Source organism: Blennius ocellaris (assembly GCF_963422515.1).
Source record: "Blennius ocellaris genome assembly, chromosome: 15".
NCBI classification, from domain to species: Eukaryota; Metazoa; Chordata; class Actinopteri; order Blenniiformes; family Blenniidae; genus Blennius; species Blennius ocellaris.
This window is the reverse complement of record NC_137664.1, coordinates 9,361,350-9,463,976: the sequence shown is the minus strand read 5'-3', so window position 1 is coordinate 9,463,976 and position 102,627 is coordinate 9,361,350. Positions and strand designations below refer to the sequence as shown.

Genomic DNA, 102,627 nt, shown 5'->3' with positions numbered 1-102,627 from the left:
TCCACTCTCCGTTTGGACTGTAACACTGTGGAAAAGGTCAGTTTAAATAAGCCAAATCTCTCTCCTTTGTGTCCTACATTTCTTTTTCTTAAAGCTGCCCGGCTCCCTTTTGGATTTAGCCCAGACATTAAAGCCAGCTGTGACTATATTAGAGGAGGTGGTGGAGCAGAAAAGATATTTATTTCCAGAAACTTCCGCCGTTTTTTTTCACGAGCAAATTTGCACAACTTCATCTGCTTCTAGACTTTGTGAAAGACAAATACACCTCCATGTTTGGGGACATTTCTGTGGGTTTAATAACACCCATTCCAGTCTATTTTCCTTTCAGATTTAATTCCATTCCTAACATTGCATATCAGTTTATTGAGGAGAGATGATCATTAGTGCACAGTGAGAGCTTCATTACCTGGGAAACCATTAAAAACATGCTTGTTGTGGGCGAGAGCTGCAGACTATCTTGCTGCTGCTGCTTAGTATGGGAGTCACTGTCATTCACAGCTTTCTTTAGTCTTTGTTTCGCCCTTTCAATGTTTTGACCTGAGCTGCCATCAAAAAAGCTCAGGAGAATCTACCTCTGCACCAAATTGACCCATTTCTCTGCTCTGTCAGAGTAAAAGCCTTGCAGCTTTGCCAAAAATCACTCCAAAGCTTTTATGCAAATTATATCTCTGATGGTACTGGATCCTCGACAGCTTATTTCATGTGTGGCAGCTGTACTATTACATTCCCGAGGAACTGCACATGTTATCTTTTCAGGGCCTTTTGACTCTGCCCTGAGGGTTGAAAAGGTTAATGAGCCAGTGGCAAATCTTTTTTTTAACCATCTTCAAATCAGTCTTTGTCATCTCCATTTTTTATACTACTATACCAGCTGACGATGGTGATGGCAGGATACAGCCTGGACAGCTCAGCAGTCTATCACAGGCCAAATACAGAGGCGCAGAAAACCACACAGATGCACTTCAATGACACCTATTGGCAATTTATAGTGACAAATCAACCTGAAACACATAGTGTTGTACTGCAATAGGAAATCAGAGTACACAGAAAAGCCCAGTCATGCACGTGGAGAACATGCAAACTTTGCACAGAAAGGCCCTGATTCCTGGATTATTCCCACTGTGAATTGAGAGCGCGCTGTCATCACCCATCTTTAGATGCCGTATTGGAAACCGTTCCAGATCTCTGCTTTTTTCAATGTTTTTACTTACATCAAAAAAACTACGTGGTATATCGTCCTTGCCTCAGGCAAAATGCTGCAACCTTTTTGTTTGATGCTTCCGTGCCTCCATTGCAGTGTGTATCTTGTAGTCCTCATGCTGAACCCACTCCACAAACTCACAAAGAGAAATTGCGTTTCCCAAAATGTCAAGCTGTTACTTAAGGAGCTCCATACATTTAAAATAAGAATACCGGCATAAGGAGAGACTGTAATATAACTGGCCCGGGTCCAGATGGAAAAGGGGACGGGTTTGCCTGGAAGTCATCCATACACATTATCATATTATCTTTCACTCCTCGCTGGCACCAACTCTTCACGTCTTGTTTTCAACACAAGTCAGACGAACAACTTGGAACACGCCGACATCGATCACGGTGGCCATGCTGTATTGCTCTGATGAAGAGTCGATATATATTGTTCAGTTCATATTGATAGAAGAGTAGGCAGTGATGGCTTGTTTTTTCTCCTTTATTGAGAATGATGGGGACAACGTAGAGTGGACATGGCAGTAGAGTTTTCTTTATTCTTAAAGTGAGATTCATTCAGCCACCGGGGGTTGTAAGTCATTACAAAGACTAAACTTCCCAGAGGAACCATGAAAAATGTGTTATACTGTATGTTGTACTGTTTCTAAAGTGTTGCAAGTGACTGGATGAAAATAAATTTGCAACTTTTCAAACATTGTAAATTCCTGGAATTCAAGCCCGCCTCACATGTCCTCAGTCTCTGACTTTGTCTCTCCTCTGTTTGTGTCTTCTAGGTATTTATGAGCAGACATTTCTTATATAACTGCAGCCAACCAGTCCTGGATGTAAAGATAGCCTTTTGTCAGGTGTGTGTTCCTTACAGGTAAAAAAGGTACAGTACTCATTCACTTACGTTTACCCTTCACTGCTCTGCATGTTTCACTATCACTGTGTTTCTCTATAAATAAAATGAATCATTGTGGAGAACTTTGTGGTTACATATTAGCAACATTTCCTTTCAAATTAAACCCAATGCAAAGATTATGTATTGACTTGTAAATAGAGTGCACATAACCTTCAGGAACAAGTTTCCGTGTCTGTGTTCATTTCAATCATATATTCTACTTCAGGCCAAGTGTTTAAGATCCCTGCTGAAGAGGAAGCAGTGTAGTTGGTAATTTCACTTTACTTTCATCATCATAAATACAAACCTGAGATGGGCATGTATTTTATGGACTTTCTTTTATTAAATCAGTGGTCTGTGTGAAAACTGTGTTTTGTTGCTAAAACTACAGGCAATCCCACTTTGAGTAGCTTTGAATCTCGAGAAGCATTACTGAGATCTTTGGATTACACTTGCGTGTGTAGCTGGATGCCTGACAGCGACAGTAGATGCCCGTATTAGCTGTAAATTCCGCAGTTTAATGTGTTGGAATGATTGGATCATAAGTTGGGGTGATTTCTCAGCCATACAAACATTACACACTACATTACAAAGATGAATTTGTCATGAAGTTTGAATTCAATGTTTTAACATTCGTGATAACCAATAGCTATCTATTATGTAGTTTGTGAGTTGTGCTGTAATTACGTAAACTGTAATTAAGTGGTGTTTTAGTTGTGGCTGCATTCTGAATTTGTTCCTCCCAACTAATTCTAAGTAATTGTGAGTAATTATACCCTGCTAAGTGTGTCCACATTTGTAATAAGAATAACATATTTGAATGTGGATTATCATGTGGCTGTATAGAGACTACATTTCAGCATGAAAACAGTGTGTGAACTGAGCTGTGTTGTTTGTCCGATCATCTTTGTGCTGTTCTCTAGTTTTAACCCTTTAACACATGCTTAATTATTGTTTGAAAGCATCAATACAGACCGACAGCGGAGCAGAAGAACACATATTGACTGATACTAAGTTGGTTTATTGATTTAGGAACTGAACTTGACAATTGATGATGCACTTAACCATTTTCCTCCAGATGTTTCATTATTTGGCAGGTCAATGCGAAACACATATAATTACCAGCATCGCTAACCTTTGCACTTTATTTGTCCATTGCAGGGTTTTGGAAAACAAGTGGATGTGTCATATATTGCCAAGCATTACAACATGAGCAAAAGCAAAGTGGACAACCAGTTCTACAGTGTGGAAGTGGGAGACTCTACTTTCACAGTTTTAAAGCGCTACCAGAATTTAAAGCCCATTGGCTCTGGAGCTCAGGGAATCGTCTGGTAAGTACTCAACAGTGCTTTTCCTTTATGTTCTGTTTTATATTGTATCGTGCTGTTTGATGTGCTTTCCTGTAATATTTAATGAGCCTTTATGTCTTTAAACTGTTAGATGTTTTTCTAATCATTTAGTATTTCCTACAGAAATGAGATTAATAAAGAAGAACGCATGCATTTATTATCACATTTTATAGTTTCTTTGATTATTTCTGTGGAAGCGGCATAAGTAAGGCATTGTTTCACCATGTTTAATGCCCTACCGTGGGTTAATTAGTTTGATATTTAAAATATCAACTTGTAATAATGTGATTTAAGATCTTTATGATGCAAAATGAGAAAAATTGCAACTAAAATGTGGCATCGGGTCGACAAGGAAGATAGGGGTAAGCTAGTGAATACAAAATTTCACCTGTCAAACAGACAAACAAACAATGCTTTTTAAAATACATATTCCCAGTGTTTCTTAACGTCTTCATCTGTGTTGTTAGAGTGTTTTCACATCGAGTTCACTGCTCCTCTTCTCCTCCAAAGTGTTCAACACCTGATGACTCATTGTGCTTTCAGGGACTTTTGTTAAATCTGCAGAACATAGACGTATTTCTGTGGAAAATGACGCACCTTCCCTACTGTTGAGATGTAGCTCTAGCTTTGAATATTATGTCAAACATGTCAAATTTGGTTTGCTATCAGCTCGTAAAAATGCCAAGCAGACACCCTGACTTTTCCTCAGGTGTTTTGGTAGATAGGCGTGAAATACTGTAAATGTTTTAGGAAGCCTAAAAAAATATTCAAAACACTGTAAATCCCAGTGGGTAATGTCCTTTCTTGTAGATAAATGTAACAATTATAAATACAGTACCTTAGAACCACACCTTAAACTCATTATATAAATAAATGTAATTACTAGTTATTTAGTAATATTGATTTATTGATTGATTGATTTATTCATTCATTGGTTCATAAATAAGGAATGCATTTAAAATTAAAATAAATTATGCATTAATACAAAATTGACCCAGTTACTTGCTTGATAAAAAGATTAACCAAATAATTACTGGAAGCTGGACAAAAAAGATGGGTTATAAATTAAAATGAAAATTAGGATAAAGATTTGAATTTTTGCATGAATTTAGTCACAGATGTTGAGCGACTGAGTTTTATCATCGTCAGTGCCATGACTTCATGACAAATATTTCATTTAGAATATGGATGTGCTGTCCATAAAGGCCTAACAGGATGGGCACTTAACTGAATCCCTAATCCAGATTGCAGAGAGCACCTCTATTCATTGTAATTCACCTCACACTTGCCCTGTCAGAATGCAGTGGAATGACTGCCAAGATTCCACTTAAAGGAATGCATCTTACACTCTTGGTCAAATGACCAAACAGAACTCTAATTTATATTTATGTTAATGTTGTGACACCGCGGTGATATTCCCAGACTCAGAAAGTCCTCTCTTCGATGTGCTGAGCTGTTTTATTCTGGTGAAGCTTAAGGAGCATTTGAAGATTCACTCGCTCTCGGCCGTCTTGCCCTCTACTTGCTCTCTTCCATTGTCCTTCCTTTGCTTCCCATGCCCTCGATCCGTCTCTCCTTCCGTTCCAAAGCAATTCTGCACATTTGCAAAGGAGCTTGGGCAGACTGCTGCTGCTAATGCTGGGATTGTGCCCATTTAAAGGATATTGTAGAGATGAATGGCAGGGAGTGCAAATCTAATTTAACCTGCTCTGCTGTGTGTGCTGCTTGGTTGTGCACGCAGCTGTCTGCTAGTGTCATATGGTGATGGTATTATCGCGGCCAAATCACGTAAATCACCAAAGACTGATATAATATCTTCCTGATTATTGAGGTCAGATAAACTTCACCATAAACAGAGCCTCATCTCAATGTTGCGTTATTACATTAACAACATCATGAAATAATTAAAAACGTGACCTGCTGACATACTGTTCATTATCGTCAACATAATCCACAACAGTGTGACATAACCTCAGTTGCATAAACATCTGTTTGATGTATTACAGTTAAATTCCTTTCTAACATGCATTTCCTATACATTGATTCTCAACAGTTAATAGCAGAACTGACTTGACACACACGAGCAGAGAGAAAGATACAAAGCTTATCTGTGAATATCATCAGTGAGTGAGTCTGTACGCAATCTGCTTTGTTACGCAATCACCAGACTCTTGTTCGGGCAAAGCCTGAGAACATGGTATTGAGGGAAAACTTGTTTTTGATTGCCTTTGCCGCAGTTAAGACTAATGCTGCCTGTATTGTCACTCACAAACATTGCAATCCGTGCACATCCCTGCCCTCATGACTCGTGCACTCGGTCAGGCTGAGCTCTCATCAGCTTTCTTAGCCAGGATGAAGGCTTTAAGTAGTTTAGCTGGTCGTGACATCATCTTTCACTCAGATAGAAAAGTGATGACTGGATCAAATCCCTGTTGGATCGATGCTTTTATGAAGGCTCCACCGTTTCCATGGCCACACGTCATCCAAAGCCCAGAGTCTCTACAGAGACACGACAATCCACTATGTTTCTCACCCGGCCGTCCACAGTAGCCCTGCATACAGATGGCCCCGAACTCAATTTGCAGCAGGTTGTGGGGAGAATTGGCCAGAGAAGGCGCACTATGAGATATAAGTAAGAATGTGATGTGATGTGACATTTTTATGGCTGCTTTTCCTCTGCTGCTGTTCATTGAAAGCCAACATAAATCGAAGCAAAGAGCTAAAATCCCCGAGGTTCTCGGGGGCCGGGATTATGTCGAGCTAGCAAGACACTCACTTTGCTGTAATGGTCACTGAAATGGTTTGAGCAACTGGGTGGAAACAGAAACCTTTTCCAAATAATTTATGAAAATTTTTCTTTTGATTCTTCTATGTTGCAAAAATCTGACTTATAGTTAGGCTTTTATTTAAGAATTGTATGTAATTCACATTTGATATTAAGTGTCAGAAATGGGGAAATGAACAGCTTTAGGTTTAAGAAGATGAAATAAATTTTAGACAATTAATAATGAGATAATTTACAATTCAGTACCATGTAAAATATTGATACAATATGATAAGAGTTAAAATTATATCACACAAAACGTAATTATACAATATGATTTGACCTAATGTGATACAATATGATGCTATGTGCTACAAAATATTACAATATTTTAGGATATAATAACCATTTTATTCCCATAGAAAATTGTTTATACCTAACTACAAATAAACTTATTGACAACAATTTAAGAGGCACACAATAAAGTAAAACCCATTTTAAATAATGACAAATTGTTGCAGCAAAACTATGAACTGCATTTATGGTGAAAATACATAAAAAAATTACATTAAAAACAAGTATTATAAATAAGTCCCCCTGGGAGTTTGTTTTGTTTTGGTCATGTATGGCTGCACTGGGAAGGATATTTCCAAATCACCCAAGCTATTGTTGTGTCTAAATTAAAAAAGTAAGTTAACTCAGCCAAAATTGTTCTTCCAAATACAATGCATATCTGCCTACCTCTCACCTCAAGCTGGTGAGTTAACTCATCTGTCAACTTACGTGACTTCAGTGTTGTTTTCACAGATACAGCTATTGGTAATCTGCCATCTATTTCCACGAGTCTTTGTTTCCTCGGAGACGTGACATATTCTCCCTTTGTCTCTGTGACCAGTGACATTCACCACGGATTGTCACTTTGTCATGAAATCACAAACAGACCGAGTCATCCAGCTGCAAATGCCAAATTAACACTGGTCTGTCTTCTTTTTTCTGCTTCTGCAGTGCGGGCTACGATGCTGTCCTGGACAGAAACGTAGCCATCAAGAAGTTGAGCAGACCCTTCCAGAACCAGACCCATGCTAAGCGGGCGTATCGGGAGTTGGTACTTATGAAATGCGTCAATCACAAAAATGTGAGTGATCTCGGCCAGGACGTAATAAAGGAATACACGAGTCTTGTAGCAAGGAAAAAAGTATTCCTTGTTTGAGCTAAAGACACTTTAAAATGAGTCCGTGTCTATTTTTGGCTTTCCCGCTAAATCCCTTTGCTACAAAACGCAGACAAGCCACTGCAATGTTGTGACCGTGCTAAATTCCATGCCTCCGGAAATGTACCAAACTGGCAGGAGAGTGAAATAGAGAGCACTTCAAGGCATGAATGTAATCACCAGCTCTGCAGTTTATGCTCCTGTGTCGCATTTCCCATCTTCCACATTAATCCCCACTCTTTTGTTCAGTTTTACTTCTCCAGTTTGCCCAGCTTTGTACTCAACTCGGTTCTTTACCAGCTCGTTTTCTGCTGCCCCTCACTTTCATTACCCATTGCTGTAGGTTGATCCTCTTTATCCTCTTCTTTCTTTCAGATTATCAGTTTATTAAATGTCTTCACACCACAGAAATCATTAGAGGAATTTCAAGATGTGTAAGTATTGTTCAGTCTTCTTTGTGCACATTATCATTTAGCTCACAGAACAAATAAAAGGAAAGATGCATATTCTCATTTGACCTGATCTATTCCAGAGAAAAGAAAGATGATGTTTATTTTTGTTATTCCATACATGATGTGCTCATTATTCCTTTGCACCTCCGTCTGTGAGAACACAGTCACTTACATGCAGTCAGTGAAAGTACTCGAGGTGTAATCTGAGTCTGCAGGAGGTATCCTGTTCTCTGAATGATAAATGAGTGTTCACTGTCAGAATAATCTCCGTTTGAGGCCACAGACAAATTCAGGCAACTTGATGGTGCATGCTAATATTTTCAGTTGAAAATAAAGAATTGAGTCCGCTATGAACACCCGATTTACCCATTGTTCACTTGTCAGACTCCTCTATCAATCACTCATAGGCAGATTTTTTCCCCCCCAGGTACCTAGTGATGGAGCTGATGGATGCCAACTTGTGCCAGGTGATTCAGATGGAGCTTGACCATGAGAGAATGTCCTACCTGCTCTACCAGATGCTGTGTGGCATCAAACATCTGCACTCAGCGGGCATTATTCACAGGGTAGGAAAAGCTAAATGCTCAGTGTTCCTCTTTTGCTTTTGATTTTAAGTTATGTCATTCCAAATCGGTTGAATGATAATCTGTCCAAGATGTGGCTGAGTTAAGTATAACACAAGAAGTTTCAAATGTTTGAATTCCTTTCATAAAGCATTATATGATCGACATGATGAGTTTTATACTGTACATGCTGGGAGTTGCTGACAGGTTGGAGAAAAAAAACTAATCTTCATATTCAGCCTTTTGCCTTTTTAAAACTTTAATATAAGTTATAATACAAATTACAAGTGTATCAGTTAAGTTGCAAGCTGTATTCAAACTCACCTTCAATTACATGAGGAAAGACTTCTCGTTTCGAAACACCATCATCCATGGAGTCTCTTACATAAAAAACTAAATGAATTATTAGTATTTCCATGTACTGAGAAGTCCCAGTGAATCAGTGTCTTACTGCAATGAATTGTTTCCTTATTGGGGAGGTTTTGCACCCCCAACTTTGACTTTTTGCCATGACGGAGCAGAAACAATCCATACATCCCTACATAAACAATACCAGTAAATCAACTTTCTGTGGGTAAATTGTAAAAACATACTGGGTTTTTTTCTCTCCCTCTAGGATCTCAAACCAAGCAATATAGTGGTGAAGTCAGACTGCACTCTGAAGATTCTGGACTTCGGTCTGGCCAGGACTGCGGGCACCAGCTTCATGATGACCCCTTATGTGGTGACTAGATACTACAGAGCTCCGGAGGTCATCCTGGGAATGGGATACAAGGAGAATGGTGAGAGTTCCTTGACATATCTGTACTTACAAGCATCACATTTTGAAGGATTCAGATCAAGAGTGATATACATTTGCAACTGTCACATCAGAGAAATGGAACAATATTTGTTTTATCAGGATTTTATAATAAAGTATTTCGATTGATTAAGTATAATCCCTGTCACAAGCTTCTGACAGTAACAAGTGCACTCCATTCTGAAAGCTCTCCGTCACGTTTCGCTGCGGTTTGAGCCTCGAGGAGACTGCAGTGGGACATTTAGCTGGACCGTCTGACTACAGAATCGATTCATCTGTCTTTTCACTGCCATAAATGATTGGATAATTAAGCAACATCGATGCTATCATTCGATGATCATCCGAGTTGAACGTATCATTGCATTGACTGTGAAAGCTCATCAACAACTTCTGGGTGAGTCGCACTTGAGCTGGAGCGGATTGAAGTGTTGGAGCTATGAGTCATTGATTAAAAGCCCCTAGAACATCAAGATGTGACTGAATGCCAGCCTAGTTATGACTCATTAGCCATCTTCCTCCCAAGAATGGAGGCCTGTGGGCTCTGGGGCTTTGGGTTTCCTGCCACTAGTTAGTCTCTCCAAGGCTCTGCTTCTGATTCTCCACTTCTTTCAGGCTGCGTCTGTTTTACATTCTAATTTATCTCTATGTAACACAGCTTTCACTAATTATTTCTCTCTCACTGAATGCCGGCCAGTTTGTAATCATGTATGCAACTCAGAAAAGCTCACTGTGGATTTTACTAACCTTTGCTTTCTCCCTCTTTTCTTTGGCTGCTTCTTCGATTCACCCTCACCTCTATGCGTGCAGTGGATATTTGGTCGGTGGGGTGCATTATGGGAGAAATGGTGCGCCACAAAATCCTTTTTCCTGGCCGGGACTGTATCCTTGTTTATTCACAGAAAGACTCTCTGACGGTGACTCTATTTCTTTACTGTGTGCTGAATATTTAGTTTGAGTTTTATTAGCGTTCAAGACTATTTGAGACTAGTATCTGCAGGCCTGTGTAAAAGTAATAACAATAATATATGTTTAAGATGGATTTTTAGTCCGTCTTTGCTTCAGTCCGTCTTTGCTTCAGTCCGTCTTTACATTTCATAGTCACAATGCATTTTCTGGTACCAGGCCTGATGTTTGCTGTATGTTACTGAGGTGAACTAAACTACACTCACATCTGGCTGGCTTTATAACAAGTTTCGCTTCTTTTAACGCTGTTCATATAACCAGCAGTAACAAAGGTTTCGGGCAGGAAGAAATCCTGTCTCACCTCATCTCTGAATATTTAAATATGTGCTATTTGGAGCCTTTCCCAAGCACTACCTGGTGTTTTCTCTCGCAGTGAGGAGGCTGTAATTGCATCCCCGTGATGACTCTTTTCAGTAGGTTGCATTCGGATAAGCAGTCCCCATGCTGTGTATGGGCACGTGTGCGCACGTGAGGTGCCTACATGTATGAGTCAGACTCACTTATTAGGTATTCAGTAATGAATGATTAATAAATTGCCTTTGAGCATCTGTTAATAGCAGCAAGTTCAATAGCTAAAAGTGCATTATTTTAACATGTTAATTTAAAAAGAATGAATGGTGAAAACTCAAAACAAGTGTCATTTCAATAATTTTATATATATATGTATACACACACACACACACACACACACACACACACACACACACACACACACACACACACACACACACACACACACACTCACAAACAGAATAATACAGTACAATACAAATAAATGAAAAAATAAGGAATCTAAAGCACTCCATAAAAACTGTCTATTGTTTTTATTTTCAGTGAGAGTGGGTGTGTCTGCAATTAGAGATGGGAAAAGGCTGTTCATAACCTTTCTTGAAGGCAATCTGGGATGCTCCAGTGAAAAACAGGTCAGGAACCACCAACATAATGGATAAGTGTCGCAGAATTCTTAGATTTTGGTATGAGTTTTACTTTTAAAAACTAAAAAACAACAACAGCAAACTAACACCTACTTTGTCGTGGACTCTTAGATTACTCAAATCTAATTATGGTAATACATATTCCTGTGTCGCAACTTTAAGGCATGTGTTACTTTACTGTAAAAAAAACTTGGTTGATTTCCAATTGGTTCAGTTGGTTTTCTATCACAGTTTACCACAGTGACAAGATACAGAGTGTTCAGGGTTTTAAACGGGACCCGCCATGTTTTTCGTTCCACTGCAGCCTTCTGCAGAGCCCACAGTATTTGAGAGTAAACTGAGATTGATAACAAACCTCTCTCAGATGATAGATGCACCTACGTTGTTGTGGACAGAGTGCACACCTCCACAGAAAAGACTGCATGTCAGTGAACATGCGGCGTAGACCGGAACACAGCACATTGTTAGCTTTTGGCTTTTCATGGGATTCGCCAGCCTCATCCCTCAAAATGATGATTATCAAGTTGTTGAGAGAGGGATAAGCAGTGGGAAACACCGGACCTGTGTGCCATGTGCCGCATGGGGTATTAATCTACTCTCTGCACTCCTTGATCTTGCAGCACCTGAAAGATTAATGTTGTGGGAAACTAGAAAACCCTGCAATGAACTCAGCAATATCTCTCCTCCTCTGTCTCTGTATGCATGGTGATATGGAATTGTTATCCTCTAATACATCCTTTCTTTCTGTAGAGAAATGAAACATAGTCATGCACACTTTTGTCAAGCGTCTGCTTATAGGCTAGTTCTGGACTTCTCTGCTGTTGTTGCTATTTGTAATGCACTTCATAGACTTTTTGACTGGATCTATCGACCCGCCTCATGTTATCTCCGCCCTCTTGAGTGCCTGCCAAGTGATGATGTAGCATGGCAGTCTGTCTACACAGACAGATCACAGTATAGTGGGTTGTAAGTTGTTTCATGATGGATTCATGTGTTGTCCTCCCAGTTGCTTTTTCTGTCACTTTAAGGACCACTGCTGTTTAGGGTCTCGGAGAATCTCTTCAGAGAAATGTAGAATTAGATATCCAAAGCAACTAGTAAGTAATGAATAAGAATTCTTGTGTTATAACCTGTTGTCAGCTTGTTCTGCTTCTCACACACACACACACACACACACACACCCACACACACACACCCACACACACACACACACACACACACACACACACACACACACACACACACACACACACACACACACACACACACACACACACGCACACACACGCACACACATATATGCTGGAGATTCAAGTGAAACTGTTCATTTCGAATTGAACTCAAATAGTAGCCTGCAAATTTGTTTGTATTTTTATTTAAAAAAAGAAGAAAGAAATAAGAAATGGAATAGAAATATGTATATATTAATATTTAATAGGAAATGAGGGGTAACAGGTCAATATCATGCCGCTGGATTATACCAATTGAAGTATTTGAAGGCCCTTTGATGCATCGATTTGGCTGTAAAATGGAGCAGCTAAATAGACACTATTACAACTACTATAATCAAAACAATTCAATTTTTTTCTGTATTTGTAGTACTAATATTGAATACATTTCTGATCAGGAATAAGTATGACAAAATAAAATTACTTCTTGTAAACCTACAGAGAATTAATGCCTGAAACTGCAGTGCTTCAGAGTGTGTTTCTGTCACTCTTTATCTGTTGAGCTTCAATGTCGTTGTTGTTGATCGCAGCAGGGAACTATTTTCTTTATAAAATGTATAAGAAAACAACAAGTACAATCCTACCTCAGAAAAAGCAGGTGAACATAAAGCAGCAAAAGGTTTGTCAAACATTTCCTGGAGTTGTCTGGTTTGAAATAGAGTGAATGTTGCACGTATCATCATGACCACAAAGATGACAACGTGTGTGTGTGTGTGTGTGTGTGTGTGTGTGTGTGTGTGTGTGTGTGTGTGTGTGTGTGTGTGTGTGTGTGTGTGTGTGTGTGTGTGTGTGTGTGTATGTGTGTGTGTGTGTGTGTGTGTGTGTGTGTGTGTGTGTGTGTGCGCGCTTGTGCATGTGCCTGCATGTCTTTGTGTGTATGTGCATGCATGTGAAATCCCAGTGGACATGTGGTCGGTCGGCTGCATCTTTGGAGAGGTGATAAGAGGGACAGTGCTGTTCCCCGGGACTGACCGTATCCTTCCGACCTTCCACCACTCCTTCTCTTCTCTCCTCCTTTTATATATATATATATATATATATATATGTGGCCTGATGATAACTGAAGGTCAGCATCTCTTTGATCTCAGTTCTGATGTCCCTATTTCAAAAAGTGAACACTCCAAAACACTTTGAGGCATCAAGCTTTATGGCACTGGCACACAGAGGACAAAAAAAAAAAAACACCTCAAATTGTCTGGATGCATCCGACTACTTCCTAAAGAGCCATGGATAAGAGACTTAGTAGATAAAAAAAAAAATCCTCACTGAGCCATGGGTGGATCATAGCCAGTGTGCAGTGGAGACAAAACGGAGGAAGCATGAGACGTTGTGGTGGCCCTGGCAGCTCACTGCCTCAACTGGCACTCTGTGTGAGAACATAGGGAGGGGAGGAGGGGGGGGGGGGGGGGGTCATTCAAAGTGTGGGAAGGGGTAAAAGAGAAAATATCACTTGTCTAGGGGGGAGAAGTCAAATCCGAGATGATGCACCACGTGTGTACAGTTTGCATGCATTCGGCTACATGTATGACACGCAACGTCACTTTTTCATCAAAAATTCATATTCTCATCAGATTGATCATCAGATCTGTGACCCAGTTCTAAACATACAGAGACTCATAATTTATTGACGAAGGTTTGCATATTCGTATCAGTACTTTCTGGCGCTGATGTGGATTTTGTTGTCGAGCGTGAATGTGTTCTGTTTTCTAATCCCAAATAACGGGTTTTAGCAACGAGAATGTAATCAACAATCTAATTTCAGGATAGTTTCTAAGTTGATGACGGGCCATGACATATCCCAGGTGTGTTTCCCTTAATCTTGGCCTGCCGCACCAGATATTGATCAGTGGAACAAAGTGATCGAGCAGCTTGGCACGCCCTCGCCAGAGTTCATGAAGAAGCTCCAACCCACAGTGAGGAACTACGTTGAGAACCGGCCAAAGTATGCAGGCCTCACTTTCCCCAAGCTCTTTCCCGACTGCCTTTTCCCTGCTGACTCCGAGCACAACAAACTCAAAGGTAAGAACTTTGCAAGGATATAAATGTGGTCATTTTTTTCTTTTGTCCATTTCTTTAGTTGCGCTGATCTGCTTGTAAATATGTCTTTAACCGGTAGATTATTTCGACTTCTGCAAAATTCTTCAATTGTGTGTGATTCTGTGGTATTATATCTCACAAACATATAAAAACTATCACTACATTGCTATTTATAATCATTCAGTTGATGTTCACATCATTTACAATCACTAAGCACCAAAACAACTGCTGTAAACATTTCTAGTTTATCCTTCAAATTGGAGGTAATAAAAACACAATGACAGTTTTTATGACTGACACCTCACATGATTGAGTGTTGAAACGAGTGCAGTTAAAGACAGACCTGTTGTAAATCATAACACAAATAAAACGCGTGTCCTTAAATTAGATACTTTATTGTTCACCCTGTTTCTCTGCATTTAACTAAAATTCGTATTCATAGGTTGTGCCTAATGTACTTGGAGAAATAGGCTGCCATAGAGCAATGCCCAGTAAGCTGGAGTGGCTCAAAGGCCTTGTCAATTTTAAAATCATCAAGTAACCTCAAATACATTCTTCAACTGGAATACCTGGAGAAACAAAACACACGCATACAGGGAGAACATGCAAACTGTACTTAACAGAAATCAGAGTGCTAACTGCTACACCAACAAGCTGAATCCAGCCACTTCTTATGCAGAACTTAAACAAACACATTTGCTTCTGAAAAGAGATGCAGTAGAAAATCCTTCCTATATGATAGAACAGAATATACTTTGTCTGTTTCCCTGCCTCGACGTCAAAGCTCGGTAAAATTGTCATGAATCACTTTTGTGTTCGCGATGCTCCCTGCTGGAGTGACTTTGCTCCGAGAAATACACTTGGAGACAGAGGGGAAGAGAGTGGGACGGTGTGAGACCTGCTTGAAATGTTTCTGTTTTGTATACTTTGCGTTGTGACAGGTAGGGAGTGAGTCAGACATGACAGAGGGAGTGGGACTTCCTTTGGGGCTTTGGTTATTTTCAACAGCATGAGTAAGAAAAGACAGACACTGCTGTGAGATGGAGCAAAGGAAAAAAATGGGCAGACAGGGAACAAATAAAGGTGGAAGGAGAGCACTTGAGGAGCTTTTATATAGATTTATCATCCTTTAGTTATTGACGTGTTGATGCCTAAGCGAAATACAACGCAGCATCTCGTCGGTCTCTCTCCACTCTCTCTGGAGTTTCTTCAGTCCTTTGCTGCGGGAGAGCTATTTATAGTGAAGGTCAGTGCGTGGAGGAGAGAAATGATATGTGGTTTAAGGGTACTTGATTTCAGATCAGTCCAAGAGAGCCTGAGAGGAGAGATATGGGCCAAGTGAGCGGCTGGTGATGTGGAGTACATTTTGGTTTCTCTGTGGCAGACCTTTTTTTTTTTTTTTTTCCATTTCAACAAGCTGTCCTGAAGCATATTCAAAGACACGTGATATAAGGCAAATCTTACAGTTTTATTCTGATAATTCAACCTTGGAAACAGAATTCAGAGACCTAGTTTTGGCACAATGGGCATATATGCAGGACAATTTTGAACAAGTTTGAATTTAAAGGAAATCAATAAGTGTAACAGAAGTATTTAAACGTATGCACTGACCTACTGTATTAGGTATACAAGCTCATATAGTCCACTATAACTCTGCAAAAATATTCTGCCTCAACCAGCAATTTCTCAATATCATACAGTTCTGCTCAACCTCCCCAAAATATGCATATAGTCAGATAAAAACTTCATTTCAGATTTTCAGCAAAAATGAACAGTATTCCCTCGCTGAAGGCAGAATTCATGGCTGAGCTCTTGAACTAAATTACAATGATGAAGCAAGTTATTGTCATTTTATACTTATATTTTATATTTATATTTGCATACACAGACGAAATCAACACATTTAAAAACTGTTGTTTTGGATTCATGGGGCACTGGTGCAGATGTACACTGTACGCCCTGGACTCATTCACAAGGCAAAGACTGACAGATACACTCTAATTCACAACTACAGACAATTTTGAGCCATTAATTAACCTCATTGTTCCCCATGTTTTTGGAACCTTGTATACACAGGGAGAATGTGCAAACTCCCCAGGCCCTAAAGCCTGAGGAGTTTTCTTATTGTGAGGTGGAAGAGATTATCACTACGCAATCATCTGTCACTGTTCCTTCAAAAAAAAAAAAATGTATTAATGCATAAATATGCCAATTCCATATTTGACACATATGACTCAGTCTGATCTTTTCTCTCGACCACTTGTTATTATTCTCTTTATAACCTGGCATTTCCTTCAACTGCCTTTTCTCTTTCCCTCCCTTTCTTTTATCTTTCTGCTTCACATTTTCTCTTTTGCATGTTAATGGTATCTTGCCTTGCACGATTAAGCAGAGCAATTTTAATTTTCTGTCGTATTTCAACCCACAGCTAGTCAAGCCAGAGACCTGCTGTCTAAGATGCTGATCATCGACCCTGCTAAACGGATATCAGTGGACGAGGCCTTACAGCACCCCTACATCAACGTGTGGTACGATCCAGCTGAGGTGGAGGCGGTGAGTAGGCCTTTTGGCAAAGCTGTATATTGATCGTCATCTTCATTGGTCTCCCCTCTGTGTTTGATTGGTCGCCACTGTTCGCCACCTATTCTCGTGTAGTGAGGATGACTCCCCTCATTTTATTTTCAGTCGAAACAATAGCAATAATTTAGAAAGTGAGGTTTTGAATAGAGAATACACTGAAACAGTGACAATTCTGGATAAGCCACATTTTTGTGTTTTCTATTTATGTTCTCATCTCATTTAAATTGTTTATTCTCATTTATGTTTTTTTTTTTTTTTGTTTATTTTGTAACTGAAATACAAATGTAGTGAAATAAACCAGTATTTGTGATTAGAACTCCCTTCTACTTAAGAAATAGTGACCTTTTTTTTGTAATATTAAAATGGTGGTCTTTCCACTTTTTTTTTCATTGGTCTATCTTCATCAGTGCCTCATTAGTATGAGGTGACAGTGAGATTGGGAAAAAAAAGCCATCTGCAGCTCAGTGAAGTAGTACAAATACCACTTCCACTCGCAGCGATACGTTAACTCTTGCATGACCAGCTGATGAATCTCAGTCTCACTGTTTGTGCTGGTTAATTGTAGCATTTTGCATACTTTTCCATTGTAGGTCTGATTCATTCTTAGGAGATTTCATGACTGTGCGTTTTTGTAGATGTGGAGTTGTTGATGATTTCATTGCTGATGTTGCTGATGGAGTTGATGTAGTATGTATATCGTGACTGTGAATGTCATTTCAACACGTTTTCTGCTGTTTTCCCTTTCTCTAATGTCATGTCATGCTGATGAAGGCCAGAGATCTCATTGAGATGTCCATGGTAAATAACAACTGCTCTACATCAAAGAAAAATTATTGAATGGGACTTGTTTTGACTGATGAGCTTGAATTCAAATGGCTATATGGGAACATTTGGTTCAGGACTGTCAACTCTGTGAAGATTCCCTCCAGGCATGTGTGAAGATCTATTAATATTCAAAGGGACAATAAAAACTGAAAGGGAGTAGGAGTTGTGAATTGCATTCAAATTGCATAGATAACCACTCTCATTCAAAGGACCAGACTGTGGACAAGTAAATGTTTTCCGGACCTGTGATGTCTCCTGCATCACATAAGACTCAACTTCAAACCTACTCACAATAACATGAATCGTATTTACAGGACTGAAAACATCTTTGAATGAGATTTTATAGGAACTCTGACAACCTGTGGGTCGTTTAAAAGGTGTTTTAAGAGTCAATTTTGCACATTCGTTCATCTGTAAGGAGGAACATTGATCCACCATATCTTTAATCAGGACAATTAATTGGACTTAATGCAAACCTTTATTATAGGGACCATATTTAGAACATTAAGATGTTACTATGGCACTAAACAAATCTATTTGAACTGCATTAAATATGTCATATCTCCTGCTTTGATACATTGACTTGATAAATCCTTGTGAAACGGGCCTGTCACTTTTAGAAAGTGTTGCAGCTCGGTGCTGACCCATGTCAGTTCCTCCCAAGGTTAAAGCAAAGAGGTTTATGAGTGGTCCTGTCACTGAGTGACAGGGAGGGCTGGGGGATTATGGTGTCAGAATCTGGGACAGGATCACTATGAATGACTGATAATAACAGTTGAATACATTCCAGAAACCATATTTGTGTTATGTCACATGAAATGATAATCCTGTGAAAGACGCATAAAGACACTTTATCGAGACAAAAATCTAAGAATATTTCCTTTTTTCATTCCTATTTGTAAAGATGTGTTTTTCACTGTAAAACAAATGATGTGTGCACGGAAGTTCTATGCAATGAATTACATGGTAATCCACGACTATTCTACATTATTGGCGTTAGATAAAGCGCTGAATATTTTGTTATCCATTTACAATTTTTATTTTGCCATAATTCACCTCTACCCGGCATGTTCTTTCTATACATACATGTTAAAACCCTCAAACAGCACTTATAGTCTCATGTTCAGATATTTTTTCATCTTCATACTTTTTTACTAATGTATCGACAATTTCATGTTTCAAATTGGGATACATCAGTGTGACACATGAATTTTGTATGAAGAGACACGTTTGTGCAGATACACCAGCTTGTGATGTTGTTAACCAGGCTGTTGGATGAATAACTAAAACAGAGTGTCCTTTCTCCACCCTTCAGCCTCCACCTCAGATCTACGACAAACAGCTGGATGAGAGAGAACATTCCATTGATGAATGGAAAGGTGAGAAAGCAATCATACTTGGCATATTGCCTTAAATTACTTGTTTTCTGGCTTGTACCGCATACAATTTCCTTGTACCTATATTGGCCATCCAGTGTGTTTTACTGACTGTTGTTTCCTGAATGTGCGGCAGAACTAATCTACAAAGAGGTGATGAACTTTGAGGAGAGAACGAAGAATGGCGTTGTGAAGGGACAGCCTTCACCTTCAGGTACTCTCAGTGCATAACCCTAATCGCTCTGTAAGTGAATTTACTATAACCTTACTGGAGTTCTCCCCTTGTAAATAGAGACCCCCATTGTGCTGTTGACCATGTGTCTCTGTTGCTTGCATTTTAAGTTAAATGTTCAGTTCAGTCTTGTTGTATTGTGTCAAGTTATTCAAGTGCTAATTTGTAATTGTTCAAAATACACCTTATTCTAAGAAAATGTAATCGGATATTATGTGTATACCTTTTTATATTGTGTATGTGTATGTGTGTGTGTAACATCACATGACTTAAGGTTAAGGTTCTGTGGGTCCATCACAGGGAATGTCTTGACTTCAGCCGCAGCTCTATTGTGAACAATAAATGCTGTTCTCACAGTGTGCCACAGTGTGGCGGTATAGAGTTATGCTCACACGCTGACCAGGTCAACTCAATACCGGTCCATGAGGAAAATGGCTCATTGGTAGTTTTATACAGCAATAGTTATAGATTAGAAGACTGGGGACGGCTCAGTCCTGGAGCCTCGAACTACAAACTGATAATAAATCAGACAGAGACACCAGCATGCTCTGATAAGGAAAAGCAAATGTGAATCCAGTTTCTAACGAAGTGTGAAAACTTTGGCACAACAACCTCGTCTTACACAACAGTGTATATAAACCCTCCTCTTGTGGAAAGCTATAAACCGTCTGCCTCATTTAGCTGAGCCAAAAAACAGCTTTTGTGTCTCAGACAACTAATAGTTGGAACAGCATTTAAACTGCATTGGCTTCCTTTGTTTTACATCTTTACAAGCTGGTATATTGAGTTCACGTGATGGATTTAAAACTGAATCCAACAGCTGGGTTCGGCTCTGTTCTACTCTTCATCTTCTGCAACCTCCATCATTTCCCTGTTTCCAACCATTTGTAATTAAATGGAAGGCCTGGCTTCAAGAATCTGATGCCGAGTGTATCAGACGCAGTGCAGGAGCTGCAGACAGTGGAGTTTTACTGCAGCGGGGTAACAGACGAGTCGCGCGTGCGTGTGTGTGTGTCACACTACAGTGTCTGCATTTGTGACACTGTGTAGCCATATTAGCTATCGTATTATCACTATTCTGAGGAATAATTTCATGTAGACACTACAAGTTGTTCTGTTTAATCAATCTGTGTTGTTTCTTTTTAAGACTTAAAAGGACTTTGGTCGACTTTAAACAGCTCTTTCTGATGTATTAAAGTCTGCAAGGACACTGACCACTGGAGTTGATGCCAGTTATTAATCCTGCATTGTGCTCAGTTTCATTGTGGATTAGTCGACGTGCCCTTCACTCACCATTAAGCAATTGCCTCCTACAGGAAACAGACGCAGACAGCAAATCCGCAATATGCCTTCACTGTACATATGGCCTGCGCCAATCACTGCATTTGGACTGGATCCTGCCTCCACTGTTTCTAAAACCTGTTTTATTGCTGACGTATGAGAAACCAGCCTCATTAATGTGTGTGATGTAGAAGGGTGGTAAATTCAGCTCTGCGGGCTTTAATGCTGAGCTGCTTTGTTATGAAAAAGAGTACAGCTGTTGGTGTTCCCTGAATATGGACTGTCGGGCATTAAATCACGCAATAATTGGATAATACATATACTAAACAATTAAATGCAGTCCTTTTTGAAACAGGTTCAACAATACCTTAAAATACTTCAGCTGGACTTCACTTTTTTAATGCCATAGTTGTATTTCAGTAACATCACATTATCAGACTTAACATCAACATGGCTGTAAATTGGTCTGATAAGAAATAATAGTTACAGCAATGTAACTCTCGCTCTCCATCACATGCCTTTATATAAAAGCTGCACTAATGCTATTTTTTTGGCAACAATAACATTGAAGCCACATTTATTTCTTTCATTGTAAAGAAACAAAACCAAAAGTGGAAAAAAAATTAATAAATAAAAACATTTTCAAAAGTTTAAATTTCTTACATTTTAAATTTAGTTAAGAAATAATGGGAAAAAAAAGGTTTTACTGTAATTTTTCTTCTGTTATTATTTTTACATTATGTTCAGTCGACTTTGAATTATAATCTTTTATTTGTACATTTCTTTACTAAATGCAACCAGAATGAATAAAACAACACTTGTGTGATTAGTACTGGAGATCCAGCCTCGACTCTTATTGGTCTCATGAACATCTGACACAGATGTGAGACAAAGTGATGCAGCAGCACCCCAGAAAACAAGACTCTTCTGTCATCTCTAACTGTCATCCAGTCAGATTCATATTTAGTTTGAAAAAGTGGAATCTTTCTGCAACAATTGCATTTCTTTGGGAGTTTTTGTACGCATGATGAATTGTAGTGAGGTGTTGTATTACGTTTGAGCCTGAAAAAAAACGCTGATTTTGTTGCCTCTAGTGAAAGTCAGAGAAAGCTCAGAAACAATGCCTTCCTTTCAAGGCATCATATGTGAACACAAATTCATGGATAACTGGCAACTCATATTGCATTAAGAGTACCCTGGTGAGCTCTCAGATAGTTTACACTGACCCAAAGGACAACTATTGCGTGATTTGTATTTGCAGCCATAAAACAAACATTAGCTTAACTTTCTAAAAGCCGTCTGCTTCTGTCTGCATGTTGTTAGTTTATGCCGAGTTGCCTTAATAGATTCATGAATCATTTTCTGTTAAAGGTATTGTGACAATCTTGGGGTGACCGCTTAAAATGTATCTCCTTACATGTAGACCATGAACACATCCTGAATAACAGACAATTCAATGTAATGCAGGATTTACAATTCCAAGAAACAAGCCTTCTTATGATCAATAATGAAGTCATGAGAACTTTAAATGTCTTTCAGTACTAATTTGACACTGCTCATCACAGTAGACTATCAAAAAAAGAAAAATAACTAGACATTACTCATGACAGGCCTTACATTATGAAGTACTGGAAGTCGAAGAACAGAAAAATCCTTAAGGAAACTCCCTTTTGCTTTTTGAGTATAATTTAGAAACTGAACATTATGCTTCTCCTTTAGTTTTAAGTATTGAGTTTTTTGTTTGTTTTAGTTTATTATAATAGTTGTTTCATTTTGTGTTCATATTTAAAAGACAAATATCTAGTATGCCATTATTCAACAGGATGAAATCAGTGATTCTTGATTCAAGAAATAAACGGTAACAAATGAATCCTGATGAAGCGAACAGTTTCTCTGTGGCACATAAACAAAAACAACCCCATGCCTGTGAAACGTTGAAGCACTGCAGCCTGAGATGATCTTCCTGATGGATCCCACTGGACCTAAACCTTAATTACCATAATAGACACAGTGTGATTGTGACGTCCCACAGTTGTCGTTGAAGTTGTTGTACATTTGAGCCTTGTGTGCGCCTGCAGCAGCCGGCTGACCTCTTGGATGTATTTCAGCCCTAGTCTTTCGCCTGGACTCCTTTACGTTGTAACCCCCTGCTGCTGTTGATTCCCTTAGCACAGGTGCAGCCGTGAACAGCAGCGAGAGCCTCCCTCCCTCCTCCTCCATCAATGACATCTCCTCCATGTCCACCGACCAGACCCTGGCCTCAGACACTGACAGCAGCCTGGAGACCTCTGCAGGACCCCTGGGGTGTTGCAGGTGACTAGCCGCCTGCCTGCGCAACCCCATGTTCTTCAGAAGGTGAAGAACCCAACAGAAAAGACCAAGTGAAAATACAAAAAAAAAAAAAAAAAAAAGAGCAAAGATTAAAAAAAATAAATTAATATATTAAGAACAAAAACACGTGTGATGGAAGCACCGAATCTGAAGTGATGAAATCTAAAAAGCCTGTGCATTGTCGTTCAAAAACAGCAGTGGTATTTAAACCCAAGTAAACAAGCTGAGATATATGTTAATGATCCTCTAGTTGCTTTGCTTATATTACCCTACATATCTTGTATATGGCATCCAAACAAAATGGCCCAAGTGCTTAAACTTGCATCTCCTGTAAAAGTGCATATTGGCTGGCTGCTGGTCTCCCGATTCCTTCCAAGAGCATTTTAAGCTCCAACCATTGTGGCAAGGTGAGCTGCCATTTTTTTGCTCAACACAAACGCTAAACACAGGCCTCATTTACTTCCTTCTGCCTCGGTCAACACGTATTCAGTAACACTGCTGTGTTTTTTAAGCTCTGTTCTTTGTCTGGGAAAATCCTCATCCCCCTACCAACTGAATCCCAAATGTAAGGTTGCCTGGTTTGTGTGTTTGTATGTGGTAATTCTGCAGGGATATGTAGCTGCTTTCACTCAGAGTGGCGCTCCCTATGATACTTGTAAATATTGTAATTCTGTACAGCTGAAGGGTGGACAGAGTGGGACTGACGGCCAGTACACTGGGAGTTTGGGGTTTTGTTTTAATTTGTTTTTTTGTTTTTTTTAAAATTTCTGACTAGCGCACCTTGCCACATCACTGCTTTCCACCTCAGTTGCCCCTGCCTATTGCTGTAGTCCTGCATGATTAGATTTAAACAATGCTAATCTCACTGTATGCTAAAATGAGTCTTTATAGAGACTTTTGTTTATATACCATGTAGACTAACTCACTTCCAGACAGGAGAGGGAGAGAGGGGGGGTCTGGTAACAGTAGGACATGTGAGTGTGTGTGTGTGCGTGCGCGCGTGTGTGTGTGTGTGTTGTTGAACCACAGACAAGCCAATAAGACATTAGTAAAAGATCAGGGCTGACTTAAAGGGTCAGTACAGGCAGAGGTAGATTACTTTGAGTGTGCTCAGACTTCATGAGGTAACCTTTAACAAGTCTGACATTGCCTGTACTGTCCCGTTCATTTCCCCTCACAGCGTGTGATCAGTCCCTGAACTGTCCTCGGACAGACGGGCTGGCCCACACCTGCTGCATGTCATTGTGTACCATTATTCTCTCATATGCACAGGAGGTCAATTTGTTTCAAGAGGCCTGTTTATTTCAAACTTCCATTCAAGATGTGACACAAGTGAAACACCAGGGAGTTTAGAGGCAGGTGATGAGTGTTAACCTCGTAGCAATGGCTTGTTTTCTTTTAAAGTAAACTCATACACACCAGTTCACTACATAATGAGCTTCTGTCATCAAAAAAAAAAAAGCAAAACCCAACTGGATACAAGGCACCATGAGTTGTGTTGACCCCATGATTTATTTGGTAGATGATTCTTATTATTTTGACTGATGGAATCACAATATGGCAAGTGCCTTTTGGAATGAAGCATTGCAGGTGCAGAAATGATATTATTTTGGGGATTTTTTTTTTCTCCTCTGCTTCTTCTTGTTCTGCCTTAAAACTGTTCCAGTCTCCAAGGTGCCAGGACTTCAGTGGACATTTTTAGGGGGAAAAAAAAGAATTGCCTGTGTTGATTTCATTTTTCATACAGGAATTTCACTTTTTAGTCCGCCTCCAAAATCGAATCAATCTCAATTAAATAGTTGAACCAGGTTTTCTCCCTTTGGCACACACAAGGATACGCTGTGTACGTGTGTGCATGTGTGCGTGTGTGCGTGTGTGCGTGCATGCTCATCTTTGCATCCAGGTTTTAACTCATTGTTTCTGCATTAAAGAATGACTCACAATATGATTGACAGCCTGGAATCAGGTAATATTCTCACTAAGGTATTTAAACAAGCTACTTTAAAACAACATGAATAGCTATAATATCGACAGTGAATATGCAATGGTTGGTTGCATCTGAGGTGAAGCTAAAGCTTTTTATGCTCAAGATAAAATATGCTTCAACTCTAAACCAAGCAGACGCTAAGATATGTATACAATTTGTTTAACTTTATGCTTAGGAAGGAACAAAATGTCATTAATTTGCTTTCCTCTGTCATATTGTGTGTTTTTAAGCAGGTTTGGTAGAAGCTGGATAAAGAGGTCTTGTCTTGAGTCAGGGGGATGTATGATATGCAAGGAATTGTAAAATGACCAGAAATACTGTCTCTTAGTGAAAAACATAGGGACATCTGTAGGTTTTCAGCATGTAAACAAAACAAAACACCTTTTATAACCAATTGTACCACTATCACTGTATTGGTTCATATGTATTCTGGTTAAGGGTGGAGGTTAAGGTTGACTTTCGGGAGATTTAAATATCAAATGTCACTAAAAAGGTACAAATGTATTTCTTAACATGCCATTCAAGAGAAGAGCTACGTCTTTGTAGTTCAACTGCTGCACTACAGCAATCCTCTTTTTTGCATGAAGTGTATGTAACCCCACCTTGCTGCTGTATATACAATCCCCCTCAAGTCTACACAAAAAAAAAAGAAAAAAAAAAGACATAACTCTGAAAAAGCTACTTTGTTAACACTCGTCCTACCTGTGGCTTGTGTACAGTGAACCAACACACACACAGATGATCAGTACCTTCACTGAGCTAAAGAGGGTAACTGAGGTTGGCGTCTCCAGAATAAGCTATGGCAAGCTTGGCTTTCTGTTCAGGGTCTGGCCAGGGCAGTCTTTTTTCAAACAGGGTGCAACTTTGAAATCCTTTGTGTTTTAAACAAGATCAAAAAAAATTCTCACTCAGAAAAGAGGGGTTCTCGAGTTTGAGTCGGCTCCCACACCACTAATACACAAACAGTACAGTCGCAGGGTTTTTTTCTTCTCTAAAGGGCATTTTTAACCATTCCAAACACACCTCTTCTCTCCGTGTCTTCACACGTTTTTGGTCACCGAATACAAATACTAACACATATTAATGTATTTTTTAAATAGTTTTTGCTTCCTTTTACTGAATGTGAACTGTTGCTCTTTTTTATAAGACGTCCCTCCAGACAATTCTGTTGTGATTGAAGATGCGTTTTGGCTCGGCTGATGCACTTGACGTAACTCTTAACACACAAACAGCTGGGTTGTCAGCACTGAATGTAGAAATGAAATGAATGGTTTCACAATTACACACGCCATTACTGCTCTGCTCATCAGTGTGTGTGTATACGCGTGTGTGTGTGTGAATTTCAATCAACCAGCGGTTCGTACAAACTGTAAGACTGAAGTTGGAGATGTGATCTTGTGTTTGGACAAATGATTTAACCAAACATGTCTGTTGGTTGTTTATTTAAAAAAAAAAATCCCCTTTCAATCCAAGGTCATGTGTGATTACTGAAGGATGTAACAAAGTCAGCACAGTCATGTGTTTGGAAGTGGTATCGTGTGTTTTCATGTCAGATCGCCTCGATCACTGAATTAGAAATGTAACGATATTGCTTCTCGTTTTTGCCAAGAGGATCTTGAAATGAATCAGGATTAGAAAAACAAAAACAAACAAAATGTTTCCAGTAATTTTTAATATGAGGAAGACTGACTTGTCATTCAGCCATACTATTATTGTCAATGTGAAGGAAATGATTAGGAAGGATACATACTGTATTCGGCTGTGCCAACCTCAACATCTTTGGACTTAGTACTCGTGATCCCTGATTTATTGATTTCCACTTCTTTGTTTTTCACCTTATATTGTAAATAATAACAATCCAACAATGCAATAAACACTTTATTGCACTCAGACAGGGAGGCAAGGTACTGCAAGAGTCAGGTGATGCTAAAACCTTTCAGAGTCTTAAACGTGGGCCGACATGTGGAACTCGACAAAACCCTGTATAGCTCATCTGAATCAGGTGATGTTGTTCTATGGTTCTTTTATGACTCCTTCTCTACTGTTTCTTTTACTGCGTGCTGTTTTAATGAATCATTCTTTTTTGACATTGTCAGGTTAAAAAAAAAATTCAATAAAAAATTGTATCTGTTTCACGCTGATCTCAAAGCTTCAGGCTATAGCGTTTCAAGTAAAGTCAAAACAAATGCAAAAGAAAAAGAAAAAAAATACTGAAAGCTGTTACTGTAAACACGACATTTTAAAGGAACTGTGTATGTAAAAATAGTATATGTATGTGATTGAAAATAAACAAAACCTTTGATCTTGGACACTTGTGAGCCTTCATTTCGTTTCACCTCTACAACAAACTTTTTGCAAGTCACAAGCATATATACACGCATACACTTGAATTACCTATTGATTATTTTACATATGCAGATTGTAGATTAGATTAGATTCATTAAGTATATACGGTATGGCTGACGCTTTTGTGTGATGGGCGCCATCTACCGACTGTGCTGTACAAATGATGGATTGTTAATTAGCATACAAATTGCCTGATCGTGCAGCTTTAAGGGCTAGGGTTAGGGTTAAGCAGAGTGATCAATGACTAGATTGTACCAATTTCCCAAAAGCACTTCACATATAAATAATGTAGCATGGTAGCACATGTTATAGTATCGGTATTTTGGTTCTGTGTCTTGCCCTCTTTCCTGGTTCCGTGTTTCAGATATTAGTACACTAGTACATTAGTACATGTTTTAGTTTCATGTCCCCTGTCTGTGATTGTGTGTGTCTCGTCATATCTGCTGTGCTCTCTCATCCTTCCCGGACTTCTCCTAATTGCTGCCCCTCATTGTTTCCTCACTTCCTGTGTGTGTTGGTGTCAGCTCGCCTATTGATCTTCAGCTTTTTTTCCCTCTTGACTCTTGCCGGTTTCCCTCATGTCTTACCCCACCTCATGTTTTATGTTTGCCTCTTGTTCCCTCCTCGATTTTCAGATCACACTTTTTCTGACTGTTTGGAGTCTCCATCATTAAAGATTGCCTCTTCTCCTCTGTCTTTTTTTTTCTCTCCACCAGCACCACAACACGACAGGATAAAAGTGTTCACACTAAAAGTGTCCAAATTAAACCAACCAAGCTTTTGCAGTATTGGTGCACATCATTCATAGAAAGAACACAGTTCAAAACCCAGAGCAATATTGTGGATATCTGGTTCTTGAGAGCTGTGCTCCTGCATGAGTCAAATGTCTCTCTGCTCCAGTACGTCTGAGTCAGATAACAGTGTAATTATCAAACTTTGCAGAAAACCTGATAACAAGCTGTCTCTTCCAGTCTGCTGTGTGGGAGCTGAGTAGCTACTCAAACATGCTAGAAAGTGGACTCCCAGGACCAGGACTCAACACCACGGCCATAAAAGGAGCTGAAATGGGACTTGCAGATTTGCAGATCATAACTGAAATGAGCCGAGGAGAGAGTGCAGAGAAGACGATTATATTGAACCTATTAATACATCTCTTCATCAAGAACAGCAATTCACAGGGTTTTGATAAGCTACTGTTCCTTTTCTACAACAGTAAAGTTCTTGTGTTTCTCTGTGTTTATGTTGGATAATCATTTTAAGCGTGATGCTTGATCACAATCTCTTTTTTCTACAGATGAACTGCACAGCTTTACTTTCAAATACTGTAAATACATTGATGTTTATCATCTACATTCTGCATCAGACTTAGATTTTTCACTCTGAGCCCAGAAGTTTTTTGGGTAACAACTGTTAACTCTGCTAACCAACCCAATGAAATGGGGTGAAGGTTCGCCTACAAGTCTGAATTACATACATACATAAAGCATCCCCATCAAAGAAAAAGCAAAGCAGTTATAGTGAATGTTTTATGTGCTCTTCTTTTGATCTGATTTATATATTCACATTGACCCCATGCACACCAGTCAGGGAGAAACAGCGTTCTGCATGTGCACAAGTCTGATTCTTAAGCTTTGCATCCTGTTTTGCACGATATAGCCCTAAAAGGTACTTGTGAATAAAGTCATGTTATACACCGTAGTTTAACCCAGATGTTCATTTACCCCGTTCAACAAGTTCTATTTAGAAAAGCTCCAGTCTTGCACATCTATCGTTTTGCTGAAAGACAACAGGAATCACCAAATTTGGGAGGGCAACAAGAACAATTAGAATTTTGTAATTTTGCCACTGATTCCTCTTTCTGATGATCAAATATTCAAGATGTATCACAGGCAAAACAACATATCCCTTGGCACACCTACTTCTGTCAATAAGGTTTTCACAGTTTTGCATAACTGCATTAAAATAATGATTTTTCTTGGGGATTTAATCAGATGAAACTGGATGAATACAAGAAAACATGTTAAAACATGTCCTATCGGCTCTGTTATGTTGCACCAAAGCCACAGATTCAAATGTCGTTTCATGGGATTCAATCCAGTAAGTTAGATATGAATGAGGATTGCAAAAGCCTTTCCTTATTAAGATTTCTCCAGTTGACAATGAATATTGTCATCGGTGGAGTCAAAGGAATTATCAGATCTACAGAAAGGTACAGAAAAATCTCTGCAGATTTAAAGGTCCGAATTAGTACATTGGTGTCATGAAAGAAGTGTGGAGCCATTCATAAACTTCCCGACATTCAACCAAGCTTTTTGCCTTGGTAAGTGGACAAGAGAGCAACTGACGGAGGTCCAATGATGGGAGAACTTCAGAACTTCAGAAGATCAAGTATCCAGGCAGCACAAATCTTCCCTCCACGTAGAACAAACCAACACCATTCCATAGTAAAAAGCATTATAGCTTGCTCAGTTTTCCAGAAGTCACAAGAAAGACTCTCAAATCACAACAAAATTAAACATTAAATTTATCATTATCAATAATTTTGTGAAAATGTTTTTAGGATAATAAACAAAATCAATCTGTTGTAAAGTGAGTCTGTAATGTAAAACATGAAGTGTAACATGAAAAGGATATGTAGACGTACTTGGTCTGCTATTAAGTTAGGAATTACTGCATTGTTGTTTGCTTTAATTGACAATATACAATGAAAATAGTTCTCAGTTATAACACTATTTCAGGGAGTGCATTCAGCTGCACTCAAGACAAAACAAACAACACAGAAGTAGATTCACATGAAAATGCATCTTTATTAATATTAAGTCTTTTTTTTTTAAGTTTCTTTATGTATCAAGTATCATGTCATGAAAATATTCCACTATCTCACTCCTCTCCACCTTGTCTTCTGTCCGTAATCTGCTCTTTTGTTTGGAATTCATAGAACAAGGTGACATTGTCAGTTTGGCTTAAGCCCATTATTTCCTGGTAAAGGGTGCAAAATGAGAAGCACAGGTCTACCGCCCTCTGTCCGACCCCCCCCTCCTTCAGTTGTTCAGGCACCTCCCCCCCGGAGAACATTCCAGATGTCCTGCAATGACCGGCAGCAGCTTCAATTGGGACCTGATCTCCTGAGGAGAGTTCACCAGCAGCAGGCCTGTGCACACGCAAGCTGGGTTTGAATCGAGTTCAGCTCTCATTTAAGATGTGCGTACCCATCAGCAAACCCACAATGAGTGTAGACATTTGGTTTAAGGCTGCATACATACACTTCATCACTTTACAGACATTCAGTAATTGGACTCTTGACACTTGAGGACTCATGCACTGTCATGCACACCTTATTTGCAGCCAAACCACGACGATCCAGTCCCCCTTCCTTCACAGTTACGAACCACCAACAGCTCTTCCTAAGTATTTTCTTGTTCCGCAGCTCGTTTTTTTTTTGTGTCGAGTTTGACTGAAACTTGTTTGTATTCTTTTTAAATTTCAGACATCTATTACTCTTTATCAGGGAATTACACCAATGACCCATTGTGCAAGTCTTTCATCACAAGCTGCAAAACATTCTTCAATTTCTATCAACTCATTACGTGCCATATCCGTCTAAAATATCAGTCAATCCACAGTGCAGACTAACGAGTAGTGTCTACGATTATCTATAAAATATTTACAGTACAGGCTCTTTTTGGTCATGAGTAAATGTAACAGCACAGAAGCACAGGCACATGTACAGCATACTCTCCAATGTCAATGGTACACACACTGACTGACAGGACATTCGGTACCAAACTTGCAGGGACTAAACAAACATGTAAGTGCAAGGAAAAAAAAAAAATCTTAATATAAAATAATCACACAATGATAACTTTGCTTAAATATCAGATAAGTATTATTCTCAATTCTCTTTTTACAAAGATACAGCTGTGTTTTTTTCTGCATTGTTTCCCTCTATGTACATGAGCAGATACAAGATCACATTGAATACTAACAAGACAGAATTGTTTTTGGTTATAGATGGTAAAAGTTAATAAAAACATTGAGAAGTTTAACCTTGACTTTTCTGCATTTTCAGGTCCAAGGTTGGTAAGTCGATTATATTTTATTTTCTCTCTTTCATTCTGCCTTCTACCATCTTCACCTCGCCCTAATATAAGCATCAGTACCGTTTAATTTCAGACTGTTGTATACCATCCCTTTAGTCCACTTCCCAGTCAGATGTGTGAGCACCACAATAGTTTCAGAGTAGATTTAAGAGTGTCCATGAACTCTTTAAATAATGTTATTTACACATAATATCACTCTGGCATCACTCCAGGTGATGTCCACATTTTTACAGTTCGCTTACATCAGCCCTTCATCTCCTATTTCTTAAATTAAATCAGGCCGTTAACCTTCGCAGTGTATTTCTCAAAGTTGCCTACTTGTAAGCAGCCGAATCGTGTCTGAAGTCACTGTAATGTTCACGGCCTAAAAATCAACTGCTTCCCGTCTCTGCTGGCACATCAGCCTTCCTTCACTGTATCCAGATGGTGTTGTTGCGGTCTGGTCGGCCGGGGTCGCCGGCCGCGTTGCTGCCAGTTGCAGTGAGGTCACTAAAAGTGGAGAAAAACTGTTCCATCTCTTTCTGGAGCATCTGGTTTCGCCGCTCGGCATCCTCCTTGGCACGCTCAGCGTTGCGCAGCTTGATTTCCGCCATGGTGTACTTCTTCCTCTCCTGGTCCAGCTCCTCGTGGAGGCTCACCATCTCGGACTCCAGCTCCAGGTTACGCTGCTCCAAGCTGCGAAGGAGGTTCACACAGGGTGAGGGTAGGGGACAGTGAAACCTGTGTGATGATGGCTGAAGTGAGAGCAGAAAACAAGATAGTACTATCTAAATTTTAACATTCTAATTAAAGACCACAAGTGTGTCTTCAAACATCGCAGCACACTTGCAACGAACTGCACCAAGACGCTTGAGTAACCAAATAAACGTGTAACACTGATACATATGCTTTTAAATTTGCTTGATGAATTTGCGTCAGAGGTTAGATAGCTCATCAGTTATTCCGGTTCTGTCCACGAGAGAAGCAAACAGAACACCTGCACTGACAAATGATTGTGATTTTGAAAGAAAGTGTTAGACAATACATTGGTGAACATACTGTATCAACAGAAATGAGAATTAAAATGGAAAAGTATGGTTTTAATGTACAAAGTATGCTGATAGTAGCATTTCATTTCAATTCCATCTTCTATCTCTAAAGCTACATAATGCTTGTTAAAAGATACTTTTTGTATTTGTTTTACAATTGTTAGCTTAAAAAAATGTTCTGAGCTCATGTCCGTCTGCCAGACAAAATAGATCTTACGGAAATATTCATCATATGCAGTTTTTCCTTCAAGACTGTACTTAGAAAGTGACTGCACTCAGAAAAATAGCTAATCACTACAAATTAAATTATATTGACATCTCGTGAAGTGCCAGCTGGAGAAACAGATCACGCATTCACAAAATAATAAAGAACAAGTACAGTGGTTCACATCCATCAGCTATAGAAAATCACGATTTGTACATGTGTGGTCCTACCTTTTTATCCTGGCCTCGTACTCGGTCTTCTGCTTGTGCATCTCTTGTTTAAGACTGGCCACTAGACTGTGCAGGGCACTGTGGCTGCCAGGTCCATTACCAACAGAGTAACCCTCGCTGTTGTCACTACTGCTGGTGCCCCGACTGCTCCTCCCTGCTCCGTCAACACTCGTCGCTTGTCTGTTGCCGTTCCGGCCCTCTCCATCTCCTCCTCCACCGGACCGGGGAGGCTCATTGTCCTGCGCCGCGCCGTCCAAGTCTTCAAAATGGCCTCCAAAGAAGTCCTGCTCAGGGCAGGTGGTGGTGGAGGAGCGGCAGGATGTGGAGTTGTCAGGGAGGGAGATTTCACAAGAGGAGGTGGACCAGGTGGCGCTATCCACACTCTGTTTGTCCTCGCAGCTGGTGTTCAGACACGTGTTGTGGATCTGGTTCTGTTGCAGGTTGTGGTGGTTTAACTGGACGTTATCGTACGTGGAAAGACGATTCTGATTGGTTGTTTGATCCCCGTCGCGTGTTTTGTTAGTCTCTCGTAACATGACGCTGCTGTTAGGCACCCATAGACCGTTGCGACTGTTCAGACTCCCCGTGACCACGTCGTTTCCTGAAATGCCCATTCGCATTCCTGCAGTCCCGCTCCCCCCTGTGCCGTTTCCACTCGTCACACCGCTGGTGCCCATTTTTGTGCCCGAGCCTTTGAGTGTGCCACTGCGACGTACAGGTAAACTTCCCCCTCCAGTTAGAGACTGGCTCTTTTCTATGCTGGGATCAGAGGATGGAGACGAGCTGAAGGAGCCGTTCGTAACAATCCCGCTGCCTTTACTGAAGGCGGGGTTCTTTTTCACCATCAGCGGTGGACTGCGTGCAATGTCAAACCGTCCGATGACACCGTTGCGTGGGCTTGCCGATCTCGGAGAGCCGCCATTGTCCACGTGCTGGCGGTGAGAGGGCGATTCGGGGGCTTCCCAGACGCACTGACGCACCACCTGGGTGTTGTTGTTCTCGGCATTCTGTGACACTGTAGTGATGCCAGAGGTAGTTGTGGTGGCTTGTCGCCGGGGCAGTTCGATGTTGTTGTTGTTGACGAGTTCAATGGCCGTGGGGCTGTCTTCTTCTTGAGGGAAAAGCACATCATGGCGACCAATCAGAACAGCCATGAGCTGCTGGACCAAAACCGTACCTGAAAACAAGAAACTGCATCATTATTCTTTCTCTTCCATTAATATTCCTTTCAGATTAAAAATACTCAATAAGAGATGGAGCTCGAGGCCAATAGTCTGCACAGTGCACTAACCCTTCTGAGTAGCATTATTATTTCACACTGATCAACCAAAAAGTTATTAGTGGTGTAGCAAATAATATTCATTTCATCAGCTTCTATTAGTCAAGAGGTGTACAAACTATGGCCTGTGGTTCATTCGTAATTTCACTAAAGCAAATTCTAAAACTGCAATAGAATATGTACCAGATATGTATATGCAACTTGCACTTGACTGCATTAATGTAGAACATTAAGTGAAGTTACTGCTTTTAATAAGGTAGCTGTTTAAAAACACAAAGCTGAAATTGCTGGGTGCTGTCGTGATCATAAATAATATAATCAATGAAAGTTATTGTAGCAGAAAAATGTATGCTACACCACGCTATACATTCTTATGCATGTAGCCTACACATCAGAAAACCACCAGTCGAATGGTGTCAGCAGGTTGCTACAGTATATGGGGGATCTTTATAATATCAGGCAGGTGGTCATATCCAGGTGAAGTAAATTGTTTTAAATGATGGGCAAAATTCATTTCATGCAGCAAAGCAACAGAGTGTTGCAGTGTTGAGATTAACAGGAAACTTGTTCTTATTATGTTTGAAAATCGAGTTTTGTATTTGACAGAAATTAAAATAAATGACGCCAAGAAGCCTGTTCATTTTAGAGGTGCTGCACTAAAGCATTATGTATTTCTCAGCAAATGATTTCCTATATAAAAAAAAAAACCAAATTAATTATACATACTGGAGTCCTAAGTGATGCTCTTGAACACTGACCTTCCATAATTGCCACTGGATCCTCAATTTTTGGCCTTAAAATGTTTGGCCCAAAGACTGTGGCCAAGTTCTGGACACTCATCTTGTTCACTCCTGAATATGATTGGACTTCATCGAGAAATCTGAAAAAACAAAAAACAAAAGCAAGAGTTTTGATTGTTTCATCATAATTGTGACTCATAATGTAAAGACTTTTAATCTTTAGTCTTGTCGTACCTGCAGATGTATTTGAGGAGGTTGTAGTTTACTGGAGGTAGACTGTCCACAAGCCTTTTCAGCTCCTTAATACCCTGCAAAAGGAGGTAACCTTTGGTAATTCAATGTAAATATAAGATCATAATTCAAGTTATATGACAATTATATTCACTCATTCAGAAAAATTATGCAATGGCCCTGACCAACCCTGATAGAAATTATTCGTGAGAGGAATGCTATGCTGTATGCTTTTAATGTCTTTAACCGTTTCCAAATAAATCACAAAAAACTATGAAGAAATGTGCCATACAAAGCGGATGGGAGAGGCACACTTCTTTCGGCTTCGTCAACGTTACAGTTCGCTTTCTTTCTTTCTTTGGGAGCGGTGGGAACGAACGTATAAAGATAGAACCAGCAGATGGCGGTAATGCAACATTCATGGTGCTTAACTGCAGTTAAACCCAAAAGAAGAAGCATTAGCATTCAGCTTCAGCAGTCACACTATCATGTTATTATTATTATTATTATTATTATTATTATTATTGTTATTAGTATGACTTCTTTAACACCACACTATATCTCATGCAAAAAAAAAAAGGCTGGAGGGGTGCCACTAACAGCACTTTGTTACTTCCGGCAGTTTTGGCAGGGGGGAATCGCGACCACGAAAGAATCTTTCATCCTTGGGAGCTGGTATAAAAACTTTGCGGATACAGTGGATTCGCACACCAGTGTTGTATAAACGGAAACCCCACAAGTGAAGAAAGTTTTGTGAATACACTCGTATTCATTGTTGTGTAAATGGGACCTTAGTATCTTCAACTAGTTGCAAGTTGTAGCAGCCCAGTGAGAGCGCGGCTTAAGAACGACCCCCTGCTTCTGACCGAGCCTTACGGTGGGACAGAAATCCTATTTAGATGTTAGACGTCAAGACAGGCACAGCTAACTCATTGTGAGAGGAACAGCAGAGCAGAGTATAGGTGAGTGGGAGGCAAGAAACTGGATTTAAGACAATTTTAAGGTAGATATATTCACAAAGGAAGTCATCACGTCTTATTTCTTACCATTTCGTCATCTTTGCTGAGGAGTTTCGCGCAGGCCAGAAACTCATCATACTTCTGGAAGGGGATGACGGGCTCCGGCAGCTCTCTGAGATACAGCTTCAGTAGAGAAGCGACTGTGTGCACATCCGTGTTACTGCAAAGAAAGACAAAACACCAATAGAAATAGGACAAGATTGAAGTCATAATTTATTTAAGGTGCACGGCTTGGAGGCAAACACCTATCAACATGAGGCCTCCTGCAGCAGCAGAAAATGAATGAGAAGAGATAATGCATCAAACGCCACAAGTGATTTAAAACAGCAAAGCAATCACCATTTCAGAGAAAAATGCTGAACTTTTGTTTGGATCTTTAATCAGCATGGCGGAGATCATTAAAGAAGTGCATGCTGTGGCGATAAAACACGACAAAGTGAGAGAACGGGACAAAAGCAACAGCAAGGTAAATAGATGAAAAACAAAAGGGAACAGCACAAACACTGGGGCAGCTTAGACGATTTGCCAAAAGGCAAGAGGATTTCCACTGTAGGCTTTGAGGCAAGTAATGAGCCAACAAGGGGGCAGGTGGCGACGCACGCAGGGGGTTACGGAGGCTAATGAGAGAATGAGTGAAGTACCGAGGGATGGCTAGGAAGAAAGGTCAGCCACAGCTAGAAACAGAACAGGCTGTAAAGTAGAAATAGTAAGGTAGAGATGCGCCAATGAGCAGCTGATGTAAGGGCGTGATTGTGCATCCCATGTTTCTAGGAAAAGGCGTGATGTTGATATACAACCTGGACCCTGAGAGTCCCCTCGGGGTTTATTTATAGTGGTGTGATTACATGGTGGAAACGAAGGGTGTCGTGTAAGAAAGAGGAAGAAGACAGAGGTGGGTGGACGGGTGGTGTATCCCATCACTCATGTTTATTGGTTCAGCTCAGTGATGAATGAAAGCTGTCACATTAAAAAACAGTGCCTAGTCTCTGGGCACAGTCGTCTTCAGGTTATAAGACGGTAGCCTTGGATTGGTCACCAGATGGTTTTAAAACACACCCATTAAATTCTGGTAAACTTTGACATACTCATGTGTCCTTCATAGAGGTGCATCACTATATTTATTTATTTTTATTTTCACTATATTTATAAAAGCATGAAAAGATTCATTATTCTCTTAACATTTACAACATTTGATACAAAAAACCAAATAATTTAAGCCTCTTTTGTTCTATTCTTTTATAATTTTGTCTCATGAATATAAATATAAATATCACTCCAAACAATTTTACATTTAATTAAAAATGATTTTCTTTCATACTACCCTAACTGTGAATCAAAATTGTTACAATAGCAATGACATAGATGATTACATTTTTTTACTTTATATGTCATGTGTTAAAATAACCAACAAAACAATTTCATTTCTCAATGATTTAAAATTTTTTTTGGTGCATTTATCCTTTTCGCAGCATGTTCTTTGACAGTATCTCTGACTTTGAATTAATTCTTCATATTTTAGTGTGCACATCTGCTTCAAAGTCATGGATGCTAAAAAAGATGAACTACACACAAAAAGTAAGAATTTCAGTTCTTTATAGATTTTCCCCTTACGTCAATGGAATTAAACCTAGTATTACTGACAAGATTGTCCGTTTCCTTTTCAGAACAAGTTTGAATTGCCAGGAGCATGTATTTGTGGGATGAGCAGCAAAACTCTGGATGTTAAAGCTCAAACCATGTGTCAAAACTAATGGCATGGAAAAACTTTTTGGGAAGATTTTAATTAGCACAACCTCTGCTCATCCCACAAATGCATGCTCCTTATAATTGCACCACCTTCTTAAGGGGAAATAAACAATGGTTTTAGATGAATTGCAAAAAAGCAACTCAAAAATACACAATTCCTACATATGTAGCAAGACTGAAAGTCATTGTCTTTCTCTGAGAAACTCATATTTGTGTTTCTAAAAAACTTGGGACACACATAAATGATTTTCTTCTACATGTTTCAAATGTCACAAAAGCCTGTGGAGAAAAAAGAATGTTTAACAATATTTTTCCATGTTTCAAAGCGATCCAGGATTAAAGAGAAAGTCTATTCAACTAAACACAAGTGCTCACTCACTTGTGTTTTGTGAAGCAGGATTTACAACTGGAGCACCCTGTGTAGCTTCAGAGGATCCCAACATATCAGCTACACATTAAAATGCACCCGGGAAATTCAACCAGCCAGCATGTCCGCATTTTTTCCTCACCAATCAAAAGAGGGTTTCTCTCCACAGTCAAAGGCATCCTGCAGCTCTTTGACCAGGTTTGCCTGTCCGGGCAGCCTGAATAGACCCTCTTCTCGAAGGCCCCACTGTCGAATGAAATCCACACACTGCTCCACCAGCATAGGGGCGAGCTTGTTCCCAAACCGGCGTTCATAGCGCACCGTCTCCTCCAGCTTCTGACCAAAGATCCCTGGAAGACATAATAAAAACACATCAGCCTTAGGTGATTTAGGTTTGATCTAATATTTGAATATGCATTCATCGTTTCAGATACAAAGAAGTTTTAATTCTCTCCTTCTCTTGACTTTTTTCTCTGAAGAGAACTACTTTTTAAAAGAATTGCCAAAAACATTGGGATCGCATCTACGGCTCAAGAAACATCAGAGAGAGCAGTGAAATCAATTGAAAAAGACCCACGATAGGGTTGTCCAGACGGTTCAAGCAAAAACAAAGGGATCAAATCTCTTTTACTTCCTGCTGAGCACCACTCGTCTTTTGTCTGAGGCACTCGCTATTGAAAAAAAATTAAATAAATAAAAAGGGGCCAATTTCCATTTGCAGCCATCTCATGTGGACGCAACACTAAAGGGGATTAAGGCAGCCTTCCTGAGAGATTTGGATCTGCATACTTTTCCGGTTTCCAGATACAGACAGAGGCTACTCACACACATCCAAACAAGTGGTACGACAAGGTACTGTATGCGTACCAAACCTTATTCAGAGCACCGGAGTCCTCGTGTTGTTGACAGCAGCAAAGAGCAGGCGAATGCGAACAGAAAAATAAGTATTTTCCTGTGTGTTCAGGCAACTAATCAAAATGATATCTATGCTTAATAATGTCTCTTACAAGCCGTAAACAGACACAGTGATGGAGTTTTACTGATAATATCACGGTATGTGTGCAAACTCACCTCTTTTCAAAATGACACAACTTGTAAGTTTCTTGAAAAAGTGCTTATTGTTAAATTTGTGATATGACAGCACACCGGAGTTGCACAATTTAAAGGGCCAGGACACTAACATTTTCCAGAAAACAAATACAGCTATCACAGAAAACTATAAAAAAAAATGTATGTGATCTGAATGATGCATCAGTTTGAATGCTGATCAGGTCGAACCGTTTTCATCTCCGTCCATCACAGAAGGGTCTCTCTTCAAAACAGTGTTGCTTAAAAAGGAGCTGCTCAGAAGCCCGGAGTCACAAAAATAGACATTCCTACTTCAATAAAACAAAGACAAAACAGTAAACAGTCACAAATTTCCATAAAGTACTTGAAGCTGTGCGTCCATTTTCCAGTCTTCTGTCAAAGAGAAATATCGCTCCATCGAACACCGGCATAGTAACCAATGAAAACATTCACATGTATTGGAAAGCGCATTAGAGGAGAAATGAGGAAAGAGTGCCTGGATGAAAAAGGAGGTCAGTCCTTCAGACGTTCTGGTCATGAGTCTGGGAATACTTTCCTGGGTCACATGTAACACATGTGCGTGGAGCTGCTTAAGTCGAGTGTGTGATTGTGTTTATATGCATGTTGGCTGTTCCTGCTGGGACGGGCCCCACTGCAACTACAAGACTTCATGGGAGGACATCTACACACTGCAACTATCACTGTCAGGCTGTGTCAGCTACATGGACCTGCTGCTACTCAAGTGCACACACAGAGACAGCGTTAGAGACAGAGAGACAGAGTGACAGAGAGAGAGAGAGAGAGAGAGAGAGGCAGTCTAGACACAACACAGCCTAATTTTTCCTACTATGGGATTCCCATTTCCTCCAGCTACTCTTTCTATTCTTTTTCTGTGACTGCAGATGGATTGAATGGCTTTAGCACATTGTTCACATATTGTCTTATTACTTTATAGTCTCTTTTCATAACCAGCGACTATAATAAAAAGCAATCTTGCCTTTTCATGTGCTTTGTACATCAAAGAATGATTGTTGTTCACAATTCTTTTTTTTTTTTTTTAACTTTAAGAGGATCTTCATCTCCATCACAGCTTAAGCTACATTGTATTTCCCCATTTCTAACTCCACACATGCATTGTCTCACTACAAGAAGTGATGTCTCGTTGAATGTTGTACTGGTTTGTGCATAATAAGATTTTGTTAATGGTTGTGGATATCCACAGGCAATAAAAAAAAAACTTTTAACATTTAAGTGTGATACTTTTAATCCTAAAAATCTGTCTTGTCTCCATATTTAGTCTGCAACTGTCATACAATTTATAATAGTAATTTGGCCCAAAAGCTTGTGTTATCATTATTTGTCTGAAGTGCACTGAAAACAAAATGTTTTTCAAATGTGTCTTTTAATGAAATAGACAGCCAGATTTGTTCCTGCTGTCGCATCTTGCTATAGACTTTAATACACATATTAATAAAATCTTTAAAAACATTTTTTTTCAGGTTTGAACTGTTCATGAAGACCTTATCACGACCATTCTATATTGAAATGCATGTGTTCTAAAAGATATCTCATTAGAAAAGGATTCGACCAGAATGACCATTACAGAAATTTAAAGGCCGTCACAAGTGAAAACGCTCATATTAAAAGTCCCTATATGTATCATATGCATGTGTTACGCCTGTCTGGTAAACAAATATAAATATATTTTTCAGCAATTTTCAGGTAAAGAAAGTAGCCAGACAGACCCCAGACATAGTTGCTATTCAGCTCAACGACTCTAAAAGACACAGCTGTGCCAAACTGCATCTCAATTTGTAGCTCAAATGGAGAATTGGAATTCTGCTCAGAAAGCAGCATATAAATTGCAGATAATGACTGATGTAGAGATCTGATGTATCGCTGCCATCCCACACCTGGTTCAATTAAAACAAACTTCTCTAAGCTTTCACTTCAGATTTGATTGTAAGCGGTTTAGTCGAGGACATGTGAGACGCATTGTATTCCACGAATAGAACACGGGTGAATCACATAAACACAACTTGTATTCCTGTATTTCATTGAAATGTCAATACTATAACTGTATGTTAGTTGCCTGAAGCAGTTGTAGCACGTGTTTAAAAAAAAACCCCAAAAAACAACCCAAAGAAACCTGTTCTTAAACTGAGATGCGAGAGCTTTTATCACCACCGCAAGTCATGAATCATCACACAGAAAATTTATTAAATCAGCACAGCAGTCTGGAAAATCTCACATTTAGACAACGTAGCAAATTATTGTGAAATGCTGCTCTAGAGCAGTGCAATATGGAGCATGCTTTACATTGATTAAAAGTTTGTTTTTGTTTGTTTTTTTTATATCCTACATCCCATTGATCCAACAGCAACAATAGTCACATACTTTCCCAAACCACAAATGAGCAGCAGGTAATTACCATGGAATAAATCTCCAAAGATCCAGATGGAGAAGCCACAGCTGCACATCCCTCAAAAGGTCTGACGTCACACTCTCACTTCTGTCCAACTGATTGTTGTGGCTGGATTGTAATCATTGCAACATCACAGCAAGAGTTCATCAGCAAGCAGAACCTTTCTGGGGTCTTCGTTTTGGGAGCTGCCTCCTGGTCTGTTCACCCCTTGAACTGAAAATCTCCACCTCACTTTCAAAGTACTGATCGACCAATCAGGGTTCGGATAGTTTGTGCTGCGAAATGTGAAAGGCTGGAAAATGTGTGTGCCTGTGTGTGTGAGAGAGACAGAGACAGAGAGAGAGAAAGAGAGAGAGAGAGAGAGAGAGAGAGAGAGAGACAGAGAGAGAGAGAGAGAGAGAGAGAGAGAGAGAGACCCCGGGTCTACATCAACAGGGAGCCACCTTTCCTGTGGCATCTTTGACAAATGGCTCGTCCTTTTGAAGAGCAGTCAACTGCAATAGACATCAAACTCCCGGCACTGAAAACAGAGGGGCCGGCTCGGCCTCATCTATTCAGCGTGGCACCGAGAGCCGCTCCCACTGCTGCGCTTGTGCCCTGCTTGTAGGCAATGTAGGCCAAAGTCTACCACAACAGTCGATAACAAACCACAGCAGCGCAGCGGGAGACTCGGTAATCGTCACACTAATTCCACCAAAGTCAGGAAAGGCTTCACAAGAACAATTACAGCAACGTGCACTTCGGAAAGTAATCACGGTTTATTTAATTATCAGCGCATGGGCATTTTTTCTAGTTAATTTGCCACATTATTGAGACAGCTATTTGAATTTGCTTGCTAACATAATGGTGCGATGTAGACAGTATTTAAATACAAATCTTTATTAAGAACTAAGACGAGTTTGATTCTAATTTTCACATGTACCAAAATGTAATGTTGGTGAAGTATTGAATTAAAGCTACATGAAAAGACAACCTGTTGTTTTGTTTAGGATTACATAAGAATATCACTGCATTACCATGTCAATGCGGATAAATTTAGCTTGCGTTTTACACTGGTTTCTTATCGAAAGTTTCACTTTGAACACAATCCAAGAAAACCATTTATGTTGTTCTTATTATTAAGGTTTGTTCTTTGTTCTTTCAACATTAAGTGTACGGCGCATTTTTGCCAAATCCTAAAGAAACTTATTTTACGTCTCATGAACCTGAAACGTCACAAGCAGAGCTCACTGAACGTATAAGTCAACAAGCTATTTGGCTAGTAAAAACAATGAATGTGTGCATGCTGACCTCCACCAAAAGGTGCCCAGATGACCCTCCGGATTGTTTTCACCCAATCCTCCATGTCATTCTGGGTGCTGGCCATAAGAAGGTAGGTCTCATGGTTGGCTGTCATCCGCTCTCGGTCTCCCCCTGCTCGAAGAGAAAGAGAGAAAAATACATGTAATTACTTGGTTGAAGTCACTTCTACTCCAGAAATTCAAAATGCATGGATATGCTAATGTTGTTTAATTTGCAGACAGAAGTGTCCTCAGGTGTTCATATAACAACTGTAATAAGTTCACACTGAAACATAATTAGGCTCTCAAGCTTTTTGGGATTCCCCCAAAAAAACAAGGAAAACCATCAAACTCTCACAGGAAATGAATATAGAATGAGCTGCAAATGTATGTGGAAGCAGTCTTTAGTTTCGAACTTTGACCTGTAAACTCACAGTAAAGTTCACACTTGAATACACAAAATCAAAGGCAGTATTCAACAAACACCTGGGAACAAGCACAAATCAGCCATAACATTATGATCACCTGTCTGATATTGTGTACATGGTCCATTTGGTCCCCCAAACTTCAAATTCATTCACTAATGAAAGGTACCATATTATGCAAAATTCACTTTATAATGGTTTCTAACAGTAATTTGTGTCCCCATAGCCTGTGTATGAAGCTTATCCCTCACTTGCTTGCTCCACCTTTTGGTGAATGAGTGCTCATACAGGCAAATCAGAGCTTTTCCCTTCATGATGTCAACTGGGGAATTAACCCCTCCCTCTGGTAGTGGATATTCCCTTTGATCCTCTCGTGGATAGATTCAATTCAATTCAACTTTATTTACACAGTACCACATGCAGCAAAATCATTTCCAGGTTGGCTTGGACACACACAAGTCATTAGCATTTAAAATTACAGGCACAGAAACAGCCTGTTCTCAGTAGAGCTCACGAGAGGGACTTTCAGACAGGCTGGAATTGAGGATTAAGTCTGGATTTTGGGGCAATACACTTTAAATACAATGTTGTTGGACCTTTGACATAAAATGTAAAATTGCTGAAAAAATTTATAATATGGGACCTTTAATATTTCCCTCCCACCAAGCAGCGCCATGGTAAAGATGCAATCAGTGCTAATCCCTTCACCCGTCAGTGGTCATAATGATATGGGCTATCAATATAGCACGACACATAAATTCTCTCTCTCTCTCTTTGGTTGTTTTTTTTTTTTTGCCTTTCAGGGAATCTGCATTGACAAAAACAAAATTGAGGTATCTTCTTTAGGAGGATTAAAACAAAATGTTCACCTCGAGTATGACAACTCCTCACCATGCGAGTGTGCAAACAGATTGACGTACTCACAACAGCAACAAAAAACAACCCACACACAAACCTCACTCACTTGGAGTAACGGCTGAAGAGAAAGATCCATATGGAGTAGAGTGGTATGTTCCATTAGAGGCAGGCAGGCAGGCTCTGTATCCTGACTCAACTTGTGGATAATGGCCAAGAGCACTCTGCTGTCATGTGATGCCGGACAGACTCGAGTGGAGGGTCTGGACCTCTTTCATATAACGAATCTGCCTGCAGCCGTCGCCATGGCAACAAAACCATTTCTATGCCTCCACTTCAGCTTTATCAAGACGATATGTTGAAACGATCAAACACCAACTTGTGGCACTTCACAGGGTTGAAACACACGGTGCGTTATTGGACTCGATGAGCTATTTAAAGACAAACGGGAGTGTCACGTCAATCTTTAAATTATTCATGATTCTGACCACCAGGGCTCCTGCTTCAATTGATTGTAACCCATGAGGGGGTTTGCATGTTGCATATGCAGACTATTTATAGACTCACAACATTGATTATATCTAGTCTTAATGAATAAAAACGGAGACAAAATGATATTTAAACAGCCTTTGAGCACAACGGACATTGTTTTCACACAGGCTGTTGAGGTGAATGTGCAATAGTACAATAGCGCAATAGTTAACCTTTTAACGTCTGCATATTAACTGTAAAAATACATTTGAAGGGATGCACTGATCAGTATGACAGTGATTGGATAATTGGGTGAGGACTGTGTGTTTCGGATGTTCACATGGGCGAGCAGTCAGAGAGCAGGACATTTGGCTATATCTGGAGCCCAACTTTGACAGTGAGATTGATGCTCCCTGTCAGTCTTGATGAGATCTCATTAACAGTCAGCAGATGCCAGTGCTTGACTTGCGTGACCTTCAGCGTATCCACATTGTTTGTACACTACAGCAGTCTTTTTCAGACGGCCCTGCATGTTTTGAATGTCTCCCTGGTTTTTAACATACCTGATTCAAACGAATGTCTTGTCATTACTCTGCGAACCCTTCATCAACCATTTAGCAGGGGGGATGAGTCACCTCGGGGTCTCACAGGAGCAGGGCCAGGGAACAGTGGCCAATAAGGAGCATAAAATTAAAAGTCCTTTCTGCTTCCTCCAGGCTGCAATCCTCCACAGCCTCAGCTCAAGGAGAACATATCAGCAGGGGGTGATTAAGTGTGTTTGTTTGTGAGAGCATGATGACGTGTGACTGTGTGTCTGCATAAATATAAGGTCACTTAAACCAGAAAGTTAATAATGAAGGTTTTTCTCAAGCAGACTATTTAACTGTTTGGTGGTGACAGCTTTTGTAATAAAAGGTTTTGATCATTTTCTGCGTAGAGAATACAGTTGGAGTAATACATTATTAGAACTAAATGGTTCAACTCTTGAGATTTTGAAAAAGGCATTTTCTTTCCATTCATCTTAATTTGTAGCAACACTATGCATAAATGTTATGTAAATATATACGTTTTGTTTGGAATTTTGTTTTGAATCAATTAAACTTTAATCTGCTTGTACATTTCTTAACATCTAGAACTACAATTGTGGCCTCCAATTGAGGGAGTATGCACTCATTACAGCTATTAATTGTTGCCATAACTTTGACACAAAATTGTAGTTCATCTACATTGATTTTACTGACACACTAATCTCAGTTCTAAAGCTTTGGTTTAATACAATAATTAATAGTTGTAATTAAATGAAAATACTGCAATCCTATGACCACCACTGAGGCATTGTGACGTCGCCCAGGGGAGACGCACTCCACACTTTGAAACATCCTGATCATGCATAAAGCAGTGATTACACAAAGTGATTAGAAAGAAGAGGTTCAACGCAAAAATCACAAAAAAGGTGCCAAGTTGCAAGTCACACTTCGTAAAATATAGAAAACAAAAAAAACTTTTTAATAGATTTTACAGCAGTATATCGGTATGCACGATCCAGCCAACCACTCATTAATACTCCTTACTGTGCCAGCAGTCACAGTGGAAGTGCTTGGCTGCAGCCTTAAATCCATCTCTTCCAATAAATACGCTGAAGTTTGGATCCATATGTGGAGCTCCGTCGAGGAACCACGTCCTTCATTTTAGTGGCAGTGCGGGGTCCTCCGCTCCTAATCCAGTGATTAGTCCCAGTCCACTATCGATTATCCCCATGGCTCTCATTAATTACCCTTCACATGGGGGGGGGGGGCATACATCCACCCTGTCACGCCCCCGTCTTTAACTTTGACACCAGGCTGCGTTTGTGTTCACGCGTAATGAAACAATCTCCCTTCTATCCGCGCATTTTACGCGCAAAACAAACACAAAAGAGCTTCAGCTCACGTCTCAACTTCAGGAATTAAACCGCCGGGTTGTCTTTTCTTCTCTTTGTTTTACGTTTCCGAGGAAACCTGCGACAATCCAGACTTTCAGAGACGCTTTTTTGTCAACAAAGCAACAAATAAAGAAGCGATGCGCGCCGCGCACTGACCGGTAAAGCAGCGGCTCACTTGTGCTCGCACATGGAAGTCCGTCTGTCCGTCCTCAGCTCCGTCTCTCCAAAACACCTCAAGACACCGAGATCCGGCTTTAGTCCCGCACACACAGCCCTCTGAGCAACTAACCCCACTCAGCGGCTGATAAAATGATGGATGAGAATCAGAGGCAGGCTGTAAGGGGATATATCGATGTGCTGGTGTGTCAAACTGACCGGGTGTGTTTGTGTGTGCGTGAGAGTAACCACCAGGGCCGTACTCAACCTTTTCGAGGTCCAACGCAATTCGCCCTCTATGCCCCTCCCATCCTCCATTTGTCTCTCCAAGACAAGGGAACTAATTAACTCCCTGGAATATTACACATCTTTGTTTTAGATGTAAGATTGAACTTTTTGCTACCTGTCAGTTCAGCAGGTTTTTTTTCTGGCATGATATTCATAAAGGCCCATGCTGATTGTGATTCTAACAGGTTAATATATTATAGATTCACAGCGAGCCACACCGTATGACAGAAATCTAATAAACCATGACATGAAGTTTGCTCCGTGCTTTTTCCATGATGAAAATGCAAAATCGCAGCCTACGGCAATGCGAGTTGAGGTGATTGTGCAATAATACGTGATTGTGAAAGAATAACAACTTGATTCAATATGGACTACGAAGTGGCTCAGATGCATGCATATGAGTGCACACATACATTGGTACTATCATTATATATACATAGATAATCATTAAAATTAAAACATTTTAACTGGAATTACTGGAAGGGAATCTGAGTATTCAACTCTTAAATTCATTAACTTGTACAGTGCTGATAATTTCCAGCTACTTTGTTTTTATCATTGCAAGTCTTGAGTCATTAAGAGTTTATAACCAGCCACCTTTAAGAATGTAAGCAGTACTGAAGAGGCAGTCAAAATGAAAAATCAGAAAAAAAAGATAAACAAGTGAAGTGACGATACTTGAATAATCGACTGAATACAGTAAAAAGTGTGTTTTGTTGTTGTCGCTGCCTCCAAACTTGGAACTTGGAAACAGTCCAATGTAAAATTCCATTGATAAATGTAATTTTGGAACACAGCCACATCTCAAACTTGTCAAACTGGTAATGAGGAAAAGTCATTCACCATTATGTGCTGACTGATATGCACGGTAAGAACATTGTTTGACATTATCCGTACATTTTGATGCATTTTTCTTGTTTACATATAGCAAAAGCTCTAGCGTTTGAAAAGTCTGCCACAGTTTGGGGTTTAGAATCAGTGCTGGACAAGATGAGCATATCGATTCACTGACGTCAGGGGAATGAGACGTTTTCAATAAACGTCTTGTTTTTTTCTGAGGCTCTATCATCCGTGTGGTCTAAGTGTCATATTCATTACTCAGAACAAACACATGGTGATTGTCCACGAATGATGTGGATCACATTTTTGCTGATTACTCACACCGGCCACACTAAAGATTCTCTCAGGCATCTCCACCCTGTCAGCATTGTTTGTGTTGATTGTCATGCAAAGTCATTGTAATTCCCTTGATGTACAGTACTTGCAAGGTTTTTTAGTCCACATTTAAAATCAATCAGCCCTTCCGTTATTTGCACCGACAGACTGAATTTCCTTTTGGAAACAACGGTTGTGAAGCTGTTAAACAGGCGTGCAACAGGATTATGCAGCATACCATGGCCATTACAGCACACTCATGTTCCTCCTGCCATTTCCTGTTGATGCTCAGTTTACTTCCACAGTGGCTGAGTTGGCTTCGAGGTTTAGAAAGATGGGTTACATGTCACAAACCATTAGCACACAGACAACAATAACTATTTAGGACACAAGTGCTAAGTGTTTGAAGAATGCTGTTTAGCCCATTCATAAGCACACAGCATTCAGATAACTCTGCATTGTGCACTGACATGTAAAAGTCAAGCACTGATTTGACTCCTGGTTAACGCCACTGTCAGTTTGGTCAAACTATAGTTGGAAACCTTCACAGCTGAAGGAATTAGGTCAATGATTACTAAACCTATGTTTGAAATTTTAAGCTCAGGTATATGTAACTATTCCAACCTTATTCTATAAATAAAACAATGTTAAGGCTTTTTGATTGATTATTTCCTTGAGGTCCATCATGCAATTCTCAAAAAGCGTATGGTGTGACTAGCACTGTGTCTTTAAAAAAAAAGGAGAAAAAAAAGTACAGCCTTCAACAGAGCGTTCCATAAGAGACTGATCCTAGCAGGAGTTCACAGACTAGGATCTTCACATATAGCTCGACTGTACCTGAAAAGACAACCGTGACAGCTGTCACAATTCCCCTGATTCGCCACACTTCGGCACATTGCTCCAAAGTTTTCGCAACTCGGTGGTGAACAACTGTCACCTTCACAGAAACATGCAGGGTGTTACTTCAGAAGACAGCTTGCATTAAATAAAGCACGCAGATTAAGATTCCCAATTCACACTGAGACTTCATGGGGAAAAAAAGAAAAAAAAAGTAGAAGGGAAAATGAAATCTCCTTGATGTCATTCTCGGCAGTGGGGTGCAGGCTGAAACCCTTACTTAATTTATACTAAACTTTTGTCACTTTTGCACGGAAAATATTCCACTTGAACTGCATCATGCTAAAAACTAACACGACACAGAGCTCACATAATCCCCCTAAAACTATATGTGGCCCTAAACACATTGGTGTGTCTGCATGAATGCCATTTCATTACTCATCTGAGTGCCTATATGGTCTCAACTAAAAACTAGAACCTACCACCAAATCCTTGACCTCACAATAGATCATCTCTGCCTTTTCCATTACATGCAGTAGCCTGGTGTGTGTATGCTACGTCATAATCACCATCAAAGGAGGGCTGAGAGCAAACTGCCAACAACTGTTCCTTCCAGTGGTGACCACTGGCTTTAATAAGTAGCCACGACCAGCTGCAGACTAGCCTTTTAACTAATGGCTCAAAACAGGTGGGAGACAACAAAGGATCTCACTGTGCTGTAATTGGTCACAAATACCTGGAGCCACATACACTTCCCCTTGACCTGCATGTCTGCAGTGGTCCTGCTTAACCACATGCTGCATCCATGGCATCAAGTGCTCGGATTATTGTATGATATACTGTGCACTATTTACATTTTGTGCAGAAGAAAACTGTGCATGGGGAAGACATTGTCTGAGGTATAAGTTTATATAAAGTGACATCATGTTGACATTATACATATTGTATGAATTTAACAACCTGAACATGCTGGATAAGAAATATATTACTGATTTTGTAAGTGATGACAGGCATCGGCCAAGGGATCCTGTGTTGGAAGTCTCTGTGCAATGCCTTCTGAGCGGAGTTTCATATTTAATATAAAAATAGAGATCACCACGTTAATCCTCTGTTAAAGTCAGAAAAAGTTCAAAAAAGGTCAAAATGCACCTTTAAAATGAACATGTTAAACTATGGTTGAAATTTTAAAATACGTTACCCCTCTATTGAAGTGGCAGTTTAATAAGATGACTCAATTTAGTACCAAAGCACTCATTTACCCAATCACACTTTTGAAGTCTTCATAAGTACTCATTTTACCCAATCATACTCATGAAAACTTGGAAAAACTATTATAATATAACGTAAACCATATTTTGATGTTGTGTTTTTCACACAACACACCATACAATACAGTTTGGCCAAGAGAGGTCCAAATGGACCAAAAGAGAGAAAAAGGAGAGCTAGAAAATATTCTGTTGCTGTACACAAAAGGTGGAAAACGTGCTGTGGAGGGTTTGTTGAGAAAATGTTAAATTCTTCCAGACTTTGATTGTGCTGCCTGCCAAGTGGAGGAAACAGCTGCCGCTGGCCCAGAAAACAATGCAGACACTGTAACTACCTTGTTTTAAATGACTAAAAAAACGTGTCATAGCTCTTCCACTCTGTGTGCGTGCACGCATGCATGCGTGTGTGTGTTTGGATAAGCATTAAAAGATTAAATGACTACATCAGTGTCTGTTCCCTCTTGTCTGCGGGAGTCCTCTTGTTTGCATGCAAGCAGGGGCAAGTTGAGATTCAATAATGTGTCTAATGATAGTCTTCTCAGAAAGTCCATGCATCATAAATACCTCCAACGTGACAGGAAGTCACTCACTGAGCCACACAGCAAAATGTCTGTCTATTCATCAGAAATCATGAGGTAGAAATGTGGAGACAGAAACAAGCACCACAGTCTTTTTCATCTTTTGTTCGGGAATGATGACGCCCTTTTTTTCTTTACAGTCTATTTCTCTCATGAGAAATACCAACCCCAGACGATCCACGCACTCTGCAGAGTACAGCTGGTAGAACAGAATGCCTGCAGTAATCACATTAATATGTACTTAGAGAAAAGTATCCATTGTGATGCTCCAAAGATTAAAATAGTAAGACGATGCACCTTGTTACCTTGATGTGAGGGGAGCAAATCGGCTAATCCGTACTGTGGTACACTATGAATCGCCTGATGGACCACCTCCATGCTTCCTTCACACTCCTGCAGGATCTTTGGCAATCCAAAAAAAGGGATACAAAGTTCCGGCCAGCTGGGTTAATGTGAGGACGGGAGTTCCTCACTGGAGGAGCTGCTCTGCCAGTTTCTGGCCTGGCTCAGAATGAGTGAGTGAGCACAGCTGAGAGGGTGTGAAAGAGAAAGGGAAGGAGGGGAGGGGAGGAGAGGGGAGGGAGGGGAGGTTTGAAGAGGGGGTTGGTGAGCCAGCACACACACACACACACACACACACACACCTTTGAAGCACTGTAATGGGAACAATAGGCAGATCTCAGTGAAGGTTTGGCCTTACAAAGGTCACAGTTTGACACAGGTCACGACCCCATAAGCAAACACGGTATCTCTCATTCACACCACACCGCTTTGTTAACATCTTGAACTGCTACCACCGTAATGATGTCATTATATTGACCTCTTGCATGTGGAATTAACAAAAACTTTATACAGACAGACAATTACAAATATATAAGCAATATTATTTTTGGTTATTTCACTGTTCCATCCATCAACCATTTATATCTTTTACATTATTTTATTCTATTATTTTCCATTTCTGATTTGTATAAGTCGATTTAGCCTCATAACTTAAACCATTAAAAGGTTGAGTAAACTTTAAAATTAAATTTTGCATATGATGTTTCAGCTTATTCTCTTTGTGTGGATGTATTTAAAAAGATTACTGGTACTACAACTCTGCTACATCACAGATATGTTTGTTTGGTTAATTGGTGTCTTTTAATGATCCAAAGGAGTGAGTTTGGGTAATTGTCTGTCTGTGTCTGCGTGTTAGCCCTCTGGCACTGTGTATGGGGTGTATTCCCATACACACCTGTGTATGCTGGATAGGTTCAGGTGTGCCACCCTGAATAATTTAACCAAAGAACATATATGCATGGATTGTTGTTGGAGCTGAGCATATTATTTTGGGTATTACATAATCTTTTATCTCACATCTTCATGTCCAAGAAACAGATTGCCTTAATAAATATTTATTCCACTTCTATTTTAGATCTTTTGAGCTTTGTTTTTTTTTGGCATTACAACATTTAGTGGACTTTGAATGATGGAATTGTGGACAGTCAGACAGTTTTTTGCTCAGTCACCATAGAAGTTAAGAAAATATATTTCCATATATTTTTATATGGAATGCTCAAAACCTAATATTTTAAAGAAAAATGTCTTTAATGGAGTGTTCATTTTATAAGTTAAGCAAGTCACTAAGCATTTGTGGTTTTTTGATTTTAAAAAAGTAGTGTTTTGTTGTATCTTACAAAAGTCATCAAATGAAAGACTCCAAACATTCCTGCAGCTGTACACTTGCTGCAGCTGTATAGCTTCTCCAGCTCTTTCTATATGTCCCCGTGTATCTGTTATCGGTGTCCCGTTTCCCTTGACCCCCGGTAAGGTATCGATTGCTAATTCTTCTCCTGGTGTCACGGTGGTCCTTGCCTGTCAATAGGCATAATCTTGAGATAGACACCACAACATTAGCCTCCACCTGATTCCCCAAAGACATTGTCTGCTGGAGAACACAGAGTCCATAGAGCCACCGTGGCTATCCATTACCATCTGATGCCGAATGAGTAACAAAGTGAATGGAAGCGGGGAGGTCAAAGGGGACGAGGATTGTTTGGCTCTGTTGTCCCTGTACAAGCATCCATAGGAAAGCAAGTAATTGTGGCGCCCCAAAAAATGGAGACTCACATTCACATCAGCTCTAAATTCTGTATATTGTAGCATTGAAAGGCGAATATGACGCTTGCTATTAGAAGCCATGAGACCCATTACACTCACACTCACATTTTCTTCTCGATGAAATTGAGTAAACTTTTCACTACAGAGTCTTCCCTCTGTGGTCACGTGTTAGAAAGTGGAAATGAGGTCCACAGCTGGTCAAATGCAGCTGTTGAAGTAGTATGAGTGAGCCGAGTTTTAATGAGTCGTCAAAGTGGACGAGCAGGGAAGCAATGGCTCGATCCGTTCACGGAGGTCACAGGCCTGTCATGGAGCCAAGTGTCTCTGTTCTGATTTTATGCCAACTAAATAAAGAGCTATGTCTGTGTGTTCTGCCAAGGCGGCTGTAAATATACCATTATGTAAGGGGAATCAATTTCCACTTTAGAAAAAGGAAACACGGCTCAGACAGGACTTTAAAAAAACAGAGCTTGTAACATAACTTGGAAAAATAATAATTAAGAGACCAAACAAAAAGGTGCTGCAAAGGTTAGTCATTCATACACTTACAGGCTCATATCAACCCAAAGTTGCCGTTCCCAATTCACCTCCAGGGCAGGAAATTTGGATCAAACAACCCAAAATAAACTACATTATGCAGTGGAAAACTGCTGTAAGTGGTGTAAACTGTATGTGATATCTAATAAATGTGCTAACACCTGTGAAAAGACTCCAATGATCCTTTAATATGACAAATGGATGAAACGGACAACTGTGAATAAAATCTCACAAAAGACATTAATGGAAATACTTAGCCATACAAGAAACCACAAACCAATTTATTTCAGTGGTGGCTGGTAGTAAAACGTGAGAATAGTCCTCAACTACCAACAAACATGTTTAAACCATGGATAATAGCACTTTGAGGTTTGTTAAAATACCAAAAATCTTACGAGTGTGCCTTTTAGGGCACTGACAGCCTCAGTGACTATGGTCTGGGGGATTAATATGCCATTAAAACGTTAGGAGTGTTGAGTTTTGGCGAGGGCTGGCAGCTGTTGTCACTTGAACACTTGCACGCAATGCTGAAAGGTTGAAACATTAGTAATACCAGAGGAAGCTTCTGGAAAGGTGCGGAGCATACAGATCCAAGAGAGGGAACCTCAACTGTCGCCAGAAGAAAGCTCTATAAAGTCAATGGCACTCGTTTCAATGCGCCATTGACTGGAGATAATCACAACATCATCAGAGAATTTACGTTTTGTGTATAGCAAGACACTTTAATTGTTAAACTATCTGGACTGCTGTAATGCTTGCTTAGCTTTTGATCTTTTCTTGTTTGAGTTCAAATTGTCTGCATCAGACATGGACACAGTTTCACTGATACAGTATGTAAATATTTCTTACTATGGAAGATCACCAATCATGCATGTGTATCACATGCTCATGACCAGGACACTGGAATTGTATCGAATGCACGTCAAATATTCAGGACAGTGTCCATTATGATCCCAAACAAAGACTAAATAGAATTGTAGTGGAGCACATACAAGACTTTTTCCAAGCCAAGCTTCATGCACAATCTATGAAATCAAAGATGAACTCATGAAAAAGGCTCAAATTGTTTACTTGTACACTTGTACTTACCCTGAATTATGATTTCGTTTTACAATTTCTTTCTAAAAATGCACTTTGCTTCTTGATCATGACAACAAATCAATCGAAACACGGACGAGGAAATATTACAAACTTCCTGGCACTTGAGAGGGGGAGGGAACTTTTTATCCACACCAGAGGACCTAACAAGGAGTGGACCTGACAAAGTACCTGTTGCGCTGCTCAATAATACCTGCTAATATCACCTTTCAGCACTGATGAGGGCTCCGGGGGATATTGCACACCTGCACTGCCTGCAGTTAAAATTGGTAGGTTGAGTCAGCCTGGCCTTTGGGAAGCCCTTTGAACCTTTCAGACGGGGGCTCTAGAGTAAAGTGACTTCTGCCTATAAGTATTTGCATGATTTTTACATTCATTTTTAAGAAACAGGCATGTTGCAAAGTGTTTTCCGTTATTCTTATTCACCTGACGTAATCCCTTGTGTAGAGTGAAGTCAGGCTGCCTGTGTCTAACAGGTGCATTAATCAACATTTTCATTTACTAGATTGCTGTAAGAGCTGGAGGAGGCCGTCATTGGGGGAACATTATTTTGATAGAAAGTAGAGATAAATCTGACTGACATGAATCAATCATCACCCTCGAGTTGCCTTTGTCACCTGTACAGTTTTCTATTGAATGACTGAGTGGATCATGAAACTTGAGTACAAGTAAAACCACTTTACATCCATAATACAGAGGATGTGTTTCAAAAAGCAGGGGCGTGAGAGTCAGAGTGTAATAGTATTCTCCTTGTGGTAGACAGCAGACCTCAGAGGCACCATAAAGCCCTGCTTGACCCAATACATGAATGGCTAACAGTGAGCATCCATCAGCTGAGGATAGATAAGCGTGTTTTCATTTTGGCCAGCGCAGCAGTGCGGTCATCCTCCTTGTTTTCTCTGACAAAAGCCGGCCAAAGTGCTGTCGGCCTGAGAGAGCTGCAGTGAAGGGGAGGTGCAGGCGAGCCGGGCCAAAGGGAAAAAAAAAAAAGATGTGTTGTGATCTAAGTGGAGAGACAGAGAAATGCTGATGTTGGGACTGGCTCTTTGTGTGTTTGAGTGTGTGCTGTTGAGTTTTTTGCTGATGTCGTTGGGCCTGTCCTCTCAGTTCTAAGCTGAGCTACAAAAGATGTGAGACTCTCACGTACCACCGTCACTACCGCATCTTTAGAGTTATCACGTTGTGTTGGGGAATATCCTTTTATAATATATGCCTTGTAATTTTGAGATATTCAAAGTATGCGTGGATACTCTGCATGGATAGAAAGTTGAGTTATATCACAAAATGATTTCTGTCTATAATCCAAGATTCGATTCAGAAAAGGTTTTCAGAGGTGACTCAACATACTTTATGCTTGTATTTGAAAACCAAAAGTACAAAAAGGAACTTGCCTCTGGAAAGAAATAATGCTAGAAATAATGTATATTCTGTATGGGAAATAAAAACACAGCAGAATAATAATATCTTACATAGTTTTGAATAATCCTATTTTAAATGTTGCTCCCTGTGTTTGCATACATAGTAGAGGCAACCACATCATTATGGATTGAGAAGTTTTTATGGATTTATAACGCTCCAAACCGACTGTAAAAAGAGGCCATATCCAAGCAAAAGAGGACATTTGGTCAGCCAAGCTATAGCACCACGACTTTCAACAGGAACAGTCAGCAATTGACTACTATTTATACTGCTTTTAGACTTACTTGAGTTTATTACTCACTTTTGTACTTTTCTAGCACATCAAAACACTTAGAGAGCTGCTGTCTCTCTGTGTGTCCCTCTTCCTTGAGGTTAGCTTTAACCCGAGATACATTCAAAGCTTCTAAATTGAACATGACCTTGCCTTTCTGACCTGTCGGGAATTTATCTCTGCTGTTTTGTTGCTGCTTCTTCTTATCATAATTCATTCATAAAATGTATCTTAAGACCAGGTGTTATGCTGAGTTTTGTATGCATGTGCAGATCAGCAACACAACTGAGAGTTGTTTTTATATTGATGCTACCATTCAAATAAGTATTGTTAATATTCAAGTACTCACAGTGGTTTTTTGAATGGCTGGACTATCTTAGATATAAATGATAAGTATCAGCCCAATGATTCATTTGCAGATTTTTCTTGACTAAGCCATTTATTCTTTGGATCACCCTAAAATGTCAGAAAAAAAAGTTTAATAATTTTCTAAACTAAAAGGGGATGGCTTTTTTTTGTCAGATTACCAGTGGAAAAGCCAAACATACATGCAGAATATAAATGAGAGTTTTCTTTGCCCCAACAAATCAATGATCAGCCTGATCGTCCACTTGAATGTCAAACTACAAGTTGGTTAATCAAACAAATTGATTTGTTCTTTCATGTTCACTGATGCTGTGATATTTGGCTACAGTACCATGACTCTTTAATTGGTCTAAGAGCAACATTATTAGCTTGTCATTTAGTTTTCTGGGTTAGTCTGTCATTAACTGGTATCCTCTCATTAACCCAGTCACGCACACTCACACGCACAGTCATGTAATCACAGTGATGTGTGAGTCACCTATTGACTGTTAGAGATGTTTGCTCCTCTGTGAACTCAAAAATGACCCAGTTCATGCTTTATAGGCGATCGACAGTCTTTAATAACAATGAGTTTAGACCATTCAACCTGATCTGCTATTTTGAACCCTCACTTTAAGTTTAAACCAAGAGTTTCACACTTTCACAGACTTTCACACTCTTTTTCCACTTGTTCATCTTTCTCAGACAATTCCCTTCCCCCCTCGACCCCAGCATCAATTCCAAAAATGTCCTTTCTGCTCCAACAATCTGTATAATACAGTATTTCTTCAGCCTGCTTCCCTCCCATCTGTTGCTTCAGATTTTCACATGAGAGCGTCTTTTCCAGGATGAATTCACTGGCAGGCTGGGAGTTATGAATCCAGGCGTCTGGGCTGTTATCTGCCTCAAGCAGCCAAGTAAAGTGAAATTTGACCCAGGATTCAGAGCACTCTTGCCGAGCATGATTTTTCTTCCTCTGGCAAGATTTTCTTTTTTTAAAGCTACTCATGCAGTGCAACCTGCTTGGGTGGTAGTAAATTACATGGATTGTTCAGACTTGTGGGTTTTGTCACTCATGTTATTTGAGAGGCGTTGGGGCAAATTTGGTCTGTATTTCATCACATTCACCAGCATAAGAAGGAGAAGCTTCTCTTTGTGCTCACTATTTACTAACTTGTAGTACAAACTTGTATCTGTTTGTAAGGTGACACTTTGTAAAACAGATACACTGATGGATATCATAGCTGATGATATCAATGTCTTTTCTTACATAAGTAATGTCAACTCACATTACTTTAGCATATGATGGTACTTAAATCGATAAATTATGTGACCGGAATGGTAAAACATATAGAGAAATCAAATGTGGCACAGGTAAATCAAAATAAACTGAGAAGGTTTGGAGCGAAACCAAAAATATTGGACATGAATGTGAAGACTGGATCAAAGTCATTTTATTGAAATACGATATGGCAATGTGAAGTGCAAGGCTAAAAATAATTCCACTACAAATTGAAGTGTAGGAAAGGTTACACATGAAAGAAGATCTTCATCTGGTTCCACGACATTGGTAGTAATTCCCAGTCTGTCACTATCGTGCCACCATGTGACACCTCTATGAAATATTAACAATGAAATAAATCACTTAGGCAGAAATGATCACAGTGTTGGTCGAAGAGTAGATATCAGTGTAGGGGACAAATTGAGCGGAAGCGGTGGTAATGGCAGGAAAGTAAGGAATGTAAGCATCATTAACCACTCATCCGATTTAAGAGCTGCCATATAATGCAGGATATGATGTGTAACTTTGAAAACAAATGCCTTCTTGCATGCAGATTTGAAAAAAAAAAAACACCCTTGCTCAGGTTGGACAGAGGGCAACTTTCAGCTCACCTACAACTAGTTTTATGTATGAGGACATGTCTGCCTTCCAGTTGAAACTCAAACTCAAAACAGTGCAAAGTCTATTAATATCTCTGCCGCCGTAAAGGAACAGTCCACACCAGATGCATATGTGTTAGTATTCATTACAACTATGCAAGGGGACACACCTGGGTTGGAGTTGAGATCCATGGGGTGCAGACGAAGACGTGCCCCCTCCTCAGCTGAAGGTTTAGGGAGCAAAAGCCACGCTCTTGCTGCTGACCGCCGGCCCCCCAGTGCCACTTCTTCATCTGTTCTTGTTCTGTGCCACAGATAGATTTATCTCCCTCTGTTTCTGCTAAAACACACTCCACTGCACTTCCCACTCTCCCCCTCCTCCCTTTGCCTCCACTCCGGCTCATACAATTCCTTCGCCTACAACTTCATTTTTGCTAAGTCAAAGGCAGGTCAATGTGACACACCGATCAGCTGCACTCGGGTCAGGCTAAGTCTAATCTATCCACCTCTCAGGAAAGCCTTTTTCTCTCTCTCTCTCTCTCTCTCTCTCTCTCTCTTTCTCTCTGCGCACAACACGCTTCAGTCAGAGGTGGTGGAAAGACAGAGGAAGCATATTTCTGAGAGTCGCAACAAAAAAAAGAAAAAAAAAAAGCGTGTGGGACAGAGAGCGGAGATTGAAGAAGCAAACCGAAGGCAAGATGGTGTGTCTGCTCTCCTCTGAAGGAAGTGAGACGGGTGGGGTGGGAGCCTGTGGTGGAGGGAGGTGGGGTGCATCGTAAATCAAGCAGCCCTCCCCAAAGTGGGGACCTGTAAATCTGGTGAACGAAGAGTGGGCACTCAGCCAAATGACTCATCCACAGTGCTCTATAAATACTGCCGTGCAGGGTCGGCAAGGCTGCCGCTACTGCTGGCAGAGAAACCCAGAGACACTGGGGTTTCTCCCTCCTTAATAACCTCCTTATCTTCATTTCAGCCTCGTGCAGACTTATAGGTGAAACAGGCATAATTGGCATCGGCGAAATGGCGATGTGCAGCCTGTTAAACTCGCCCTCATTCAGAGATTGGAGCTAACACTACCTGTTGGATTTAACTTTGTGCGGAGGGACATCTAAATATTTATGCAGACGGAAATCGGTTTACATACCCATGGACATGGAAATTCAAATCAAGTTTCCCCGTCAGACAAACATATCGTAAGAGTCCAGCAGAGAACTACTTCAGAGGAGGCTCAAAAGTGGCCTCAGTGACACCTGGCCAACCCAGTACATGTGGGGGCAGGGGTTGTGGAAGGGGGTTAGAGTGGGAGGCTGATAGTGGAGATTGGTATGTGACATGTCAAATACCGATCCTCTCAATAAGGCTGTTATGTAAGCATCTGCGCTTCCTGTCTTGTTCCATTCTATGGCTCTCGGCCTGCTACTACCGACTCCCGGAGACTCTCACACTCAGTCTGGAGATTTACCACATGGGCAGCTTAATATCTGGATATGCTGAATCGTGTAGTCACCCTCCTGGTGTCACATACCTTATAAAACCCAGCAGTTAAACATTTTTAGACTCCTCATGTAAAAGTGTTTGACCGAAAGGTAACTTTACTCTCACTTGCCTCATGCACTGTGTGTTGTCCTTCACAGCTCAGATCCAAAAGCAATTGTTTCCACAAGCTTCTAGTTTATTATCTTTTCATGATATGACAGCTTTGTCTGGAGCTAATGGGGGATGCACCAGCAAGTGAAACACCTCTCTTGTGCCACATGAAATGGAAAACATAGCGGGCAACGTTGCATGTCCACTCATCCCACACGTTATCCTCTTGTGTTGCCACTGCAGCTGTCGTTTCCCATTTAGCGCTTGATCAATCATGGCTTTATGAAAAATGGTCGTCATCATCCCCATGTACAGCTCGAGTCATTAAGAGAAGCCCTGTGGGCTTTTTTTCCCCATCACTGAAACAAACAAACTGCACATCGTGTTGTCACATAGACCCATAAGAGGGCTCTATCCACTGATTGCTATTACAGATTACATATAAAACAATGAATCATATGCTACAAAGTGGTCTCCTCCCACATATCAGCCAACACTCAATCCATAATGTTCCTCTTGCTTTGTCTACCAAATGTTATTTAGATATCTGCCCCCCCCCCCGCCCCCCCAATGTTTATGCATAGATTAAATGGTAAATCATAACAAATAATGATAATAAATTAATTTGTAGCAGTTTTCAAAACCATGGTTGTGAAGTGAGCCAATGGTTTTATAACAATAACTTTAATATCATAGTGCTTTTCACCCTTGTTCAGTCTGCACAGTGCTTTACAGTTAGTTAGTTCCACTCTCAGTAACATCCACCATGTGAGATAATCAACTTGCATGTTTCGGTGTGTTGCCCAAATACACTATAGAGCACATGGACGGGGTGAGAATCAAACCAACAACCTTGAGTTTGGAAAACTGTCTGCTCTATCAACCTACATTCGAAAAAAACCATCTCTGATGATGACCTCTTCCTGATCATCAAAACCAGAAAGTCGACATTGCTAAGCTTCTACACTTCCAACTATTTGTGAGAAAATCAAAAAAAGTTCTCATTTTGAACCAGCACAAATTTCAAACCCTTAAGACGGTTTCACCGCTTTCCTTCCAGCACCTCGTCACAGGCTTTCAGATGAAGGAAGGTGTAATCCGACTGAACATTTACTAAGTTTTACCCGCTGCCAAAGCAAGAATGAAGCTTATACTGATTTTTATGTTAAAGTCAAGAGTCTTCTTAATCCTAACACTACAATATTATCCTGACAGATTTGAATTGTGGACATTGCCTTTATATTAATGAGTTTAGCATTAGAACATTTTCCAAGTATGTTTTCTGAAACTTTTCCGAATAACAGATGACTTTGTGAAACTGCTTCTTACACTTTAAAGCTGTCAGTGGTATCTTTTCCCACTGTGTGTGATAATACTGAGAATTGCTGTACACTTGGGCAATAGAGGGATTTTATTTGAATTCAGTTAGGGAAATCTCAAACCTCGTGTAGTAAACTGCCTCCAGTATCTGTTTCCAGCTCAACTTTATGCTTTGGCAGTGACAGCTATCAGAATAAGAGAGAAACTAAATAAATCTAAAAAGCCTCATGTTTTAACAGAGTAGTCTTCTTCACTAACAGCACGATGTCAAGTGACTATATCAATTATACTTGTGAGATTAAATTAGTCACTCACTTAGAAGGTGTTTGAACAACAGTAATGAAAAGTTGGCATCAAGCTGCGACTCAGCTTTAAATAATACGATATATACTTTAATTTGTTCTGTTTCTGACTGCCATCGTTTGTCTTAACTGAATGTGTTGTTGACTGGCAAGTGAGCCGTACAGCAGTATTTATCTACAGCGTAATTTGTGGTTATAGATAGTTCAAAATGACCCTTTGTTGAGCACAACATGGGGCGTCGAAGCAGGAAAAATGTGGGGGCCAGAAACCCGTTCATGTGGAAAAGTTTGGGAAACACAGTTTATAAAAATGTGATGGAGAACCACATAAAGGAAATTATTAAATAAGCCATAAGCATAACATATAACAGCCGTACTTTTTTATAAATCCCAACAGCCATTAATAATATTTGATACTGTTCAAATTATACTTTTTTTCATTAATGGTGATACATTTTTTCCAGATCATATCATTGAACTTATTTTTTTAACCCGTTACTCTACCATTTCATTTTCTCTGCTCTGATTTATGAGGCCAAAAGCCTTTGAAAACGACACCAAGCTGAATAAACATTGTGAAGCATTTGCCCCCCAAAAGATTCTTTAAAATTAATATACCATGTGGGCAGAAACTCATCTCCAAATATGTCAATAAGCATGCAGTGTTGTCAGGATGATGATGTGTCACTGTTTTCTTTTATTGCCTGAAGGTGTCATTTGTCAAAAAAATAATCATTATGAGAAATGAACCTGTGCTGTCCTGTTAGTTGAACAAGGAAAACGCTTTACTTAAAGGTAATTAATACGATGAATTGATCTCGCTGAACATCTATATTTTGGTTTTACTTAAAAAATTTAAAAAAAGGCAGGAGGGCTATTTTTCCACAATGGAATACACAAACAACTATAAACTTTAAGGATTTTACACATGAATCAATTTAAATAATACATATCAAGGCTTTGCTGATGCTCAACAGACACAACAGACTTATCAACAATAAGACCATCTTGTTCCTCGAATAATAAGAGTGAAACACATTTGTATTTTACATTTCCTTTATATGTTTCAAAAATCTACAACCCTGTGAGAATTACATTCTCCTAAAAAAAACAAAAAAAACAAACAATAAATGAATAGGCATTGGGACGTTTATTTTTTTATAACACCTTTTTTAAAAATGCATAATATCTACTGATTTTAGTGTACAAGACTAAAAAAAAAAAAAAAAAAAGCATTTGGTTAGTATCTCCACAATAATCAACTTGCTCTATCACTATCGTTTGAAGGTTTTGTGTTTGTCTTCCATAAATAAGAACTACATTATTAGAAAAAGCCAACATCAATGTTGTGTAAGCAACTGATGATTTCAACAAAAACCAAGCCAGGATTCAGAATTACTGAGGGATGGACATGTATGTGAAACATTTCAGAGCGATCTGACATGCAAAAGTGACAGTGCTTAGGCAATTATCAACGTTTATCAACGTAATGAATTTGATGACATTCCTCTAACTTTTTAACCAGACTGATGGTTTGTCTTTTCTTCAGCACTGAGCTCCACACACAAACATCCTCCCTGCAGAGCCTCCTTGTGGAGAACGTCACCAATGAAGCATCCGGTGGCTTTAAAACACATTGTTTCTTGGTGGATGCTACTTTTAAGTAAGGAAGTCTTCAGTCAGAGGAAATGACAAGACACTACTTTATAGTTATGTTCCAAAAAAGTGAGAGATGTTGTTGCTTCTCACATTAATAACACCCTACAATAGCGTCTTACCTTTGGGTGATGTAAAATCCTGCAATAAGGAACTCAAACACTGGCGCAGCTCACTTCATGCTGCCAGAACAGTCACATCCACCGGCGTGTGTCTGAAAAACGTTGCGCATCATAAATTCAAGATATCAAGAGAGCAACAACAGACGCGACTCTCAGAAGCCCCATATGAGAAATGTCAACAGCAGCAGATTTCCAGGCTGCACTCATCCAGGAGGCCGAACGCCGCCGTGTCACAGACGGCAGTTTATTGACTTCACATGCACTCTGGGAAAACATGGACGTGCGTAAACACATCTGCACGCACGCACACAAACACACCCACACATATATAAACATAGGCGGAGGAAGGGGAAGAGGAAGGAGACAGAAATTCAGTTCCTGACCTTTTTGGAAATGTCATGTCACAGAGTGAATTCTTGTGAGAAAAGGGACGCATCCCACAGGTTCGAAGCAGGCAGACTCACAAATGAGCACAAATGAAGATCTTCCTACACTTTGTTATGCAAAAGATGAATCTTTAATCAACCCCCCCCCCCCACACACACACACACAGTGAAATCCATAAAATCAATTTCACTGCTTTTCCTCTTAGTGCATGCCTCCATACTGTTGCTCATATTACTCGTGGATTTATGACGCATCAGAAGCTGTGTGGGAGCCACACATCCAGCTGATAATTAAATCAGTATATCAGAACATGTGGTTTGAAACACAGACGGCCGAATGTTTATGTCCCATGTGTCAGAGTAATTTGATCAAACTTTTGCGTGGATTAAATTGTATTCGAGTCATGACAGTGAAGGGGGAGTGGGAGGCGGTATCGGTTGGGGAAGTAATTTTATTTTCAGGATTTATTGTACTGAAGTGAAGAGCTGGGCTGCATGTCGACTGGCAGGAGGTTCCCTTGGACAATTAATTAACTTCTTTGTATATTTGTTTTTTGTAATTTAGTGGGTCAGCAGTTCTATCAGCATTTGTGTATTTGCTACTCTTGTGTATTGTAAATGTTTAGTGCTCTGTTCAATTAAGGTTATTCGTACATCTATCCATCTTCAATACCGCTTCAACCAATTTATGACCGTGGGAGTTAGAGTCAATCCCACCTGGCAAATGTGAAGGAAGCAGCTTTGATTGGTTCATCACAGGCTGTCACAGAGACAGAAAAGCTCACAGTCACTTTGGACGTGACATTTGGAGTCACCAGTTAATGTAAAATGCATGTTTCTGGACTGTCCAAAAAAAACCCCCACAGTACTCTGGGAAAACCCACACATGCTCTGGGAGAACATGTAATCCCCATATAGGAAAGTTACCGAGCCTTGACTCAAACCGGTGACATTCTCCCTGATAAAGGAGAGAGCAACTACTATACCACAGTCTAAAATTATGTTTCAAACACTTTTTTTTTTTTTTAAGTATTTTGAATGTATGGATTTTATCCTAACTAATTGTGTTTACACTTTGTAAAAGTCTATTTTATGTCTTTTACTTTCTGCTGAAAACCGGGACTTAAAACTGCAATTTCATTGTCTGTAGGGAAAGGCCAGAAAATGATTGTTTTTGTGATTCTGATTGAGCTGAATAAACATAAAGGTCAATTTGTTCATTAGACTACGTGTTTTGCCATCCATTTCCACACTTGTGATGCAAAAGTTTCATGCATTATTGTGCCATAATAATTATACGTTAAATAGAAACATTAAAAAAATCAGACTTTATGAAATGTATTTTTGCTTTTCATAATTTTTTAAATTATTTTATGTCTCATAAAATAAAATAAAAAGTATGTAAACGATATGGATGATGCACTGAACAAATGTATGAGGAGAAAAAAGTTATTCATCTTTTGCATTTTAGACCTTTAAGACCTGTGTCATTATACTTTTACAGCATAATTAATGCAAACATTACAGCGTTTCTAAAGATTCATGTTCAAGCATACAATTTTTGAAGCAGTCTGAATTGACAAATAGTCATGATTCCAGTTAAATACCTTTGAAGTTAACGATGCACTGGACACTTAAGTCAGGAGGACACACACACACACACACACACACACACACACACACACACACACACACACACACACACACACACACACACACACACACACACACACACACACACACACACACACACACTTTCAGTCAGTGGCAGCACCAGCAGCTCTCTGTGACTGATGAGCCATGTGGGCCTATTTGAAAACCCCCTACATATATCCTGACACTGAAATGTCAGCACGACAGATTAATATGCTTTCTCAATTACTCTACTGGGGCGTCTTTAACCTTAAACACTGCTGCCTATAGGATTATATTCACAGCTGCTGTATGTGTAGCCATAAGCAGAGACGTTCAGTAATTGTTTTGTATATTGATATTTTTTTTTTTTTTTTTTACTCCACCATCCATCATTCAATCATCAAATTCAGGGCATATAGTCCACATGCCATTTCAGCCATCTAATAAATTCCCCCTGGCTTCCTCATAATGAACACAGTACAGTGGACTGTGGTCTTGAAATTGCCAGTCTGTCTTCAGCCTCCAATAGTTGAAGCTTGACATTCAGTCATTACTATTTAATGTTTTTTTAATAAGACGACTGACATATAGGTTTAGGGATTATGACGGTATCTTGATAGAGTGCATTCCACACTGATAACACAGACAGTTAGGACTCAACTTTCTCGTCGCCAAAGTAATAATGATAGGAACTCTCTCCTCCTGTCTGGGTCTCTAGCCAAACTGAGTCATACAAGATGCACTGTGAGAAGAAGACACACCACCTATTGACACATTTGTGCACACCGACGACGTGCATGTAATCGCTATTCCCTCTGCACTGAAGGGATTATACGAAATATATTAATTGCTTGGTTTAATTCCCAAGATTGCAAAGAAAATTAATGCCAGAATTCAAAGACACTGAATTACACAAGCCAGGTGGGCCCACCAAGCTGTGTTTTCAGCAGCATTTTCTTCATTATGACAGTGAATAAGTAACTTAATGACTCACTGCTTCATGGGGTTTTGCATTGTGCTCAATTGAACGCCATGATACAACATACAACATGCTTGTATTTGGACCGTAGAAGGATGGATACTTGAATAAAAACAGGGAGAACATGCCTATCTCAACACAAAACACTTCTAGAAGTAATCAGGACTGAAAAAATATTTATGTTTTGTAGTTTCACCATACAAAATACTAAAGTTTTATTTTTGCTTACTTGTTCAATTCAGTTCAATTGAGTAATGTTTAAAGTGTGTAAGGGGAGCCTCTTCATGCATTTTTCCTGCTGCCCTCCTCTCACCTGAAGCTTTCTGGAGTCATACATTTTTGACACGTCTCTCAATGTATTCAGCCCAGATGGTCCGCTCAGCATAAAAAAAAGATTAAAGTATTGACACGCCATCTGATTATCTCAAACTAAATGTATTTGTAGAGTTGTAAAAATCGATTGTATCAATTTGCTCGAGAAGTGAAAGGGTGTATATTTTCTGTAGTTCATTTATAAAATAGAGATTCAACAATGTAATAGCCTACAAATCCACTTGAGGTCACTGTTGCCTTTATTTGGAAAGAGGATCCTTGCGATTTCATCCATCTACATCCACAACAGCAGTCTGTTCATCCTTTAAAATAAGGAAATACCAACATTTAGTTTTAACTCATGCAATAATCTGTAACCAAACAAAGTCTTTGATCCCTGTAGACGATTTTTTTTGGGTGCTACTTAGATATATATTGCAGATGCTTTCTCCTATAAACAGTATTAAAGTTGGAGGCTGTTCATGACCTCGGGGTTTTCTCATGAATGCAGAGATGGTGACCTCTGGGGATAAGCATGAAAATATTCCCACAATTCAGCAGCAGTAGCCCGCTGTAGCCTGACCCGCTACCCCAATGGGGCAACGGGAAGAGAAGCCGAGAGATGCACAGTAAATGAGAGAGAGTGATCCAAAGACTGAGCCTGAGGCAAAAAGAGAGCGAGAGAGAGAGTGACATACTGAACTGATACTGGAGCCAAATCCTAGTCTTTATTGCAGCTCGGGGAAAGACGAGCGCACAGTTTCTCTATCAAAAACAGCAGGACGGCTTCCTGTGTTGATCCTTGTTTTGTAGGAGTTGGATAATTAATCACACTCCAACAGCAAGGAGTGGCATTTAGCAGCAGATATTTAGTTGAAACTGGTGACATTAAAAAAAACAAAAAAAAAACCAACATCAAAAAAACAGTCTGTCATTTTAACCTAAACCTATACTATATTAGTGACAAACTTTACCTTCCCCCGGTGTATCAGCAGCTCTTTCATGCTATACAGCAGGATTATGCTGATAACTGACATTCTTGGGAGGATTCGGCAACATCAGATAAAATTGCATAGTAATCCCAAGCAACACAATGTTCTGATACGTACATATGGACTGAGAAATAACCAATGTGTCAGTCTGACAGGGCCTCCTGACTATTAGACATACTCCTAAATAGCTGAAGAGTGTGCTACATAAAATATTTCTCCACAAAATTTGGAGGACCGGTCTGAAAACACACATTCCGCCTGCTCCATTCACGCATTTGTATTGTTATTCTTCTTCCCCGGTGAGTTTCCACATGTTGTGACCTGTCCGCGCGATGCAGGACAAAAGACTGTACAGTCTGTACCTGAACAATCTGTGATGTGCAGATGAAAATAAAGACACAAAGGTGACTCCAGTCTAAATATTGTTCACAGTGTGGTGAGTTCGCCTCATAAACCCATCTCTCTTCCTCTCTTCTGCAAGTTTAACACACATCAACCAGATGTGAAGAGTCAAAGAAGAAAGAACAGCAAAGTCTGGGGGAGAGAGAGAGAGAGAGAGCAAGAGAGAGTTCAGTACCAGTGACGGAAACCTGCAGGGATGTTTTCTGAACTATTTTGCAGTGTTTTCACTTTTTCCAAGGTACAGAGTAACTAAGGAAAACTTTCCAGAACTCCAAAAAAATGCCATGATGTGAAACGAGTCTCCCCCCTCTTCCTGGAAGTCACTGGATCTCTTGCACGTCTTTAAACCTCATGGGCGACCTCACAAGACAACCAGCACAACGGACATCTCTGTACAACTTTGACTTTCACCCCGTTTCCCCTTGCAACCCCTCCCACACCCCCCCCCCCCCCCCCCCCCCATCACTTCCCGTCTGTCTGTCTGCCAGACACTGTCCGTGTGTAGTGTCCAAACTATGGAGCCACATTTAGACCAGTGGAAGAAATGTGTTGTGTTTTCCTTTCATTTGCTCTCTCAGACTTTCATACTATGTACTTGTTTTCCATCACTAAGAGGGAGTAATGAAAGATGGAAAGAGGGCTTTGGCTGCATTACCAGTGATTTATAGAAGGTTTAGTTTCTTCTGGTCTGTTGAGTCCTAATTGGAAGTTCCCTGTGATGATCATTCAGTTAACAAGATTGTAAACCCCTTTTTCTTTTCTTTTTTTCTGTCAGTGTGAGTGAATCGAAACAGTCTGAGACACACAGAAACAACAAGCTCAACACTGACTTCACAAGAGTAAGGTAAATGACCTGTGTATAAAGAATCTTATGCAAACTGATGCAGACTCAATTCATCTCAATTAATGGACCATTTGCAGAGCATAAATATATGGGTTGAGAATTACGATTTAGATCGCCATTACCCTGTACAGAAAGAGAAGAACTTGAATGATGCGGACAGAAAAATACCACTTTATCCAAACAATTTAACATTCTGCCTTCTAAGTTATATCATAATGTGAAAGAGAAATTAGGCATGTGGAAGTTAATCACATGGCCCCTTGAGAAAATAATTTTTCCACCACTGATATAAAAGCTTGTACCTTTTCACTTTTTGAGTAAACATCACACCAGTTGGGTTAAGAAGACCTTGGTTCGAAAAACAAAAGGTGAGTAAGTTAATTACACTTGACATCTCACTCCTTTGGGAGATTGACCCTGGAGTTTTAAACTTGAACTCAGTATGATATTTTGGGGGAATAATAAAGGGCAATAAATGTCATTGTAGTATCCTTACTATAAAAAAGTAATTCATCCATATTAAACTCATCAAAGAAAACTAATTTTCACCTTTAGGAGTAATACGTTCCCTAAAGTTTTCAGATTTTGAAAAGGTCGACTGAAAATGAGCCCAACAATGTTCAGGAATGTGATTAACTTTTAGTACTGTGGTAGAAACTTACTGCAAAATATGAGTTGCACAGGGACATAAAAAAGCTACTTATCATCCTGGCACACCTTTGCCAACACAGACACTACTTATACAAGACATCATGAATCTTCTACACCCTTAAATAAAATGCTGTGTTTGTGCATTTCTATAAACAACGCTGGCTATATGATATCTGCCACAGAGTTTCATGTTCCTGATAATTAAAGCTCAATTCACCACCTGCAACCATTCAGTCAAACACACAATGAACTTAACACTGTACTTATTTTTTCTTTTTTTAAAGCTTGGTGACAAAGAAATAAGAACGAGAAGTGAAGAATTTTGTTTCCGGAACTTCCCTTGTGTTACTTTGAGGGAATCAGTTTTTTGCACCATCAGCCAAAGTTTTTGTGTAATATTTAACATTTGGACACATTTTCAGTCTTTAGGGTGAATGCAAGATTTGTCATATTGTGATTCCAGAAAGAAAGTTGATGTGTATGTTGTCTGACAAATTCTGTCATTGTGTGTCAAGATGTCTTCAAGCCCATATATGTTCAGCATCTAGTGTGAATAGCATCAAAAACAGCGTCAAAGTGCTCATGTTGGCCACTTTCAAATGCTCTGAGTTTGTTTATATGAAGAAAATCTCTTGTTCCACTTCACCGGTGACATATTGCAATGTATTCTATCATGTCAAAGGCACATAAGCATTTGAAAAACAGCACATAAAGAAAACTATTGTGTTGTTTTTCTTTTGTAACACAATCCTATTAATCACATAGGAGCTATTAATCACACGGTGACATGTAAAATTCTCTGGAATTCTGTGAATATTGAAAAGCTGCACAAAAGAGCAGCAACAGAATCTTGCTGAATTATCTCTGCAGGAAACCCCTAATCCTCAGCTCATTAGTAAACTGTTAGATAACCAAAAAATGGCATTAACCACTAAAGAAAAGAAAAGAAAGTCTCTAATTAAGAGTCTTTGAAGCAGACCTGTGACACCCCCGTGTCACTTCAGGCCAGCATCTTGCTTAACCTTGGTCTATGCACATTTTTTTTTATCAACATGAGAAAGTACCACCATCTCCTCAGACACTTACGTACTTCTGTGTGTCCAGGGGGATCGGGGTCTAAATGATGTGCATTTCCTCTGAGAGAAACCCATCTGCATGTACACCAGGGAAAACAGTACTACAAATAACGTGGCTGTTGCAAACATCCGGAGTTTTCCGCGGGGCTTTAGATGGATCAACTGGTGCCGTTAATGCATTCGGCTACTGTATCTTTTAACAGCTGTGTCTGTTTCCCCACGGAGCATGTGTGTGTTTTAGATATACTCACATTCTTGCAATTACTGCCTGGGAAAATACTCAAATTTGTCTCTGCAATGAGCATGACCATGTTTCCACACGGTCTTAAAGTATGTGTGTGTGCACATGTTTGCCTTCCTCTGTGCAAGCCTGAGTGTGTGTGTGTGTGTGTGTGTGTGTGTGTGTGTGTGTGTGTGTGTGTGTGTGTGTGTGTGTGTGTGTGTGTGTGTGTGTGTGTGTGTGTGTGTGTGTGTGTGTGTGTGTGGGTGTGTGTGTGTGTGTGTGTGGTCAATAGTTTGAATAAGGACCATCACTAAATGTTCTTTAAAGGCAACATCTGCATCACTCAGTGTGGCTCAGTTTCTATTTGTGACATTGGAAGGAGAGTATAAGATGTAAAACTTCAGAAATTCACAATAATATGAGTGTTTTTCTTTTTTCTTCTGCTAAAGTTTCCCTGACATTTACAGTGTCACATTTTCCAAATGTCACCCGGTGTTTTTAAGGGCCTCCTGAGCACAGACAGCATCAATACAGTGGTAATCCCCATTTTATTGAATGCTGTGTATTTTGGGGCAAAAACTCCTACATTTTTGTACATTTACAGGAAAGTTTATGATGTTAAAATTGAAAATCTATGAATAACATGGTGAAGAATATATGTTGCCTCCACTGTGCAGTCCTTAGAGAAGAATGGTGTGATTCAGCTGTTCGTTTTCCTACCTGGAATGACCTCGAAAAGAAACTTTCCTCCATCATCGCTGTTGTTTGGATGTTCAGTAACTTTGTTTCCAGGTAAGAAAATGGCTCCCTGTGAAAAGCACAAAGCAAATTCATCAACATTCAAGCGGCACAATAAATATTTCAAACAAAGACATTGACCATGATTGAAGCATTTTTCTAATAGTGCTGTCACGGTGAATTAAAATCTGATATTAAGCACATTTTGTTTGGCATCTGTATGGGGTGCATGTTATTTTGGAGCCTGTTATCATGTTAAGAAACTTGATAGTGGAAACATCAATTATTTTTCTCATCATAATATCTATTTCTAAACTACAGTGTAGCATGCTGTCACTTTCACCTGTGAACAAATCTTCCCTTGATGAATGTGCTAAATAGTTTTCCTCCAATAAATTTGTTTGTTGTACTACAACCTGGATTCAAACTTCAACCTTCTGTCTGTGAGGCGATAGTACGAACCACTGCAACACCCAGTTAATTTCACTCGCTTGGCCAAAGACATTACTGTGCCTGAGAATATCTCACGACACAGATTTTTGTTTTCTGTTAATCTCCTTCAAGAAAATACTTCAATTCTCCCTACCCAGAAAATTCCTTGTTCTTATGTTACCAGTATCTGCTGACTTTTCACTTGATTAACAAGTTGGACCTCAGGCCCGTGGCATCTGACAGTCATTAGAGTGACCTTCTATCTGAGTTTATGCTAATTCAGACAAGATGTGCAGAGGTGACAACATCAGTATTAAGGCCTTGCACATTATCGAGATCTGAGAGGGAAACCGTTTCCTTCCTGCTGAAAGAGACAGAGACAGAGACAGAGACAGAGACAGAGACAGAGACAGAGACAGAGACAGAGACAGAGAGATGGAGAGAGAGAGAGAGAGAGAGAGAGAGAGAGAGAGAGAGCTCTAATGAGCCATAACAGTGACAGTCAGGAAGTAGAAACCCTACCTGAGGTGCTTTAATGGGGGCAACAAAGACACTGGGGTGGAGACGTGTGGAGGGACACAACTCGCTTGATGTTGCTGTCATCAAGAGATTCTGCTGAGCTTCAATATCTCACGAGTCAAAAGCACCTTGAAGAGTCTTCATTCACTGAGCGTACATCTTTTCCACATGTAGCCTAGACCATGCCAGCAAAACACTGTGGGATTTATCTGAATTGTGTGCATGTAAGAGAACCATTTTACAGATGCGTGACATTCTTTGTATGTTCTTAAAAAGGAAGGGGAAAAAATAGCCTGTGTAGTTTCTCTATACTGTAAAACCACAACACCACAGATATTCCTCCTCTCTGCTTTAAGCCACGCTTTCCATACATCCTCCCTGGTGGCCTGTTGTTTGCTGCAGACATACCCAACCACAGGCAGAGTAATATTTACCCTAAAGAGCACAATAGCGTGGCCCAACCCAATATTTTTTGTATTTATTTATTTATTATTATTATTTTTACATTATTTTAAAGGAGAATGAGTTCACTTTTGGATTCACTATAATGACACACATTTAATTATCTTTTACACACACGCAAAAACACGCAAACACAAGAGGCTCATAGAAATCTGTCTGAGAGGAGTAACAGCAGGAGGCTCAGGCTTGTAAGCAGCAGTCCAGCCTGTCAGTTTCTGCAGCTTCATCCAACAATATGCTCCAAGTGAAATCAATTTTAGTTTGCCTTCTCGGACTGCAAACACATATCTGATTACTTACTGCGACTCAAAAACTGTGACTCTTCACTTAATAGCATATACACAAGTGAATGGACCAGCCTGCGCACACTGAAGCAATTAAACCCACACGTGAAGCTCTTTTTAGGCATAAACCCAACGTTTAACCAGCTACATTGACAGCAATAGGGTAAATGCAGCTTAGGTTGTGGATGTCAGATATAAATATCAGTGTCTTTAGTTGGTACAAGCTCTGCTATTTTCATCACCTGCTTGTTACTTTGCCCATCTGTTGACAGGCGATGAGATTGTGAGATACAGTTAGGTTTAAAAAAAAAATAAAAAAATCTTTTTGGCTTAAAACTTCTGCCTGAGACATTTTAAAATGATTCCAATGAGACTCAGAGATGATGTTATGTGGAGAATGGAGAGAGTGTTGGTGGGTCATTATCCTCCCCAAAACCATAGTTAAAATAGTAGTTTAACGAATGATAGTGGAAAAAGTATTAATTCAATAAAAAACAGAGGATGAACTTGATTTCAGATTGCAAATAAATAAACTGTTGCACTGAAGTCAATTTACAACACATTATTTCTAAAACAGGTCATTCAGAGCTCATTAAAGCTTTGGTCATCGATCTGATGCTGTTTCAGCCAATAATTACTGTTTCTTCAGCCTCAGTGAAAGAACCTCCATATATCGTCTATACCTGAGATAGACGATATCAGGAGGCACAGTGGACAGATGACAAGTCCACCACAGTGACATAAGAGACACCAGTTTACATCATAAGGAAAGAAAGTGGGAGTATCCTGAGAAGAAAACCCTCACAGGCACAAGGAGAAGATGCAAAACCTGAAGAGAAAAGTGTAGCATGGACCTGAATATTTTCTGTCCCTTATATATACGCGGTATATGTCCATTGTGGAATAAGAAAAAAGAAAAGAAAAGAAAAAAAAAGGTCAAGGGGAATGAATATTTTTTCAAGTCACTGTAAATCATTCTCACTGCTTGTTCTCGACACAACATCTGGGCATAAGTTTTTTTTCTAGTGTTGTATCCAACAGCTATCATGTGATTCGTCAGGATTATTATCATTAATGTCAACATGTCATCCACAATATCTTTTTTCTCCATCTCCTCACAGGCATTCTTAAATCCTGTGAGTCTCTCGTGAAGAATAAAACACCCTGGCCAAAAGTAATTTCGCAAATGTTCATGCAGGGAGTGGGTTCACCTGAAGTCTGGCGAGCTAGAGTAACAGTCTTTTTCCAGTTGCACATGGAATGGAAATATACAAATGTGTGTACAAAATCCTTATGAGTATAATTTACAGAAATTTGAAAATATACAAATGTTGTACTAAAACACTCAACACGCAATAAAAAATTTTATTTTACGGGCAAAAAATGGCAAAAAATATACAAATCAAGTGATAAACAGCTAAATAATAAGCATAATTTTTTTCTGAATTTAATCACTATTTGGCCAGCATTTGGCATTATCATACTGAAGGTCATGCTCAAGGTCATGCTATTGTACCAAATATCGGTATAGCTGTAATTATGTGAAACTTGAATGAATTATGAATCATGAATTAATCAAACCAGTGCTAATAATATGCACAACAGCTCTCAACAACTCTCTCTCATGTAATCTTACCCAAATATCCGAAATGTTTAATTTTGCATTCTGAATTTGCTCAATTATCAAAGTATAAATAATGTAAAATGAATTGAGCAGTAATGAATCAAGAAAAAAAAATAAAATGCAGAAATAATTCAGTGGGTAAATCACCAAATACAATAGAAACCATTAAACTGTCTTAAACAGTGCCAGACAGATTTGATTGATATGGTAAGTGTAATTTTGAAAACAGTAACCCAAGAAGAGTTCAAATCTTTCATCCCTGTTGGAAAAACTACGTATTCGATTACTTGAAATAATGGGGTGAACCGGGCCTGAACCCACTTCATGTAGTTTAGAATACAAATAAACCTGCAATAAATTATCTGTGATAAATCATCACACAGGCTTTAAACAAGATCTGGAACAGAGCAACAATATGTAGTAAGGCCCGTTGTACGACTCCTTGGCAGGCACTATATCAATCAAACACTATCCATAGGATCTGTGAGATAACAATCGGAGGCACGCCTGCAGTGATCTCTTTGCAGGCAGAGGAACGAGGTGATGTCCTGTCATTTTCTAGTCGGAATACCTGCCACTGCGACTGAGTTCCCTGATGCAGAGACATGTTATTTCAGACCAAAGGGAGTTTAAGTGTATCTGCAGTTTTATGCAAACATTTTTGCTTTTTCAGAGATGCTACGTTAGACTGTACAGTCAATCATTAAAGCCTCCAAAGAGACACATTTCAGGAAGCTCAAAGCTCAAGTTATGATTCTTTTTAAGTATGAAACATGTAGTGTGCAATAGGTTAAATGAGCTTGTTTCAGTGCCAAAACAATTATTGTGAAATCCTATAAAACTAAAGGATAAATACTAAAGGGCACGTAGTACTTGGCATAGGGATAGAAATAAGCCTTAAGAGGTGTTTATATAGCAAAATTGACAATGCACAGAATAACTTACCGGTACTCATGTCTCTCGAAGTCTTTACTCATCCTTATTGAAGAAGAAAAGCAACCTTGTTAAAGTCAGAGAGCTTTATGGATCTGTTACGTTCTTGTAAAACCTAAAAATACACTTTGTAAGGACATACGGCTGAACAGACAGCTGTGGGACAATATGTACTAGTGCTGTAAAGTGTTTTCATCATAAATACTGTGAATTCTTTTGAAACATAACTGTGACTTAATCATTAAACAGGATCACGTCATAAACCTATGTAATACCAAGAAACGAACACACACGCTATATTTACTCATTCTGCGCTCAAGACAGAAGACTAATTTATGCATCTCTGAAGTCTTTTTATAGCCACCTCAGCCAAACTCTCCCTTCCACTATTGCTACACTTTTAAAACTGGAGCACAGCTGCAGGAGACACGATGACTATAGCTTGTAAAATAGACAAAGACAATCCTGCTCATCCTCACCCGCTATTTCACAGTGTAATCAGTCAGCAGATATGGTCCAGCTGAACTTTACAATACAGCTAGTCCTAAATCATAAGAAAAAAAAAAAAAAAAACCTGCCTGTGTTATGGTTCAGTTGAGTCCAATGTGTAGTGTGTTACCAATCACTGAATAATTTATATTGCTTTGACACCTCTCTGGAAACTTTAACCAGAGTGTTTCTAAGCCACTCCACAATTCAATTCCAATTCGACTTCATTTATATAGCGCCAAAACCAACACAGTGATCTCAAGGCACTCTTCCAAACCCCCCCCCCCCAAAAAAAAACAGGTACTTTTATTGAAAGAAAGAAAACAGTAAATTTATCCAGGGCCATACATTAAACTGGGTGCAAGAGGACAAGTCCACTCCTCAAACAGCTTCGACCACAATACACATCCACCCAAGTCTTCATGCCACACACTGTAGTCATATTTGTTTGGATGCCAGTTTCCTCGTGCTTTCTACACTTTAAATTATTATTCCATAAGCAATAAGAAGCAAAATCTCTTCTCATGCTACTTTTCATCAACTGGGAATCAACTATTGTAACTGTTACATTTATGATTTTATAGTTTATTTAATCTCCATGAGACTTTACAATAAATTCGGTTCCAAAATGCATTCTAAAAACAACTAATAGTTCCACCCCTCCAGTTATTTCATTTCATCATGACTTATAAACTAAATGGAAAATTTTAAGCAGAAGAAAACAAATCCCTTGCTGTTGCACTCCCTCCAAAGCGCACTGGTAGACAATGCTGTGTTGAGGCCAATGAGAACAACAGGGAAAATAAGGCATCTTAAAACAGAATGCGTGTAGTTTTACTTTCTAAAAATCAAGGACTTGAAGATGAATAAAAAACAAAAAACACAGTGTACCCTAGAATACAGAGTATCTAACACTGATATGTGATAACTTTTAGTTTGGTTATAATATGTGAAATACTTCGGAAGGTCACTGCATGGATTGAATGAAAGAAATCTGGCTCCATGGTGTACTTATTTTATCACGGGTCAAATGTATTACCAGATTAAAAATATCATGAAGGATATCTGATGAAGGACTTGAATATGAAATGCTTATGCCAGTGGCATAAATATGCTGAAAACTATGTGGACATATAGAGAGCGAACATGCTCAACGACATCACTATGAAAGTTTGTGTATGTGACGTCTGTCGTGTGTAGGAGACTTCTTCTTCTGGTGAGTATGAATACTCACAGGGAAGTAAATGCAGTTAATGGTTTTCAAGATAATTTCTCGACTTCCTTGGTCATGAAGAATATTTGTGCTTTGTTTTTAGTGCTCTGTTTCATACAGCACTGAGATTTATAGGTTTAATAAAAGCTTCTTAGTTTTTTTCAGAACAAACACAAGCCAGAGCATTAATTTTGTTTATCACAACAAACCCTAAAACATACTATAATATCAGAGCTTACATAGTATATTTACTGTGGATTTACTGAGAATACCGATCATTGTGAGCTGTTTAATTCATAGCAATGCTGCGCTCAAGGTTTTTCTGCTAGGTGATTGAATATTCTTTCTGTGTGTGGGTTTTCTCCAGTTACTCTTATTCCTATCCTCAATCAAAAGCTATTCATGTTTGGTTAATTGAAATCTATCAGCTCGATGTGAAGAGATGGAGGGAAAGACAAATGGACTTTCTTTAAAACCATATAAAATACAAATTTAATCTTCCTGTTTCTATATATATATTAGTGATGATATCTGTAATTCATGCTATCTACAACTGGCCATATGTACACATTGTCATACTTTAACTTGATTGTATTTCATAGAAATATTAACTAAATATAAATAAAAGGTATTTCAAGAAAACTGTTTTTGTATTGATTTCTCCACTTTTGAAAACATTGTTTTAATAATAAATTTTGTTTGCGCAGGGCTGCCCAGTGGTGTGGTGATTAGCATACTTTTTTCATATAAGGCTTTCAGGTTTGAACTCGAGGTTGAGCGTTTGCATGTTTTTCATGTGCCTGGATAAACTTTCTGCAGGTACCAGTTTCCTTCCTCAATCCATAAACATGTGAAAATGTGACAAAATGTATCGGCCAAGAGGTCACAGATGCAACCTTCATTGGTTTGAAAGGTAGTGGTAAATCTTACTGGCAGCCTATTGCTTCCAGTAAGATGAGGTTAAGGTGAATTATAAATAGGCTGGGGTTAAAAGCAGAGAACCAAGAACGTTAACAAAGGAAGGAAAAACTTGCCTTCAAATGAAACCAGAATACAAAAAGCAGAAGTCCTGATGCTTCTGTTTATTCATAAATAAAGACCAGTTTTCAAGCAATCGCAGGACATTTTAAATTGATGTCTCAGAGTGCAAGAAGACAAGGGGAAAAAAAAAAACATTTTACCCTTCCACACAGGAGAACATCCATTTTTCTGTTTCTTATACCGGTACCTGATTCTGCCCTCAATCCTCCCTCAGGGGAAGCCGTAGAGGACACAGTCGAGTGGATTATGTGCCACGAACCTATACTGCTGATTCACTTTTTTTTTTTTTTTTCTGGTGGGTCACATCAGTTTCTGGCTAAGGCCTGGCTGAACAGTGACCTTCACAAGAAGTCAGGGTGGTGAGCTTAAACAACCTAAAACACACTTTATTCATTTTTGGTTTTTTCCACCTTTGCTGTTATATAGGCATTTAGAAATCTGTCAAGCCGGAGGTCAAATGGTATTCAACTTCATTTAATGAATATTCATGAATGGAAACACAGGTCGGTGCCAGTCGATGCCGAACCAACCTGAACGTTTCCTTCAAGTTAAACCTGCAATAATGACATTGTGAAATCCATTAAAACACTCACTATAGCTGCCAGCTCTGCTGACTGTCGCAGGGCCACGGGCATAAAAGCAGTTACTGTTCTGTTGGATTATTCATACTCTGTATATACAGTACATGTAGCCAAAGGAAAATAAAGTCTTTGGAGTGACACGAGGTCGCTGGCTCCTTCGGGCTGTGGGATACCAGCTGAAATCATTGTTTTTTTATGCGATTCAACACTGCATGCTGCTCCTGCGGCAGCCGCATACGATCTTCTACAAATACCACTACACCTGCACATACCTGACATTCACACAGTACACTCTGTTACCACCTCAGCTACTACAAGACAGAGAAAGTCCTCAGGAAACAGAGCTTGCAGGAACTTGTTAAGTCCAGTGAGAGTTAATTGACTTTTCCATCCATCAATGTAGACCTTATTAGACATGCAGTCACCGTTTGGGAGCCGAAGGAAATTGTCTCTAAACTTAGTGTACGCTGTAGGAATACCAATGGCCGAGCTCGTTTTCTGTGAGTGATAAATTTCACCGTGCTCTGGTGAAAAATGCCTGTGCCTGAACAATACTGTCCCACCAAAATAAAAATGCCAGGAGTAAGAGTGGAGCCACTGTCTAGCATCAGATGTCACATTTGCATGCAGACATAATGCGGCGCTTTGATTTAAATTCTGCGTCTGCACCCATCAAATGATGTTTTTCTTAATGCTATATACAAGGAGGTCCACTTTATTGTTCCCTCCCCACAGACTATTAAACACAATGTGGGTGTGATGTGGCTCACAGGAAACTTAAGACTTACATAATGTTCTCTCGTCTGTGTTTGTCACTGTCAAAAGGAACCAGAGAGTCCGTGTTTTGATCAAAACAGCAGTAAGAAGACACGATCTCACTGAATGAATAATTACGGAATCGCTGTGGCATTTTATTTACTCCCATCAAATGCCAAGGGCAAACAGTTTCCATCTCAAGGAGAGAAAACAAAGGACTTTCAGTGCACTATTGGACTGTTGCATTATTGATATGATGCAGTTCTAATAAAGTCGGCTACTTTTCATTCTGTTTAAGCTCAGTTGTAGCCGCCTCATGCTTTGAATATCAATCATCGAGCTTGTAGGACTTTTTATGTCCCGAATCATAATCTTCGAATTAAACTTTAATACATCTTTCATGTCTTAATACACAAAATTGTTTCAACATATTCAGCCACAATATCCCTCATTCATTCATAACGTTCCATCCTGTACTTCACTGGCATACAGATACAAAACTAAGTGGTTCAAATTACAATAATCATACCATTTCACCCGCTGGATGAATGTTGTCTTTGTGTATGGCTCAGGCAGATGAAATCTGAGTGTGTGTGTCTGTGTGTGTTGGAGAATGTGAGCGTGCGTACATGCATGCTTGTGCATGCATACATCTCCATGGACGAGTAAAGGCAGGCAGTTGGCATGTTGACGCTAAGCCTGCACGTGCTGTGCCCAACGCATGCTTTCGTTGACCTTTCACCTCCATCTGACTCCCATTCTTCAGATTCCTGACGTTGCTCTGAGAGGTTTGGCCCGATTGTACAGGACACAACACAGGCCTCCTGCACTGACAACGATTATTATAATGCAGTCTTTGAAGATATCCTATCGACGAAACGTATTAATTCCTATGTAGCGCAGCAAAGGAAAGCAAACTATGTTTTTATGTGCCGATTCAGAACAGTATGTGACACACCGAACACCAATATCATAAACTTCTGCAGCCCATTATGGGTTTCACTGGAAAGTGTATATTACACCGGTACTTGCAGACATGGTGCATGAATTCAGGAATTCAACCTTACCTGCACCATAAAAAGTTCACACGCTCACAAGGAATGCTGGTGCACAGTGCATGCACGAATGCACAACATAAACAAACACCAATGACATTACGTAGTTAAATATAGTGATTTATTGTTGTTATTATGTAATTATTTTAATTTTAGATTCCACATTAGGCTTGTTCCTATTGTGAAGAATTGTCTTCACAATAGGTCTTGAATTCAGACTATATCGTCTCTCCAGATATATATTCATCCATGTTCTATACTACTTCATCCTGTGCAGGGTTGCGGGGCCCCCGGGGACGATCCCAGCTCACTTTGGGTGAAGGCAAGTTTCACCCTGAACAGGTTGTCTATCCATCATGGAGCAAACTGAGAGAGACACACGACCACACACACTCACACTCGAACTCACCTCGGGGCAATTTAGGTTCACCGACTAACGTCACATATATGTTTATGGACTGTTGGACAAACCTGCAGTACCTTGAGGAGACCCACGCACACGAGGAGAACATGCAAACTCACACAAAGAAAGGCCCGACCAGTATTTGAAACAATGAAGGAAATATTCGTCGAATATGAGACTTTCAATCCTCTACTCTGAGTTATGAATTGCCAGTCGCATCATGAAGAGGTGGCTCACCTGAGACGTGCTAAAATTTATGTGGGATTAAATCCTGGCTTATGCAACAATTATTGTGTCATAGTACTGACAAGTCATAAGTGGCAGTGCACAAACACTTTATCCTTTAATTGTTAAGTAATCGTCTTCCGCTGTTAAATAATAATACCATTTAAAGTCAAGATATGTCATTTGTCAACTTTGGGAACATTTCCAGTGCAATTTTCTTTTTGAAACAGGTCATTCAAATACAATACAAACCTCCAACAAATTTAAAACCTTTTGTTTTTTTTGTAGTTTATTGTTTGTCAAAGATTAAATCCTATAACATGACTGTTCTTTTATATGAAAGAAAGAAGAGTTTTGACTTCTGACTTCTCGTGCTGCTGCTCATGAACAAAACTACAGTTTGTGTCAAAAAGCGACGCACCTAAAATCAATAGCAAATGAAATATTTGAAATGCTGAAATAAAACATAATTTTGGTTGAAGTCAAGAATGAGTTAAACATGAGGCTGAGTCGCCGTATATGTTTCCACGGCAACAGAGAAGGACAGATGTTCTTGTTCCCAGTGAACAGGCAGCAATTAAGCTAATGTGGCAGGTAATAAATAAAGACTTCCCAGCACGTGAGAGAATGAATTAGTTGCTGAGCTAAAAACGGCTTTGCACTTCTGCACTGTGTCACTTGTGACATGACATGGGAAGATATCATTTTCTCGGTTCAAGTTAAAGATGCGTTTCAGTGTCTACACTCGTGTGTCTCTGTTTGTGTGCTTGCTCTGATCTTGAACTTTAGTTTCAGAGGCTTTAACTCCTTTTTGTCCCACCTGTGATTCTACTTTTGGGATTTTGTAACTCTGGACTTGTTGCCTTGTATACTGCGGGTTTGATTTTTTTGCGCTTCTCAGTGCTACCCTGCTTTGGGGGTCATTTAAATTTGAGGATTTCAATTCCACTGCACTGTACCTGACCCACTTTGTATAAAAATGTCTACATGCTGCAATAACAAGCAGTTTTAGGTGCATACAATTTATCATGGCTGTGTTTTCAGATGTAGGGCGAAAATGAAAACTTAGAGGAATGGAGTGTTCTACAGGTGTTGCCACAGTTTCTGAGACATTAACAAATAGTGTTTCCGCATGCATAAATATAAATAGCAAGATATTTGAAGTAAACAAAGTGTTTCTCTGTCATTTTCTCGAAACAACTATGAAAAACTGCTTCACTGCACTCGCAACAGTCCAAGACGTAAAGCAAAACCGTTCCTGGTTCTAATATAGAAGAGTGTCTCCCTGTTTCTGGACAGTGGCCCACCTTCAGGTCTGGAGATTTAACCTTCACAGATTTCTGTTGCTGCTGCTGCTGCTGATGTGGCTTGGGTTTGGCCGAGCTCAGTGGGCTGGGAAATCAGCCAGACAAAGACGTGTGGGTAGATGAACAGAATAAAGATTTCAATTGTGCTCAACCGTTTTTGTTTTTTTTTTCCTCTGGAAAAAGAGGGTCTTGTTTGGGTGGAATAGGTTTCAGGGAGGATGTGGTCCTTTGTGTATTTGTGCAAACAGAGAAAAGACTTTGAGATGACTGACTTCTACAGAAAAAGGGGGGCCAATTCAAGATAAATGACCAATGAAACAGACGGAAAAATTATTAAAACAGTGTGAAGTGAAACACAGATAAGAGCAATGATCTACTTTTCGAATAAGCGGTCATAGACATATCCTGTCTTCACGCTTTTCTTAGTGAGCAATGAGTTACAGCCAACAGCAACTAACTCTTGGCTGTAGCTTTGTATTTAACATAAAACAGGACAAACGCAGACAGATTATATCAAATCTCCAGTAAGTTTGCTTGAAACACATGTTTTTGGATTGTGGGAGTAAGGCAGAGTACTTTCATTTAATTTCCTTCTCAGATGCATTTTCAAAGAATGAAACAAAAAAAAATGGCTTAAAATATTTCACTTTGTGTTCACACTTGAATTCAGTTATAAACATTCATATATAAATATTGGGAAATATTAACTATTCTATTGTATAATTTTTTTTGTGCACTAATAGCACTTCTATCTTTTTTTTTTGGTATGTTTAGGTGTCCTCTGACATGTCCTGACATTGAGTCCCAACAGACTGAACAAATTTGAAAAAACAAAACAAAAACAGAAACACCCAATGAGAATGAATTCTAAATTTGCGTCGATTCCAGATATTACTTCAGCCAAGACAGCCTGCATCTATTTGTACTTAATAAAGTGAACCTTGTGGAAAGATATATATTTTTTAATGTACTCTGCTTTGTATTAAATATCCTAAATGTGGTTGACTACCTCTTTGTTCAGTCTACACGTCCTCAGAGAGACGGGCTGCCTGGTTACAGTAACGTTAGAGATGGCGTGATTGTCTGTGCTCGTCACCGCCTCCTTTCTCTTTCAGGACAGCTTTGTGTGTCGTCTCAACACTTTTCTTTGACTTCAACTCAGTCAAAACAGCCTGATATGTTTTCATCAGATTTCCTTGTCACACTCAGCTGTACAGAGAAAGATGTTTCCGTTAAAGTGGCCCTACGCGTTCAGTGCAACTTAAGAAAACACACTAAGATAAAACTGAACAGAGAACAAATCAGCAAATGCAATGCATGTACAGCTTGCAGGGGAAAACACTACCAAAAAAGAACATACAGAAAGAAATACAGAAACTCCATGGGGCACCCTGGACAGGTCACAGATCCCTCACACACCGCAGAAGAATATGGAATCTCCATGCAGAAAGGCCTAAAAGCCCTAACAATTTTGAATCAGGTACATTCTCACTGTGAGGCACCACATGACTGTGTGCACATATACTGTAAACACTTCCATTGTAGTCTGCCTGACTTTCAGTACTTGCTTGTGCTTTCACACTCTAAGGTGATTTGTCACATTGCTCATGTTTTGACAATGTTGAGCTGCAATGTGCTGACCTCTCATAATTTGATGTGATTAGGAGAACACATGCCTTTGCTGATTATTTCAGCAACATGGGTTGAATTAAAGATTCATAAACACAAACAAATACAGTGGCAAAGCCTCTTGTCAGCAAGTTATTCAGATCAAGTTTTACAGAGAAGTTCAATATGAGCTGTATGATCATCAAGTTTTATGAGTTTTTTTTTTTTTTTTATCTTCCATCTTTTTATCTCTACTGCAGACTATTGTTGATGCTGGAGTGCCAGCAATTCTACTACTACAACCATCAATCTATAAAATCCTCATTCCAATTTTATCTTCCTTACAGTTTGGAAATCAGCAGATTGTGGCAGGAATTTGTTTGAAGGTACAGATAGTTTCTCTTGCAGCATGAAGAGAAAACAGATCAAATCTGTGACGATTTCCTTTCATTTAGTGTAGCTGTAACTTGTAGCTGCGGTCACACGGGGGATGTGCGGGGTCGTAAGACAGCGGTCGTGAAATTGTTAGGCGATGATCTGAGGTTGTCTGTGGTCACACATCTGCGACCACACCTCGTACTTCATGACACAAGACCACAGATTTTAAGCAATGATCAAAGATTAATGCCACATTTGCCTTTTTTGTTGTCCTAGTCCTAGACTGCCAAATGTGCACAGTGTATTTTTTGCCCCTCTTTGTAAGAATAGTGGTGTAGTGGTTACCTTCAAATATGCAAGATTGAGAAACACTTTAGTTGTTGAAGTCAACTTAGAGCTGCGTAAATGCATGTCAACACTCCGGGAGGGTTGCTAGTCCAGTATCTACATGTGGTACGACAGTCATTATGTGTATGTGACATCGTTGTTTAACAAATAAAGTGGATGAATCTTTTTGTCAGATTTCCAGTCTTACCAAGGCTTTGGTCTCTTCTTCATCTTTGTAGTAGCAGAGCTGATCTCCTCTGAGCACAAACCAGCGACTGTGCCATGTCTTGACAAACCCCCCTTGCTTCCTGAGCCACCCACACCTGATGACATGTGGCCTCTGAACCTCAGTGCTGGTCTGTCCGCCGCTGTGCTGAGGGCTGCTCACACACTGCTCGTCCATTACAGCAACTCCAGTCTGCAAACAAGCACAACAGTTTGAATAGTTTTGATTGGTGGGATCTGAAACCAACAGAGGAAGAATAAAGCTTCTGTGAAGCAGCCGCATCAAACTAATCTTAGTTCAGAGGCCCCATAGAGCCCAGTTTGATTTTAACCAGTAAAATGTTGGCATATTGCCTCTTAAACACAAATTACTAGACATATCTTTACTTCCCTTTGTTTTAATGCAAATAGGATAGGGTACATTTTGAAAACAAAGTCTAAAAAAGTTCCGTAACCCTTGTTTATGCTCATGCTACATGACTGATCTCTCAATTCTGATATCGGTGTTTCAATATGTTCACATTAAAACAGTGCAATCCCTAGTGAATACATCCTAAACAACAGTTTTATTGGAACATTAACATAAACCCACTAAACATCTTCCAAACAACCAGCATTACAGGCTACCAATGGAATGAAATGGTAAATTCTTTGGTTCGTTTGTTTTTGTCATCTGGATTAACCGTTTTCTCAGCTTTTCTCCACATGAGCCGCAGATAGCGGCGCTTGAAGCAGTCAGACAGAGTTCAATTCTGCAAGGAGACAAAGTGGAAATGTGGGAGGAAGAATTCATGAGGCAGATAACAAGTTCGCAGAACGAACCTCAAATCTTTTTAATCTTTTCTCTTGTGGCACCCACCTACATGAGCTGGCCTGGCAGGCTCGCTCTTGTCTCAGTGTCATATTTCATCTCGGTGTCTGCAGTCCCCCATGCTTTTAAAGGTTTTATGTGACAGGACCTTTTATTCTCAAAAATTGGGTATCGAATCAGGATGCAAGAGTCTAGGGCAAGTTTGTTTCTTTTAGGTTAAGGAAACTAGTATATAACAAAAATATTTTTGGTTTTGGCATATTTGTTTTGTTTGTTTTGGTTTGGTGGGGAAAACGTCATACATGTTAATAAATGCGATAAGTAGAGATAATGCACATACTAAATGGTGAATCATCTTACCATATAATTGTTGCCATGTTTTCAAATACACACCAACAAACTTGTCGTAAATATTGTTGTGCATCGTTCCTCTCGTTACGTTTGGACTTGCCACGTTTGCTCTGGCTTAAACGAATTAGACTACCATTCAGTTAATGGGGTGAGCTAATCCAGCTAAATGCAATCAGTTGACTGTGAGGAATGAGCAGATGGGGGACATTAATGTCATATATCAGCTACAGTAGAGCTTTTTACAGGCAAACGCCCTGCTGCTTTAAATTCCTCTGACCAATGTCAACAGCTTTACGATTAACTAATATTTCTAGCAGGTTTGGAAAATATGACCTGAACTCCATTTCCACCTTTCTTCAACCTCTTGTAAGCATAAATGTCACCGACCATGAAAATCTGATTCAGATAATTCACCTAAAGTCTGAGATTAACAGAAGCTGAAGGTCAGAGACCATTATGTTTTATGACATGCTGCTTAATGAGTACAGTATATATCGATTATAAGAAAGCAGTAGCCTACATGGTTTTGATAAGCAACCTGCTCTGCATTGGTCAAAGTCATGTATTTCTTTGCATATTTTGACTGATAATTGTAATTCATATAATAATTTTCCAACACAGTAAAAGATACACTCACAATAATTACCTTTGTGCATTGGAAAATTAAAGCTACAAAGCTTCCACTCCTAAAATAACAGCTAAACGGTTTACATTTGAAAAATAAAAGTCCAGTGATAGACATAAACATAGGCATCTGCATTAAAGTGATTATGGTACAGACAATAACATAAGAGTGTCTGTTTGAAAAGAGAGAATCACCAATTCCACAGATTTGACTAACATTATAAAATTGTAAGAAAAACACATCATTTGATATTTATTTTATAAACAGATGTTTAAAATAGATTAACAGTCCTATCGAATATTTTGCATGAGGGATTATCTCCAAGATATGCAAAATCCTTAAAATACTCAATCTTATTCTGCAAGGTCACACAATATAACTTTTTGGACAACAATAGAGTGTGCAGGTCTGACAATAAAACCCACTCGAGATTCATACATAATCCAGTCATAGCTTTTTTTTTCCTCCTCAACACATGGACCTCTGCGTCATTTAGTAGCATCTGTCGAAGTTGCTGCTGTCAGCTTTTATGCATGGCCATGTTATCAGTGGCTCTCAGTGTGCTTGGCTTGGTGGAAATCCAAACGGGCCCACAGGACCAGATGAGGACCAGATGCAACTCGGCAGTGGTGCAGGCACCAGTTGAGCAAGTGTAACAGAACTGCTGTGGTGAACAGAAAACTTCGGTTCTACCCAGACAGTCCAAACAAGCTTGTCACGAGTGGATGTTCATGCACAAACATGCTCGGCCGTCTGCATTCCTCTGGTAAAATAGTTGTTTTTCACTGCATTGTGGTGGCTATAACCCACCTATTATCTTTCATCCATCTCAACGTCATCTGTGCTCCCTTCGTACATGTGGGACAAACAAGTGGGCAGTGCACTTTCTGAGGGAAAAAATTCTTTCCCCGAACTCACAACTACTTTTACTTTGAATGTGTAGTAGTATCCCAGCAGACGTGAGATCCAAGTCAGCAGACATCGCCTATACAATACAAATGAACACCAACACATACTCATCAATGCATAAGTCACTCGTCAAGGGGTGAGACACACACGCGCGCACGCACATTGCTGACGTCACCTCTTGTGTTAGGACACAGCTTAATGTCATGCCGGTTGTACAGGGGAAAGTTATCAGTTAACAGCATGACCGGTCTGAGCAACAACTGAAAGTGTAAATAACCCAGGACTTCCAGACTGACAGTAGGACATCATTCTAAAATTTACACTATGGGATGTCCCGATGTGATGAATCACCATACATCAACAGAAAGCATATTCACCATTAAATCTATATAAAGTTAGTGGTTCCACAGCTCGTGCAGGGACAACATGATGAATTATGACCTTTGATTGTTATTTACCCACTAAAAAACTGTTTGCAGAAAGGGGATATTGTGTGTTTACAACAGCAATAAATAAATGAGTCTCAAATTGTAACACAATTTCCAAAGGAAAATTGGTGACAACTGTTTGACTGAGTTAAAGCCGATTCAACTTTGGGCCGTGAGCGGCTCCAGCCAAACCCCGGCGTAGGCAGTTTACCCTCTGGACAGGTCACCAGTCCAACACTGATTGACAGCCACACAACTAAAGGTAGTTTTGAGTCACTGATTAAGCACAAAGGTCTCTTTTTGTACAAAACATGCTTGATAATATCAGTAGGATTTTTTTCTTTCAAAGAACAGTGGCAGTGATGTTAAAGAAAATACAACTTAACACAAATGAAGTCTCAGTGATTAGTCGTTCCATCTGCTCGGAAAATCTTCGTCTCTGATTCATTCTCTTGAGTTTTTCTCAAGCAGTTAGGGAGCCCTTAACTACTTCACTCCTTCTATATGTGCAAAAGCTTGAATATGTTTTATCCAATAGATCATAATAATGAGCACTTTATGAGGTCATCCGGGCAAAGGAAATATACTTGTTCAGGTTACTTTACCTCGTTTTGTGAAATAATATCCAAACAAGGGCCAAAAGTAAGACAGGTGACCCGTTTTCTAAATCTAGATTTTATGTGAAGTCATTTGTTTTGCAGACACCTCTAAGATGAACCTCCCCGATGGTGCCAGATGTGGCTGTAAGCACATTTACGAAGCAGCTGCAAAGTATCTGCAAGAACACATCACTGTCTATTCAGCACTTTGAAAAAAGCCTCTCAGAGGTGTATTCTGTGTCCCTGCAAAACACCTGGGTGTACATGTGTGCGTTGTGTATGTCTTTGACAGTGTCTCATGAGGGATTATCTCCAAGATAGGCAGTGGAACTAGAAAGGTTATATTAATGTTTTGTTTTTTTCTCTCGGCATAAGCACAAGGTTATAGAAAGAAATGGTGAAAACAGAGACAAGGCTGCTGTCATATGGGGAATTTCAGGCAAAATCCTTCTAAAATAAAGTTAACCATAAAGTTATGTTTTTGAAATACAAAGATTTGGATGCAGCCCTGCATTGAGACATAAATCCTAAATATATTCTTTGAGTTTGTGTAGGACATTCAGTGTGATCTCTGGAACATTACTTTTTGATAGGCTATTTGATGGGGCATTTAACATCTAAGCCAACAATTACACGTCCAGACTGCCATCTGCGACTAAAATGTTCACACTTCATTTCATCCCACTAAACATTTAGGAGGTTTTATACCCAGATTTTCTCACAGCGAGGCTGAAAACTTCGACCACACCGACAAGTCAGCAGGAAAAACACCATAACCTTCACTCGACAGAACAACAGCTCAATGCACAGTGGATGCGGGCATGTGCACACGCACGCACGCACGCACGCACGCACGCACACACACACACACACACACACACACACACACACATACACGCACGCACGCACACACACACACACACACACACACACACACACACACACACACACACACACACACACACACACACACACACACACACACACACACACACACACACTGGTTGTGCACTCGGAAGGACACCACAAAGATAGCTACAAATCATCCCTCAGAGGTTTTGTGTCATGCACTATAATTTCTAAGCAGGGTGCAACATATCTGTGGCTTTGTGGCAGCCAAATAAAAATGGATGAATTCAAACTGTTCAAGAGTAAAACAAAAATTAAGGGAGCACCGCTTTTTGCATGAGGAGCAAAACCATTTAAACCACCATTAGTATTTATCTCCATTGAAGCATAGCGATACTACAAGCCGCAATGGATTCTAAGTTTGGTTGGCCTAAAAATGTGTTTTTCTACGTGAATCCTAAAATACTAATACTGACTGTGACTGAAGTAATGACAAATGGGCCAAAAAAAAATCCCTGAAATGAACAATATGTCACTGTTGCCTTGGATGCCATTTCAGAAGTTTTATGCACAGCCTGGGAAAATGCAACTAATAAATGCCTGAATATAGTAACAGCAATCTTTTTTGGTCAGCCATCAAGTTACTTATGTCCCATGCTTCATTTATATATCATGGCTAACCTGATACCCTTACAACATGAAGATCTGAAGCTTTGAACAGAAAGCGAGTTGGTTGAGACAGTAAAGTCTGAAATGTGATCCTGCAGACATTTTTGCCTGCACAGGACCAGTCTCACAGCATCGGGAGGTTGCTAGCTCTCGGTGCTTGCACAGACTGTTTGTTCCCCATATGGGAAACCACTGAAGCTATGAGCACACAAAAAGCCTAAGCGGCTGTTTGACACAACTTTGTTTGAGTTGAGCTGGCTTGGAGGAAAGTAGATGGAAGCCTCAGTGTGGACAGTTGCTCATCCTTTGAGAAATTAAACTTGTGCCATGTGATGGGGGTAAAGATACAACAGGCTTTGACAAAACATATAGTTTAGTTTATATTTTAGCATGACATTTTTTCTCTTATTGGAGTCGTTGCACAAACTGCCAAAAGCTTTATTCTCTACAGGAACCTTTGAGGGACCACAGGACGTGGCCGGTCATAGCAGCAGGAAGCAGCGCGGCTGAGAGAAAATTGGACTCAACAAACTTAGAACTGCCGCTTTTCCCACTATGTGGTTGCTATAAAGCTCTGCAGGCTGGAATGGTAAGTATTGGTAAACATGGTAGGCAGACAGGCAATTTCACCAGCCAACACTGACAACATCCAGCACAAGACCAGCTGCTTTCTTTCCACATATTCTGTTCTTAATTGAGCATTTTAGAACTTAAACTTTTCTGAAAAAGATTGTTATCATATTTTTTGGTGGACCAAATTCTTGAAGGCAAAACAACACTTAGCAACACACAAAAGCATCCAATCTGTCAATTTTCTACACTGCTTTATTCAACAGGCAATGTACAGTCACCTGGGTAGCCTCTAACTGAGCATTGATTTTGAATCAGGAGGAAAATCTATGGATGCACAGAGAGAAAGTGCAAACCCTACATAGAAACCCCCAAAGCTGGACACAAATTTGGAATCTTCTGGCTTTCAGGCACAAGTGCTGACCATTAAACCAATATGTGGCCTCCCAAATGAAAACAGGAGACTTAAAATTAAAGCAAAAGGTGCATTTTCCCAGGTCTGCAAATGCTAAAAACTGTCTTAAAACGTTCGCTTTTACATGTGAAAATCTTGCTTTGACATAAAATCAACATCACCCTTCAAAGTCTTAAAGTCTCAATACTTTATATTTTACGATTTTCTACTTTTCACCGGTCACTGCTCACCGGTTACTGCCAAGCTTTGATTGGACTATCACTGCTTCGGCAGGGACATAAATTCTTTTTTTTTTTTCATGTCTTTGAACACATTACCATCTGTCTTTCATCAGTCCTTTCTGCTGCATTTTCAGTAACTGTTGTGGGCCACACTGACCCTGAGGCATACCACGAATCTCACTGCCAACTTTACTTACAAGATGCAAAGGTCAATAGTGCAAATCAAAGAAAATAGCATATCTATCTATCTATCTATCTATCTATCTATCTATCTATCTATCTATCTATCTATCTATCTATGAGAAGCTGTATCATTGTTTCATTGGCTGCACGTTGCGTACGTGCTAACGTTGCTAATTGTAAAACTCACCGCAAAACATGTGAGAGAGGAAACTTGAACTTCACATAGCCAGCCAGTGCTGTCAACCCTTTAAATATCTTGAAGCAACCTTCCCCCTTAAAGTCGACACAGTAGGGCCTCCGTGACCCACATGTGTTAAAGACAAATATAACCCGCGCCTGCCAAAGCTGCTACCCCAAGAGTGGTCTGTTTCTGTTAGACTCCTGTTATACAGTTGCGGAGGTGAGAGGAGGGCACGCCGCTTGCTGTGCTGTTGCTGTGCTAATCGCTGGAGAGGATGTGAAAGAGGAAGATCTCCAGCTCAGGCGCAGATGGAACTCATACACATTAAATTAAAAAACAAAAAAACAAAAACTAATCCATGACTCTATTCAACACATGGAGTTCAGGCCAGTCAAGATTTACTGCAGGATGGGGTTATTTAGAGGTCAGAACCTGAGGAGCTACTGTTCATTATTGAGTTGAGTACATAGCCTGTGATCAGTCACTGCCCACTCAACTGAGTAACAGTGATAAACAGATGTATCAGGAAGAGGAAGTGAGCCAAGGACGTGGGGTACAGAACCGTATATCAAAAACACAGAATAAGCACTTTTTGGGCATAAAGATGTCTTTTGATCTCGTAGCTGAAATCCCCCCTTTGAAAAAAAAAATTAACTTTCCTTTATGAATCAATGTGATGACTCAATGTCTATTTTGTCTACACTCCAATTTAGAAGCCATATGTGGCCCCATCATGCTTCACAATGCAGACCCTTTGATATGATACACTCATTAGAGCTCCATGAGCATCACCACAGCCCCTCCCTCGCCTTTTTCCCACATGCCATGTGTCACAGTATGTCTGGTAACAGAGCAGCAGCCCCGCGGAGAGACGTGTGTGTGAAGACTTCACATGGACTGCTGATTCATTCTACATGTGTTTGACATGCTGTTGCAAGTGAATGAACGATACTATTGATGTGGCTTTTTTTTTTTCCAGATATACGAATACCAGGACACACAAGAGGATATTTTCCTCTCTAAATGCGATACAAGATGATATGCTTTACAAGGTGAGAAGGGCATACTGAAAATTGCACATTGTGATCATAGTCATTTTCACCTGGGATATTGTTTACCATTGCAGTTTGTGGATGATGGGAGTTGAGCTGACTCTGCATTTAACCTCCATAAATGTCACACAACTTGCTGCCCTTCGCAACAAAGAAAAGATGGCAAAAGGCCAGTTCAAGTGTGGATTAAACCCATGTGATATAATGCGCTAATTAGTGAGATTTAGGGCTACAGATGGCCAGCACTATCCCTAGTCTTTGTGGCAAGCTCAGCTAATCAGAAGTTGGCTGAAGACTCATATATTCCTGGCATATAATGAGAATGCTACAAGGCTTCACATTGCATTACTGACAGAAGCAATATTGTAGTTCTCAAAAAGTCAAGTGACTATATTTGCATTCTCTAAAGTGATCCTAAGTCCAGTTTTTGCTGTAGTTTCAATTCAAACTGGCCTCCCCTGTGTCCTGTCACAAAAAAAGATGTCACAGAGTTAGACCTGGGAACAGTCAAGCGCAGCAGCTGACACAAGGAACCTGATCCCTGGGCTTTCCAGCAGCGCAGCTTGTGTGCTGCAGACATTCCTGGCACACGGGGGTCATCATCCCTCCTTCTACCTCGGCTCATGCCCTGTTTGCTGTCACATCATCTATTTTCATTAGCCCATTAGGTGGAGGAAACACGTTGCAGACATGTCTTGTCTGTCTGTCTTACTTTATCACCATTTTGCCAGATCCGTTCCTGGTCATCCTATTTTTTTACAGTTTTTTTTAATTGATTGACATTTTCTCTTCTACTCTGTTCTTGCTACCATTTTTCTCACTGTGAATGTGTTGATGGTATTTGAAGTGTTTCAATAAGCACAATAAACTACATATAGTTTTTTGTTTTTTTTTCATTTTTAGTTTGCATGACTACCAACACGCATTTATATCTACTGCACCGGAATTAATCGAATCCTGCATGTGAAATGATCTGCTCAAACTGAGCCAGTGGCCTAAAGTCGCCAGAGTTTAAATCTCATACTTGATCCAAAAAAAAATTGATTTTTACAGCAATTCAACACTGCTTAGAACCATGTCTTGCAGTAAATTGATTGTAAATTGTGAGAACAGATGTGCAACTTTCAGTTGCACATCTGTTCTCACAAGCCGACAAAGAATCCAATATGGTTGAGATAAAGATTTCGCCTCAACTAGAGGTCATGCACTCATTACCCTTGCTGTGTGTAGTCTCAATATCACACACACACTGCTGGTGACACAACTGGATGAACATATAGCCACCACTGAGCAGAAGCAAGAACCATTCAACCAATGGTTCCCATCTTGGCATCCAGGGATGCCCCCAAGGGATCCTGATGGTGGCGTCAGTGGCGCCAGTGATCAAACGAGGGGCCCAAGGTTTTGCCTGTTCTAAGATTGTCAAAAATCATATCGGATCTTGTCAAAGAAACCGATAATAACAAGAGAATAAAGGGTAAGAACTATTTCCATAACAAGTTGATGAAGACCATCAGGAAGTAGGTGGAACAGGAAGCGTGTTCAAAAAATGATTTTCATAAAAAGGTTCACGTTCTCATGCATGAAGATAAACTAGACCGTGTGTGACAGTTTGATTAAACTGATATTAAAAACACTAAACATTAAATGCATTAAAAAGCCTTAAATGCTGTTTAATATCGAGCATGTATTTTGATTTTTACAAATACTCATTTATGCAGATTTGTTGATTTGTTGTTGATATTTTTAATATGTAACAACATCCTTCTGATTCCGGCAGACCAGGCTAACAGCATCATTTTGCTCATATTACATGCCAAAGTATGCCAAAGTATGTAAATATGAATTACTACCACTGGTACACTGTGAAAATCATTCATCACCATTCATTTTGAAAGCATGTTTGAGCAGACTCACCTTTCAAGAGAACAGCCTTGTTGAACCCTCAGCTCTGACGTGTGGTGATGCAAAACTGCTGTATCCAATCCAGTGACAGGTAATCAATCAACTTCAGAAATCCCAGGCTGAGACAAGCTGCTGCTGCTGCTGCTGCTGCTGCTGCTGCTGCACTGGCTGAGAGACTGAGTTAACTAAGGCTCAGAGGAGCTGTTAAAAAACTTTTGCCCCAACTGCTCAGTACCATCTGCATGCTGAGAAAAAAGCCTCTGCCGTGGACAGGATGACTGTCGTGGTCAGCACAGGCAGTCACACACTGGGCACCATTACAGCTGGAGTCCACCCAGACACATGCACACACCCACATGTGCTCCCACACAAACACACACACACACAGACACACACACACACACACAGAAACACACAGGGTCTCCTCCCAACGCTGTCTAAGCAGTGCAAACTGCTCCAGTCATTGAGGCTCACACTCACTCTGAGCAGGCTGTGTGTTGGTTACAGAAAGGAGGAGGAGAAGGAGGAGGGAGGAGAGAGGGAGGAGGAAAGTGTGTGTGTGCGTGTGTGTGTGTGTGTGTGTGTGTGTGTGTGTGTGTGTGTGTGTGTGTGTGTGTGTGTGTGTGTGTGAGAGAGAGAGAGAGAGAGAGAGAGAGAATGTTTGAGGAAGTCTCTCCAGACATAAGCTGTGACTCCAGGAGTGCAGATTTCTTCCCCTCTCTCTCTCTCTCTCTCTCTCTCTCTCTCTCTCTCTCTCTCTCTCTCTCTCTCTCTCTCTTTTGTCAGATTACAGACAACCAGCCAGCAGCTTTTAAACTCTCACATGCCACCTCACTCATTTCTTAAAACTCCTTAATGTGGAATTATAATCGTAAATGTCCATATTTGATCTGTGACTACTGCAGCTTACCCACCCAGCACACATCTCCTGCTTCTTAGGTGTTTTTTTTTAATGACATATACAAATGACTGCATGCACTGCAGCTCAGCAAACATTTACTTAGTCTTTCTGTCCTCACTTTGGTGCAAATCCAGCTGTATACACGCTGGAAAGTGCAACTGGTTTATTTGGGGTCGTCTTGGAAGTTTTTGTCCTTAGAGAGAGCTGCAGTGGTTCCTTTGGGAAAACATGACTCTCTGTGTAATAAAACAATAAAGGGCATTTTCTTTATGGATGTTTCGTGTGTAAATCGCCATGCTTAATGGAAAAGGAACACACACGTTTGATGATGGTGGAATTCCGAAATTCACTGTCTATGCGCAGAACTATAAAATAGTGAGATTTTTCTTAATGTGAATTCCACAATCGTTGCATTTTCTCTCTCTCCCACACACACAGGCAATTGATGACAAAAACAAAATCAAAACATGCATGAACTGCCGGAAGACTAGGGCAGATAAAGACTTGACATCCAGGTACAATTTATATTCCCACCATGTACCTTTATGCAATTTTAATGTATCCTTGGCACGTGTCAGCCTCCTCCTGGGCCTGGAGAATGTTCTCATTATGAACAAGGAAGGGACATTCCAGTCCATGTAGGAGGTAGCTGGAGTGTCAACAACAATTACTTCCACAAGATCAAATAATGTGGACAAGAATTGGTTTATTTACAGAGTCACTCTCTTATAATCAGAATTGCGGGTGATTTTAAATGTATGCAGTGTAATTGTCCCGGTGTGGAGCTGATTGACGGAGCTGATGGATTCGTTTAATTGTGATGCTTGAGTGTGTGAGGTGCTTATTGGGTTATTGAGGTGTTTGAGGGTCAAGTGAGAGGTCAGGCTAAATTTACTGTCCATCCTTTTGATCTATCAACAGACTAAGCAGGTGGGTGACCTGATCCGTCTTACGGAGCCGTGCACCGTCAAACAGTCTGTCAAATAAAAAGCAGAAACAAATAAAAGTTTATTGATCAGATTTTGTTTTTTTGATAAAGTTTGCTCCAGTGATGATGACACAAGCCAAAAAATGAACAATTTTTTTTATTGACAATGGTTGAAATAAAGTGCCCAATTTGGCAAACTAAATACCTTTTACACAATATTGTCACATATTTTCTGAAAATACTAAATGAAAATATATACTCCACTCTATCCATTACAACATCAGAGTGACTCATTGTACAAGAATCATGATTTCTGATCTCATTAAGGACATAGCAGCTCATTTCCTTTTCTTAATTGGCAGATATTTGTTTTAAGGATAAACAGAAACCCACGAAGGCAGATGGAAATAAGTCTCATGCACTACAACAATCTGACCGAGCCCTTTTTCTTTCTCTTGGCTATATTAAACTTTAAAGCTAACCTTGGTTTCTGGAAATGTACTTTTCATTAGGTGTGCAAGCACTATATCTGTATTCAATATTAGGAAATATGTTTAACTTTCAAGGCTTCTTGTTCAACGCTAACATTGCTGACTCTCATATTAAGATGAATAAGTGTCACTGGTCAGCTTGCTCAAAGTTACTTTCTTAATAAAAAGTACCCAGAACATACACTTCTTTTGTGCCAGGAGAAGCCTCACTTGATTAAATGAAAATTAAATGAAATGCTGAGAACAAACAACAGTGGGCTCCGGGCCATCTGTCCTCAGCCATCTTTCACCATGTTTTATTATATTTGCTGGTCCAGGAATGCTGAACATGAAACACTGTGACCTTGTGACGTAAGAAGTGGCCATCTGTAAACAAACTGGAGCTGCATCTTTACTCCCGTGAGATATTCTGGGAGACTGTATCTGATAGACAACTCATGAGATTTGTATGGATGAAACTTGATGGAGGAAACCTCCTCTGAACTAAATTTTTCCTCAATGGATCTGCTGTTCTCATGGCCTTTGCAGTCAGGGGTTTTGGACAGTTGCTGACTTCTGTTCAGAAAAATACAAATCTTGTGGGAATTCGGACAAACAAGAAGCTTCTGCTGGTGAACTGGGATGATACTCATTTACTTCTATTGTATGATTACAGAGCTTCAAATATAGCTGCTTCCATTGGCCTGGATGCTATGCTCCCTTGTCATTGCCCAGATCTGTGTGTCATGGCATGTAATATTGTGAACCCAAGCTATGGCTGAATATAGTGATATTCCTGATGTATCTGAAGCAAGTGTGCACATTATCCCAGTTGGTCGTTGTCTTGCAGCACAGTTCCCATTTCCAGCGTGACTCAGAAAGACAGCAAGATGAAACGGTTGTTACACAATGGCAGAAGAAGAAAGGAGAGGAAAGCACAAAAACTCTCTATTAAATATGTTAAAGCCATCATATACACATCAACTAACAAGGAGTGGGAAGGGATATTACACCAAATTTACATATAGGTACAATCATGATAATAAAAAAATAATTTGCATTTGGAGATTTTCACTCTTTGTTACAATGTTGAAAAATATTCCAATAACTCCCTTTTGCAGACCTCTGGTATTGTTTAAAGCTTGTTTATACTGCCCCCGTGTGGCAAGGAAAAGGTATTCGTGACCACACACACACACACACACACACACATACACACACACACACACACACACCGATATGTACATTATGGGCTGCTAATATTCTGTTACATTAATTGATTATGAGCAGTTATACAGTACCTTATATATTTATACACTACTGGACAATAGAGCGAGCATAAAGAGGTGTGGTTGGCTCCTAATATATTGTGCAGCAGATCAGCCCCACACATACAGTTAATGTTTATTACTTTTAGCATAAAGAAAAACAAGGGATCCTGTGGCCCTCCACAGATCTCAGATGTTAATATAATCAAGCTTGTGGGTTTACATGAAGAGAAAGGAGGATCTGAACCAGACCGCATCCACAGAGGATCTGTGCTTAGTTTCCAAACATGTTTTAAATCAACTTCTGTGCAAGTTCCTTTAAAACTGCAAGCGCTGGTGTGCTGAGAGGAAATGATGCTGCTTTGGCCAAAACACGGATTTCTCTTCTGCAAATTCCCTCTTCACTTTCAGACTAGAACAATAAACTACATACTTGTATGTAGAGGTGTGTATACGCATGATTATGAAAGCAGACCCCACCAGCTTAAAACTTAATCAGTGTATTGCATGGGGAAACAATGATTGTCATTAACTATTTCCTAAAAAAAAAAAATGTTTCAGTGAAGATTCACGTCATTGTCTTCTTGATGCAACAATGCTCTCTGGTGGTGACTCTGAAAACTTCAGCATTCAGAATATCAAAAGCTTGTGATTGTGAACACCAGAAGCTAAAGCCTAATGTTTGATTTATATTGGCCACATCCATTCTATTCAGTATATCTACCAAAGGTCAATGTGTTGCTATACTGAATAAAGTACAACGATCTGAGCTGAATCACATCTTGCAGCCATGAAACCTTGCACAATTGTGTTTTATAAGATAAAGGAATGATGTGTACTCCCCTCACCTATAGTCCAGTCTGAAATTGCGACATGCAGGCAATCAGAGTTTGTCTGGGGTCTCGTTGCAGAGTGGACCCAAGTGAAGAAACACTGGAGAATGTATATCTTTAGAGAGAGTTTAACTGCCCTACTTGTGGCATATGAATATGTTGGATATCTCCCCTGGTTATCCTCCGGTTAGCTGATCGCTGTTAAAAGTGATTTTATGGATGTTTCTAATAATGACGTTGCAAAGTGAGATTGATGTAACTGAGGCATGTTGTTCAACACCTTTATCAAATATGATAATCATTTTATAAATCTTCTTTTATTTTATTTTATTTTTTAAAGTACTGATACTGGAGGAGACTTTCTAGACAGTCTGTGCACTTCATATTGCAATGCCAGCCGTAACGTCATGTCCACATCCTGAAACATTAAAAAGTTGCTGTTATCTTAATATATTATGACTGGAGGGTCTGGATTTGAATCTTACAGCACACACCACTGTGGGTCCCCTGTCAAAACATAGTGGCTTCACCGGCTGCTCATCAGGGTTCTGAATCTTAGTACATTCTGTCATATTTTGGGGCCATGGTGGTTTATTGGTTAGATAGTTCTGTTCTCAGAATATTACAGTTTGAATTTGGGCTTCTGTGACAGGCTCGAGACCTGTCCAGGGTGTGTCCTGCCCTCTACACTTTATATGTGCTCAATGTGAATGCATGGATTATTTCTGGGTACTCCCATTTGCTCTGTGATGGACCAGTGACATGTTGAGGGTGTATCCTGCTTCCATCCAGCTGGGATTGGCTCCACCGCCCCTCGGGTCGACGAAGCAGGTACAGAAGATGTTTGGATGTCTTATTTTGTGGAAGAGAAAAGGGTTGTGTGCACATTTCAGTGGAAAAGAGTGCGATCTTATTAAGTATATTGTAGTGACTACAAGACAAGGACAGCTTTTCATACAATAAAATAGACTGGAGTGTTCATTCTCAAATGTGCAAGCTTTATCTGATGAATATCGCATTTGTGGTAAATCATTTTCAAAATTTGGGATATGATCAATATAGTCAGACTTCAAATATGTAAAATATCACATTCAAAGTTTAAATACGTTTAATCTGACATTCTTAATATTCGAGCTTGCTCTGTTTATGGGAGATAGAGAGGTGCTCCACATTGAGTTTATTTACCTTTTATAATGCTGCTGCTTTGTAACGTGTGACTTGCTCTTCATGTTAGGTGCAAACATGTCTCCTTTGTGAATTGTCCATAGGTAAACAGGTGAATCCCCTTACTGTATGTCCAGGTTGGTCATAGCGGTGGTACTTTTAGAGCTAATCATTTTCTCAGATGGGACCACCGACAGAAGAGTGACAACAAATACAATAGACTATAATGGAGTGGCATACATGCCATAAGCATGAAATTACTCAGAAACAGGCAACATAAGAAAAACAAAACCCACCAACAATAAAACTGGTGCAGACATCGTACTAGTGGTTTTGTTGGGTCAGGTTACTGTGATGGGTTGGTTGTCGGAGTGAGGTCGGTGTTAAATTAATCTATAAAAACATCTCATGACTTCAGAGTTAAATCAATATGAAAGTCACATGATGCAGAAGGATGACGAAAGAACTTTAGTTTTTGTACAAGTCTAATTTCTGACGTGTCATAATGAAGCTGTTGTGAAATGTTTCTGTTTTTATCTTATTGAGCTAAACAGTAATTCGTCTTTGGTCAGACATCTGTCAGGTCACTAAGGTCAAGGATCCAACCGTTTGTTTTGCTGCTGCCACTTCATTGCATTCTTGAGGGGGAAAAAAGGAAAAAGAGGGAGAACCCCTTGATTAAAGAAACCAAACAATAATCTAACCGTATTCCCATCACTTCAATAGATTAACAAGGTATGACGTGCGTCTTGTTTCTCTTCATAAGCCCTAATCTTGATATCTACAATCAGCCTAATCAATTGGATGCCTTCATTTCCGTGTACATGATGTTACGTGCGGTCCCCAATGAGCTCTATCACTCCACGTTTACAATAAACAACCTGTTGAGACAGGGCCAAACTGTAAATACCAGAACATCTATTTGCAGTAAATCAGTGTTATTTACTACTCCATTCACGCACCTTTGTTTCTGCAGAGGCGGCAGTGACGTGCTCGGGGAGTCAGATAAAGGGTATTTCTCACCAACGCTTTCCTGTTATTTTCCAGGGTCCTTTGTTTGGTGGCGGGACCTCGGCCGCTCCGTTCTCAGGGGAATGAGGGGAACATTCGAGCCTGAGTTCTTGTGAAGGATCCTGCTCCCGTACACAGCCTGCTCCCATACCTGTCAGCATCCCTGTGCGTGTATGTGAGAGAGAGAGAGAGCGAGAGAGAGAGAGAGAGAGAGAGAGAGAGAGAGAGAGAGAGAGAGAGAGAGAGAGAGAGAGAGAGAGAGAGAGAGAGAGAGAGAGAGAGAGAGAGAGAGAGAGAGATTTTGTCCTTGGATTGAGGCATTATATCCCTGCAGTGTACTTCATATCTTTTTCAGGAAAGTCCATCCTTCAGGTCTGTGATGGCCTTGCAATTGTGTAAAATCTAAAAACCTGTGTGCCACATGAGTGTTCTACTGCAGCTTTATACATGAATGCTCTGTTTTAATGAAAATTATGAAAACTATTTTCATAATACAGACTAAATAAGGCAGAATTAATTTTAA

General features: G+C 39.8%; 2 protein-coding genes across 12 annotated transcripts; one reads left to right on the top strand and one right to left on the bottom strand.

Moving 5' to 3' along the window:
- Positions 1 to 1,988: 1,988 nt before the first annotated feature.
- mapk10 (mitogen-activated protein kinase 10) lies at positions 1,989 to 23,004 on the top strand (the record flags this gene model as incomplete). Of its 9 annotated transcripts, XM_080510595.1 has the most annotated exons (13): positions 1,989 to 2,054; positions 3,254 to 3,423; positions 7,211 to 7,340; positions 7,791 to 7,849; positions 8,295 to 8,433; positions 9,047 to 9,212; positions 10,037 to 10,108; positions 14,193 to 14,375; positions 16,822 to 16,946; positions 17,745 to 17,771; positions 19,114 to 19,177; positions 19,311 to 19,388; positions 22,862 to 23,004. In XM_080510595.1, the coding sequence occupies 13 exons, from the start codon at positions 1,989 to 1,991 to the stop codon at positions 23,002 to 23,004; spliced, it is 1,422 nt and encodes a 473-aa protein (XP_080366721.1). The 9 variants fall into 9 exon arrangements, with proteins under 9 accessions (XP_080366721.1, XP_080366723.1, XP_080366717.1 ...); XM_080510597.1 differs by lacking the exons at positions 10,037 to 10,108; positions 17,745 to 17,771 and adding an exon at positions 13,258 to 13,329 and having other exon boundaries at positions 16,822 to 16,950; positions 19,091 to 19,177; XM_080510591.1 differs by lacking the exon at positions 17,745 to 17,771.
- Positions 23,005 to 30,080: 7,076 nt separating this feature from the next.
- arhgap24 (Rho GTPase activating protein 24) lies at positions 30,081 to 95,951 on the bottom strand. 3 transcript variants are annotated; one of them, XM_080510276.1, is made up of 10 exons: positions 95,542 to 95,951; positions 85,745 to 85,954; positions 71,882 to 71,969; positions 43,080 to 43,202; positions 38,439 to 38,646; positions 36,211 to 36,343; positions 35,168 to 35,241; positions 34,952 to 35,073; positions 32,915 to 34,091; positions 30,081 to 32,171 (listed from the first exon to the last, which is right to left on the bottom strand). In XM_080510276.1, exons 2-10 carry the CDS (start codon positions 85,937 to 85,939, stop codon positions 31,862 to 31,864), a joined length of 2,430 nt encoding a protein of 809 aa, XP_080366402.1. In that variant the 5' UTR covers positions 85,940 to 85,954; positions 95,542 to 95,951; the 3' UTR covers positions 30,081 to 31,861. The 3 variants fall into 3 exon arrangements, with proteins under 3 accessions (XP_080366402.1, XP_080366403.1, XP_080366404.1); XM_080510277.1 differs by having other exon boundaries at positions 30,081 to 32,126; XM_080510278.1 differs by lacking the exons at positions 85,745 to 85,954; positions 95,542 to 95,951 and adding an exon at positions 72,854 to 72,950.
- Positions 95,952 to 102,627: the final 6,676 nt, after the last annotated feature.

Bases quoted from the DNA above. Each gene is read 5' to 3' on its own strand.
- arhgap24 (XM_080510276.1), bottom strand. From the start codon at position 85,939: ATGGACGAGCAGTGTGTGAGCAGCCCTCAGCACAGCGGCGGACAGACC. The intron at 35,074-35,167 runs GTACGACAAGAC...TTGTTTTTTCAG, and splicing joins CTCCTCAAATACATCTGCAG to ATTTCTCGATGAAGTCCAAT. The intron at 34,092-34,951 runs GTCAGTGTTCAA...TCTTGTTTTCAG, and splicing joins TCCAGTGGCAATTATGGAAG to GTACGGTTTTGGTCCAGCAG.